This window comes from Pithys albifrons, chromosome 4 (genome assembly GCF_047495875.1).
Source record: "Pithys albifrons albifrons isolate INPA30051 chromosome 4, PitAlb_v1, whole genome shotgun sequence".
Taxonomy (NCBI): domain Eukaryota; kingdom Metazoa; phylum Chordata; class Aves; order Passeriformes; family Thamnophilidae; genus Pithys; species Pithys albifrons.
Window position 1 is genome coordinate 35,950,782 of NC_092461.1, and position 109,382 is coordinate 36,060,163.

The 109,382-nt window shown below is 41.0% G+C and overlaps 2 protein-coding genes across 3 annotated transcripts; one reads left to right on the forward strand and one right to left on the reverse strand.

The window, feature by feature from the left end:
- Window positions 1-586: 586 nt before the first annotated feature.
- Window positions 587-40,964, forward strand: NDRG1 (N-myc downstream regulated 1). 2 transcript variants are annotated; one of them, XM_071553806.1, is made up of 16 exons: window positions 587-669; window positions 14,418-14,496; window positions 17,193-17,228; window positions 24,523-24,628; window positions 26,283-26,403; window positions 28,357-28,419; window positions 29,991-30,051; window positions 30,499-30,585; window positions 32,123-32,179; window positions 33,112-33,215; window positions 33,568-33,624; window positions 34,554-34,605; window positions 35,392-35,439; window positions 36,982-37,017; window positions 38,357-38,408; window positions 39,114-40,964. In XM_071553806.1, exons 2-16 carry the CDS (start codon window positions 14,434-14,436, stop codon window positions 39,377-39,379), a joined length of 1,209 nt encoding a protein of 402 aa, XP_071409907.1. In that variant the 5' UTR covers window positions 587-669; window positions 14,418-14,433; the 3' UTR covers window positions 39,380-40,964. The 2 variants fall into 2 exon arrangements, with proteins under 2 accessions (XP_071409907.1, XP_071409909.1); XM_071553808.1 differs by lacking the exon at window positions 17,193-17,228.
- Window positions 40,965-49,604: 8,640 nt separating this feature from the next.
- CCN4 (cellular communication network factor 4) lies at window positions 49,605-84,656 on the reverse strand. Its single transcript, XM_071553033.1, has 5 exons — window positions 84,506-84,656; window positions 56,950-57,232; window positions 52,959-53,216; window positions 50,762-50,955; window positions 49,605-49,970 (listed from the first exon to the last, which is right to left on the reverse strand). Exons 1-5 carry the CDS (start codon window positions 84,551-84,553, stop codon window positions 49,671-49,673), a joined length of 1,083 nt encoding a protein of 360 aa, XP_071409134.1. The 5' UTR covers window positions 84,554-84,656; the 3' UTR covers window positions 49,605-49,670.
- Between the last annotated feature and the right edge of the window lie 24,726 nt (window positions 84,657-109,382).

A 109,382-nucleotide genomic window follows, 5' to 3' on the forward strand; every position in this document is an offset into this window, starting at 1 on the left:
ATCCGTTGCACCCTCTGAACTTCATCAGAAATGTTCAAAGGTGTTATTTTCCCCTTGAAAATACAGTTTTCTTTCCTAGTGGTCATTTTGGAGTACAAACATAAGATTTTGCAGCTCAGGATCTGCTAGACAGACTTTATACAGAAGTACACAGGTCCGCAGGACTTTGACCACCTGTTGCAGGACCCCTCTGTCGCCGTCCCCGGCTCAACCTTTCCCAAGGCTTCTGCCCTTTCGGTCCTTGGGCAAGCCCTTGCATACACTCCCCTCTCTTCGTCAAACTGCGTGAAGCCCCTGCTAACCGGTTTCGATAAGCGGAGCGGCGCGACTCCGCCGCTCACTGCTCCCAAGCCTGCCCTGGAATGGGATGTTAGTGCTCAGCCTTCTCCAGCTGGGCTGAGAGGCCAGGAAGGAGGGGGGACCCAGGCTTGCGGGTGGGCGTCAGGGTTTCCGGCTGATATCCAGGGATCCCGGGCACACGGGGTCTGGCTGCACAGTGGCCCCAGGTCGGCAGTGCGAGCGCAGCGCCGGACGGGCGGAGCCACGGGACGGGCGCGGCGGCACCGCCCGGCGGGCGGGGCCCGGGCTATAAATCCTCCCCGCGGCAGCAGTAGGCTGCTGGAGCGCGGTGGTGGCAGCGGCGGAGTCGGGTCAGCGGGAGCGTGGCAGGTAAGGAAGGTTCCCTCCATCCGTATTCCTTTCTGTCCATCCGTTTGCCCAACACACCGACCTCGCGGTCGAGAGCACATCCTTGCATCGCCCTCCTTCTTTTTCATGTAACTAACTCCCTTTCCCCCTCCCCTCCCTGCCAGCTGTCGGGGAAGCGGATGGCTTTCGGCGGGGTAGGTAGCTTGGAGAGGGCACCGGGCGGCGCGTCCCAAGCCGGACCCCAGCCCTTCCTGGCAGTGGGGGCGGCTGTGGGATGCTGCTGTCCGGGCTCCCGGGCAGCAACGGGAGGGGATGGGCTGGAAAGCATCTGTGAAGTCCAGACACATACTTTCCCCACGGAAGCTGACCACTGATGACTGTTGCATCTGTCTCTCTACTCTCGCAGCAATGTGTTGGGTTCGGAGCACGGGGTAGCCTTGACTGGTGTCCAGTCAGTGTTTCAGTGGGGTTATTGCCATCCTGTGTGACCATGGGCACAGTTTGCCGTTCGTGCTTCCAGGCACTGCTCACTTCGTTCAGGGCACTTAGGGTAGTGTTTGCAGTGGAGTCATAGCCATGCACCGAGTCTGATGAAATAAGGGATTTCACTTCTACTAGTGAGCATGTTTTGGCTAATGCTTTTCATCATGTTACGGTTTTCCTATGAAACACTTGTGAACTGCAATTACTCATTGTTTAACCCGATGTTTGATAAAGACCACAGTGCCTGATTTCGTACCCCATCCCTAGGACAAAACTTCAGAGAGATATATTTACCAACTGCATTATTTTTGGGGTTTTTTTTCCTGTTTGAATAGAAACTGTATTTTGACCCTAGAAAATGCAGTTGAAGGGGTATGGAAGAAGTCAGAGACAACCTGAAGCTTTCTGTCAAGGTCCTCTGCATGGTATTTTGACTTCCTCTGACTTTTTATTAACTTTTTGTGTGTGTGTCCAAGTGTACCAAAATATACAGCTGCTGAAAAACTCAGTGTTGAGAGTAAGCAACGGAAATAACCTCTAAACAGGAGCTCTCAAAATTGTTTCAGGTAAACATCTGAGAAGCCCATCTTGCTGTTTTTAGTCTTGGCTCTTACAGGCATAATTTACATAAAAAATTCAGCCAGTGGCTTTAAGCTGTGCACTTTGAACTTGACTCTGGGAACATGTTTAGTGGTTTGTTTGGGTTTTTTTCTGGTTTTTTTTGTTGTTTTTTTTTTTTTAATTTTGTGCTCTTAATCAGAGTGTAATGTAGTCAGACATAGAAGGACTCTGTTTTTATTACAAGTACTTGAGTAAACAGCAAGCAGCTAGTGCTGTACAATGTCCTGTGCACAGTAAGAACTTAATGACTATGGATGAAATAATAAAACTCAGAAGTAGATGCAGCAAAAATAGTGTTCCTTAAAGGCTTGTAGGGTTCCCAGGGTACTAATGAGCCCTATGCCCTTGAAGAAGAGTAATGCATGAATGTGTTCAGGAGGAACTGGTGTGTGTTTTGACATTGAACAAACAGATGCAGTGAAAACAGATTTTAATGTACTAATGACACTCCTTAGTGTGTCTCTTGTTTCTATATGCAGTTTTTCAGTATAAACTGAGTAGATGCCGTGGCATAATGATTTGAGAACCTGGAGGCCTCAGCTTCTGAGTCTGAGCTCCTTGTATATCAGATACGGGAATGGGCTTGACTTCGACCTTGAGAACTTCAAACCAGAATTTCTACAATTAGTCAACTGAGAGATCATAAAGAGGTTTGGGTTAGAAGGGACCTTAAAGATTACAAAATTCCAATACTCTTGCTGTGGGCAGGGACACCTTTCACTGGACCAGGTTCCCTAAAGCGCAATCAACCTGGCCTTGAACACTTACAGGGATGAGGCATCCACAGCTTCTCTGGGCAACCTGTTCCAGTGCCTCACCATCTTCACAATGAGGAATTTATTCCTAATAGCTAACTTAAATTGACCCTCTTTAAGTTTAAAACCATTTCCTCTGTCCTGTCACTATATGCCCTTGTAAAATTATGAACTCATCACTTGAAAATGGGCACTCTACAAATTGGCTGACCTTGAACCATGATGTGGGGGGGAGGGGTCTAGAAGTTCTTGACAGGCTGGGGTTTTCATTTCTTTCCCTGAGAAAGAAGTGTTTGTATACTTATTGTCTATGTTCATTGGCCCCTTCACCAAGGTAACAGCAAGATAAAGATGTCAAAGAATCATGTGTCCACAGAATTAGGCAAAAGCCAAAGAAGTATCACCCATGCTGAGGGAGGGCTACCACATACACTGGTTATGTTTGGGAACCAGCACCACCAGAAAACAAACTCTTAAGCTTTTCAGTTTCTGCCCTGCACAATGGCTTTTTTATTTTTGCCAAAATAAAATGGAACCCTAAAACTGTGACAGATTATCTGAGTAGATTGAATGCTTGGTAAAACCAGCAGGATCCCCCTATTGTCTTTACTCCTGTGGGAGGCACTCTGCTCTTAGAATTCCTTTCTGCACTCTGACAGTTCCATGGGGATTTTGCAGTGCACCTTTTGGAACTCTGGCATGGGAGCCTGGTCCGTAGAAGTAGCTATGAAACAATTAAGTAATTTTCTCTTGTAGTTCAGGTAGGATTAGCAGTGAACTGCTGTGAGAAAAATTCTTTGATTCAGATTTTTAGACCTAAGTGATTAATTTATTTGACTGAAGTGCAACATGCGTCTTCTTATGACTGGCTTAAAGGATTTTTGGCAAAATTCTGACTTCCCATAGAAAATACTGTTTTTTCACTTAACCTTATAAGAGCACAAAACAGAGATAATATAGGTAATGAGACATTTCCTGCTTTTATTGTCTCAATAGACAAAGAGTGAAAGAAAAGATAAAGAAGGGGTGAAAGTGGCTTGAGGCTCTTCAGAATGAATACAAACTGTGAAACTCTTGAATAATACAAATTCTAATTGTTGCATCAGCAATGTTTATATCATGTATACAGCTGGAAGCTTAAGGCAGCAAAAGCCTGTTTGCTGTTGGGGAGAGCATAGCCTAGAAAACCAATGGCCTGAATTGGTTTCAGTCACAGCAGTATGCAGCAGGAGTGACTTTCCCTAGTTGCTCTAGTTTGATCACTAGAAAGGAAAACCTTCCAAAAACCAGGAGATGAAACTTTTGGTATTAACAGGGATGAAATGCTGGTTCTGGAGATGAAGTATGACTTTCAGACAACTTTTCACACTTAACTTTCATGTTGAGTCACAGCACTTTGAAATCTCATGCAGAAGTGCAGAAGAGTCCACTTAGTCTTGTCACTGCTTTGGTATATAAATGGCATTGCATGTAGACTGCCTCTGGCTTCAGCTTGAAGTGTGAATTTGAATGTTTATCTAATGGTGCTGCCCTGCAGCCTTCTCAGTGAAGAAATTCCCTGGGTTGTTGGGTGGGGAGTGATCTCCAGATGTCAGCAGGTCATCGTAAAATCACAGGAAGGCTTGGGTTAGAATGGACCTTGAAGATCCTCTAGTTCAACCCCTCTGCCATGCGCAAGGATGCCAGCCACTACATCACGTTGCTCAGGTCCAGTAACGGCAGTAACGCCTCTGCCCTTTATCAAAAGCTCTGTCCCAAAAGCTGCAAGTAAATTAGTTGCTACTGCTGGAAAGTTGGGTGAAAACACTCTGTGAGTGTTTCAAAGACTGAGAGTAAAGAAATCCCATTTTAAGGTTTGGTAGTGTGTGTTGCTACGGATGACTAAATCTGGGTTAGACCTCTTGGAAATCAATGGCTGTGAATGTAATGGCTGTTGAACTTGGTGTTTCTCTCAAATGATGGTGGCTTTTTTCCTATCCAGAGCCCTGGTTGAGTTGAATGAGGGACAGTCAGCAGGAGGTAATCCCTACTGTTAATTTCCTTTGGCTACAGAGCTGGAGCAGTAAGGAATGTAAGGAATCATTCAGAGCTTCTCCTGAATATGTTTGTGTACCATTAAGGTGTTACTATGAAAAAATTTAGCTCAGTACTGAGTGTCCATGTGAATCAGTACTATTAATTGACATTTAATCCAGCACAGCAAGTGTGGAGTAGAGAAAAAAAATAAAGCCTGAAATTATTGAAGTGTCAAACTTGAATGTGCAAGCTCCTATGCTGGATGAAGAGGGAAATGAGTCTAGTTTTACTTTTAGCTAAGGGCTGCTGCAGGTTCAGGCCTGGCATGAGTGTTGCCTTTGATAATGCATGGCAGTTTGTTGTCAGAGGGGGTGATGTCCATGCAGAGGTGCTCCATGGTGAGATTGCTGATGCACAGCTGGACTGCCTATGCTGATGAAATGTTTCACAGCTGTATCTGTTTGTACTAAGCAGGATGTCTGTCAGTTTTGTTGCTCTTGCCTTGTGTGACTGATCACATTTCCTGTTTCTTTTGGGTTTGGGGCTACTTCCCTTCAGTTAGTTGTCAAACTTTTAATATATCGTTTTCATCCATCAAGTTTTTTTCTCTTGTTAGCTGGAAGTTGGTCAATGCAGGTCTTCCTCTTCAAACCCTGTTTTTAAAACTGGGTATTCACTACTTTTCCTTTAACTGTTTCCTGTCTGACCTAAGTATAGCTTCAAAAGTATAGTGCTCTTAGCTTATTTTCTACCTTGGGTGTGTAAGGACAGTATGCTACTAGTGTATGGATGATGTAGAAATTACTGAAAAGAGGACACCTTAGGACTTAGTGCAACATGAAAACTAACTCACTGGAAAACAAATCTTTCCAAGTGCTTTCAACCCTCGCTTGGGTTTACTTATGTGTGTTTTTTCAGTCCTTGCCATTTCATCACTCTTACAACTTAACTTTTTTAAGAAATTCTGAATGTTAGGAAGCACAAAATAAGTGATAAGGATCCTAAATGGTAATGCTCCAATGAAGATTCTAAAGGTGGAGGCACTGGTATACAAAGCAAACAAAGGATATTTTTTTATGTATTTATTGGTGGGTTTGCTGGTAGGCATAAGGTGTAGTGGAAAAGTAATCAGCAAAGTAGAATGCAACTTTTGTAGGAACTTTTATTTGTGAACACAGTAAACAGACATCCAGATGGGAAGTGCACTGTTAAAGGAAGGAAGGATTGCTCTTGCTGTGGGTTTTTGGATTACTTCCTTCACGAAGCTTGTGTGCTCCTTGTCAAGCAAATTATATAATCTTCCTGCTGCCACAGTTCTAGAGTGCTCTAAACACGTTTTTCATGTACTGTATGTAACACATCCCTGCTAAATTTTAAGATGTATTTGCATCCATGGACAAAGTTGTGACATACTGGTTTATGGGATTATAAATGCAGCAGAAGCATCAAAGAGTTTTGTGAAGACCTTTATGCTATGACAAATTCAAAATACTATTCTCTTCCATAGATAACTCAATTAAGAGCATCACATTTTTTTCCATGTGAAACACTAAATTTTATGAAGTTGTATATAAAACCTTATATGAAAGGTTGGACATGTATAACTCCAACCCCTCTTGTAACCATGGCCTGGAAAGTGGTAAAAAAGTTCTCTGCCTGATATAATAAACACTAATCTGGAGTGTAGATGGGTAAGGCTTGAAAAAAGTCAGCTGACGATGATGAATTGGTTTTTTGCCCCCTTTGAAGGGTTTTGAAAGAGCTTATCATGAGAAGCAAGGAGTATTGTGGCACTGAATGGTGCTGCCTAGACGCTCCCTCCCCAGTCCCACCTGTTGTGATAGTCTGTGTGCTTAGCCCTCGGGAAGATCATCTTGTATCTCTAGGTGCTAAGGCTTGCAGGCAATGGAAGACTGTTACAGAAATCTAGTCCCAAGTAATTCGGCAAGTGAAAATGCTTAAATCTGGGTGACTCTGTTAAGGCTCTTTCTTAGAAAGAATGAAAGATGTGTCCTTAACACAGTGGCCATCTGTGCAAATTTTGAGTCCAGATTAAACTCTAGAAGGCTAAAGTTTGTCTAGAAAAAGGTAATGGTGCCCACAGGAACAGAATAATATCCATAAATTATATTTTTCTCCTCAATAAACAAACCCTTATATACTCACCATGGAAAACTTCAGCCCAGACATTTTGGCAAGGATTAGAAAGAGAACTTGTAACTGCAATGATCAAGCAGTTTTAATAGGCAGTAGAACAAGTCTTATATGTACTCAGAAGCTGTAACCTATATTGTATGACCTCATGAATAAATGTAAGTTAAGAAACATCATCAACCTTAGCTGTGATGTTTTGTATTTGCAACATCAATGTAAAGAACATATAAAAACAAACATACAAAAAGAATCCACTATGTACTTGCAAGACTGCAACATAAAGAGCCAGACAGCATTCCTCATCTGTGAGGATACTGCAAGTTTATCCCTTCTGGAATAATCTGAGTGTGTTTTTGCGTCTAACTTTGACAGAACCACTCACTTGTTGAAGCAGCTGCAGCTGGGCAGCAGCAATGAACTATTAAAGCATGACAGATTGAGAATAGGAGGGGGCAGGGAGCATGTCCTGACACTGGTGAGCTGCAGGAACAATAGCTTGTTTCTTGTCTGTTTAGACTGCAATCTTTGTGGCAGAAGCAGTCTCTTCAATGTTAGGAAATGCCTAATCCATCTTTGCTGTATGTGTTATTTAATCTGCCCCCAAACCCAGCCTAACACTCGTGCACAGCAAGTGCCAGGTCCTCTACCAGTGTGTCTCCTTTAATCTTTGCCTCAGACCTTTCACAGAGGAGTGGGATGGCTGCAGAGAAGGGTGTTGGTAGGATGCTAGGAGGCTGCTGGGGCAGTGGAAGGAGACATGCTGGCTGGAGGGGTGTGTAAGGAAACATAGCCTGGGAAAACAGCTGATTGCTCTTTACCCTTTCCATCCTGCAGTGCTGCCACCCACAGCTTGGAGACCTCTAAAGTTAAAGGACAATTTTGGCACCCATGCAGATGGGCATAACCTGTTTCTAAATAAGCTGCTGCTCAGATGTTTCTTAGGAAAGTGCTGTGTTCCTATACTTCCTCTCTGACCCACACATTCCATAAGGACAGTTTGCAGCCATGTCAGCTTGGTGACTGATTGAGGAGGGAGGTTGGGCTAACAGCCTTCATCATAGCCAGAGAGGCCTGGGAATTCACTAGGATTTTTCATAGAATCCCAAAATGGTTTTGGTTGGAAGAGGCCTTAAAGATAATCTAGTTCTAACCCACATGGCATGGTCAGGGACACCTTTCATTAGACCAGATTGCTCAAAGACCTGTGCAGCGTTGCCTTGAACACTTTTAATCTCTTAAAGAAGTTTCACTTTATTAGAGGTACCTCTGTGACAAGTGGTTACAGCCAGAACCAGTTTCAGGTGCCAGATGCTAAAGAACCTTGAATTTCATAGAAATTTGTTAGGGTTTGTAATCTGTCCCTCATGAAGTTGCAATATTACAGTGTAGGTAGTAAGGATTGCTACAGTAGGAAAAAGTGCTAAGACATTGCAAGACTTTCCTTTTCCCTACCAGTTAGGAAGAGAATAGCTGCTTATTATCTTGGCAGGAGGTACATAACAGGGGTATACACCATGGGGTGATGGGGACAGCAGGCATGTCCTTTGACTAGCACACCAACCCTTCCCACTGCCACTTTCTATTCCTATGAACCATGGGACGACTTTGAGCTTTCTAAGGAACACTCTTCACCACATCCCACAGCAAGAGGATTGTGCAAGTAACATTACAACAGTTTTCTTGCTCAACATCTGCAGGGTAGACAGAAGAGCTGCTTCCAGATCGCTGTGTTTTGGTGCTGCTCAGTGTGCAGCTGCCAGTGCAGTTTGTGTGTGTGGAGAGAGACCAGCCTCTGGACCTGAGGAACTGGCAGTTTCAAGGCTGTGTTTGATCCCAGAGTGATCAGAGCTGAGCAGCTCTGTGTCCATCACACACTGGAGCCAGTTGCATGAGTGAAAACAAGCCAGAGGAGAACAGCTGGAGTCATGCCTGGAGATCTCATCTCTAACTGCAGGAGTGTGCCACAGCCACCAGAAAGAGGGGCTGGGGGAGATGCTGTGGCTCCCCATCTGTGCCTTTCTGGTGGGTGAGCTGCTGGCACTGTCCCTGCAGCTGTATCCATACGACTTCACCCAGCTGTTACTTGGCACAGGGCTTAAGTTCTTGGCTGCAATATTTTGGTTTTCTAATCAGATTGATTAGCACATAGCATAAGTCTAAACTTAAAAATGGCTAAAGCTTTAGGCTGGCTCTTCTTGGTTTTTTGGCTTTGAAAAAAATCACTTATGCTGTATTATGCTCCTGACAACCCATGTTTTGTTTGTTTTTTTCATGGATCCCAGCTCTTATTTTCAACTAGTCTTACCAAAAACATGCTGGTGGAGTAGCTCAGAAAGGGGATTGAAAGAAAATAAAAGTAAATTGCTTAGAAAAAAATAATGAAATTGAGTGTCAGCAGTGTGCTGTACTTAAAGGCTGGGTGATGGTGGCTTAAAGGACATCTGTGGAGACCACCAGGAGGTGTAGCTGGTTCTGTTCTGTTATTGTTTGATTTAATGCTTTTGCTCCTGACCTTTTCTCATTTGAAACTTCAAGTTATTTAAGAGTTCAACTTCTAAGTTTCCTTTGTCTATGTTTCTTAATGTTTTGTTGCAAATTGAGATAATTTGTAACCAGAGGCTAAGAAAACCTGGAGAGTCCTAGGTAGTTAAGTGTCTTCAACTTTTGGCACTTCCTGCTCAAACTGTTTAGTCAGATGCTACTTAACTGTCAAAAGTCATCTGCCCTTTTTTTTTTTTTTGAGGAACTGTTGTAAAACCTCTTTCATGATTTATTGTCTGGAACAATGTCAGAAAATCACTAACTGTACACAAAGAACCTCGTGATACCAATGCCTGTAACAAAGAGTAGTTTAAACAAGGCAGAGTGTGGGCAGATGTTTATGCATGAACTGTTTTGGATACTTGCAAATGAATATTTTCAAATGATTCACAAACAGGAAGATTAAATTTGTCAAAATTGTTACAAAATATCTGAAATGTAAACTGCACTTAATGTGAAATGGATTATGGACCGTAACCATACATGGGTGCTATGAACTGTTTTGTCTTGATGTCCACTTGTCTCTGTTTAGTCTCTGCTTAATGAAGACAAGGGTGTTGTTTTTTGGGTGATTTTTTTTCAAGCTGCTTTCCAGTCTGCAGTAACTGTTTTTTATGTCAGGGCCAGTCAGACAAGTTTGCAGAGTTTACTGTTAATGACTGGAAGAGCTCTAATTGACCATGTACAAGCCTCAAAGGCTGTTTGAGCATCACAGTAACTTCCCTTGCTTCATTGTCAGAGGCCTGAACTGCTTGGTCCTTTTTCTGACCTGGAACTGATGCAGATATTTGCTAATCAACTTTGCAGAACTTTGGAGACATCTTAGCTCCCTCCATCCTTGTCTCATTCTTGCTTCAATTGTGCTATGAGCTGCTAGAGTTGCACAAAACCTGTCAGCCCTGTCCTTCCAACCTACTTTGGTGACAGAGTGCTGAAGACACCTGTAGTTTTCAAGGGATAAAGCACAGAATGATGTGACTGGCTTGGAAACACCTCCCACCTTTGGCCCTGAAGCCCAAGTTTCACATAGTCTCCCTCTCTCCCCAAAGACAGCAACACCAGAGCTCAGGAGCTGTGACCCTTAGTGCCCACTGTTTTCCTCTTTGCCATTAGATGTATTTAATCCCATGTGCAAAGTGATTGCTGTCCCTCCTGCTCACTCAACCTGCAGAGATGAAAATGCCATCAGGCTGCTCTGGTGACATTATCCTTCTGTGCATCAGTACTCAAAATGAGAATAATCTCTGCTGCCAGTGTTTAAACAAGCAGTTTTGAGGAAATTGCTGCCTTTATAAAACAACTTGTGCAGAATCTTTTCCTGCTCTTCATTTTATATGTTAGCATGTAAATAAAACAGTTGAGTGTAAGGGCAGAGGTAAATCCTGTAGTGCTGCTAGCAGTGCCTCCAGCACTTCATGGACGTTAGGCCGTAGCCCTTGATGATGCACCCCATGGTGAAACTTGGACAACTATACATGTGTCTTGAGAAGTATGAAGTTTGAAATGAGGCATCTTTAGACTTGTTTTGCTTCTGTGCTTGAAATATTTGGTCACATATTCATATTGTCTTGTTTGGTACTTAGGATTGCAACACAGCTGGTGTCTGAGGATAGATGGCTTCATGGTTGGCCTCTTAGCTCCTCTGTTGTGATCTCTGTTATTCAAAGCCAGGCTTCACATCTGTCCTGTACCTGCTGCTACCAAAACAGGGCTCCAGCAATGACTGTCCCTCCAGCAGTAATGCAAAGGGACAGGGGATGTATTCTGAACATTTACTATCAAAATAATTAGACTCCTGATACACATTTCTGAGCTACTAGCCTTGTTTATGACAGTTTCTGCAGTGATTTTGGAGCAGTGGGCTTGGTCTGGAATGGGTACAGAAAAGCCTCTTTGAATGAAATTAGTAAACACAGTATTACACAGATGACCTCACCCTTCCCCACGCCCCCTTGCTTCCTAGAGGCTGCTTTGATGCCTCTCCTGCTAGCTGGCAAAGGTAGGTATGCCATCAGTTTTAAAGCACTTTTCCAGCTTCAGAGGTGTCTTAGACTTTTAGCTTTTTCTTAGTTAGAAGTATGATTGTTTTAAAACTTAATCATCTGAGCAGCAATTGCAACAGGTATCTGGGTGCAGGGTGGTGAGTGTCCACTGGGTGGAAGTGGCTTATTCCAGAGAGGAGAACTTGGGACCTCTCAGCATGCTGAATTGGCCAAGCAGAGTGAAAAAAAGTTGTTTTTATCCAAGTTGGCAACTTTACTGCTTGCAGATATAAATGAACTTTGTCTTTGGAAAGCTTCTGTGAGGCAAGTGCTTTGAAATGTGTATAAAGGCATGCTTGTATAGTTATCTGTTTAGGAGAGTTACTAGCTTCAAACTGCCCTGTCACATAACGGGGGGGAGCACAAAGCACCTATTTAGAGCGTATGAAATCTATGCTGAACAAGGATGGTACAAAGCCACTTCCCCATCTTTCTCCTTGGAAAATAAGATGTTTTTTACAGTGCTGCTGGATAGCAGGGCTTTGTTTGCCAGCTCTTGTGAACAAATAGCATGTTGTGCTGCCTTATCACAAGGTTGTAGCTTGATAGGAATGTTTCAGGTATTCCTGATGTGCAGAAGAAAAACCCAGAGCTTGAAAATGTGTGATCTGAAAACATCATATGGAAGTTTGGTGAATGCTGTGCTTTTGTTCAGCAAACTTGATGGCAGTAATCTGCTGGTCAGCACTTCCTAGTGCTGGCTCTTTTGGAAACACAGAGCAACAACTTTGAACTATTAAGAAAACAGGATTGTTTTTGAGGCTATAAAAAGCATCCATCTTGTGCTTTTTTGGCACAGGTTTCTTTTTTGGTCATTTGTAGTCAGTGCTCTGAGTCCCTGAAAGTCTGAAACTATGCTGTATAAACAACTTTATTTCACAATCACTAGCTGCAGCTTTGTTCCTTGCCCTGTTTCGTACTGGAAAACTGAAGGGAACCTGGCTCTTAGTTTCCTCACCTATGGGCAAACTGCAGAAAAATGTCTTGCACATCTAGTCCCTATTGCAGAATTCAGTGCAACATTAAGGTGGAACATCCCCTTAAAAGAATTTGCTGAATTGGAAAAAAATCAAAAATCCATTTGACTTGGGTTCAATTGCATAGGAATATTTTTGACTTCTGTATATTGCAGCAGCATTTATTTTATCTCGCTGCCATGCACAATTGCTCATTGTGTAGGATGGCAGACTACACAGACGTCTGTAATCGCAATAATATGTAATATTTGCTAAATGTCACTTGCAATTGCTTGAAATTTTGTAAACTTGTTTTTTGTTTGTTCTTTATGATTAAAGTCTGTAATGGACAAAACTTAAAGGAAAAGCTGGAGAAAAAAGGGTGAATCAGAGTGACTTGTCTTCTGACTACTCAAATACCTCTGATGCCCTGTTTTAAATTTGGATTACAAAACACTGACATCAGTTTTGTTGCTGTTCCCATGCCTCAAGTGGTGGGACAAAATATTCATGAAACATTTCTCTAAGCTTAAATTCCCCAGTGTCTTCTTTACCAAAAATCTACCCAATTGCATAGCTAGCAGAAAGGGTTCCGAAAATCTGAAACTATGTACATGGACACCCCTGTTTTTTTCAGCATTAACTTTCTTAGCCTGTCTGCCTCCATAATTTCCTGCAGCATCCAGCTGTCTTGCAGATAGAGCCAAGAAGAAATGCATTGAGTTAACCCATGGGGTAGAGTGAAAAATGATGCTGCTGGCACTGCCTGAGCTCCTGTGGGTTTCACAGCCCTTCTTGAGCACCAGGTCATTTATCTAGACAGGGTTGATTGGCTTAAATCAGACTTAAGTCAGGGGATGAGGAAATCATGGCTTAAAGAATCCATGTAAATTTTGTTTTGTAGTTCTATGCGTATCTGAAGGAAAATTGTTTATAACTAAAATGTGTACAGTTACACTTAGTCAATAATTCCTAAATATGTTTCAGCCTTTTGTCTTGCTTTCAGTACACTCACTCATGCTTCATTTCAGACAGTTCTAAACTTTTTAAGAAAAGTAAATAATTGATTTGTTTTAGAGTTATGTAAATGGGTAAAATTCGAAATTTACAAAAAGTGCCCACACTCTGCATGATATGCATTTCTGTAGCAGGCCAGAGGATATGTAGTAAACATACTTTGAATTTTGTATTTGTTATCTTGCTGCTGAAACAGGTCAGTATCTCTTTTCAGAGCTGTTCCAGGTCATTCATTAGAGCTTCATAAGGCACAGCCCTCTGGCACCAGTGCAGGGCTAGGAGCTGGAATCAATGATCATTGTGGGTCCTTTCCAACTCAGCATATGCTGTGAATCTGTGACCTTATCTTTGTCAAGAGAATGAAAACACACTGTTCTTTTAAACTCTGTTTGGATTGATGTTCTTGGTGAACTAGGATGCTTCTTGATCTAAGTGCGGAAGGTGCACTGCACATGCAGTGGCTCTGTTTGCCTTTGCAGTTGCCTCTTCTGGAGTTTGGCTATGTCTGTGTTCTCAGCTAAGCTTCCTGCCCTTGGGATCTGGATCTCAGTGCCAGTCCTGTCCTAAAGCAGGATACAGCCATCTTGTTCCTTCCTTTTGACAGTTTTGAAAATAGCATTATTGCATGTACCTTGTTGGTATCCACTTAAATGAGTGTCTGATGTTTATCTGTCACAAAGAATGGAACACATTGACCTGAGAGTAAAATGATGCTAATGAGTGTCCATTTCAGTTTTCTTACTGTAAAAAGGTGGGGGACAGAGAGGAAACCTTGCATAATCTTAAAAATAAAAAAAAAATCAGAAACAGGTATTCAAGCAAACTTCAGGCAGTAGTGCAGATTTGGCTATGCTTCCTTTCAACTGTGGAATGATAGTTTTCATGACTCTCCACTGGTCCCTGCCCTGTTTCCTTCAGCATTCCCTGGTTTGAAGCTGCCAAACTTCTGTTTGATCTTGCAGAATTCTTGCAAGAATTTCTTTAATCTCATATTGTTCGTGAATGTGTATATAAATAAACCTGTGAAGCATTTTACAAGAGATTCATAATGTTCTGGCAGAGGTCTTTTAAACTATAACCTGAGTGGGTCATTGGTGGTGAGTCTGGGTGGGGCAGGATCTCTACTTGTTTCTATATTTAATTTTTGATGCAAGCTGCGAAAAAATCTCTTTTCATCTTTGCAGATATCAGCTACTGACCATGTCAACAGAGTTCCAGGATGCTCACCTTGCAGAGGTGAAACCTCTGGTGGAGAAGGAGGAGGTAATTATTTTAAAGCTTTTTTTTTAGAGCCTATCTGTTTTGTCAAAAATGCTGCTGGTACTGCACATGTGTTTCTGGATTAGCTCTAACATACTGTATGGAGGAAATAGGATAAAACAGAGATGGAATAAAAGTAGTTTGGGTTTTTTTAAATACTGCAATACTGAGCCTTAATTGTTTGTTCTTTCTTGCTGTTTGGTTTTCTCTTCTCTTAGTATGGTGATCACACTTTTTTCTCTTGAAATAATGATAGCTCTGGGTGTCTTTAGTTGTATTTAATTATGCCAGTTGGGCAATCTCAAGTACATCTGTCTATACCTATAGACTTCTCAGTGTAAAGACAGGTTTTGCTCTGTCAGCTGCCTTTCAGGGAGGCACAGATAGCCTTTAGTTTTCCTTTGGATGCATCTGAATCCAGAGGCAGGGCTGAGTCCCTCCTCTGAGTGCACTGAGCCACAATTTACAGCTCAATTGCCTGGTCTGCAGCCATCTGGGTGTGCACAGTCTGCAGCCTGTTCCAGCATCTGGAGTTGCAGCACAGAAACATCCTAGCCTTTTTTTTTCTTTACTCTTGTTTTGTACTACTTTCCATTTCTTTATATACCCTGTTCTCAAAAATCTGCCAACAGCATCTGGGTACAGTGGCTGTCTGACTCTTTAGTGGTAGCACTACTCTTGTGCTCTGGTATGTTCATGGCAAAATATTCACTGTAATACATGAAGAAACCTCTCAATTTTTTTCTTGAATCGAAACTCAGATTTTGCTCATGTTCCCAATGAGGTTAATTCTTGACAATGAGGTATATAAGTGTTCTGCATTTTTTTCTGATTTTTCTATACCAGAACTCATTGCTCTGTACTACTTTCCTTTTTTATTTCCTAACTCTTTAGTGCAAACATTTCAGAAAATCATTTCCACTTGTGACTGCAGTGAAATGGCTAGAGAAACTTTAAACACAGCTCCCTTGCCAAGGACATTGCATGAAAGCAGAGCTTGTTTGGATACCAGTGAATGCAGCACTCAAACTTTTCAGAAACTAAGATCCCATTTTAAAGCCCATATTGTTCAGTAGTAGCAAAGCAAAGGAGATTCTAAGCAGAAGATAAGACTAAAATTTCTTCCCTTCAAAGTTCAGAAGTATCTTAAAACACTGCTTAGTTTCCTCTGTTTCTGTAGCACATAGGTCAAAAGTTGGAATCTTGACAATGAATCCTAAATGCTTCTGTTCACGATGTTACCTAAATTTTGTCTGTGGGGAAACTAGCATGGAGTTTTATTTCCTCTGTGGCTGTTCTTCACACAGACAAAGGAAATTACTTAATGTATTTTGAGAAAATGGAAGATGTTGCCCTGAAGGACACTTGGCACATGGTAAGGGTAACAGTGGAGCTGACTTTGAGTGGGTCATGCAACCTGGAGTCATGTCTTGGCTTGTTGTGGTTGGGTTTCTGCTATAGCTGAGTTTTCATTCCTGAGCAGTGATCAGCCTTATTTCATATGCCATCAGTACCGATGCCATATATGCTTACTGCCTTCAACTCTAGGTCCCCACTGAAACAACAGTGGATGAAATGCTGTGTTTAAATAGGCCATGAGACCTACAGTATAGAAAGATTTAAACCCAGCAAGTTCATTGCCTAAAGCCAAGGCTGTGTGAAATGACTTCCACAAGCTCAGTCAGCTCTCTAGATAATTGTATGTACAAGACAGTGCCCAATTGCCTAAAGATCACAGCTCTAGAGTCTCCTCACAATTGCAGGTTGGACTGCAATGCTTTGAGTTCCACCATCTGAGAAAATACTGCCTAAGACAGCAGCTGTAATGCTTCTGACATCTGTCCTTAATTTATCTGGACTTCTGGGACTGAGTGACCTCCTTGCCAGGATTCTAAGCTTTCTTTTTTATCTCCATATATTTCTTTTAAGCTTTGGCCCTTTGCATTTTGCAGCATAAAGTGTTTCCTTGGCAGCTCTTCCCTCTGTTTTCAGCCTTGCAATGAAAATAGGAATTTGGCTTCTTCCTTAGTTTTTAATAAAAGGATGTGACTGTAAGACACTCATTCCTTTGAAACTATAACCCTCATAGGCTATTGGAGGTGGGGAGGATTTCACCCAGCTCCCTTCCTGGAGGAGGTCCTTGACAGGTGTTGGAGTTTGTCAGTAATAGCTATCGTGGGTCACAGGTTGGAGTGGACCTCTGTATCTAACCAGCTTCCTAAGCACTGCAAAAACTAATTTTGGCTAGAATAAACCCCATCCTACCTTCTACATCATATAACCAAATCCCAATAATGACTTCTTAACTGAGCTGGAAGTGGTCAGTACATGCTTGAACAGTGACTTTCCATCCTGGGCAAGGCTATTGGCTGTCCCATGGCTATAATAAGTGGATGGAAGCTCAGTGTTAACTGCTCCTTGTGAGTGTATTTTTCATGATTTAACAATAACCAAAAATGCACCAGCTTTTGTGCTTCATTTTGCTGGTCTGTAATCTAGTGTTTTACTGCTTTCATGTTCTCCATCAAGATTAGCAAATAAACTCTTGGGTGAATTTTGACATTTGTCAAGAGAGCTTTCATTGAGTGGAGGGACAGATAGAGCTCTCAGCGGTAGAACTGGTGGGTTAGAACCATGCCCCAACATAGATTTCTGTAGCTTCAGGGTACTTCCATTAATGCTCTCAAATCTCTTCACAGACTATCACTCGCCTCCTTCCAGACTTCGATGTTCAGGCAAGTAAAGCTATTATTCTTTCTTCCCCCCCCCTTTTTTTTTTTGGGAGGGGGGGAAGGGAAACTGAATTGACATTTGAGAAAACAACAAGATGTGACCAGAAGGGACTGCCTGCTTGCCAGGAATTCTGTTACTGTGGGAGAGGAGTCTGAATGGGGCTATGCTGTAGCGATGTGAAGGGGACCACAGGAGGTCTTTTCAGACTGGAGCTGAGAAAGTTTTGTTCAAAAGGGGTGGTTGGATTGCAAGCAGTTCTATTCTTGCTAAGAGAATGAGAATCTTCAGCAGTGGTAGTGGGAACAATATATTCCCCTCCCACGTGGACACACTTTCCCCAATTAATTTTCTTTCATTAGCAGTGTGCATGCCTTTCCTCCGAGGAAATGTCCTTGCGGATGCATCCTGTTATGCTGTTGAAAATTTTCAAAATATTCCTGATGCATGTAGGGTGGTGAAAGGTGTTAAGCAATCAGTGATATCAGTAACAGGAGTGATGGTATTTGTGTGTTTATTTACAGCCAGAACATAAGAGTTCGTAAAGCACACCAGTAGGTCACATGGTGGCTCTCCACTTTTCGTGTCATGTTTTTGAGAGATGACTTGGTAGATCTCCTGGCTCCTCTTATTTTATTGTCATCTGGACTTTTAATGGAGAAGTTTGTCCTTCCTGGTTCTGAAAATGAGACTAAGGAAATGCTCAGCTGGGTTGTATCAGGCTGTGTTGAACTAGGATGGAGAGCAGTGAGTGTGTGCCTGGTGATGAAAAGAGTGAGTGATGTTTTCCCATTTCAGAGGACAAGAAAGACTACATGGTGGGGGAAAAAGTCTCTGGAGGTAGACTGGGCAGGAAATTGGGAAAGGTATTAAATTGTTCTAGTCTCTTGAAGGTTCAGGCAGAGGTCCTTGAAAATAACCCTTCTCTACTTCATTGCATTTTACACTTTGTTAGCACCTGTCTATATTTTTATTCAATGTTGTGCAAATTGGTTAAAAAACACAGGACAAGTACAACAGTCTTTTTCTTGGAAACCAAGGGAGACTGTTATCTCAGACTTCTCTTTCAATGGTTCTTCTATAGCAAAGCTGCAGTTTACATTAATCCTACATCTGCCCCTTCATCTTTCCTAATGATGAAATCCACTGCGTGAAGTCTTGAAAATTGTACATTAAAGTTGTCACCATGCAGCTTCTTGCGGGACTGTGCACAGCATGGGAAAAGCTTTCGGTCTGGGTCCAGACTGATCACTTGGTCTAAATAAATCTGAATCCCAGATTAATTCTGCTAACAGGAATACTGAGGTATTTTGATTAAGAATCCAGAAGTGACCCATATTTCATTTCTATTCTTGGAATAAATTGCTTGGTTTGTAAACCATGTGTATATATATATAGGGTTTTTTAACTTGCAAGATCAAATTCTCTAAGCCTTTTTGGTTTTTTTTTTCATGTTTTGGATTAACTGTCGTTAATCCAGAGTAGTGGTTCTTGTCATTTAGTGCTGTTCTGCCAGATCTTACATTTTTCAATGATCCTTCTTTGTTCAGAGTTTAATCTTTGGTTGTTCTAGTTCAGGGAGGAAAAAATGTGGAAGAACAGTCTCAATGCATTGTTAAAAACTGTGGTCACAAAGGAGGCTTAGCTTTGGTCCTTAGACCCTCTAGTACCTCCTGTGGTTGATTTGTGAAAGAGGTGGTTTGGAGATGTTGAGACTTGATTGCTTTGTTCATTGGAAGAGTTCAGGCCCTGGAGGATCCAGGACACTGAAGTGTGCTCTTAGTGAGCAGCCTTTCCCATGAGTCACTCTTGGGTGGAGGATGGATCTGGTCAGGGAAGGAGGTCATCAGTGCTTGGCAGGATGCAGCCTCTTATTTCGTGTATGCGTTACGGGTGTCCTCCATATCCACTGCAACTTGCTCTGTCCTTCTGGGAACAAGTTTTGCAGTGTTCAGTAAGTGACTTTTTTTTTCTGCCACTAGTGAAATGCAATGATTGTCTGTGAGATGTTTTCCTCCCAAGAGTAAATTTTATCTAGCTATTTAGATTTGGGGAAAAACAGATCCTCATTTCTCATACTGTTTTAGACAGACTGGAGTTAAACATAGTTTTGTTTTTAAAGTTAAGCCATTGTTGCAAGATGTGTGTGTGGTTTTTCTCTAGAGGAAAGTGTTCATGAAGTTACCAGGGGATAGGCAAGACGAGATGGAAGAACTGACAGCTCTGAACTCCATCTATTCAGCATTTTGTAAGTTAGTATGTCTGTGGCACCCACCTGAAAATTGAAGTAAAGGTCCCTGCCTCTTGAGAAAGGGAGTGTTCCCGATCAGATTTGTTTTAGCATAATTAATGATAAACCCGTGCAGGGCAGTGTGCCCTGTGTGCCTTTGTTGTGTTCATGCCAAGCACATTTTAGTTATATTTCCAGTTTGTTGTATTTGCCTATTCTCCAGATCAGTAGGTTTGGAGCCAACAACGACCCAGCTTCTCACCACTGTGTTGTATATCTCTCAGCTCTGTGTTCCAGTCCACTAGGGCATTGTCTTCTCAGTAACTAAGCAGAGCTGTGTGGCATCTGTAGGTGGCAGAGATGAGTTTGTTCCTTGCTATACATGGCTCGAGGCCATCTGTATCCACCAGCATGCACGAGCTGTGGAAGCTTTACTTCCTCCTTCTGCCTGTTTGGGGGAAAGCAAAGAGCTGCCTTGCAAGGGGCGATGAACAGCTGATCTTTGTGGCATGAGGGGGTGTCTTTCCCATTGGCAGTGGTGGATGTGGTTTGGAGCGTTGCAGTGTGTCCTGTGGATGTCCTCATCCTTTTGGGTCGCTGGAGGAGCGGGATGGGGGTGGTTGCAGTTTTGCACTTGGCAGAGTAGTGTGACCCAGTGCTAATCAGACTAGGAAGAATCCCTGGGCAGAACTATTGCAATAACCTGCATCAGTTCCTGCACCAAAGTTTTTGTTATTGACTTCCACCTTAGCAAGGGCACTTAGATTCACATCTGAAGTCATCATCCTCATTAATGTACCTGAATCGCAGCCTGAACCTTTTTCTTAATATGCTAATTCAAAATAGAAATCTTAATAAAACAAACAACAACAACAAAAAGAACAAAAAGAGAACTGGAAATGTAGGCATTAGTTTTAGAAAAATATAGGATAAATTGAAATCCTATTTTAGAGTAGAAAAAGCTAGGAGGGGAAATGCTAAATAACTTCTGGGCAAAGGGGATTTGAAATTTAACAATGAAATACCATGTTAGAAGCTCAAATATTTTTGTTCTTCAAGACATTGGAAAAAAAAAGTGAAAAAATAGTTTATGCAGATATTGCTCTATTAAAATTTTTAAGTAATATGATTTTAAAATATACTGTCTCCTAGCAAATTAAAAAGTATTTAAATCCTCTTTAAAAGCTCTGAAGCTTTTCTCTCAGTTCTGAGGTGCAAGTGAAGGGAGATGTATTTAACCAGAAAAATATTATAAGTTAAAATAAAAGCATGAGATTGTAATTGAGGATTATGTATATTTGAAAGCTTTAAAATTACCTTGATGGAATGTAGTATTTTACTTAAAATATATCATTTATTTAGCAACATGTGCAATGTGTGTATAGTTTTCCTTTTTAGATATCTTTCTCTTTAGATAGCGCTTTGGTTGCATATCCCATACTGAAGAAAGCAACTTGTTTGTAAATATATTCCTCAATCTGTGTATTCCTTAAAGAGGATAGAGAGAGGAAGTAATGAATGAGCTCTTGTGTGTGATAACAAATTGTCTCTCCCTTCTAACCTCAAGAAAAAAAAATAAAAAAATCACTTGAAGCAAAAATAAAATCTATTTTAGAATGGATCAGCACCTTCAAACTGAGACAGCCTCCTTTAAATTGCACATATTGGAAATATTTGTGTGTGTTTTTAGGGCACTAAGATATGACTGCACCTCTGTTAAAGTGAGAGATGTGAACAGATGGTGTGTTTGTCTTTATCCTTCTATCGGATTAGTGTACCTTGGATTTTTTTTTCCAAGATAGTGTTTTAATACAAATCAGTTGGTGAAGAGCCTCTTACTATCATGTTGATGTTGATTGGGATGTGCTGCCATCTGTTTTCAGTGCTGTGCGTTTTGAAAACATTCATCCCTACATCACGTAGACAAATCTCTTGATCTTTAATAGGATCAATAGGGATGTGAAGTTGTTGGTTTGATGTCACTGAACAAACTGGTTTGAATTGATTGTTTTTTAGAACCTTGTGGGTATTTGTCATTAAGAATTTGAGCTACTGGAAAATAGCACAACCCTTTTGAATTAGGGGAGTCTGACTGTGAAGATAATGAGGAATTAAGCCAATTGTTTAACTGACTGTGTTTTATGCCAGTTATTGGGATCATGTTTGCCCGTTGTCTCAGAACTATTTTTAGTTGACACTGAGTTTAAACTAGACACAGGTTTTTAAGTCTCAGAAGATTTAGCTGTGGCAGTAAATGGGATGTGCAGGTTCAAGGGTTTCGCTTTATCTACCATGAATAGCCTTTTTCTTTCATGCATGTGAGAGAGGAACATCCCAAATCTTGAGGTGATCCCTGCAAAGAAAACACTTTTTTTTTTTCAGTGCTGTTACTGGAAGGCTCTAGTAATAAAAATCTGGTTCTGTGAAATGGCTATTAGCCTCTGAGGAAGAAATAATTTCTGTGTACCACACTCAGCTAGGGTGTGTTGCACAATAACACACTTGTTACTATGCTGAGATTATCAAATTACTGATTTTTATGCTTTGCATTAAAAATTATCTAAATGTAGAAGAGAGAGTAGAATTTGGAAAATATTAATTGCTGCTGTTATTAATTTCCACTATTATTAATTGCTATCTACTGCCAATGCACATCTCTTCTGGAGTATTGTATAATGACAATACCCAACTATATATTAATTATAGGATATATGATATTACTGGGGACCTGAGCAATCCCTGCCCACATAAAGGGGATTGAAATTAGGTAATCTTTAACATCCCTTCCAACCCAAGCCTTTCTGTGGTTCTATGATTATATTTTAGTAGTATATGTTAGTGGTATATCCTTTGCATAATGTACAATACCCTATTTTCCGCAAAAATTCAAGTTATAATGGCATTAGTGTGGTGATGTGGAAATCCTTTAGACTAAATGTTGCTTATCTACTTTGGAAAATACTAGATTTCAAACACTGAAAAGTCCTTGATTTTGTTGTGCAGAATCATTCAGACTTTGAAAATTTAGTCTAAGTGTTTCGTGTTTATACTGGAAACTTTAAGCCTGGATTTTAGCAAGGAACTTGCTTCTGATTTATTTTAGCATAAGTTTGGGGTATTTCAGCATTTGAAATAAAAAACCATGAGATGAATCTAAATTTCTCACAACTTGATGGAAACTGCAACAGGAGAGACTATGCTAATTCCCAGGTTGAAATTTGTCACTTTGTACATTGTGTAGCAGGGTCTTAGTTCATTTTTGATGTCTGAGCTCCAATGAGTATGTACTTCCCCTGGTCAAACCTGACTCAAATCCTATTTAAGAATGACATCCTCATGAATTAGTCTGTTTTGGTTTTTTCCTAGCTGGGCATTATGGGAGTCATAAGCCTATGTAAGATAGCAGCTTGTCTATATAACCCAGTTTCCTAGTGGGACAAAGTAGAAACCTGCTACCCGTCGTGTCTCTGACTTGCTGAATTTATCACCCTGTTTTGCCTAAAGATGGTTCTGGATGTAGAGGATACAGCTTACCTGCTAAATAATGCAGTGAGTATGCAGAGGAATGAGTCTCTAAGGAGACATAAAAGCTGAAAATTAGAGTTTTGATGGAGCATAGTTCAGACAGCAGCAATGCTTAGCTTGCTAGATATACAAGGGGCATAGATCTTGATTCATTGCTGTAGTTGTAACTGAAAACTGGTGTAATTGTACAATTAAAAGCAAAACAGATGAAATGTAGAATGGCATTGTCTAGAATCCTTATTTTCAACAAAATGTGCAGTGTGTACCTTGTATAAAATTAAGGATCTGGCATTTAGATTGAATTGTTACCTCAGATATTTGAAGAGTTCTTTTAAAGGCTTTTGCAGGAGCTGGGTGCTTCTGATTTCTACAGAGTATTTTTTAATGATTTGAATTTGACTTGGACTTTGCCTCTGGGCATTACTGCACAGAGCAAGTCAAACAAGTGCTGCAGCAGCAGGCAGGAGACTGAATGACATGGATCACATCTTATCTGTGTCCTGAACAATACATAAAGTATTCTAATGAGATGGTTAAGCTGGCTACTACCTACATGCTACCTTAAGTGCTATGTGAGTGTAACGGTACTGTAAATAAGTGTCATAAATAACTGTTGGTTTGTGATTCCCTTTATACATGTTGGCAAAATAACAAATTGGTTAGGCCCATCTGAAGTTCAAGTGCAAAAGAAAGCAAATGCTGTTCTATCTGTTGAGGAACTTAGATGTGACCCATGCCATATCTAACTCTCATAGAGATCCAGTAAATTAGAGATGGTGTTCAGAGGAACTTTGATTTGTTAATGATGGTGTCCTTGGCTTTATTAAATGCTATTTATCATTGTTATGCCACATAATAGCAGCATGCTTCTTAACATTGCTTTTTGGTTAATCACCACAATAATGTGGTTATTCTGCTCCATAGCAAACTAATTTTAGATGGTTGGTTTTATGCTCAGGTCTGTAACTCACAAGCCAAGAAGAAAACCCATGTGGCTGTTGTTTTCACTGGGAAAGGCTACTGCAAGCAAACTTCAGTGTGATAAGTTTTTATGACAAATAGGCAAATACAGGCTACTTAATGTTGCTTTCCTTGGGTAATAGTAGTTATTAACTGAGTCCTTTTTCCTAAAAAAACAGAAGTATTTTATCTTGGAAACTTGCACTTTTGCAAATGTTGAGTCATAGTTGTAAGCTCCTATTTTTCTAGATGTCAGTACACCAAATTACTTTCTTTGTTTTCTTATGCTGCCTTTTAATGAAGGTAAAAACTGTTTAACTATTTCCTCAACATCTGGTTAGAGCTAGCAACTTAAGTGCTTCTATAGTTGTCTGTGGATTAGAGTAGTTGATAGTCAGGTGTATTATGTTAGAGCAGAGCTCCCACCATGGGGGAGAATGGGGACTGTTAGCAGAGGGATTGCAGAGCAGACCCAAGGGTAGGCAGGACCTGTGGTCCTTGTTGGACAAAGTCTGCTGCAGCAGATGTGGAGCACTTGGACAATTCCCTGACAGACTCTTCCCATTCTTCCTGTTCTCTACCAGGAGCAAGATGTGGAGACTGTGCATGGCTCAGTCCGTGTCACCATGTGTGGGACTCCCAGGGGGAACCGGCCAGCCATCCTCACCTACCATGACATCGGGCTGAACCGTAAGTAGAATTTTTATTTAACAGCACAGATGTAGCCTGGTTCTGTAACACTGCTGCTGGAACCAGAGGTGTGGAAGCAGCAATGGTTAGGTAACCTTCCCCAGGTCCTTACTTTTTTGTGTACTTTGAAACCTGCTAAATGGCACACAACACCTCTTACAGCAAGTTTAATTCTCAGATTTTTTTTTTATTAATCCTTTTAAAGTAAATAATTGGAGTATTTCAGTTACAGGAGCAAAAGATCTCTGGTTGTTCATAACAATTGTGTATAAATGCTGTAAAATCATCTCTAGGGAGGCTGAGGATATATTGCCAGCCAGCAGGACTGGAAACAATGCTGCTGAGGCTTTGCCTTAGGTTCCTGTCTGATAACCACCAGTCTTATGCTGTCGTGGGTTTGTATGAATTACATGTCAAGTCAGGATGACTAAATGAATGCTTTGTCCTTAGCCAAGGAAGTCCTTATTAGGAAAAAAACTTTAAGTGTTTTTTATCTTATCTGTCCTTTAATAAGCTAATATCCAGACCTGTTCTTTTCACCAGTACTATTTGCTTTACAAAGTTCACTATTTCTTAATCAGTTATTGATATTTTAAAGTACCTCCTGATCTCTAAAGTCTGGTTATTCCAGGGGAGTGGATATTATTAATAAGAAAAAAAAATCTGCTTTCTTCACTTTTTTTTGGAACTGTCTCACTTTATTTTTGATTTTCAGTGAGTTAGAGCAGAGCTTAATCTGGACCCTATCTTTGAAAAAGAGCTTTTTCTTTCACAAGTTAAAGTCTAGCTTTATGATAAATAAACTTTCTCTCCCTTTGAAAGGAGAGGAAACCTTTCCAAAACTTACATGTTTTCTCAAAGCTGATTTGAGCTAAAAGTATTTTATAATCTGCAAAATTTTGGCTGTATGTTGTAATGTAAGGATGTTCAGAAACACACACAGAATATCGAACCATTTTCTAGGCATCTAAAAACTAGTGAGTTCCACTCAAAAAGGAAAATGTTTAATATTCTCTCCATATTAGTATTGCGTAAAAATCAGATATCAAATCACTTCAAAATATAAAGCCTGTAGCACTGCATTTCTCAGAAGGATGCTTTTGTCTTGTGCTGCCTGCAGCAGTCAATCACGTAATGTTTATCCTGTAATACTTGAGCAAAAGCACAAGCCACAGTCTCATCCTTGGATCCTTTTTTCCTCCATCTCTTTTGACACAATTGAAAAAATAAGATTGGACAAGGAAATGCATAACTTAATCTAAGCCAAAACCTGGGATGAAAACCCTTGACTACGTTTTATTATTATTTTAACTTTACATAAAGAATAGTTTTTTGAGAATTTAGTGTACCAAGCAAATACTTCTGGCTTGTACCAAACTAACATGGATAAACCTTAGCTGGGCATGAGGAAGAAGCTGTTCAGGGTTTATGCTTCAAGGAACAAAAGCTAGTTGATACAGGCTTCTTTGTAGCAGGGCTTTACATGTCTTTGCTCTTTAGAAACGACTGCCTCTTTTCTGTGGCCACAACACCACTGACCTGCTTGAATCAACTTTTGATTAACCTGCCTGATATGTTAATAAATTATTTTTATAGCTGCAAATTTACTATTTTCCTCACCACTATTGTTTTATGTTTTCTCTTCCTTCTCAAGATAAAACTTGCTTCAATCCACTCTTCAACTTTGAGGATATGCAGGAAATCACCCAACACTTTGCAGTCTGCCATGTGGATGCCCCTGGTCAGCAGGATGGAGCACCATCTTTCCAAGCTGGGTGAGTTGTCTGGGAAATAGCCTATTCCTTCAATTATCCTCTTCCTGGAAAAAAGTCTTGATCTCCAATTTCATTAGAAAGTGCTTGAAGCAAACACAATAGATGGCTTTTGAACTTAAATCCTGACACTCAGTTCCTAAAGTACTGGAGCTCTGTGAGCTGTTGGTTGTGCCAGTTCACAGTAGACTTTGAGGCTTCAATTTTGTTTTTGCTCTGATAATCAGACTGCTTGCAAAGCAGTTCCTTGACAGATGTCTAAACCTTGTCAATTTAAATATTTACTTACCTTGTTTTGTGATGACATCATGAAGATAAATAAAAGACCTAAATTATCACTATAAATAAGATAGGCATTTTATTAATGACCTTCCTAAATCTGTGGTCTTTATGAAATGGCAGAATGGTAGATGTTAATAAGTGGACCTGATAACCTACCTGAAAAACCCAACTTGTTGAGCAGTAACAAGGTGATTTACCACCACAGAAGGTTGTAGATGGCTGCATGCTCCTGACTGTGTGCCACATATGATGCTGTGACTCTTGGAAAACTTTTGTGCTGTGAGCACTGTCCTTGCCAAAATGCTTGTCTCATTTAAGTCAAATGAGATAGGTTTACATGGTCATGCCCCTTGGCTAGGAGTCAGCTTGGCTGAGGAAGGCAGCAGTCAACATGCCAAGAGGACGACACAAGGCAAGGGCGAGTCGTTCTGTAAGAACTAAGTATTAAGGAGCTTATCAGTACCCTTATTGCATGAGCCATCTATTTCCCTTCTTAATTTTTAAGCTGGTCTGATGCTGAGGAGGTCACGATGGGCCAGGTTCTCAGCTGTTGTTAGCTGCAGTGGCCCAGTTGTCCATCAGAGCCTACAAAGCTATTTCAGTCACCCCTTCTTTGCATTTGTTTAAATCATGAGCTTTTAAGTGCCTTAACCCTCATGTCCTGCACAAGTGTTAACACTGCTGAGTTGTCAACTGCCTAAGGGCAACCATTGTGATCTATGCTAATAAAGACCTCTGCTTGCTAAAATCGTGATGGCAATATAAAAGAAGCTGTATTATCTCTACCTGCCCTCCAACTGGGAGGCCAGCATGCTCAAGCTAAGTTGTAGAATCATGGAATGGTTTGATGTGAAAGGGAAATTTACAGGTCCAACCCCCACGCAATGAGCAGGGACATCTTGAGCTAATCAGATTTCTCAGAACCCTGTCCAGCGTGACCTTCAATATTTCCAGGGATGGGCATCCCCCACCTCTCTGGGCAACCTCTTCCATTGTTTTACCACCTTCGTTGTAAAATATCTTTTCCACATGCTACTCAGTCGAGATTTTGCTCAGAATTTCCTTCCCTCAAAGTTTTGGTTCTGCTCTGCAAAAGACCAGGAGCATTAACAAACAGCTGCTTTTATTGAGCTTCCTCAGCGGCTTTGTAGCCCTTCTTACACCTTTTTTTTTCTTCATTAATTAGTAGAAAGCTATTCTCATTTATCCTATGGTAGTTTGTTTCCCTGAAAACATAGATGCGGGTTGTTTGCCAAATATCTAGATCTCATTGCTGTAGTTTGTGATTCTGCAACACAAGGAAGCTTTTTTTTGTGGTGAACAAAAACTAGAAACATGGTGAATGTGGCTGGAAACTCACCTCTCATTCTCAAACTCTTTCATAGGTTCTAAGTGTTCACTTTCTTGGAAAAGATTCATTGTGGTCTGTTTTATTCTTAGACAGATCAGACATCTTTTATCCTGTAACTCATAAAGTGCCATAAAAAGTATGCTTATATTTCTGTGAAATTACTTACTTGTGCTTGCTCCTGGTTTAAATTCTGCTCATTCACTCAATTATCTTGTAATGAGCACATTTGGCACTAAATCACCAATGACATCTGTATCTCTAAATTTACCAGCCTACCCTGCTGAACGTGGTGTAGTAATTCCACAAACACATGCTTGTTGTAGGTATGTCTATCCCTCCATGGATCAGCTGGCTGAAATGATTCCTGGAATCCTGAAACAGTTTGGGTGAGTGAAGAATTGTTTTCTTATTTTTTTACATTCCTCTCTACGTGACTCGCTGAAAGAGTGGGACAGAGCAGGCATTTGCTTTGGTCTGGCTGTCTGGCATTTTGTTTGCTAGAACTACACTTGTGGCTGCTTTTGATTCCTCTGTTACGCATGGATTAATTTTGCCTTGGTTTCTGACAGAGCTTTTTTTTTGGCCTTTTTCAAAATCTCTGTTTATTTTTAAACAGGAAGTGACTTCAAGTGAAATCCCATGTGCCTAATTTAGGGGCTTCCTCCATTATTTTCTATGTGTCGCCCTCACAGTGGAAGGGCACAAAAATCTGTTCTTCCCACTGCAACAACCCACGTTTTCCTGTGTGGTTAGCGGAAAAAAAAACATGGTTGCATCTGAAGACATTTACTGGGCTTTTTTTCTGAGGCTTGGATGTCTTAGGGGGTCAGTCTGATCTTCTTAAGCCTCTTCTACTGCCCAGTGCAGATACCAAGTTGCCAAGGTTGAAAGACCTATTGGTGGCGTTCCTTGGTTGTCTACCTGTAGCATGTTTTAGGTGTGTGTCCTCCCTTAAAGCTTAGCTTTAGCAGAAGCTGTAGCTAAGAAATACTCTTTCTGTGGAGCTAGTGTTCCTTTTGTACACAGTGAAGAGGGCAAGTAGGCACCTCCAAGGGGGTTTTAGACCAAACAGAAAACCTGGCATTCAGGGTTAGGCAGCCTGATGGTGCAAATTCCAGACCAGCACCCCAATTTAGATGTTCAGTTTTAACCAGCTGTTACAGTACCTTGAACCCATTTACTTCTCATGAGATATTTTCTGAAATGCCTGATACAAGGCACAAGGTTGTCAATTCTGTTGCATTGGGGTAAAAAATTCTAACAATGTCAGTACCTTAAAAATCAAACCGGAGTGTATTTACAAAGACTTGATTTAATATTGCTGATGAGAATGAAAAGTATTCTCAGGTATTTTCCTAAAAGCATTGAATAAGCTGGTTTTGAGTGGCTTTGTCTAGTCTTCCCTGCCAGGTATTTTCTAAGACCTTGAAGATGATGCTTTAAACCCAGTTTCAGTTAATGGAAATATTTGCTTTGTCTCTGCCCTGTTTGGTTATGAAGCTTAAACTTCATCACCACAGTGGCTGCATAGCAGGAGATGTTTCCTTGCCAGCCCCCTGTTAGAGAGGAACCAGTGTCCCACTTGGAAAGCTGTAGTGGAGAGGCTGGGGGGAGCCTGGGGAGCAGGGAGCTTTGTATTTAGGCTGCAGATTTCAGGTCTTTATCTTACAAGTTTTTCTGGCAGAGACTAACTATTTCCTCCCAGGATCAGAACAATGCTATGGCTGCTCGGTATATTTACTTAAGATAAGTGAGAATAGCTGCTGCCCTGCAATGCACAAGGACCAGTGCCCTGCAAATCTTACTGGGGCCAGTGGCATTGCTGGGGGTCCACAGTTTGCCTCAGCTGAGCCCACCCTTCTGTACATACATGCTGGCATGTAAAAAAGGAAGGCTACTGTGTAATTTATTTTTGGTGCTGTTCCTCATTTGTCTCTTCTGTTTTATTGCTGTGCAGGCTCAAGACCATTATAGGAATGGGAACTGGAGCTGGTGCCTACATCTTAACCAGATTTGCTGTAAGTTTTTTGTGGAGCTTCCCTAGAGCCTCAAACTCGATTTCCCTTGTCCCTGTAGCGTGCCCAGAGTATTCATGCTCTGCCATGCCCATTTAAGTAAGCAGTCAGGCTTTTAAGTGAAATACCACAATCTGCAGGATAGCTCATCCAGAAGACCTAGATTTTCCATTTTAAGGCCTGGGCTCAACTCATTTAATTTGCAGAAGGTTTTTATAATGGGAGTTCTCTATTTAAACTGAGGGTGGAGGAAAATGTTAAATCTTAATGTTCTCCAGCTGCTCAGTTGAATTACTTAAATGAAAAGTTTTTTTTCCATACATATGCTTGTTTTTTGCAAGATAAAGCTAGACCTACCACTTTCCTCCCCAGAAGATAATTTGTTGATTTAAATTTTTTGCTGACTGTCAAGTTGCAAAGGAAATCTGATGGATTTTAAATCTTTTGCAGTTGAACCATCCGGACATGGTGGAGGGATTAGTTCTTATTAATGTAAACCCTTGTGCTGAAGGTTGGATGGACTGGGCTGCAACTAAGGTAAATATCTTTAAGTTAGTAAAATAAACCTTACTGCAAGCCTTTTGAACATGAGGAGCTGGGCAAGCTTGTGTGCCAAGGCATGGCTGCAGGAACACAACCAGAATAATTCCTTTGTGGTTTATTCTTCCATTTGCAAACAGACCTCCTACAGGGCTGGTGATAAAAACAAGTACTTTGAGAAAACATAGAGATACTTCTGGCATAATGGAGCTACTGGGTATGGACAATTCTTAACAGATAATAACTGCTGGGGAGAACAGAGTTTAACCTGGACATGGCAGTTTTGGAAACATCTTTCAAGTGTAGTGTAACATTCAGTTTTTTTTTTGTTCATGTCTTTGTTTACCAGAACAATCTAAAATGTGAACTAGAGCACAGAAAAATGTTCAGAACAACATCTGCCACGTTTCAATCATCTGTTTGTGACTTAGATGCCAAAAGGACTCAGAAAAGGCTTTCTGTGTCCACAGAAAAGTAACTATGGACAGATTGTTCATACAAGGAGAATTTTAAGTGAAAGTGGTCACATATAAAGAAGCTCCTGTCAACTGTATTCTTTCATAGTTGTAAGAAACATTGCAATGCAGAAAAACAGGCACTAAAAACTAGCTTAAAAAATCTTCCTTGAACCAATATGTATAAATAAGTATAAATGTTACATTTCGTGTTGCTGAGATTTAACCTGCTGAAACATTTTTCAGGCTAAACTGAGGGCAGGCAGTTTATATCATTCAAGGTCATATTTAAGTGAATAGCAATTGCTCTAAGCACTATAAGAAGTACAAAAATTGTTTGTTATCTTTTAACCACACAGAATCAACCCATTGTAAGCATCTAGGGTGATATTAAATGTAATGGCAACACTAATACTGGGAAAAACTTGCAAAGGTAGGATGCACCTTTCAGGGCTTAGTTAGTAATTATATTCCCAAATGAAACTTATAAAAATAAAGTGCTATATAAACTTATTTTTAAAAAATGTAGTAACTTGTCTATGTTGAAATGTAGCAGTTGACCCAATTTGATTATCTCACCCAATGTCTTGTTGTAATTAAATTCTTCCATATCTGTGCCTCTGCCTTTTACCTCTCAAATATTACTACCCTTAGGAGTACAGCAGGTACTTTATATTCTTCTGTCCTTTCAAAGCCAAAGCACACTTTGTGGGTCATGAGCTTAATGTACCAGCTCCATTGTATTGTCAGTGTGCGTTGTTAGGGAGGTGTTTTGGCCGTGAGGTTAAATGGCACCCAGCTGGCTGTTTTGCTTGGTGTTCCTGCAGGGAGTGATTCCATATGCACCTATGCCACTAGTAGTGTTTCCTAAATAGTTGCATTGAAAAAAGACATCTTATGAGTGACTCAAACATAAACAACCCCTAGTGGTGTTATAGTTGCATTGAGGGGGAAAATACCAGTCCAGGATATTGCACATACAGAGACAGCAGAGGAACATCCATTTATGGGTCAATGAAAGTTTTCAGTTGTTCAAGTATTGTGTTAGTAGCAGATACTTAGATAATCTTGATGTTTAGATTTCAGGTTGGACAAATGCTTTGCCAGACATGGTCATTTCGCATCTATTTGGAAAGGTAAGGATGTTCAAAAGATTCCTCTGATGTATTCAGTCATCTGTATTTATCTGCTGGGGTTAGGAGGAGGTGAGAATCCTTCACTTAAACAACAAAGGACAAAGTTAAATTGTGAGATAAGTTTCATACTTACATTCCCAGTATTTTGGAGATGGTATGCTGCTATAGGGCTTGCTGTGTTCTGAGGACTTAAGTGCATCTCAGTTGTGGCAACTCTAGTAGGGGCAGCTCACTATTTAGACAGCCAACACTTAAACATAAGTGTTGTATAGGCTCATGTCCTGAGCTGAATTACCCAGCAGATTTTTATATAATATACTTGTAGCTCTGACAGCTGGTTGTTAGTACTAATGGCACTCTTTAGTGCAAGCCTAATGGAAAGTACTGTACTATTTTTTGAGGCTTCTTTGCTGTGCTTGAAACTATTAGTGCAATGGAAAACTCCATTCTAGCAGAACAAGGAGCTAATCTATAAAGACTTTAGAACCAAACCGTTTGAAAATGTTACTGATTGAAGTCCTTGAAGCTTAGTTATTTGCTATTGTGAAATTGAGTTCCACATTACATGTTTATGAGCTTTCAACATCTGCTTTACCCTGGAAACATCGATAAGGCTTCTTACCCTGAATCTGTTTTTTAATGTTTTAAAACCTCACACTTGTCTAACTGTAACCATCTGCACTACATTAAGTGTTTTGCAATCGTGAGATCTTGACATTACAACATACTAGAGTTTTAAAGTGAGAATTGTGGTACTGCAATCAGAAGCTAGTATGAATTCTGGGTGACATCACTGGGTGCTGAAAGTTGTCCCTTCCCTCAAGGTGCACCCCTGGTGTGTAGATATGAGTCTAATGTTCAACTGCTGTGCCATGTCTTCAGATCCTTTCAGAAAATAGCCTCTATTCTGAATGGTTCTCTCTCCACTTTAGGAAGAGATTCACAGCAACCATGACCTGATCCATACTTACCGTCAGCATATTATTAATGATATGAATCAAACCAACCTTCATCTCTTTGTCAACTCTTACAACAGGTAATACATTTACCTGATTTCTAACTGGAAACTGTTTTAAGAGGCTGTCCAGCTCTTTAGAGACAGTATTACTGTGTGGTGAAATTACATGTGTTCCCCCAGTATAAAGTTTGCTTGAGAGTACCTTTAGGGATCTCAGGTGGTTTGCCTATGGGAGAAGGACCTTATGCATTTCTGGGGTGAAAGATGGTACACTGGGGCTGAACTAAGTCTAAGTTCTACATCAATAATGGAGGTTACAACATGTATCAGATTATATTAACATGTGAGTGTCTGTACTTTCTTTGAACTAGAAGAATATGGAAGTACCTGTCAAATTTCAGTGTATCCTTTGTTCTCTCCATTTTTTTAGTCGGCGAGACCTAGAGATTGAGCGTCCTGTTCCTGGAGTAAATGTTGTCACCCTTCAGTAAGTATTTTATTTCATATCAGTTCACTTGTACATTATGTGAGGTAAGATGTGTGATCGTAGATGCATTGCAAGTGCACTGCAGAGCTGCAGTTGCATGTGCTTATGTGCTTGAAAAGGGTCCTCTCACTTCATGTAGGAGATGAGAGATTACTGCAAGTCAGGGACTGCCATGAGGAAGACTTAGTTTCTTCCAGACTTGACAAACATGTTAGCTGAAATAGAAAGTTAGTAGTTCCTGTCATTGTGCTCATCCAAACTTGAGCTTACAAAGTACTTGAAAAGTAGATGTACTTAGCCTTATGCAGAAATATGTTGCAGTTAATGAAAACCATAGCTCTGAATGCACTTGAGCTGTGCCTATACAACCAAAAAATCAACCGAAAAGCATTAAAAAAACCCAACCCAAACACACAAACAAAAAATATTCAAGAAGATGGAGCAGGTAGGATAATGACTGTCAGATCTTCTGCTAAAAGCTTTTCACTTATGCTGCAAGTTGTGCAACATAAATTGTCAAGTCCTTCTTTGCTCAGTTGCTGATGGTTTTACACAGGAGACTCTGCTCATTTGCCGATCTTTTTGGAATTGGATGGACAGATCCAAAAGGTGGAGTTCAGGGGCCTGGTGGTGGGGGTGGCACCTTGATGACACCCACATTCAATTTATTATAAAGCAAGAAATATGAGCACTGGCAAGTACTGACTTGCTGCCAGATGGGGAGAAGGACAGGTTCTCAGGCAAGGAATCAGAGCATGTCAGTAAATCTACTGCTAATGCACTGCATTTGATGTGGTTTTAAGGTGTCTGGAATACAAACCAAATCATTTCCACACACTTAACTGTCTCATCCTTACAACACACAATGCGTCGTGGGGCAAGTCCAGGCTGGGTCACAGATAACACCAGTTCTGTGTGCTTCTTTGCAGGTGTCCTGTCCTCCTGGTGGTTGGTGACAGCTCCCCAGCAGTGGATGCAGTGGTGGGTACCTTGAGGCAGTCTTGCCACCCTGCTGGATGGGTGATGGGTGGGTGAGCCAAGCAGCTGCACAAGGCCAACAGAGCTGCTGCTGCACAGCAGCCTTGCTGGCTATTGATCCAGCCCAGCTGGCTCTCCTCTCCCAGACCACAGGAGAGCTTCCATTAATCCCTTGCTGTTTGTCCCCTCTGTCTGTGCACCCTTATTTAATAGCTACCATGTTAGGAACAATCACCACAGCAGTTCTAGTGAACCGCAAATATTTGCCTTCAGAGAGGAATCTGCTTGCTGGTATTTTAACTTGTTGTGTGGTGCTGGAGCTGTGCCCTGGATCACTATGGAAGCGAAGAGCTGCCTTTTGACCATTATAACTTGCCCCAGATGACTGGATGACTTCAGATGTTGTGCCTTAATGGGCATTCCCAGTCTGCTGGCCCATGGCCACATAGCTGCTCACCACTTGGGATGCTACCAGATGACCCCAAATCACAAGATAAACAGCACTTGTTGCCACTGGAGTCCCAGGGAGAGATGAAAAAAACAAACAAACTACAATTCCCAACTCATGGTTTTGTACATGGAAAAATTGCAGTCAGAAATGTGAACTTGCTTGGGTTTAAAGTTAAGTTTAAAGATGCATGTATATATACATAGTCTCTATACAGAAGTATAAGATACTTACTTTACTGTGTATTAGGCCAGAAAACAGAATAGCTAATCTGTTTTTATCCAACAGCTCATAATTAAAATCTTATGGACAATGCCTTATACTGCTCTTCCTTTATGTAGGTTGAATGTAACTCAAAGCTGGACCCAACAAGAACCACACTTCTGAAGGTAATAACAAAAACTGTGATTTTTAAAAATAAACATTCCTCTCATAATAAAACCAGTTGGATTAACTAAAAAAAGCAGAACCTAATGATGTGTTGCAGTACAGATAACACAGTAAGAGGCCACTTCTGATATGAAAAGGGAGTTCCTTCAGGGTAAGAGTATTTTAGTAGGATAAATAGAACTAGGGGCTTCTTGTCAGAGTTAACAGCCGAGATTTTCTCAGCTCCTCCGTTTCAAAACACTTGGGACAAGACTTGAAATGCTCGCTCTGTATTTCACATACCCATAAGGAATTTGACTAGAGCTGGCAAAGCTGATCTTGAGGTATTTTGAAGTGTTTGAAAAAGCCAAAAGCATAGTGGAAGTGTAAAGCAGCTCATTCTGGTCCTCTGCTTGGGTGTCCCTCAGCAGTAGTGTCAAATGAATGGACAGCTAATATATCAGCCATGGTTTGGTCATCCTGCTTTTCCTGAGGGTACAGTCCGGCACATCTTACTGTCATTTTCAGAAAGTTGATAAAATGCACTTCCAAACAGCAGAACATCATGCAAAAGCTTTGGCTGATAGTTGACATTCAGAGTATGGGTGTAGTCTTCAACTTCTTACTGATGAAGTAGTAGCATGCAAATGATGAAACAAGTTTGGTTGTGCTTCTGCTGTGAACTTCTACTGCATCTTTCTTTATTGAACTGGTCAGTGAAAATGATAATAAATAATGATTTTTTAAGTGCTTTTTCTTCCTAACACTGAGGAGTTACACTGCTGCCCTATCATGGGAACATGGCAGACACCCTAAAAAAGATTCTAACACTGTCCCAGACCCTGTATCAGTGGCCAGCCTTTGCTCAGTCCAGGGGATATGACTGATGCCAGTTCTCACTGCAGGCCTATTTTGCTGCTAACTAATCCTAGATAGGATTTGGGATTTCCTGTAATTAACAGCTCCACTGTTTTGAGCTTGTGGTGTTCCTTGGAACAGGGCTGTTTTTGTTGGGTTGACTTTGAGGGGTGGAGTGGCAGGAAAAGTAAAGTGCTCCAAAAATACTGCACGCACTCAAGATAGCTTTTTTCATTTGGCTTTCCCTGCTTCCCTTGGCAAGTCAGGCTGATGCTTGCCATCCGCAATCTCAGCAAATTGTTTTTCCCTCTCACCTCTGAGTTTTAGGTGTTTTTTTTCTCTCCCTTGTTTGTCATCCAGGTCAATACAGAGTCATGTTATTGCAATTCAGAGATGAACTTGTAACCAGGACTAGTAGGATGGTTTCTAAGAAACTGGTAATCGCTGCCTAGTAAAAAGCATTTGTAGCTCCAGCTGATGCTTTTCCTGATGATCAGACACTTTGGGGTTTTCTGAGGGTACAAGTCATAGCTTTTATAAATGTTTAACAGCTTACTTTGATGAGTTTATCTACATGTATGTTACTCTCACAACAAAAGGAAATGTTTTTCTGCCAGATAGCTAAAAAGGTCACTTTAATATATCCTGAACATAAATGAGTTCCTCTGGCATTGCACTAACTGGCTGTTCTCATCCCATTTCAGATGGCTGACTGCGGTGGGCTCCCCCAGGTTTCCCAGGTAGGATTTGGCTGGCGGAAATCCTACTAATCCTGTTCGGCAGTGTGTCAAACTGCAACAAATGGGTGTTTTCCTGTAGGGTACTTGCTGTTCCCAAATGTCAGCCAAAAGGATGGTTATGATTTCATGAACAGTGATGTCAATTGGTCATCTGAACTTTCTCTTTTTCTTAAAAGGGCAATGAAGGGCAAAACTGAGATTTGGAGGGGATATTATTTTAATTAATCAAGTCTTAATTAAGTCAAGATCAGAGGTGGAAATGCAGAGGTATTATTTTATTTATTAAGCTGATGTGGATTAAGGCTTGAGCACTAGCATTTTAAAAACATTCTTATTTGGACTATTTATAGTATAGATCAAGAAAGCGGGAGACAGGAAACAACAATGTTATGTTCTAGCATACACTGAGTTCACTTGACTGAGAATGAACTGGAGTTTCTGAAATATATTTAGGGATAAATTCCAAGTTGCTAATTAAACTAGACTGGGAAAGTTAAAATTTACCTATGTTCTTGTCTTGCCTCACTAAAAAAGCTGACCTATAAATCAGCTTTGGAATGTGATCTCACATCTGAACATATTTCTGAGCAATATGTGGTGTTTGTGAACTTAAGGAAAACCTGAATTTGTAATTGCCTGCAGCTGAAGTCCCTGTAGGGACTGTCCCCCAGGCAGTGTGTGCTCCAATAGTGGGAGTCAGGAAAAAGCTTTTAAAGCCACACAGTAGTATGTGTGTCACATCTGTTAGAGAGTCCATTCTTTGCAGTGATTCAGATAGAATTATACAAAAAATATTTTCATGTGCAATAATTGAGATTGTGATGCTTATGTGGCCACTGTCAGCAGCAGACTAAAACTGGGAGTGCCTCACTGCAAGAATGTCGATCATAGGCAATTGTGCTTGTGTATTCCTGCTGAGCTTTTCTTGCCCTATAAACATTACTCTAACCAGCTGAATTTGTTCTCTGCTGGTTAGGAATTGCCCAGTTACTGACTGAATATGAACTGCCTTGTATTTTTTGTGAGGCCAGTTGTTTTTCTTTGGTTCACCTGCTTCAGTAACTGAACAAGCAAAGTTGGAGCCAGACTTGTCATCACTTCCCTGGAAGTCTCATTCTCAAAAGCATGTGTCCATTTTGTAAAATAATGGGGCAGGAAAGCATACTAGAGGGGGGAGTGGTGGATTTTTCTCATAAATGAAGTTTTCTTTCAGATGATCATTAGAGCCCAGAGAAGATTTAAGAGATCCCTGTTAAAATAGGACATCTGCAACATCTGTAACATAGTAATGTAACTAACCTACTGAGTGCTGCCTACAGTAACTTTCTCTCTTTTGCAGCCTGCCAAGCTTGCAGAAGCTTTCAAATACTTTGTTCAGGGAATGGGATACAGTAAGTATTGGTTTAATGGAATGGTTGATCTGGGTACCAAAGTTAATTGGGCATCCGATAACCCAGAGAATCTCTGGTCCCAGATGGGTGATCTTTTCCTGGTTTGATAGGCATTTGCAAGGGGAAAGAAAAAAACACCTGTGGTATCTGGGCAAAGAGTTTTCAGACCAAATGAAGTTATTAAATACTAGAGAGCTTTTTGAACAGCTTATACCCACAAATACATTTTTTACTTTATTTTGATATTTTTAAGGTGGATATTTTAATAGTGTCCCCTTGTAGCATCACAGGATATGGTTCATAGACTTCATGCAACATTTAAAACTTCATTAGTTCAGAGACTTCTTTGAGTTGTAGCCATTTTTTTCTCACATGTATGCTTCTGACAGCTGCATGTGCAGGTGCATTACTGGCCTGGGCAACCAGCAAAGGTTAGATATGAAAATAATGGAAGGTCAGTTTATCTCTGTATTCTTGCAGCCACAGCAACATGCCATAAAGCCCTGACCACTAATTTTGCCTTTGTAATTTGGGCTCCTTAACTGTATGTCTAGAGCAGTGAAAGTACTTCTGCTAGTGAAGCTACCTAGAAAAATACTATTGAACTTAGAAGGCTTTTCCAGGGCTGGTCAAGGTTAGAGAGGAAGGCAAGAGCTTTCATCCAAGCCCATGAAGGAAGGAATTAATGAAAGACTCTTCTTCCAGTGCCCTCTGCTAGCATGACCAGGCTGATGAGGTCCCGCACCGCTTCTGGCTCCAGTGTAACCTCTTTGGAAGGACAGAGGAGCCGCTCTCACACTGGGGAAGGCACAAGGAGCCGCTCTCACACGGGTGAGGGAACAAGGAGCCGATCCCACACTGGGGACGGTTCCAGGAACCGCTCCCACACAGACACACGCATCGAGCTGACACCGAACTCAGCAAGCAGTGCTGAACAATCAAGCCCCAAGTCCATGGAAGTGTCCTGTTAGACGGCTGTGGGAGGTTTAAACTGGTCACAGTGTGAAAAAAGTAAAGGATGCCCCCTGTGTATCACAAAAACATAACTGGTATTAATCTCAAACTATTCTATAGGATGAACTCTGTTCACCAGGGTCTGAGAGGGACCAAAGAAAAGAAGCATCTCATTTGCTCTATCGTTATTCTTATATCTCAGACAGCTGCTGCTATTGTGCCCTCCTTCAGTGGATGCCAAATTCTAAAGGATACTTGCCAAAAGCTGATGTGGTTGTAAACACTTCACAGTCAACCCAGAATTGCTCAATACCCTCCTTTAAATCAAAGCTGTTACAGGCCCCTTTATCTCTTACTATCTTGAAGTAAACTGGCACAATTTGAGATGAGTTTCAAAGAGGGGGAGAAAAATAGTAGGGATTACTCTTGTGAAAGTAAATGAAACAAATGTGTTATGGCCTCATGTTGAAGCTGGAGTTGAATTCATTGTATATAGCTTGACTTCAATGATAGAAAAATTAATGTATTGTGCATTTATAGGCCTTCTAATTCATTAGTATTCAAGCCTGTTTTCCTATGTACAATAAATATACTACTAAAATAGACAATTTTAATGTGACTTTGAGAAAAACTAAATCTTTAAGCTTTTTTATTTCACTTTTTTTGAGATTTAGTTTCATTTTTCCTTTCCTTCCCTTACCCCCTCCAAGACCCTAAAAGCTGCTTAGCTACAAGAGGACAAGATTTAAATGTGATAAACAAGGTAGGATTTCCTGTTTGGGAACTTGGGCCAAAGGATTTGCCATACTGCAGAACTTGGTGTAGTTGTAACAAGTAGCATAGCTATACATGCCAGCAAAGCAAGAACAGCTTGATTTTTTTTTTCCCTTCAGAAACGTTTTTATCTTTGCAGCTCAAGTTTTTTGTGTCCAGCACAATTGTGACAAATTTGGAATTCTGTAAGTGAAGACAGATCCACTTGTTCTTTGTCAGGAGAGATGAATAACTGGGATGGCATGTAATTAGATACTGTACACTCAAATGCCACTAATTACTAGATTTGAAACTGATGAGATTGTGCTGGTGCTGAGCAGTGTATTCCATGAAGTGTTGGAGCAGCAACACTGTATCTCTGAAATACAGTGTCTAATGACTGTAAATGTCATGATCTTCTGGCCTGCATCTTTAGGTAGCTGCCTGACACCTTGGGTTGCTTTCTTTGAAGCTAGTGGCTTGATACCTTTCTGCCAGTCAGATTTTCACAGTTGGGTGTTCTTAAATTTGTCCTTCCATAGATAGCAGGACAGGATTTCCTGAGCTCCAGTGCATACCTGCTAAACTGAAGTCCTCACACAAACAAAAAGCTCAAAGGCTGAGCAGCTGAATGGAAATGTTAATACTTTGGGATTGCTTGTTCAGAAAAACATCTAGGTTACTTTATATTGACTAACTTCAGCTCTTGTGTAGAATATCCATAATGGTTTGTGGGAAGAACAGACAATTTCCAGAAAGAATAAAGCTATTGTGTAAAGTCTATCAAGAAAAGTTTCTTAATGAAGTATTTGTATTTATTTCAAAACAAATAAATTTGTAACTTTGCAATGTCTGGTGTCTTCATGTTTTACCTGGAGTATAATACTCTCTCTGTCCAAGTATATTCTTGTCATCCCTCTATCAATGAAATCCTTTTTCTCTTGCTTCTATCTCTGCCATTCCCTGCTTTTGTGCTCAGTTTATTTCCTCACACTCCAGCCTACTATTTAAACTAAGACACCACCCACTTCAGCATTTTTGTTGGCTATATTAGTACTAAAGGATAATTTTGCTCTAAGAAATGTAGCAAAATACTGACCCATGATAGAGTATTTGCTGTCTGAAGTTTTCTTTGCCCCTCTGGATACAGTACTGTCTAGTGTGCAGATCTGTGGTCTGTACACTGACTTCCTCCCTGGAGCTGGTGCCATGCTCATTGTATCCTTCCTGTTCCCAATCTGATCTGTAAATCCATTGATGTCATGTGTTCCTTGTGAATATCTGGAGGTATTTGGGCCTTTTGACTGAAATTACAAATGTCACTTTGGGTTTCTAAAGGCATTTCTTTTTGGACCTGTTGCAAGAATCTGAACTTCAAAAGACTAAAGATTAACCTAGTGATTTACTTAACATACTGGCATTTTCAGGGACAGGTGGCCTGGTGACTTTGCTGGAACTATTTTGGACCGCTCATTCCTCCTGTATCTCAAAAAATCCTGTGATAGGAAGAAGCAAAAGCAAATATTTGACATGTCTGATCCAAGGCTCTACTGGATCTGCTGATTCAGCAGTCATGATTGGACTGATACCAGCAAAGGGCTTGATTTGGTTAACCACAGCCAGTGCCAGTGAAAACAGGAGGAACCTGTGCCAGCTCATCTTACAAAAGAAGGGCAAAGTTAAGTTTTTTGCTGAGCTTTTCTGGGAATGGCTAATCATTCCTTCCACAAGGACACCATGGTGTGCCTGTCAAGCCCAAGCAGTTTATTTTGGTTTAATGGGGAGGAAGGTATCCAAGCCTTCTTGCAGCTCAAAGGGAGCTGCAAACACTTCTAAGCAGCAAGGAGTTGCTAAGACCACTATGAATGTCAGCTTTGCAACAAAAACTATTCATGTGGCAAAGAACAGTGTGTACCTGCAGAGAAAAGTTGGAGGGCAGCACAGAAGAATAATATCTTTCTTTTTTTCAAGGAGTTATGACTCCTAGAGCCCTGTAGTGCTGGTCTCCTGGCATCTTTAACTTCTGCTGTACCTAAAGAGATTCACGTGGCTTTCAGATTTACTAGAATTTTCTTAAAATTTGCAAAAGCTAGTTTCTGCATTATTCATGGAGGCAGAATTAGCCTGGATCATGTAGTGTTACTAACCCAGAAAAGGGCAGCTGAGGTTTCATTTATTTTCTCCAAGTATGAATGGCCACCAGGGCACAAGGAGCTCCTCTGGTGTAGGGGAAATTCAGGTTTGATAAGAGGAGGTTTCCAGAAAATAACCAGGTCACTTCTCACAATGGTTTTGGGGTTATAAAGGGTGAAAGAGAATGGAATTGGTTCTCAGGGCCGATGCGACTTCATGATTGCATTAATATATCTCAAACCAAATCTCTGCTGTAGTGGTGCTCTTCAAAGCCACTAACAAAAAGAATGTAATTTCTGAAATCTGAGTTCTTTCCACCTCTGCCTGGGCCTCAGCATCTACTGTACAAAAATCTATCTGAACTTCAAGATGTATTTCCCTTTCCTTGTCCTTGAAGAGAAGGAGTGGGAGAGGATGTGCCAATACCATGTCTTGGCAGCAGGACTTTTGTGCTGAAGGATGCTGCTTTCCTCTTTAAAAGTCTCTGCTGATTGAACAGCTGGAAACTTTAACCTAGAGATGTTTTCAAGGTTTATGATTAATGTCATGCATTGCAAGTGATGGACTGAGCTGGAGTGAAAACTGTTTATAGCAAAGCTGCTTATTTTTTCTCTCCAGTGCTGGAATCCTCTTCATATCTGTTTTTGCATCTTGGACAGACTATCTGCTGCAATCCTTAACATGCTGGTAATGGGGTCTGTTGCATGCACCAATTCAGCACACTGAGCAGTGCTGCTGCACCTTGGCCCTCCCCCTTCCCACATGCTGTCTGCTTTTTTTTTTCTTTTTTTTTTGTACAATTTTGCACTATTTCATCTTCACTGGACCTCTCCCAGTCTGCCTACTGCCTATATGAACACCTGTTTTGATGTGTGGATTTAGTGTTGCCACTGAGCCAAATACAAGCTTTATGTGGGTAGCTGATCATTGCTATGCCTAATGTTTAAATAACTGAGAGAAAGGCTGTCAGGGTATTTTAAGAGCTCAACCCTTCCCCCCTCTGCCTTTTGTAACAGACAGACACAGCCTTTCACTGTTTCTATCTATTGCTTCATTAAGGGCTCCATTCATTTTTATAAACAACACAGATGCTGACCAGTGTTAGGGGAGAAAAAAAAAAGGGAAAAAAAGGCTTCTGATTCCAACTGCCAAACAGTTCAATGTCTGTTCCCTGCAACTCAGCGTGGGGATCGTTCACTTACCCAGCACTCCTGAGGGCTGAAGAGACATGTTATATGGATATCATTAAAGTAGCAGCCCCACATCCCATATACTCTACATATTTTTACACTGCTGCCTGTGAGATGTACATTATGCAGTGGATGCAGACATCATTAGGCGTGTCTGGAAGAGTCCAATGGTTGGGAAAGAGGATAGCAGGTAGTCTTACTTTCCAAGCAGCAGCATCACAATGAGCTGTGACCTGCAGCAGAGCTGGAAAAAGCATCCTTGGATGACCTGCCACTCTCTGCAATTGCTTATGGCTGGAGTGGATTATGGTATTCAGGCCAAGGTCAGTGTGTGGAGGGGGCTGGGGGAGGGAAGGGCTGTTTGCTGGGCAGTAGCACTGGGGGAGGGCTGGGCAGCTCCCAGCAAAGCCTCTGTGAGCTCAGGGAATGGCCAGCCTGCTTGTAAGGTCTGATATGTCCACACTCTGCAAAGGTGCCACCCATCCACTCCCTCACGTAGTGGTGAGATGAACACTGTCAGACCTGCCCCTTGCTGGACCTCAGACCCATATTTATGTCTCCAGCTAGGAAATTGTCATTTACTGACTGATAGCAACATGTTTTCATTTATTTTTAATGATAACTTGTGACCAAATCCAAAAAAATCTTAGTGCTTTACCATTGGCTGCCAATGTTAAATGTGGATCCTCCGGTGATTCCCTCCTTGCCACTCATGCAGGTTTGGGGCACAGGAGATCCTACAGAAGTAAAGCCTAGTGTGGGGTCAGCACTTCACTTGGAAAGTGCAAAGTTTTCAGGAGATGATGGTGTTCCCAGACTAATGAATGCAGTCAGGAAGCCCTTCATGCAAGATTGTGCACTTGACAGCTGCCACTTGGGCAAGCACATCACACACAGGCCAAATGGGGCTTTTGGTGCCTATAAAGGCAGGTGAATGTGGTACCTTTGTTGAAAGCTATTGCTAGAGACACAGTTGGCTGGAAAGTGCTTAAAAATGCAGATGACTGCCCTTTCCAGCAAACAAACAAGCAAAAATAAACCCCAACAATCAAAAGGCACACTGAAAGAGAAGGCTGGGGAGAAGGTGCTTTCTCACCCCAAATCCCATGAACTGTAAGCAAGCCCAACACTAACCCAGCATTCTTTAGGTCACTCACAGTGTTCTAAGTTCCTACCAGGGCAAGTAATCAGCTTGAGGCTGGAAGGCAAACTTGGTTTGTGGGAAAACTCTAAAAGTATATTTTTCTGGAATTAAAGGGTAGAATCCTTAGGGGTTAGTTCTGAGGATATGTAAATGAAGGGATATGGAGTAATGATTCTTTAAATGCCTTTAATGACCTTGTTTGAAAAATTTTGGTTTGTATGGGTGCTGCAAACAGGTTACTCCTGCAGCCTCTCAAGAGAGCTGCTGATGAAGGCATGCTTAGGCAGGTTGAGAACACACTGCACTTTGTTCAGAGACTCTAGAAGTCTGTCCCAAGTCCAGTAAGGTGGAAAAAAACCCAAAAAATGCAGAGCCACAAACAGACCAGCAAGCAAGGACATGTGAGTAGGGGAACACCTGGCTTTCCCAAGCCGCCAAAATTTTCACACTGAAGGAAGTGCTCCCACATCATCCTTTTCTACCATATTACTGGCCCTTTATTTGTATGTGCCTCCAGTTCAGGGCTTTCTCACCAATTACAAATGCACACTTGGACATTGGTCAGCAAACAGACAAGAAAAGGAAAAGAACTGCCAGTGGCAGACATATTTCACCTTCATTTGCTTTCCTTAGGTTCTAAATGAGATGTCAGTCATAGATTCATTAATCATTTACAACTTAGGAGGTTATTTAATATCTTTAAACCATAGCAGCATCATGCTACTTAAAAAAGCCTTACCATGATGCTTTATGAACAGGTAATGTGTTACATAGCCAGAATAAGTCAGGCTGATGCTGCCAAGCCAATCTGGTTTTCCCATTAGTTTTCATATATTTCAGTTTATGAAGCTTAGAGGTTAAAACTGGAAAGTCACAATTTGAAAATGTATATGTATGCATACATGCCTCTAGATAGAGCACTCTGTCCTTACCAGTTTAATAAACTCTTTGTTTTAAAACTCCTGCAAAAAAAATGGAAGAAAAAGAATCTCTAGGCTTAATTTACAAGATGAAATAGTTTTTGAATTTTGTGGGTTTCCACAATGTATATGTATTACATATACACAGCACAATCTTAGTGAGCACATGAAAAATATGACAACTGCACTACACTCTGTTCCCAGCTGCATGTACACTGAAATGGTGTTTTAACTTTCAGCTAATACTTCATTAAAAGGCATTTTAATAAATTTTATGCCTACTTCAGTGAGTGGATAACCTTCCTTCTGGCATTCCCAAACAAGGCAGCTTAAGCTATTGTGGTGGCTCTGATGAAGTCCCTACAGAATGGCTATGGTCACTGGAGCTAACTGGAGTCTTGCTGTTTGTACCACCATAAAGCAGATCCTCAAAATCCTACTCTCCATCCTTGTTCCAGCCTACAAGACTCTCTCAGCTTGCAGATTTGTCACTCACAACCTTTCTCAAGCCTTTCCCTGGACTGCTGCAGCAGAGTCTTCTAGCACCAGCTCTGATCCTAGTATCTCCTCAATGGTATTATTGTTGCTTATTGTTGCTTTTTTGGGTTATGGTATCACTTTCAGGTCCCAGCAGAGACCTGGACCCATTGTACAAATGTGCAGTGAGCATCAGTTCCTGCTGGAGTTTTCAATCTCAACAAAGGCAATGAACAGTATGGTCTTGTTTTGGCTCTGTAGTACTGAGGAAAAGTGAAGCAAATGGCTGGATCCAACAAAGTCTTTGAGGATCAAGATCCTGAATGTATTTAAACAGTAACCACAAAAGTAGTTTTATAAAGACATTTGATTTGCTCAAGCACAGAGGGAGCCGGAAAACTGAATCTATAGGCTGGTGGGTTGCCTTAGTCCTAGAGTTAATCTGCTTGTAAACATCTGTTAAAGCAAAGGATCTCTGATGCCCTACAGACTGCAGGTCAAGTTCATTGGCTACAAGTGATGTTCTTCCCCGCCCAGAGTCAGCACACAAACAGTTGCAAAAGCAGTAGAGTTAACTAGGCTTTGTTTCCTATGGATCTGTGTTCAATGTCCCCACTATTTATGGCAGTGCAATAATCACTATTCCCCATCTGTGATTCCTTTAGCTGTGCCGCCTCCATGACTGCTGGTTTCCAACTGGTGTATCTGTACCTATACACTGCTGCTGAGGTGTTTGGGACACACTGCAGACGTACTGGACTCGTTGGCCATGTTGGCTGCCTCGCATGGGCTTGAGAGGGACAATTTGGTGGGTCTCTTCCCTGTCCTGCTCTTTGATTTCATCTTTTATTGGAGGAATTGCAATGCTTCTGAGATCTTTACACTTCTGCCTCATTTGTCTGGCATTTCCCACAAAGAGACCTACAAACAAATGGACAGCAAGGTTGCATATGCTTTGCTTCCTTAGGAAACCAGACTAGAAACAGAAACATCTTGGGTGCATTGGCAAGATCTGTGGTTTCCAGGCATTCACTTCACTAACAACTGACACGCAGTGGAGCTGCTGGTCATGCATTAGCTTTCAATAGCTTCTTTTATCTCGCAGTGAAAGCTGAGTGTTACAGCAACTGCAGCATTTGATTGAGGTGGTTACAGCATTAGCTAATTGCAAAGCAAGCCTATTGAGGGACACAGCTTTTACTACATGATCTGATCCTGGTTTTGTTTCCTTGCGTGTACACACACAACAGAGAAAGACTGATTGTACATATAAGCACACATCATACATGCACTCCTTTTTATGCACCAGAGACTGCACCATAGGAATATACATATGTAAATATACATATATATATTCATAGGCATGTTTCTACATGAGTTTATAATATACAGCTTAATAAAATTACATGCAAATAATCTTTTTTAGAGGCATATACATATAAATATATATTTTTATATGCATATACATACATGTATGTATACATACATATGTATGTGTGTACACACAAACATATATATAGAATTTTAAGCTGGGCAAAAACTAGAACACAGGATTCCAAGCCATATTTAAGGGGTTTGGTTCAAAGAGAGGTCCAAATATTGCTTCCCTATAAGGTGTCTCCATACAAACCATTTTCCTTTTTGGAAAATATTGTCCACTTCTTGGCTAAGGCCTCTTTTGTATGTTCTCATGGAATGTTTTTACCAAGGGATGAAGTTTAAAATGTCACATTCCCAGTCTTGCAAGGGATGAGGTCTTCGGGTAGAGGAGAACAGGTCAGATATGACCTCTGCTGTCCCATCATTCAGGCCAAGGCTGAATCTTGGAAAATGCTTGTGGCCTCAGGTTTCTTATCATCAGAGAAACAAAGAGGAGAGAACATTGAAGCACACAAGCAAGGATCACCCTTCTTTTCTGCCTCTGGAGACTTCATGGAAGGTTAAAGAAAGAAATAGTAAAGTCTTTGACTGGAGGAATGGCCTAGCTCTAAGACAAATCTGAAGGCAAAATTCTTGTAAACAAACAAATATGCTACTGGAGTTAGCAGCTTTTGAAGATATATATATATATATAGCATTTTTCTTTGTTGTTTTTACATAGGGATAGTATTATTTTCAGCCCACTCAAAAGAATTTTTAATTCATCATAAACAAAAAGATTCATATCTCCCAGATTAAAAGACAACATGCCAACTGAAACTAAAGCAAAATAAGTGACTAATTTAAAATACTTGTATCATCCCAAGTTCAGCCCTGTACTGGTCCAATCTCCAGATCATGTCTCAGTTCCACTGTGACACCAGGGATTGTGGAAGCAGATACTACAGTTCACCATGCAGAAGCACATTTCTGCTCTCTCAAGGGAAGCAATAGCAAACCTACCATGAGGCATAGGTGCCATACTCGCAGTTTATTAGAGAAAAAAACTGGCTTCATCACCCTTCAGTGATGATAACTGTATTGCTTGGAAAGATAATGGCAGGGTTTTTCCTTCTTTAAGCTGCATGTGAAACCACTTCTGCAGAAAATGTTTACATTGATGTTTACTCTAAACATCAGCCTTGTTGGAACTAATGCATCTGAAGCTATGCCAAGGATTTTCTCTGATGGGAAGCTTAACACTTGTTTTCTCATATATCACGTGTCTCCCTTCCTTTATCCCACCCATGTAAAACAATGATTTGTGTCACTGATGAGGTGGCAGTGGGAAGTATGACCTGCATTCTAATAACACCATGGAGAGGAGGAGGTGGTGTCCTCAGACACAGACCACACAATTTCTATGTGAATAAATGGGTACATGAAGTCTTGACTTTTGTCTCTCATCTGGCTCTCTACATTGCACCCTCCGTGTCTGCAGAGCTATCCTAGGAGCAATAAATAACCCCTGGATAAAGAATCTGTCCTGAAAATGTGAGCTCTGGGATGATTGTTTTGGATTCAGAGCATTTAGGCTGTTGAAGATAGAGCAGGCAGAGAACTGTGAAGATGTCCCTGGCACAAGATATTCCAAGAGACTGAGGTGAATCCAAGGTGAGCAGGACACAGAAGTTCTTGGATCCAGCCTATTACAGTGAGAGACAGACTCATCACACAGAGATTTCAGGATAAACATTCTTTTCCCTAGGCTTTTCCCATGGAATTCACCACAAAGTGGGATCTGACTAAGAATGACAGAAGGAAAGTTCTAGAACTGATCTCAGTGTGACAGACACTAAACTTTAATCCCAAGAGTCAGACCATCAAATTCTGATGTCTAATGTTGAAAATATAGCATGTATGTCAGTTTTCCAGCTTAGACAACATTGTTCAAGAAATGACAATAAAGATCTCTGAATCTCTTGTCTAAGCTATTGACAGACATATTTTTTCTGTCATACTAGTGTACTATTCTTTCCTTTGGGCAATTAAACTATTGGCCTAATAAATGGCAGTGCCAACAGAACTGTCATTTAAGTCCCAGGATCTGCGCATAAACGAATTCCTGGCTGCTGTTAATGGATGAAGATCTATTGGAGTTAAAAATTCTTCTTTCAAGGCTTTTTCAAAAACAGTGTGACAAAATAAGGAGATTTAACACCCTAACTCAGGAAAAACATAAACGATACACTGGCAGTGGGTAAAGATTCACCTTTTATTTTAAAACCTCTGTAAAATCAGAGCAATGGGTCAAGCCAAGCTTACAGCCAATTTAATTAGCAATTTCAGAGTAATCATGGTAATGAGCCAAGTCAGCAAAGATGTCATTGGGATTCCTGCAGTTCAGGTTGCAAAAACAAGCATTGATCCGCATGATTTTCCAGGAAAATTCAGTTCCATCTGGGCACTGAAACCTCACTTCAATAGTCTTGGACTTGTAGGGTGTGCAGCACCTGTTGTCTGTGCAGACACCACAATATTTGGGTCTATATAGACTTGTGCTCACACATCCTGAGATGGTGTAGTTCATGGGTTCATTGGCCCTGTAGACAGCCAAGCACTTCTTCCCAGGCTAAATCAGAGAATAAAATAAAAAGAGAGAGGTTAATATTCAATGCTGACAGGGGTAGGACATAAACCCCACTTTGCTCTCTACAACAACCCAAAAGAAGGTTGTGGTGAAGTCAGGGTTGGCCTCTTCTCCCAGATAAATAGTGATAGGGCAAGGGAAAATGGCCTCATATTGTGTCATGGGAGATTCAGGCTGGATATTAGGAAAAAGTTCTCAGCTGAAAGAGTGGTTAAGCATTTGAACAGGCTGCCCAGGGAAGTGGATAAGTCACCATCCCTGGTAGTATTCAAAACATGAGTAGACATAGCACTTTGCAGTGTGGTCTAGTGGGCACGGTGGTATTCTGTCAAAGGTTGGACTTGCTCATCTCGAATGACTTTTCCAGCTTTAATGATTCTATGATTACATTCTATGATTCTATATTTATAGGTGTTTGAAGCTGTTAGGAAGCCCTAGAGGCTGTGATGTATTTTAATGTTTAAACATATGAACCCAAAAGATGCAAGGAGATGCAAGCAGCCACGACCAGATGTGCAGCATTGCTTCTCCACTAGCTGAGTACAGGTCTGTCCAAGCATCAAGCACAGCAGTCTTGGCTTGCCTTTCTTTGCAAGGACCTTTTGGCTGGAGCTAAAGCTCTCAGGGCAAGGTTTTCATACCAGCCTGTGGAAGCATAGGGAAGAACAGATTTTTGGAACTCAGCACAGTAAGTGTATGCATAAATGCAACTCTCTGAGGCCTGAATGCTGCATAACAAAAGCTGAAGGGGCACACAAAGAAACAGTCCCCACCTTGATGTGCTGGGTTATATCCACCTCACAGGGTCGCATGTTGCACAGACGGCTTTCCTTCAAGAGTCGGCACTGGTTGTTGTCATTGGAAATCCTGGTGGAGATGCCCAACCCACAGGTCTTTGAGCAGGGACTCCAGGGTGAGGTGTGAACAATGCAGTTCTTCTGCCAGGCTTCATCCTCTCCCTGGTATGCTGTGGAGACCGTTAACCCCACATTATTCAGTCAAGACAGCTTTGCATATTAAACACCCTCTCCCCAGCTCATTACACATTCAGGTCACTAACCCAAATAATTAAACTACAGCCGTGTGGCTCAGTATTCCTGTGAACTCCCTCATCTCACTCCCTTTGTGCCGACCTACTTGTGTCAGACTCTCCAGCGCTGTGAGCACTCAAGGCCAGGGCTCATTTTATTCCCCTTCACAGTTTCACACAAGGGGGTCCTTGTCTGGGACCCCCAGGTGCTGTCACAATACAAACAATTACAGAAGCCTGTGCCAGCGGGTGGAAAAAAAGGATGAGAACTGATCTCACCATGAAGGTTTATTTCTGACATTCAAATGATTCCATGTAGCAGAAAGTGGTCAATAGTCTCTGCTGGATGGCAGACAGCTTTGGAAGCAGCCACAGCCTTTCACTGTGAGGAAGAGCAGCTCAAATAGCTCCCAGAGGGCTCAGTAGCCATTTGAAGAAGGGTGGGCTCTGTTTTGAAGGCAGCCAGGAACACCAGTTCAAGTTTGTTCACAGCCTCAACCAAAGTCCCCTACTGCTTTGCAGCTCACAGGGCAGCCCACAGACAAACTGAGAGAAACTGCTGTATTGAGCATGCTTGCTGTTATATATATTTATATTTATATTTATATTTATATTTATATTTATATTTATATTTATATTTATATTTATTATCATCATCATCATCACTATATTAAATGTAATAAATTCTAGTCTCACCTCTGTAAGATTTCTGCTTACTAGAGGAAAGTGTTATGTGTTATGCCCATTTTGTGACAAAGGCCATGAAGATATAAGGGCAGTTTCAGTAGTAAATGTTTTGAATTTGGACGTACATCATATTTCAGAGATACAAGGACAGAAGCGAGGGCTAAACTGTGGTGGTTTTTACCCACAAAATGGAGACTGAAACTTTCTTTTGTGCAGCAAAAATATAGACCATGCATTGGGAAAAAAAGTCTCTTACCACCAAGTAAACAAACTTGGTTTACAACAACCATCCTGCATCTCCTTGAGCTTTGCTTTTGTGAGACAGTCTAAAATATGGAGCTAGTTAGACTAATGGCAATACATTGCATTGCACGGCATTTTGTGGATAAATTTAAGACATATGGCAAGGTGAGTCCATCTTAAGCATTTGGGACCATGTTTGAGGCAAATTGTACCACCTTTGTACAGTTGGTTAAAAATATCAGTGTTTGGAAAGAAGATACCTCATGTGATACACAAAACAGGTAGTTCAATAATACCACCAGTCCAGAATTGATTAAAAGTTATACTAACACAAAGACAATTTAGCGCAGCTGGCAAGGAAACTTTCACCATAGTAACTGCTTTCAAAGTTTTATGTAAGTTTGAGACTACTAAGATACAAGGGCTTTAAAATTGTGCCACTCAAATAGGACCCAGACAGAAAGCCTCAGTCCCAAATTAAACCAAACCCATTCTGTTTCCCAGAGGGCCAGACTGCAAAAAAATAAAATAAAAAAAAAATGAAGCATTAAAAAGGACTTGTGACATCTTCAAAGTTCCAGCAGATGCATGCTTCAAGGGGGGATTTGTCATACAGAACCACAGAATGGTTACACAAGTATCTTTGATGAATCTCACATTCATAGAATGATTTGGGTTGTAAAGCACCTTAAAGATCATCTTTATCTATCTCCCCTATAAAGGGAAGGGGTGCTACCCTTTTTCAGGTTGCTCAGGGCCCCATCCAGACTGGCCTGAACACCCCCAGGCATGGGTCATCCATATCCATTTTGCTGCCAGACTGTTTGAGCAGACCACACGTGTTTTGCCTGTCCTGTCCTTCAGAACATGCTGTGGGAACATCCCTGTGCCTCCTTCACACAAAGACTAGATGCCTGCCAGGTCTGGGAGTACAAGCTGATATTTTGCTTGTAGACTCTGTCCCCAGCTGCCTGATGGCAAAGGAGAGGTCTGCCTCACTTCCACCATACCTGCGGAGGAGATGTGACGTGGAGATGTCTTCCTGATTTTCCTGGAGTCATCACAAACCCATTGCTCACAGCATTTCCCTGCTATCTTAATCAGCTTTGGGTTTGGGCACCAGACAAGTGGAGGACGTGAGTTTGTGCACATGGGGATACAGCCCACAGCCCCATTAATGCACGTGCAGTTATATTTGCAGTTGGGCTGAAACGTCTCCCCATTCTTGTACCTGACTCCATTGAGGACACATCCTACACCAACAATCTCTGAAAAGAAAGAAAAAAGAGAAAGACGCAGAGAGCACCATTAAAATAATGCTGATAACAAACAGCTTTAATATGTTTCTTTACTAAACTGATCTCTGGGCTGGCAGAGCCAACACGTAGACACAGCAGTGCTGAGGGCTATGTGTTCAGCGTGATGCTGGGCCAAGTGTAGTCACAGTATCTAGGAAACTTTTCATTCTGAATTACAGTAAAAGAAAACAGAATCTTTCTATGCTTCTTGGAAAAAATAAATTAGAAAATAAAACCAGTTTTATCCACAAATACTTACTTAAAAGATCATTTCATGGCACAGTGGTAGGAATTATTAACAGTGGGAGCATCAAAGTAATTAAAGCAGATACTGAGTGAAATTTGAGGTTTTCAGAGATATACAAGGGAGTTACATGGAGTTACATATATGACATAACTCTTCACAACAACTGTACCCATCTGAAGCAGAAGGGGAAAGACAACCAAGGGAGCAAAGGAGCACCTAAATGGCACTGGATTCCTAAATTTAGGTAAGAGGATCCCACCTAGTTTATCACAGAATAGTTTTCTTGGGAAATGAAGTACACTCTACAAAGCCATGAAAATAACTATGCAGTGTATTTTTTTAAGTAAAATCTCCAAAAAATCAAGCTTTTCGATTGCCCATTAAAAGGAATTACATTGATTCAAACAGCAGTATTTTTGTTGTTGTTTGTTTCAAAGTTCTGGACAGTTATTTGGAAGCAGTGCTAAAAATCTCACAATGGAAAATTCAAAATTTAGTTTCTTTTTTTGGTCACATGGAGGCAGTGCACACACACAGGTCAGGTTGATCACTTCTGTTTTAAGTATGGTGGGACACAGAGCAGCAATGTGGCTGCCTCAGGTGAACACAAATGGAAGTTCTGGGCTAAAATTCCTCCAGTTCCTGCTCAACTCCAATTTTGATAATGCTTCATACTTTGTATTGAAAAATTGTCACTCAGATCTAGAGCTGGATCTGAGAATTCAGGTATATTTCTAGATGTGTACATGGATTATGACAATTCAAGAAAATGCTGTATTTCCTGGTGTTCTTCTACCAGCATATTCCCCTTGCACTACGTTAACTCAACCCTCTTCAGGTCTCACATGCCAAGCTGTTCACCATGAGAACATTCCCAAACACAAAGGGGTTGTTGATGCCTTCATGCAGAACCTCACTGAGTCTGCATCAAAATTAAGCAATTTGGAGGCACATCCCTATTCCCAGCCCCACATTCACAACACCTGACTCCTCACTTGGGCATGTGCTCAGCACTCAGCTGCTTCTGCTTTGCTGCAGAGAAAACCCAGCAACAAAAGGAGCACTGTAGTGACTCTCAGCAGGTTCCTGTTTGATGTCTGGGAGGTTAGGTACTGGGACACACCTCAGCATACCAGTCCAGATGCAGCCTGAATTTCCCCCCGTTTGTTCCCATTCCCTTTCCCATCACTAGTTCCTAGTTCTTTCAGTATCTTTATTTTCGACAAATTACATTGTTTCTATAGGCCTGTATGCCCTGGATTCTCTAGATTCTCTAGACCTAGACAAAAGCATCCACATGCAAAGCAAATTCCTCACAGCAGTTAGTCCCCAACACCCAGCACGGGAGTCCCACTCACAGGAGCCTTCACTCACTCTGTAGTCAGGGCAGAAGCTGCTGGGCTGAAAGTGGGGTGGTGCAGCCTATATGTGACCCTAGGTACAAGAAAGAACATGCCAGCAGACTCTATTCTGTGCATCTACCTGGATGGTGAAAGCAAGGGAAAGACCACAGGTTTCTGTGGCAGCCAGAGACAACCTGCTCCACTTCTAACCATGGAAAGACCTACCTCTCATTCCCCTCAGCTCTGCACACCACAATGCCTCTCACCATATAACCATAAATGTCACAGAAGAGGGGATATATTGTCATGGCAGTAGGGATGAAAAAGTACATACTGGTAAACCCTTCAGACCTCAATAGAAAATCTAGGGATCCAACTTCCTACATTAAGATGCTGCTGCCACAGGCACACTGAATACTTGTGCCGTATGGGAGGACTACAGAAAGCAAAAGATATGCAACTAAGAAAACAAGCATTTAAATAAATAAACAAATATGAAGCAACATGAAGGTCTTTAAAGAGCTCTAGGAAGGCTGATAGCTTTGAGGCAACATCAAGCCTGTTTTCTTCTCTCAGCACAGGGCCAGCTGTAATGACGATGTCATTCTTGGCAATGTTTGTCTAACCTGCTCTTACAGACCTCCCACACACTCCAGACAATACACTTGAATGATCTCATATCCTCTTCTCTTAACCTTAATCTTTTCTAATCTTGAAAATCACTGTTTAAGCATACAGCTTCTTGCACGTAACTTCTCTTCTTGTTCTTTTGCTAATATTCTCCGAAATCATGTTAGACGGCACTTTTTGCATGCCTTTTTTTTCCTTCGGGGCTTGTTTTTTGGGGGTTTTTTTGTTTGCTTTTTTTGTTGTTGTTGTTGTTGTTGGGGTTTTTTTGGGTTTTTTGTGGCTGAGTTACTGTAAAGCCAAGGTCATTTCTTACACATTTCCCATCCATCTGCTGAGGAACAGCAACACCTAATATCACTTCTGTGTGAAACTGCCAGCTTCCCTCATCCACTTTACTCTTCAGATCTGCCCCTTGTGTACCTTCTGCTGATACTTTCAGTTTATTGAAGCCCACTTTCACTTTATTGAAGTTTGTAATCTTTTTTCTCTCCTATGGGTCACTTATTCTATCTATTTATCTCATAATCAGCTCTCCTCTAGGTTTTGTTTCACCATTACATTTTCTCTTCAAACATTCATGGTTATGTTCCAGCCTAGAATACCCTCTGTCTAAATGCCTTTTTCCCATTTATGAACTTAAAGCTATGGCCATATATTCTAATAGCCTGCTAAATAGTCAGCAGCCTTTCTGACCATCAATCTGTGTGGCTGTGCTCATGATCCTTTCACTTTTAATCATTCCCAGAGTAATGATTTTCAACAATTTCTGACATTCATAAGCTAATCAGATTCCCCCTCATGTTCTGAACCTCTAAACATGTGAACATATCCTTGGTACATGAAACATTACCTAACTTTTTTTTCCTCTTCTTGAATAAAAACATTCCAGTCACATGAAACTAAGCATTTGTTATAGCAGGCAGGAAGAAATCTTTCTGCCTCATGGTAGCTCATGTGACTGTAATCATTGTAAAATTAAGGCTCAGACATCAATTTGTCACGAAAAGCTCTGATAGGAGATGATTCATTCCTGACCCTCTAGACAGGATACCACGTGCTATCCTTTCAAACGAGTCACTCTAGGGGATATGCCAAAAGTGACCCCTTTACCTCATGCTTTTCATGTAGATGCTCACATTGCTGGTCTCTAAATCCAGCTGCGCACCTATCCTTCCTTCATCTCCATCCCACTACAGAGCCTCCTTCTGTTGCAGAATCATCTGCTTGCATACCTGGAGACTTTCAAATGATGGTTAGTCTTTGCTCTTGGCTGCAGCCAACTCAAAGAGCAAGAATTCAGATGTCATTTCTCATACAGCCAACTGTCCTGAGAACAAAGACAGCTACAAGGGAATGAAAGATGATGCACAGAGGAGCTGATGACATACAGCCAGGTATCTAATGAGATCAATCTCAACCACTGCTCAGACTGAGGGGGGCTGCCAACATATATCTAAGTCAAAAATATATGTACATCACTTACGTGCACATACTCCTATTTCGTACCTAGGTCTGTCTCCACTGTAGTCACAGTACAAGCCCCTGTGGAAATCACAGGTGTCAGCCTCTGTGCAGCTCTCCCCACGCTGCCTGGCACACGTCTTGCAGCAGTCACAGCCGTCCGTGACCAGGCTGATGCCTATGGAGCACCGAGGTGGGGACTTGGGGCACTCGCATGGCCATTTGCAGTACTGAGTCCGTGTGTAGGTTTCTGCGGTGGCTGGTACAGTGGGGGTCATGGTGATGATGGAGGTCTGGGCAATGGCCTGCAAACAAAGAAACACAGCTTGGAGACTGTTACAGAGAAATGGGGGCTGCAAGTGCAGTGATGTTTAGTCCTCAGTTAAAATCCCCTCAGGTCTAATGGGACTGCAAGAAAACCAAATAAATGTCAGAACCATTAAAAGGGAGTGGTCACTGCTCTCTTGTAAACCTCTTCAGATGCCTTCAGGCCTCAGGTGACGGCAAATGATCTGTGACTGGGGCCATCATCCAAACAGCATAGCCTCAGTTTGCTGGCCCTCAGCCCTTTCTAGACCTCTCTCTACTAAATGGAGGTCTGTCACCATGTAAGAATATGCCAAACCCACTCTGATACATGAGAAGGCATGAGATGTGCCCAGTCTTTGTCACCCTGTGGTGCTTAGCTCTGGCAGAGGATGGTGCTACCTCATAGCTGTTGTCACTGTTGGTTGAGAGGAGGCTCTAGAGCCTCTTGGAAACTTGAAGACTTCTTTTACACAGCAGTCACTGCCCTTCAGGTCACCAAGGAAGATAAAGGTTTTGTGTTGCAGTGCAAAAGTACATGTGGCCCAGTTTTGCCTCACTTTCCTAAGGTTTATCCATATTTTTGTGAGTCTTGCAATGAAATACAGGATCCCACAAATCCACAAGGGGACTGGGAACAGCCCTGCAAGCCCACAATCCTCACAAATGCCCAGTCATGAACTTCTATGTTGTGAGGGATTGGAAACCCACTGACTTAGCCTCTCCATCATGGACCTCCAAATGCAATACCCCTAATACCATAACAACTGCTGTCTTATGATGTCATAGCCCTTTGTCTTGAATAGACATGAGCTTTGAGAAAGGAAAAGATATCTTCTGTAACCAAAATCTGGATAACTGGCTGTGATTGTCATATTGTACTAGTTCAATCACCTCTGTTTGAAAAAGGTTTTGCTTGTCTTCATCCCTATAACACAGCATACAGGCAGTTCATCTCCCTGACAGAGTCCCACTCCTAAGCAATGAAGCTGTACTATGGCTAAAACATATAAAAAAATTTAAAAATATCATGAATTTTTAAAAAAGTAATATATATATATATATATATATATACTCTAAGCTCTCTGAAAACCACCCTTACCCATCCTTCATAGTGTTCAGACTACCATATTCAGCAGAAATGTTTTCTGAGTCATGAGGATGCTAGGTCTGTCAGCAATGGGCTCTTTCAGGTTGCATGCTGTAGTTCTCATGATGCTTCCCTGGCTCACATAAACAAACAACTAGGGTATTTCTGCAGTGATTTTCCACCTATGCTTTTTGGTGGCATATGGCACAAGCTTTTGTCCTATGTGGAGTCACTGTAGCACATCAAAGTTGGACAAGTGAAGCTTCATAACCTTAGTGTTTTTTCCATTAGCCATGCACAAATATTTGCCAACATGGTGAGAAAGTAAGGAAAACGTTTATGGGGAGGATACTGACAAGTTTCCATTTCCTGATCTCCATTTCCTTGGCATATAAGTAAAAAAAAACCCCAAAACACAAAAACAAACAAACAAACAAAAAAAAAAACAAACAAAAAACCCCCCAAAAACCCAAACAAAAAAAAACACAACCAGCCTGTAAGTTAATTAAAAATCTGATCACCAGATAAAACATCTGATCAAAGTGGAATAGGGATTTTGTATAACACAGCAATGCAACTCCAGTAGACACATCCAGATTACTACTAGTGAGATCATGAAGTACTGGGATACTTTAGTTCATAGCAAAATCCACAGATGGTAAAGGCCCACTGTCTTCTGTGCTCTCCAGTCCTTGCAAAGCAAATTCTGGATGGCATTTAAGAGCACCAGCCACACTTGTGGTGCAGGAAAGATACAAATCAGCCCAGTCACAAAGCAAAGATGAGACTTTTCTATGAGGGGCACTGCACAGAAAACCTGAGCTGTACATGGTGGTCAAGCAGAGCATAGCAGCTCAGGCATAGAAACAAACGGGGTTATTTATGCGTCAGAACATGGCATTGCCTGGGTACACGTGGTCTAGAAGCCCTTCCTAGTGACAAGGTGTGAGGGCTGCAAAGAATAAGTGTGTAACCGTAGAAAGTTCAGACAAGGAAAGTCAGGCTCTAGAAATTGCTGAGAAAATTCCATCCATTGCTAGCTTCCTTGTACTGTACTAGATATCCCCAGTGTTTTGTCTTCTTTGCAATTTCAGATGTCTCAAATAAAGTCTTTCCAACAACTTCTCATGAAGAAAATGCCTCAACTCAAGACTTTGTGAGGACAATCATCCCCAAGAATTGTGATCCCACAGTCAATGAGCTATCTATCAGGATGCCTCTGCAAAAGACCCTTTACTGTCATCTACAGCTTCTTTGTTAGCAGGCTCAGATTTTATTAAAGTATATTTCTAAACCTGCTACTGCTTTATCTGAAGGTGCAATTAAGCATCTTAGTATTTGGTTACCCTATATTTAGAACACTAAATTCTGAATACATTGCCAAACAGACAATGTGTTTACTCTGGGCATAATTCCCAGTTCCATTAAGGCCCCCTTTACAAACAGTTGGCCTTAAAGTTGGCTTAAAAACACCTTTCAACTAATGTTTAAACTAAAACATACCAATATAATTTACTCCCACTTTAAGGCTCACTGATGCTACCAAAGTTGTTAAAAGAGAAACATTCAGATCAATGAAAAGCCCCGGCCTTTTAATACTAGGATTTTTCATTTCACTCACAATCGTTTGAGTAGGTGCAACAATCTGCCACTTGAGAAGAGAGGCCTCCTTAAATGCAATAAACCTATTTACTTTGTCACTGATCATTAAAAATAGTGCTTAATAATCAAATCCAGATACACAGATGAAAGTCACACAGCTATTTAAAAAGCCCATTGCCATGGCCCAACCCTGTAGTCCCTTTTTTCTATTGTCAACATGAGGAAGCAAACAGCTTCTACCCGATGGAGATACGAAAGTGTCTGTGAACCAACACACATAGCAAAGAGGAACCTGCTACTCCTATGGTGTAGTTAATATGTGAAGGACTGATGCTCAATTCTTGTAAAGGACTGACTGCATAGCTGGGAGACATTTGGTGGCTTGTGGTAGACTGGGACTTAGAGTAAATTATTTAATAGCCTTTCCTCTAAGTTTAAAGCCTGAGCTGGCCAACAAAGCCTTTCCAGTGTTACTGTAGTGACTACCTGTTGTAGTTCTTGGACATGCTGGGTACAATGTCCAGTGGTATGGCTGAGTAAGCCACTGGGAGGACACAGTGTAGGCTACATAAGCTTCTTCAAATAAACAGTGTGGACAGGCATCAAAATAATGTGACTGCTGTGTTTTACAATAGGAAAGGCATAAAGTGACGGAAGCTACAGCATGTCCCAGGCTTCATCACCACCCAACCAAAATGTTTGGAAACTGTTGTCCAATGAACACTTTAACAAGTGAACAACCTGTACAGCTTCCAGGACCTCCTCCTTTCCCCTCCTAAGTCCCTCAGAACTTTACTATGGAAGAAACAATTCTGTAGAATTATCAAATTTTTGGTTTTCCCATTTCCATGGCCAGCTGTCATCACTGGAACATCTAAGTCCCTTTGGAAGAGTCATTCTGCCCTATTCCTTCAATGTTCCACAATATTTTGGGATATAGATTTACTTATTAATAAGTAAGTTGGTTAAGACATCATGATCAATGCTTTCCACAAGTGCTATCAAAAGGAAATCACACTGTAAAGACCTTCATCAATGGCCATCCTTAACCAGAAAAAAATGTCAAACAAAAAAAAAGACCAGCTCGTGCAAATTAAGGTTTCAAGAATCATGCATTTAGGGGGAATAAAATATACAGGATGACAATATTTTGTGTAAGAAACCCAAAATAAGAGCAAAGAGAAAATTAGCAAGAAATCTCACTGGTGAGGATTTGTCAAGTTTATAATAAAATGTCAGAAAGATAAAAGAATGTGCCTGGTAGGAAATTAATTTTTCAGGTACTAGTAATTAACCGGTTTTATTTAATTATTATTCAGTCTTTGAGACTGCAGATTAATTATCTTAGATGCCAAGGAGAAAATATTCCACCAGAAGTTATTAATGAGTTTGAATTTTGCTGCTTTTGGAGGTACAAGCCCATTTTCATTAAAACAAGATGAAGCCTTTCTCACCCTGCCATGCCTGATAACTCTCTATTAAAGTCACTCCTGATTTATGCTTGGCAAGCTACAAAATTACTTTCTTTTTGCATCTGTAGAGCAGATTGCTAGTGCAACAATTTCCAACTATTTTCCGTGTTCATGTTCTAGAGGGGAAAATAAAAAATTACCCACTATGTGCCATAGCCACAAACACAATATTTTTAATAGCCATGAGTTTTGCTATCCAAGTTTAAAGATACAAAATGGATAGCAGCATTTTTGCAGCACCTTTTAGGTACTGGTAAAGTATATTTTCAATTTGTTGAAAAATTGTAAGTATGTTTTAGTTTCAAAGATTGAAAAGACCAAGCTACAATGTTGAAATTAGTGCACACAGCCCAAAACTGCAAGCCAGGCACAGGTATTGCAGCACTTTTACGTAGTGCATAAGAAGCCTCAACCTTTGCTTTAGAGCAGCAAAGCCCTAGATGCATCATAATGTATTTCTTTGCTTCCAGTTTTTACAGATGTTTAAAAATACACTAGAATATTGATTTCACTGTTTCAGTGCTTCAGGATCTTACTGTTAAACCTTTTTCTTTCAAGTATTTTTCTCATTAGGATTGGCTGGGTTAAGGGAGGGAGAAGATACCCATATTCTTTCCCTCCAGTTTATTGATGGAAAGAAGTTCAGAAAGGACAGTGACTTCTAAATTTGATTCCTCTAGCTATTGACAGAGCTCGGAAACTATTCCATAGTACCAGAACCTTAGTGCTTTATCACCTTCTATAGTTTTCTCTTTGGTGGTAATTTGGTCTCAAATATGGACTTTTTAGTTCACTCTGAGCTGCTCAAGCTGTGTTTTACAGGGCATATGCCATTGGGTGGACTACATTTAACTTCCCACAGTAGAGTACATGAAAGGAACATTTTTAACCTACATTCCTGATACTGCCATTCTGAGCAAACGCCAGATGTCATTGTTGGAGGGATACAACGTGATCTGGATTATCCCGTTCTCTATCTCTGACATATTCACAAGTGAAAAAGTTCAGTGAGGAAATTTTATTAAACCATCCTCTTTACTACTGTGTGATTAAATCAGCCCATTTGCAGACTGACCCAAACCGGTGGGAGTTCGTGCACTCGGTCTCACAGCATCAGCCTGTCACTGTTTAGATAACTCCAGATTTTGCAGTTTGACTATCCTAAACATGAACATTGAACTTAAAAACACAATTTTAAGTTGACACCTTGGGATGCATCTCCCAGGAAAGGGCCGAGCACTTGTACATACAACACATATGCTTTCCCCTGGTTCCACCTACTGGCTGAACTATTGAGACAGCACAAGCAGAAATGCCTGTAGAGCCAACTCCAGTTCCATGAATGGCATTAAACGTTCCCAGAATTATTTTAAAAGGCACCACAGGAGACTGACATGAACATTCCTGGAGCTGCAAACACTAACCTGACATAGAATATTCCTAGGGGAATACAATGTCTGGAACTAAATAAAAAAAGTATAAAAGGAAAGAACAAAACAAAATATAAATAATCTATTAAATAAAGCCACATACCCTTTCATCCCTTAGTTGTATATCTGAGCAAGCATAGAGATTACTCAGTTTCATCCCAGAACTTACAGAGTTAAAAACTCATAATGTGTGTCAGAGAGATGGGCACGTTGGCAACGAAGAGCAGGTCCTGGCTTATGTCAGTGGGCTTAAATCAGACCCTCAGGATAGAATTTTGTTCTTAATTTTGGTCAGTTGAAACTTCTATGCTGAATATTGCATTATTATTATACTCAAAACAGATGGGTCAACAGGGAGCCAGTTCTTACAGTGAGATCAGTGGTAATCACAGTACCATCAGGACTTCCTCACTGTTACACTCTTGCTACAAATCCCTAAGTCCCCATGAATGCTCATAAACTGTCACAAGCTAATACTAGTGACAAGGGAGTTTGCATTAGGGCAGAGATATAAATCAGATTCTGCAAGACACGTCATGGTCAGAGGAAAACATGTTTATTCAGGGCTCAGCCTTTCCAGAGCATTCATGAGGTTCTAGATACCTAATTAAAATTGATCCCAGACATGAAGTCTCCAGAAAAGATTGTGAAATAACAGACTCTGAATCCAGAAAATATAAGACAGTTTAAAAGACGTCTGGTGCCAGCTGGATTTATTCATGCTTTGTATGGTAGGTTGAGCAGAAAGGAAGGTTCTACATGAATCAAAACACTCAATAGCCTAAGAAAATAAAATATCTACAGTGAGTCAACTGTTATATTTCGGTAGATCCATGAATGATGAGCAATCAGCTTCCCATAACTTTATTTTGGGAAATGTATCTGTGGGAATAATTAAGACAGATGTTTGGAATAGTCTCTTCTAATTCAGTTTAGACGATTACAGAGTAAAGATTACATACATTTATCTCTTTGCCAAAAAATTGCTTATACTGGCAAACTCAGTGTGGCCTCACATTTTCTTCATATTTTTCCATGGAGTGTGCAGAGGGACAAAACTTCCCTTTTAGAAAGCAATCTGATGCTTTTTAAGTGTTGTCCTAGTAGAAGTAGCACTTGTTTAGAACAGGGTGACATAAAAATGTTTGGGCATCATTAACAAATTGACACTGTCACCACAGACTCCACAAATTAGGGTATTAAATAGCACAGTTTCTGTGTTCTAAGAACATTTTAATGTCTCATGCTGCAAGTGTTTGATTTGTGCAGCTTATGAGCTCATCCCACGAAACAAGCTTGAACTGGAGTTTGCAAAGTAGCAAGGAACATCTGGAGGAGCAACGAGAAATGTGTCCAGATGGAACAAGCAGACAGACTTCACTTTTAGGATAGGGAAAGTGCATGGGAACCATCCAAGGTCATAGAGTTACCAATGATCCTAAAACGGTACAAGATATTAACATATCAGCCATGAGCTGGGTAACAGAAGTGTAGGTTCCAACCACCAGACAAGGGCAGACTGCTTTGGCAGAGGTTTTACTTTGCAAATTGTTCCACATTTGTTTATCTCCTATTTTTCGGTCATGGCCTTGAAATCAAAAGGAAGATGCTTTTTGTCCTCTTACCCTCTTGTGGAAACTCTGTTCCAGGCAAAAAATAGTACAGAAAAAGTATCAAGCTGTACTTATTTGTTTGGCTTGTTGGTTCCCAACACCCCACCCCCTCTCCACCCCCCATGGCAAGGATAGCACAGATTTCATGGCAATTTTCAACATCATCTTGGTTTTCATGATTTTTCCTAACAAAAATAGAAATCTTCATTTTCAAGTATAAAAAATTTTCTGTTTCTGTTCCAAAGCAGAGAATTTTGACTTATAAAAACTTTTCATTTTGAAATTCCATTGTTATTTAAGTTCTGAAGTCTGAAACAGTTTGCTTGATCTAATATCTACTCTTCCTTAGAGCTGCTGCTGAACTTTATTTTCCAACTGTCAAAGTTTCTTCCTCCTTGAAATCCATACTAGGGGCTAGTTATTTGCTTTCATTTTGCAAGCATTAAATAGTTTGTTTAGATGGAATATTGAAAAAATCTGTTCTTGGTGAGATATCCGTAGATTAATTTATTTCCTGGACTACAGTTCTGAACCCTCACTTTAAATAGTGAGTGAGCTGGACTTGGTTAGTTTGGCAAAGAGATAAACAGGTGACCTACTGTAAGCCCACTCTCTCTAGGGGTAGTAAAGGGTATACTAATGAGCAGCAGCCACAAAAACAGAGTTGGGGAGGTTCAGTCTGACCATCAGGAAGGCAAGTTCTTTACTAGAAGAGAAATGTATCACTGGGACATCATTCAGGGAGGCACTGAATTCTCCATCATCCTCTGTTGTATAAAGACCTCCAGAAGGCACAGACAATCAGAATTCCTGACAGCCTGTGAATGCACACCTTGCCAAAACCACACATGGAATATGCTCATAAGCCCAAAATACTAACAAAATGTCTTCATCAGTTCAGTCCTGCATTGTGCCACCTAAAGTCTGGGTCTGGCTCAGGGAATAAACACTAATCTATTTGTTAAATGGCACATTTAATGCAATTAAAAGAATTCTGTTGTTCAAGTCCATCCTCTCCTATCATGAGCACAGCCAAAAAAGCTATTTTGCAGCAAATACTTACTTTATCTGATAACAGGAAACCTACCAGAAATCAGGTTTTGTAGCTGGAAGATTTCAAGATAACAGAAGGAAAGAGAAGCTGCTGCTGCTGCTACTATTTTAATGGCCCCTTTGGAACACATGGCGTGCATGGTTTCATCCAAAAAAACATAGCTGCCATTTAAAATAGTGTTGTATCATTATATCAAAGCCACCTCAAGACTCTCAATGAAAGCTGAGCAGTCTTTTCGTTGCTACATCCCTGTGGTTAAGTAAAAAACAGATGGAGTCTGCAACTGTTTGAATAAACAGCTGCACTTCCAGATACAAAGTCCCATCATGAGAAGATATTTTTGTGTCAAGCATGGCATATTTTGGTAACTGTAGCTTATAGTATTTTATGGGATCTGTTAGGCCAAGAATGCAAATGGCAGGCATATAGGTCAGTGATATCCTTAGGGCAAGAGAAGATGCCAGACTTCTGCATACTCTAGAAGGACCTGACACTAATTGAAAGGCTGATTGCAGAACATTGTGATCCTGCTTGAAATTATATATGTTATCTTACCCTTTGCCAGGCAAAATCATGGCAAATGTTTCTTGTAGCATCTGCAGTGAGTTAGCTCTGTGTGCACTAAGACCTGTAAAGCAGCATTTGTGCGCTTGAAGCACAGGCATCCACATCAATATCTGCCACACCCTGTTCATCTGATCTGGGTATGGTCTGGTCATACTTCTATGAGGGAAGCAGTTTTCTTCATAGTGCCATGGAGTCCAAATGTTCTATCAGAATCTGACTAGTGCCTGAGGCTGTTTCTAGATAACCAAATCAGGAAAATGCTGAAACCCAGAGTGAAAAAGTGATATAATCAGATTAGATCTTACACTGAGCAGGAGGAAAGAATAATGACAATAGTGTAATTCTAAGTACCAGCAATGCCAAACCCTTTCCACATCATTGTTGTGTTGTGCTTGCAGGACAAATCTTGCACCCTGATCTCTACCATAGCTCAGCTCAGCTTCTGATACTTTCACATCTGTATTGTGAAAAATTCAACTGATGTGACCTACAATGAGACCCTCTAGGAAAAAAGTAGATTAACTTCCAAAGACCAAATGGACTAGTATTTAAATTAAGGAAGGGAAAAAGGAGTTGAAGATGATGGGATACATCCAGACAGCAAGAGGTTGGACTGATGTTCTGAACAAGCACCAGACATGTAGAAAGCTCTGTAAACAGGACTGTGGTAGTGCTAAAACATATGGGAAGCAGATTAGGATTGTCATCATACTGAGAGTGCAGAGGCAAAAGAGACTCACATAGTCACAAGACAAACCACAAAAACTCACTGTGAGATAAAGTCATATGACATGGTTAAGGTAAGGTGAGGGATGAACCATGAACATGACATAACTGGAATGCCTATGTTGTCACAAAGGAGAAAAAGGAATTGAACACCTTCTATCTGTTCTCCCATCAAGCTCTATGGGCATCTAATCACTTTGACAGCAGGACAGTGTCATGGCCTATGCCACTTATTCCAATGGTTAAGTTTTCTGTCTTTGCTATTACATAAGTTGTAGAAGGCTGGAAGACAAGAAGCTAATGTGTGTATCTCAAACACTGACAGCCAAATAGCTGTGGGGCCAATTGCTGGTAACAACACATTGTGAGAAGAACAGGATGTGGCTGGAGAAGTGGCCATACACAGGTTAGGGACAGCAGTTTTCTGGGATAAACGGCCTTGCTCTGTCTCCTGGAGATAAGTACAACATAGTAAAACACAGACACAGGAATGAGGTCAAGAAGTAGGCATAGACTGTAAGCCCTCTGACCCATTTCCAGAAAGATCTAGAAGAGCAGACTGTACATGACAACTAATTAGCACAGAAAGTAATAAACTTATCTCCATGGCAGGAAAAACTTATCTATAAAACAGGACCTCCATGAAGTCCAGGCATGTATTTCCTCCAGGGTGCTGGACACCCCATCAGCTGGATCAACAGGACTGGTGATCTCTTTCTTTCTCTCTCTCTCCCCTTCTTTAATCCACTTCTCTCTCTTTCTCTCTCTCTCTCTTCCCTTTCACCCTTTCCCTTTATCCAAAACCCACTGCCATGTGCTTATACTGAGAGAACAGGGGCTAACTTATACCAATTTCCAGGGCAAGTGTGTCATTTACTAATTAAAATTTGTAAACTTTTGTGGACTTTCTGACTTTTGTCTTTCCTTTGACCATGAGCATATACAGATCTTGGGTGCTCCCTTCTCCTTAAGGGTGGGATGCCACATAAGTCCCTTCTGCCTCTCTTTCAAAATCTTAGACAGTATTCCCATGAAATTTCTCTTGAGTGTTATAAACTGATTCACACAAATAGACACATATCCAAAGAAGCTTAAGTTCAGGGAGCTACAGGGAAGTATAAAATTATACACAGCACAGAGAAGATGCTGCTTTAAATCATATCCTCGAGGAACTGAAGTATTAAATTCCCTGGAGAGACATTATTTTCCTAATCTGTTTTCTTTCTAAAGCTGATATCAAGCTCTTAGCCATATCACAGGTTACCAATGTCAAACAATTTCCTCTTAAAATGCCCCAGTAGATTTAATTATGTATTTTGTCATTGTACTCTAGAAAGTGCCAAAAAGATTCTCAAAACAGAAATCTGAAGTCCTTTGCAGCAGTAATATCTGATGTCTAAAAAGAGTAGCAAGCAGATGAAGGCTAGGCACATGACTCTGAGCACTTTTCCTTCTGGCTTAAAAGGCAAAATCCACAAAACAAGAACACAGAAACATGCAGAAATAGACTGCAGACTTCTAAATAAAACCAGTAAATTCAATAGAAATGTAACTGCATTGGTTCAGTTGTACAGGACATGGTTGGAAGGGAGTCTGCACCCATGCACACCAGGTAAGCAGCAAGTCAGAAAAATGGTGACCTGTAGTCTAGAGAAAGGATGAATTGCTGTAAGCTCATATTAGAAGTGAAACTGAGATCATCACAAACAATCTTGCCAATTTTATGGTGAGATCATATAGCAGAAGCGTGGTGATTCGCTAGAGGCCTCCTTTTCCCAAGCTTTGCTGAGCTTATCTGCCTAAATCCCTGAAACAAGCCCAGCCTGTCTGAAGAAATTTGTTAGCTTAACATGTGGAGCAGAGACATTGCTTGCCAGAACATGTACACAATGACCCTTCTCAACCATGATATTGGAGACCATTAGGCCTAAAGCTGTGAGGATGGAAAAGAAAGGTAAACAAATCTGTAATTTGTTAACTTTTGCAGATCATAATTGAAACACTGAGGTAGATCAGAGCACAGGTTTTGTAAGCAGAAGGGGGGAGACTGTAAATCAAGGATACTCATTGTACCAGATGTACCAGATACGGGACACTCCTGAGTTTTGCATGAACTGTTGCAAGAGACAAGGCTGCACAAGTAGTTTGTAGTCTACCAAAAAGGAGAATGTTGTAAAGAACCATCTTCTCTCTTTGATAACAGCGAAACAGATCTAGTGATATTCTTACCCAGCTCCTCAACTCAACCTCTGTGATAGGTGTGAAATGTCATACTGTACCTGAACCTAATGGCAAAAGGACATCAGAATCCACAGACTGAATGCCATCTAGTATGAAACTAGTCCCTTAAATCTGGCACCAGTCTGAGACAGATGAGTTCTTCATAAGAGACTTTAACCTATCCAGGGCTCACATTAGAAATCAACGCCAGCACTGCAATTCCAAATAAAGCAGCTAATAAGACATGTAAAACCATGAAGTGTTTTACACATTATTAATTTTCTTAATGCTCTCATTAATTTCAGGTAAGCTACAGGCCCAACCACAAACAAACTTTTCCTTTCTTAAGAAAGAAAAAAAATCTGTTTTTTAAGGCAAGTCTATCAGGAGGACAAAGTTTTGAGGCACACAGATATTTGAGGCTCAATTTATCCCATTAAAGGTAGAAACCAAACCTTTGTGTCTTCTCAGTGAATGTAGGAGCTACTCAGTTCTTACACTACCAAGAGGATGCCTGACCAGCTTTCCTCCAGAAGAGGCAAGAATCCACTATACCAGGTTGCTCAGAGCCACATCCATCCTGGCCTTGAATACTTCCAGGGTCAGGGCATCCACATCTGCTCTTGGCAACCTGTGCCAGAGCACACCTCACAGTAAAGGATTTCTTCCTAATATCAAACCTAAATCTCTCCTCTTCTGATTTAAAAGTGTTGTCCCTTGTCCTATCCCTATCTGTCCATGTAAAAAGTCACTGTCTCTTTTTTTTATAAGCTGCTTTTGTAAGTACTGGAAGGCCATAATTAGACCTCCCTGGAGCCTTTTCTAGGCTGAACAACCCCAACTCTTTCAGCTTATCACTGGACAGACATAGCTGGAGAGAGGAGAAGAAGGAGACTAAGTTGGTTTTGACTGGAACCTGGAGGTGCCCATGGAGTAAGACATAGCTACAAATAAGATAGTAAAAGGTGCCAATGTAAGCAGCTTCCTTTTAATAGCTATTCCTTAAGAGGAGTTCCTTTTCTAAAGCAGACCACACACCAACAGAGTTATTGCACATGGATGCATCTTGTTCACTTCTCATAGTCACTGCAAAGCATAAATGACAGGTAGAACATCATCACTAAAATATGAATGCCTTAAAAGAATTTTTATGCTAATGAAAGTCAGATGATTTGCACAGTCAAATTAATTTGAGCTAGTCAACAAATAAAACCCTCTAGCAGCCAAATGTTGGCTTCAAAAATGTCATGGAGCAAGTCACCAGCTCACTGTACAGTGTTGTAGAAGGTTGCAGGTTTGGTTTATAAGGAGTTACTGTATTTATGAGATGCTCAGTAGTAGATCAATGGTGTAGATCTTTGGCACTTGTGAAATGATATGCAAAAAATCTGACTCTTCTCAGCTTCTCTTAGCAATGAGCTGTGTTCACAGCTGCTGGATGCAAACCCTAAGCCCCTCTCTGCTGACAGCAGAGGCAATCATTGCACTGAGCACACAGGAGACTCGGTAACTCCAGATAAAATGCCTAACTTTGAGACAGCTAAAGGTAGAAAAGGTAAACTCCAGATGGGAGGACTAGGGCATGACTTTGCTATTTGGACTCAGCTTTTAGCCTGTCTGTGACTTCAGAACAGGGAGGGTAATGCTTCTTTTGCTTCAAGAAAAAAACCCTGAAGGTTGTGAGCTGCCCAGACCATGGAGAAACATGCAGCTGCCATCAAGAGAGACAGCAGGTAGGGAATAATGGCAAAGGATATCCTCAAAGAGTTCTCCTATGAAGATACCAGTATGGATAGGGAGAGGCAGGAAAACAAGAGCTGATAAAAGGGCTGTACTCCCAAGGCTTTGCTGGTGCTCTGCCTGGGAAGAAATAATTTCTATTCACTCACCCACAGACCAATCAGTATTCAGCAGCTTGTAGCATATGAATTTTTCTGAATATGACTTTCATATGAGTCTGGAGGAATTCAGATATGGTGGAACACCACAGCTGAGCACCTTGAAACCATTTACTTAAGCAAAAAGAAAAGGTTTCTCTATTTTGTTCACATAAGAGGAACAATGATCTGGCACTCAGCATATTCCTCAGGCTGGCTGGCACTCAGCATATTCCTCAGGCTGGATACACTTGTAGCTCTAGTAACAGAGAGGTTTCACTCAGGATGGCACAGCCAGTTGCAGCCAGGTCTTCATCAGTGAGTTGTGATGCCACCAATGTCATCTGTGAAACAGTACAGAGCCCCAGAATGAAAACAGACACAGATGAAGATTTTGTTGTGGTATGAAGGGCTGAAATACTCTGGCATGTAATTTATCCCTGGGTGAAGCCCACTAAACACTTTCTCATCTCATGCACTAAAACTTATGTATGAAGAATTTTGGTTCATTGGTTTTCTGCTAGTGCTCTTGCCATGGAATTTAATGATTAGATTTCAGTTATTGTGAATTGAAGTTAGAAGGTGTAATTACCTTCTCCTCCACAAACGCAGCACCAGAAAGTGGGAGTTGTACTGGAGAGAAGTGTTTTCACCAAAGACAAGAGGAAATCCTGTTCTTCTTGACTAAAGTGTAAAGCCACAGCAGGGTGTGAAATGTGGGGGCATGTGAAAAAAAAAAAAAAAGGATACTCTGGACAGAGGCAAGAGGGGAAATTTCCTTTAAGGAGAGAAACTAGTAATGCTGAAGCAACACAGCTTCACGAGCTGAAGAGTTAAACTCTCTGTTTACAGAGCCATTCAGTAGAAAATACAGCTGTATCAACAGGAAACTGGAATCCAGAAGCAGAGTTTTAAACTTGTCCTCTTCTTTCTCAGATCTACCAAGGAGATTAACAGTGGAGATTTAACACACTCAAAAAAAAAAAAAAAAAAAAAAAGGAAGACCTCAATTATGCAAACTCTGCAGCAACAAAATACAGAGAGGGGAGAGAGCAAGTTCCAGTGTGCTGGCACAGCACTTATCATCAATGCCATTCACTTTCCAGGCCACAAGGAAGACATAAAGCCTATTTAAGGTTCAAAGAAGTCTCACGTGATGGGAATTCATTGGCATGAGAATGACTGGCAGGCCTTTAGGTCAAGCTGACCAGAAGCAACCAAATTGCTATGGACCAGACCTCCATGACTGTCCATCTCTCCACATACACCCACATTTTGCCTGGTCTCCAAGCCACTTTTCTCCTATCTCCAATACTTTCCTTGGTTGAATAGCCTTAAGAAGTTATAACTTCAATTTCCTATTTCTACATCCTTTCAGCCCAGCTCCCAGCTTCAGAAGAGTGTCCAAATCTCATTGGTTTCAATTTGGATTAAGACACAAAGTAGAGAAAAATAAAGAGATATTAGAACACTAATGTGGTTTTGTCTCTGACCCTACATAGAGCCCCCATTAACTTTCCAAGAAAACAGTTGAACTCAGCATTTTAATTGTAATATGAAAGGACTTCTCTTCCTCCCCAGCCGCTGTTTCTGTTAGAGTTCACCAGAGCACTATAAAAATGGCAGGAAATGCATTTGCCTTTATTAGAAAGTGAGCAAAAAACTGTGAATTTTGTTGCTCACATGTCACTTGGGGTATCCCTCCTACTCAGTTTCTTTTATTAGGAAAAATAAACTACAGACACACATGGAAGCAAGCCTTTTACAAAGAAACTGATACAAACTGAGAAAGAACATTTTATTTTTTCCAAATATACTCATCTTGTAAGTGAACAACTTTCAAGTCTGCTACAAACTGCATTGTGGTTGGGGAGAATTAAAGCTGACCCTTGGTGACCGTGGTCTCCCATTCCATGTTCACAGAGCCCAAAACCATTAACTCCTCAAATCAGGAGGGAAAACAGATACTGCCTGCTTTTTAGTCACTTTTCAGTGGCTTTTCAGAGAGGATGTCTGGGGTTTACATTCACTCTGGTACATTTTTGCCTTATTTTAAGTCTTTAAGAGGGATTTAGGTCTATATCCTGTTTGTTTGGGGTATTTTGTTCAGGGGATTACGCAATTCAGGGTAAATGTTGATCCATCATTTCATCCCATAGCATCAAATAATCCACATAGATTGAGGGGAAAAATACTGAAAATTATAGAGAATGTGCATCACTTAAACTTTAATAGCATTAAAAGAAAATAAGATTATCACAAGATATTAAGAGATTAAAAAAATACAAAAAAACTGAGGGTTTCCACAGGCAGAGGCTGAAAATGCAGGGCAACTGATAGGAGGCAGCAGGTACATTCATAATACAAAGATCATTTAGAATAACTACTATTCAAGTACGTCAGATAGATTTATTCAACATTCATGAGAAGGGAATAAAAGAATGGGTTTGTTCCAAAACAGTGCTTCTTCAGCACTGAACCGAAGTTCCCACCAACAGATGTTTTGAGATCTTCTCTGCAGCTCAAATTTAAGAGAAATTTCTTTTTAATAGTTTGGCGACTTGATAGAATTCTTTAAAGAAAACTTTGAATTCAGATTCAATACTTTCACCTTGATGTTCACTCACATTTGTAAAGCTCCCTTAATTTTTCATGGGCAATTTCTCTACATCTGGTCTGTGTTGGTCTGGATTTCCATGAAGCTCACATTTAAAATTCTACAGATCTGGCGCAGGAAAGTTCCTTCTTTTGGCTGCTAGCTCATGGCTAGGAAAAGAATTCTTTCCCTTTCTGAAAATCAGCAATACTTGGCTGAGAATATTTGGCTTGGAAGAGTTGGATAAAGCTGGTTAATCCTTCATGTAAGTTCACAGGGCCATTACATTGTGCACAGCTCTGTAGAAGGCATTTGCCCATCTCCTACCCTGGAGCCTCATGTCAAGGTGAGGTCACCTGAGGCTGTGGCTGCCCTGGCACCAGGGTCATTGTTCTGGGTTTAACTGCCTTGGCATTCCCACACTGTAGCCCTAGGAACCAGCATGACCTTGATGCTGACAGGACACCACCACAGGGTTCTCTCAGTCACATTTTGTCTGCCCATAGAGTAGCTGAGCAGAGCATCAAGGATGAGGAGCCAGAAGGGTGACAGGGAATGACAGCCAAAGGGAGTTTGGAGAGGAGATCACCCATGTAAGTCTCCCATGTGAGGCTTGGCAGATGGGCTGATCCAAACATCTTTTCTCAGGGTTATTTCTTTTCTTTTAGTGAGACTGCTACAGAGGAGCACTGAACATGGTTACAGACAGCATCATGTCCCACCTGCTGTAAAAGAGGAGGAAGGGGTGGTGATGAGTCCCTGAATAGAGGGAACAGGCTGTTCCCAAAGACCTGGCCCAGAAACAGCAAAAGAACAAATTTGTGCAGTGAGAATGAGGGGACTTAGAAGGGGAGCCAGTACTTGAGCCGGCCTGGGTTTTGCACTACAAACGTCATTCCAGGCAAGCTTGAATCTCAGATCCTGTTCCAATATACAACAGAAAGCCCCCAAAAGCAGCTGTTCCTTCCCTACCACTCCCAACAGAAGCTGACATATCACAAGTGGGGAAGAAAGAAAAAAAGAGAAGGGCCTGTAGATTAGCCCTTGGCTTTTACAACACTTTGGGGATAAAATCATTGTTTTTCAATTAAATACAGTGAAAACTACAAGTAAAGAAAAGAGCTCCTGGCACAAATTCATTAAAATAAAAAAGGAAAGGAGTGAAGTTATTAGTATAGAAAAATGATGTGTTGGACTGGAGAATTAATCCCCCTGCTCCTAAAGTCACTGGAAAGAGAACTGAAATTCAGCTCTTTGGTGTAAAAGGGTGCCAGAGAATGAACCTAAAAACACTGCTGCAAGCAGTTAATCTGAAGACTGGTATACTTAGCTCTCTGAATAAGAATGCACACGTCACTTGCACAAGCAGGCAGAGCATGTCACGTTCTGTGTCTAGGAGGGATTACTCATGGTGAAAAGAAGAACCCCTCATGAGGATGAAGTTGTTAAATAATTCTGGTCACAAGAGATGAAAAGAGTGTCCCAAAGGGAGACAGGATGTCTATGGCAGGGCCAGAAATAGCAGTAAGATTTCTTGTTCCTACACTCTAACCATGCCATGATCCCTCCTACACACAGCCAATAAACTACGTCACTGAGTTCTTATTGGATGCAGAAAAGCAATCGTTCCACTGAGCTGAGGTTCAGATGCTGTCAGCTCAGCAAAGTCAGTTGCTTAGCTTTTGAATTTCAACCATCACTTGTACCTGACATCTGCAAAAGAGCAGGACTCATTCACCTCTCCAATATCTTCAAATCCAACGCATCAGTGGTGATCAGCATTTTATAGCTTGATGGATCCTTGCACAGTGAGGAAATGGGTCCTTCACACATGGTTCATGCTTGCTTGCAGGCAACTGTGTGCGATACCTGCTGGTGATCAGGTCTAAACCAAGCAGGTGAGAAAATTCCCGTTTGTGATCCAGAGACCTGCTGACACTAAGAATGGCATAACATAAATAAACAAAACCAAACAAAAAAACCCCAGCCTTGTTCAGACCAGGGTATTGCTGCCACTTCCCGGTCCCAAACAACACAAAGAGTGCTGTCAACGGAGAATGGCAACATCTCAGCCCTTAAACAGTTCATGCTGCTGCTTTCATAAATAGAGGACACCAGCTGGGCGTTTCGTCTCCCGGAGGATAAAGATGAATGGCTAATTATATGGTTCCTGACATTTTGGTCTCCCAAATCCCCGACACGCGAGGGCAGTGTTGGTGCAGAAATGGCTGTGGTGCTCGGTAGCAGCCCTGCACAGCACCCTGCTTCTTCTGAGCATCCCCTTGAGCCAAGGTGGCTCCACAGACACCGTTTGTGTAAGAAAAACCACATTTGAGAAGCGTATGGAGAGGGGGAGGGACGTTTTAAGCCAAAGTATTTATATCTGACCAGCTCCCACTGAAGAGACAGTTTTTCTGTTTCCCCTGTATGTTACAAAGTAAGCCAAGATCAACCCTTTTATAGTCATATTGTCACATGGAAATGAAACAAATTCAATTATTTAATCATTTCTCTCTATAAAATGTTACAATTATCGAGGATGCAGAGGTCTTAAAGGATTCTCAACTTTGCTACCATAATATCCACTCACTTATCTAATCAAATACTTCAACCTCCTCTGGAAATCATTTTAAACTAGCTGGGACAGGGAGAAAGTCAAAAACAAGGCACAAACATCTCCTCAAGTGCAAGCAGACTCCATGGTAAGGAGACAAAACAAAAAAATACAAGTGTATTATATATATATATGTAAATCACACAGAATTAAGGCTATCATCTAAAAACAGTAAAAGCATCATATTTTAGCCTTAAACTAGGTATGTAATATATTGTTCCACCACACACTCAGGAGCTCACCTGCACTTGGGCAGTTTCGGTGGGCAAGCAATTCACCAGTCTGCATAAGCATGATCACACCACCTCTTTGGGGAACCCCAGAGCATTGAGGAAAATTAGTACAGGTTTTGATGCAAAATCTGGAAAAATAAATCATGCGATCTCCAGAACTCCATTACATATGACCTCTTTACCAGGCTCATGGAGTGCTGTGCCTCATAGATTTGTTCCAATAAATGTAATTTTAAAAATGTACACTTGTGACTCTGGAAAACAATGAAAAATAATAGTGAATGGTCTCCATAAATGAACTGCGGTGTTAAGTAGCAGGGATGTCATTGTATATTTAACTACTAGGGTCAAATGTGGAAGAAAAACTCACAGAGAGGAGCCAACTGAATTTTCCTTTATTCACTTACATTAACGTATGTCAGCCCACACACAGATGCTGTGGGTATGATCCAGTCTTGTAAGACCAAGATCCCACAGGAATAACTGCTCTCAATACTTATAAATAAATCACCTGCTGAATGGCCAAAATAATTAATGGAACCTGGATATTTTCCTAATTATTGTTTTCCACCCTTTTTTTTTCCCTCATAAAAATGTAGTCGAAGAGTTTTATACTGTAATCCACTTGCAGATTCTTAGCACTGGCTGCAGTTTTTGTGGTTTGGTCCTTCCCTGCTAAACAGCTAAAATGACCCAGCTGCTACTCTAAACCCAGGCAACTGGTAGCCTGGGGGCAGCCAAGTACATGTGCCAGCCATTTGGAGGAGAACTTAATTCTCCCCATGTGGATTTTGATGTCTTTGCCTGTTTATCAGCCCAGACAGAGTGCAGATACAAGTTGGTGATCATAAATGTGAGCCTGCTTGGTCATCACATACATCCAAGAATATACTGATGGACTCCACAAACCAGAAAGGGGGATTTGCCAGTCCAAAAAATGCAGATAGTGACCTCATTAACCCACAACTATGAGAATCCCAAGGACATCATTTATCAGGCATAGCAGTGATAATGACACAGGTGTTCAGAGCACAATCACGAGATGATATAGGATAGTTGTGGCACTTTCTGCAGAATTAAGCAGTCTTTCTGCGGAGCTCTGGTATATTATTATCTGTCCAGTGCAAGAAAGCTGGTTCCTCCATGGATACAACAAGTTCACCACAGTCGTTGCCTTGGGTGATTAGTGTTGTCCCCAAAATTCACCTCCAGCAAAAAAGCTTTCATAAAAAATATCAAACAGGAAAGCAGGATGGTAGTCTGGAAAACTGGTAGAGCATGAAGGGAACCAGAATTGTTAAGACACTCAAAAATTAAAGTGTGAGTTGCATTCACAAATTTGAGAAGGGGGAAAGTGCAACTGTTCACATGCAGGTAAAACAAAGCTACCTTCTAATAAAAATTGAAAAATAAAAAAATAATAATAACCTTTGAGTCCTTCAGAATAATTTTGGTCCTAGTTGTGAAGTCTGTGCAGGCCGCACTGTTCCTGGGGGCATGTAGCAAATTTTGTGTCATGTATTGTTTTTACAAAGCTGTTTACTACTACTGACTTTACTGTGTTCTTTTCCTTATATACAGATATTACAAGGAAGTAAGGGATAATGGTTTTAAATTGAAGGAGAGTCAATTTAGATTAGACAGAGGGAAGAAGATTTTTACAAGGTCTGTGTAACACTGGATCAGGTTTCCCAGAGAGGTGGTGGATGCCTAATCCCTGGAAACAGTAATGGTCAGGTTGGGCTGGGCTCTGAGCATTCTGGTTACATTGAAGATGTCCCTGCTCATTGCATGAGGGCTGGACTGTGTGACCTTTAAAAGTTCCTTGCAATGTAAACCATTCTATAATTCTATGACTACATATGATATTTCCTTGTTTTATATCTAATGTAATTATTAACTTGGTCAAGCTACACTGTTGTATTCTAGAGACGTAATAATAAAACCAATCCATAATATCCACCTGGAAGCCTTTCACTGGAGTTTATTTCAATATGTTTGGGAGGGAAAGAGCAGGTTTACCTTAAGCTGAGTAGAAGTTTGTTTCAGCTTCTAAGTAAAAGTTATAAAAGCAGACAAAGCTTTACATATATTGTGATTTCTGTTCATCTGAGTGTCAAGGAAATGCTGGACCAAATGAGCTTGCTGTGCCCTCCCATTACCAAGCATAAGATGCTTTTTCTAGGAACTCCTATGAATTTGCAAGGCAAGCTCTTAGGACAAGGTTTTTTGCAGGGCTGGAATTGCTCCATGACAAGAAAAATCTATTCAGCAACACCACAATCCAGGTGACTCATAAGTCTTCATGGATGAGCCCACAATTATTTCTGCAAATACCTCTCAGGTTTCCCATTGTACTCATTACACACCATCCTGGAGTTCATGAAAATTGGCCTTCCAACTTGCTCATCTCTGATTTGCTTTATAGGTTAAGTGGAATGACAGACCAAGACTAATAAAACAGAACAACGTGGGAGCTACTGAGAAAGAGAAGAGGAACAGAGATGACCATGCAGTCACGGAATGCATTACCAACCCAAGTATCAAAAATTCATTATTGAAGTTGTGCTGCAAAGCTCAACTTAAGTGTTATCTTTTCTATCTTTTATTCCACAGCTGTTTCAGGCTAAAGGCTCTCCTTTCCTTCCCCATCCACAAGAAGAATTACTTGTAGACAAGAGCCAACAGTTGGCACCCACAAAGATAAAAATGCCTTTTTTTCCCTTCTACTTTCCCACACCTAGCCTAGATACAAGGATTATAAGTCAAAGCTCAGCAGCAGTCTATGAGAAGATACAAGGGACCAAAAGGACTCCAGAAGCTTCACCCAGGATGCTAGAACAAACATAATGTTTCAGTATGGACACAATAAACATCAGAGACACCAGCAGAGGTGCATCCTAAAGCTGAGGGATCACCAGGATGCAGGAGAACCAGAGATCCTCACCCACAGCCAGGAAACTCAGAGCAGCACTGGAGAATATCTGCACAGAGCTGCTAAAGCAGTAGAGTCAGAATCCCTTGGACCTCCAACATATCTGTAGAAATCACGCCCTGTGATCTCCCGCCAGCCCAAAGCAATAGGAAGCTAAACACAACTCACCTTAGGATGCAGCAAACCCTGGGTGGAACAACACATGGAGAGGGAATGATGGGGAAATTGGGTGCTGTAGGCACAGTTCAAGAAACTGGGTCCAAATTCTTGTTGGACATCAGAACATAGAAAAAACCCCAAATGGATAGACTTCCTTTTGGCCTATCACTGCCAAGCTGACAGCTGCCAATCAATGTTTCTACTCAATAGAAAGAGAAAATTGTGCTTTTAATGTAAGGGCCATAAGAACAAGGGTGCTTGAGCTATAAGAAAGCAAAGGGGGAAGCAGGAGGAACAAGCTAATGCAGGGTGCCTACCTGCACCTCCTGCTGATGTATCTGAAAGACTGAGGAAACCTCATCCTGCTTTCTGGCCTATAACATGAGACACTGTCACATTTGACACTCAAATATATCTCCAGCTGAAGCTGTGGGTGTCTTGCTTTTGCCAGGCCACATCTGCCAAGGTTCACATACATATTATTTCTTGGATTTATAAACAGCTTAATTTTCACCAGGGCTGTCCAGACAGGAATGCTCAAGACCCCTCTGGGAGACTGAGACCATCCAAAAAGAGCAGTTCTCAGTAAGCTGAGCACTGGCAAAATGCTAAAGCAACTCTTAACAGCCCAACATGGGAGCCCAGAGCTTCTGAAAAAGAAGTCAAATGTTCCGTGTGGGTGTGGACGACTTCTGAAATTTTTGACCATTACCTTTTCATGTCAACCCGGGAAAGGTAGAAGAAACTAAACATGCCTCAAGTGTTTCAAAGGACAGACATCCAGTATCATCATATAAATCTCACATTTTGCTAAAATCCACAACTATCACTTGTAACTAATGGCCTTTCCTGGAGAAGCTTCACCTACAGGCAGGACTTCAGTGTGGAATGGGGACAGGACCTGTCATGGGGGACACAAGCAGGCAGTGTCCCTGTCCCCAGCTCTGTTTTGGTTGATGTTGGCAGCAAGATTGTTGCACACTGACAGCTGATGGCTACCAAAGCAGATTCAGATGTCAGCCGGAGAAGTAATGAAGAAAATGCATAAGTTCCTGCTTCTCTCAGCAAAAACTTTGCATGTGCTTGTCTGTGTGCTTACAAGGCATCTTCACAAGAAATAGACTTGGGTTTCTGTCTCTGATCCATGTGGAGCACATCCAGTGCTACCTTCAGGATGTTGCCTCAGCAATGATTTCCTTCTGCAAGAGGATGTGTGAGGGGGGACTGCCAAATAAAAGATAACCTCTGGAAAAGCCACACCTACAATGCAGCCATACCCACGGGAACTATGTCTGCCAGCTTCAAGTCTCAGGATGCTAATTTCCATAGCTGGATCTTCAGCTGCTATAACCAGACCAATTTAAATGGACATTTCAATTTATGGAAGTGTAGGATAAGAGCCCTTCTATAGAGAGAAGTGTATCCAGCCGATCTCTGGTAACCAGATGCTGTCAAACAATAGGGAATGGTGGGAAGGTTAGAGGGACAAGACATAGCAACTTTGAACCTGTACTGCCTCACATAATCTGTGCATCATTAACCATGTTGCAAATCTGTGGCAAATATGAGTGATAAGAAGCACTCAACTGCTAAACCTTAGCTCACCTCCCCAGGAGAACCACGAGATTTTTCCAGGCAAGAAGGTGTCACTTTTTTTTTCTTTATGTTTTTCTATTTTTTTTTTCATGTTTGGATTCTTTTTTGGTTTGTGTTTGGTCAGAATGTGGTTTTGCCTGAAAGAGCCCAAAGAAATGCAATCATTTTTTCCTGCTACCAAATCCAAATATTTTACAAATAAAATTCTTGGCTTTCCATCTGTACAGATAAATCACACAAAAATAAGAAAAAAACACACACTATGGTTTTTAAACCACTTTCCACATAAACTGAGCTTAGGTCATTATCAGTAACTATCTAGAGAACTAGATGCCCACAAAAGAGAAGATACCTATATAAAACTGTCTTCTAATGTCTCTCTCCTCCCTCCCATCCATCAAAGCCAAAAGCTTTGTGTTTGTGTACCACGACTGCCATTGCATCAAATAAGTCAATACCTGTCTACTAGCTAATGTGATGAAGAGCAATATCATTCTTCACTATCTGAGGAAAAAATTGCAGGTTTGCATTCATCCTATTATTTTTTTATTTTAAATTTTTAGATCCACATCTATTTTTCCACTTCAAATGTTTTAGAAACCTCCCATGTTGTTCTTCCTATCTAATCACCTTTACTAACTTTCTACAAAGTGTAGAATTGTTTTTCTAATCATCACCCTGGTTTGGGACATTTTGTCCCATCTGAACAAGTGGTCTCACATCTTCTGAGTCACCAGGACTAAAGGCTGAAGATCCTGGCTCTGATTCCTCAATGGGCAACACTGAAAGGAGCCAACATATCCAGCCTTAAAGTCCTTGCTACATAAATGACTCAGGCTCTGAGGAATCTCAGCTTAGTTGGCAGGGCCTGGGCTCCCATGGTCTCTGCCCTTGTATCTATGAAAAAAAGAAGAGTATTTTAAGAAATGTTTGAAAACTTACACCTGAAGTTCCAGCTATGCTCAGTTATTTTTTAGTTCACAAGCCCATCACCTGTGTAGTTTTGCCCTAAAAAACCTTAGAGCTGCCTTCTGAAATGCCTTTTGAGACTTGCATGACCTTCCCATATTAACAACTCTGCTTTTCTCCCTGGAACAAGAATATATATATTCCAAATAGTCAGCTTCACTCTTTCCCAGTGGAGTGGCTTTCTCTGTCCATAGTTCTTCATATACATGAAGAGTGACCAGTCCCCAGGGAGCCACAGGGCTTTGCACAATATGCACATTGACATGGTTCTACCACTTCACAGATGTTTCGGCAGTGTTGGAAAGATCTTTATTAGAGTTGTAAATATGCCACCAAAGATGAACACTAAGGACAACAAGGTGGGGCAGTGTTAGAGCTTTACCAGCACCCATCTGTTACGATTTTCATGACTTTGCTAATATATCTCATGAGCAGAGCGGCCACGCCAGCTAAATATTCACAATATCCCACATTAATTGCAATATTCCTTGTTCCTTTAGATGTCTCCCTGAATTAGACCAAACTAAGCCTGCTCTTCTCCCAAAAGTCCTTTAAGTATTACGTAGACCAATACTGCCTCCCAGTTGTTCTGTCCCCAGCCGCTCTCACCAATCCATGCCGTACACTCTCTTCATCCCTGTTTCCCCACTCCTTTATGTGTGCTGGACAGAAATCTGCCTTTCATCAGACTCCCAGCCCCCCATTACATCCCAGTTCAAGTGTGGAGAAGACACAGAGAAAGCCAGTTCACTACTGAGGAAAAATTCTCCCTACTCACAGGTTTCTGAGGTCCAACCGCTTGGATGTGTTCAGGAGGTGGCAGTGCCACTGAATGCTCCAGGGAGGCACGGTTTCACCTGCTCAGTTCAATGGAGAATTTGAACTAGAACTGTTGAAACCCAAAACTCTTTTAAGGCTACTGTTGATAGTGTTTTGAACTCTTTTCATATACTCTGACCTGCTAGGGATACCAGGACTGCACTCCCTTCCTCACCACCTCAGCAGGCACATGTACCTGCATGCGCTCACACACTCACATGTATTTTCATGCTACAACAGCTCTTTCTACAAACATCTGGGATACCAAGGGAACCCTGGACAAGCACTGTACAATTTATAAAACTCACACAGATCTCCTAGTAACAGTGCTTAGGGTGGACTCCCTCGGTGTGATTTTTTGCTTGTGGGACAAAAATTGGCTGTGGTAAGAACCAGCTACTCTCAGAAAGCCCAAGAGCTGCAGTTTGTTTGTTGTAAGTTATGTGTTGGATTTTTTTTTCTAGAAGAGGCCCCTTTATCAGTCCATCTCAGCATCCACACAGGACTTAGTGGTCTGACATCTGCTCTCACACAGGTTTGCCTGGTGTGCCACACCACGAGTGCTACTTTCCTGTCTTAAAGCGTCACTTTATCTCGCAACACAACAAACCAACCCCTGCTGTCTGCAGCCCTGCCCAGCAAAAACCCCTGTGCAGAGCAATTGATGTCACCCCACTCCGAGCAGAGGGATGCTCAGACACAGCTTACACTTGTCTGGTTCAGGCAATTCCCGGCCTCAATCTGGGTAGCCCAAACAGGTCCCTAGCATCCCTCTCACTCTCGGGACCCCCACGGATCTCTGAGCCCCGAGTTCGACGCTGCCTCTGGCATGCGGGACAGGGGACCACTTCCCCGCCGGGGTCAGACGTTGCCTGCTCCCGTCGATCCCTCACCCCCTTCCCGCCGCAGCTTACAATCCAGGAGACAGAGATTTCCTCTCTCCCGGGAATTCCACCCAAACTGCCAGCACGCACCGGGAAAAGAAAAGCAAGATCCCAGGACCTTTGGGAGAAGAACGGCTTCCCCGGACAGGTTTTACCAAAGAGCAGGGGTAGGAAAGCGGCAGCTGCGGCAGCGGGCAGCTCTAATAGATCGGGAGGAAGAACAAGCCCTCTTCCCTCGCCGGCAGCTCCTCACCTGCGGGAGAGGCCGGCGACACCTCCCAGCCCCGCTCCTGGTCCCGGACCTCGTCCCGGTACTGGCCCCCCGGACATCGCCGCCCTTTCCCCTCTAGCCCGATCCTCTCAGAGGCTCAGCCTGGCTGCTTCTGGCAGTAACGGGGGATGTCTTCCTCCTTCTTTTACTCCACGATACAACCAGTAGCAATAAAAAGAAAAGGAAATAAAAAACCCTACACTTTCCTATGCAAATCTACCTGCATGCTGAACAGATCCACCCGGATGCTGAGCAGATCCCAACTCTGAGACACTTCTGCACACTTCTTTTTTCTTTCCCTTTCCCCTTTCTCTCTTTTCTCCTTTCCTTTCTCCTTTTTTTTTTCCTTTCCCCTTTCTTTTTCCCTTTCCTTTCTTTTCCCCCACCGCTCACCTTTCCTTTCCTGCTCCCACATCTCTCATTTCCCCAAATCTTGCCAGTGCCCACCTTCCCACATGCAGCACACTCATCTCTCCCTGCCCACCCTACATTAAACCCAGGTGTGTTTGCAGAAGACAGTTCTTTCCTGCTGTTTCCAAACTCACCTGCAAAATGCTGCTTGCTGCTAGAATCCAGGGCAAAAGCCACCTCATCCCTGGAAGCCGGGATTAAATACATTTGATTGAACCCAGATTTAGAGCCGTTTTGAACAAAAACACCTCTTTGGGGAATGCAGAGCAATCCTGAACTGGCAACCTAGCCTAGGCACTCTGCCTTTTTCTCTTGGCTCTTTGGGGATTTTATTAAAGACAGATCTGACGTCACAGTGAAGGACAAGCCCTGCATTTTTCCTCTGGAGAAACTTTTCCTGCCTTCACTTCTTCATTTTTGTGTGTGGTGTTGTCCCACCTCCTGCATTTCAGTGCATCGCCGTGAGCCAAAGGGCTCTTAAAGGGAAAGCTGCAGCACTGGGATCCAACACACTGCGATTTTAGCACAGCTCTGAAATGCTCAGAGCTCACCCCTCATGTTGCTCATGGCATTTTGGGGTCTTCCAACTTAGCTAGAAATGTTTGATCTAGCTTTACTGAATGCAATTAATGACCTGACATGTATACAAATACACACAGATGTTTGGTTTATTTGATTTTTTTTTGTTGTTCTGCAAGCACACCCTGTGGGAGGCAGTCTGCCTGTTTCCTTGGGACTCCGCTCCTTACAGAGCAACTCTAGATCAAATGATCCCCTACAATGTCACACGTTCCTTCTATGATTTTGGGGAGTGTTTAGGAGTGTGTATAAGTTCCTGTGCCAAATCACATTTCTATCCTTTGCCAGCAGTGGGCATAACAAATATAGTCCAGGTACAAGGGAATGTAAACCCCAGCCTGAACTCAACCCCCGCCCCAAACTCTGATCACCCGTATCCCTGTTAATATATACCCTGATTTTAGCTGGGCCATCTTTGATGCATTTTTCTCCTTTTATCTGGGCACAGGTATAGTATTTGCTGCTACTCTTCTAAATCTGAATTTGAAGGAATTTAACGTCCCTTTCATCCTTAAACCAAAATAGAATAAGAAAATAGTGTAAGGAACATTATTGTTTGCAAAGGGAGGAAAAATTCTGTTAAACATCTTTACAGGTCTTAAACACGAGTTGAGTCATAGGCTAAAAGAAGTGTTGAGGTAAATTTAAAAGTAAGTAAACCTTTCTGCTTAATGTGACATGCTAAGCAGTGATGGGTGGGTGAACACTCTGATGGCTAAACTAGAACTGTTTCTTTAACTTCTGTCAGCTTTGGTTATCTCTTGGAACTCAGGTGTGCCAGGTGTGCTCCTGTAACACCTATTCTCACAACAACTTCAATCCCTTTCTGCTGTGTGACATGACATGGCCAGTTTAATGGTTTTACACCAGCTGGATCAGAGAGGTCTAAAAGATCAGATTGTTTGTGCAGCAGTCTGGACACTCAGCTGCCCTGAGAGATGATTCAGCCAGAATTGACTGCAAACTGAAGAAAGTAACACATCCTATCTTTCTCCTCCAGCATCTTCTCTCCTACCATAGGGCCCCTCCCAGGACCCAGAATTCTAAAGACCAGGCTGGGGATTGTGTTTTCTGTCATGTTTTTCCAGAGCTGTTTCTTGTCTATATCCTTCCCTACTTTTCCTCATTTCCTCCTCTATTCATTCATTCTACCTCTTTCTATTTCAATATTTCTCATTCTGCTGTCCCCAGCACTCATCCTTCCTTGTACACTGTCAATATTCAGTCACAGGAATCGTCTTTCTCTGCTGAGGAACCTAGAACAAACCCTGCTATCTTTGCGACATCCAGCTGGTGCTCATCTGCACGTGGATACCACTGAGTGCCTGACTTTGGAGTCCAAATCCCTAAATACTCTGTGAAGCAGCTGAGGTCACTTGGCGTGCTCAGCCTGGAGAAGAGGAGACTGAGGGAAGACCTCATTGCAGTTATAACTTCCTCATGAGAGGAAGAGAAGGGCCAGGCACTGATCTCTTCTATGTGATGACCAGTGACAGGACCCAAGGACGTGGTCTGGGGTTGTGTCAGGGGAGGTTTAAGTTGGATATTAGAAAAGATTCTTCACCCAGAGGATATTTGGGCACTGGAACAGGCTCCCCAGAGGGGTGGTCACAGCACTAAACCTGAGAGAGTTCAAGAAGTGTTTGGACAATGCTCTGAGGCTGATGTGACTCCTAGGGATGGTCCTGTGCAAGGCTAAGGACTGGACTTGATCATCCTTGTGAGTCCCTTCCAGCTCAGCACATTCTGTGATTATGTGAAGTAAAAGGAGCATTTTGAGAGGGCAATCCCTTTTACCTAGGTGAGACAACATCTTAAAAAATAAATGAGGTGAGGCTAGATGGATTAGCCTAGGGTAACAGGCTCAGACGTAAAGGTGATAGCTAACACCTCATACAAGTCATTATTGATGACTTGGAGATGAAGGAGCCATGATAGTAGGACTAGCAAAAATAGCTCTGTAAATGGAGGAGGAATAAAAGTTCAAAGCTCCTGTGTTATCATACTCCAACATTAAGGTAAAGAACACTTTAAAAATTACATCAGAAATGGCAGTGTGTTGGTTTGGTTTTTTACAAAAAAACATTTGGTCATCCCATTCTCTTTGACTATTTCGACTGCATACTTCACTGCCTTCTGTGAATTCTTTAGCATATGCTGTGGTCAAGTGTGTCAGTAAGGAGGGAGTCATTGAGATGTGGACATCTGGCTGTTTGAAGCTCCACAGCCCATCTCACATTTTTTGTGAGAGTTTTTCATGTGGTAGTCATAAACCAGACACAATCTTAGCTTGGATGAGACAGGGATCAAGGATTGGGCTTGCAGCTCCAGGGCAGTGGGGCTGAGACATCCAGCTGCATCAGCAGCCTTTCTGATAGAGATTCCTGTGTGGGTATGGCACACTGGTGCACCTAGAGGTGTGACTGGGTGTAAGACTTTTTCATTATATCTCAAATGACAGGGACATTTAGGCTTGTTGAACTCAGTGATGACATCAGTCCACACCTTGGTTTCTGGGAGCTCTTGGATTTCTCTAAGGTGACAATGCTGAAAGAGATCATTACAATCCTGCATCTGGCTTGATCCTGAGGAGTCTTGTACTGACCCCAGTAAATCGAGGCTCTAAATACACTTCTCTGTCTGGTTCAATAACTCAATTTCAGATCTTCAAATGATGGAAAATCCACTTCATGTTTGATGAGTTCAGTTACATTCACTATTAAAAGCTTGTGCCGTATTTTCAGTCTGAGTTTGCTGGTTTCATCTTTCTGCCAATGTCTGCTTGGCTGATGAGAGTTCAGCACCTTCTTCCAACATGTAAACATGCAAAGGTTCCATAAATCACTGCTGAATCTTCTCTTCAATAAAAAAGAAAGCCACATTGCTTATAGTTCTCTGTGTCTAATTGGTTTTTCGGACCTTGAATTTTATAGTTTTATTACTTGTCTCTTTACCTTTCACATTCCATGGACATTATATCTACAAATGCCACTACCCATCACTCTGCAGTCATGCCATCCACAGTGAACTGGAAACAGGTAGCATGCCCTAGTTCAAGCTAGCTATGACTGTGCTAGGCTAACACTCTAATATCACCCCTTCCTCAATACATCCCTTATGCGTCTCAGCCACATAAACAAGTTTCTCAATCTGACTCGATTTTACAGTCTTCTTAGAATAAATAAACTGAGAAATAGATTGATTTATTTTATCCTGTTTGACGTGTCTGACATTTTTACTGAGGGCTGTAGCCAGCCAAAGAACACAAGGACTACTAAGAACAGAAAGAGTGCTCAGGCAGGATGGGTGCTGCTCCCTCTTGCAAACTGTGGCAGAAATAGCTCCTTGCCTACAGCGGATTTCCTTTGTAATAAGTGAGATCAGACTCTGCCTAAAAGTACAGAGGGAAACAAAAAAAGAACATCTTGGAATTTCCTGATGCGTAAAAGGTAAAGGTTGAGTCATGAATCTGGCTTTTAAACAAACCAAAGAAGTAGCTGTGTTAGTTTTCTACCAGGGTGCATTTTCTTCTGTTTTTCTCCATGACAGGATGATGCAGAAGGGACTCCTTTCAATTAGTGGGAAGGCTGGATTCAGAAAGCACATACTGGAATGGAATGGAAGGGAAGGTGGGGAAGTCAAATTTTGCCAACTGAAAATTACTGAAGAGTGAAAAATAGTCAAATCTGTTATTGTTGCTGTTATTACTAATTAGGTGATGTGAAGGAGAGTTACATCAACCTGGCCCTTTGAAATATCAAAGAAGAATTGGAAACACAAATATTCAAACATCTGTTTTAGCCGAGTCCCGATAACATCAAGCATCTGAAAGCTCAGGCAACCCCACTTCAGCACAGGTGAATATCTCATTTCCACAGAGATGCTGACCTTTGCAGATGAGACCTGACAGTACAGAGTACAAGAAGCTGCAGTATTGCAGGAGGACTCACTCTGTTGCTGTGTAAACAGTCTTTCCAAAAAAGAAAATGCATGGGAATCACACTGTGGATAGAGTGCCAAACTCTCCTTTGCTCCTGTTCAGCCTTGTAGCCTGGTACAGTGATACAGAAGGTACCAGCAAAAAGCTAATGTGGTAAATCCACCACTGAATTCCATCAGTCCCCTTAAAAATGCCAGATGAAGGGATTTATCTTGGAATGTTATTCAGCCCAGGTTTCCATGACTAAGTATGCACCGTACTGTGTGGCTTGCACTCCTCATGCTTGTGAGGCTGATCATGCACCCAACAGCTAAACAGAAAATCAGCTGGTTCAGGTAAACCAACCTGACTGTCAGCATTCCAGGACTAAAGGTTCATTTCTCCAAACATGTGGTATGATTTAGATCCACTAATAATGGGCAAAGGGGCAGCTAAATCTTAAAAATGGAATATTCAATATTTAATCCACTCATGCAGATGAAAAAAATTATTCTCACCATTCAAGTGAGAGTATTGCCTTTAGGAAGACATGGCTGTTGTTTCATCTGCCATAAATAAACTCAGATTTATTCGGACAGGTCTTCAGATGGTGGCAATCTGTGTGACTCCGTTGATTTCAGCAGTACTAATTTGGCTGACAGCAGCTGATCTGTTCCACTGTGAGGAAAAACGTAATGGTGTTAATGAAAGTAGCTAAAAAAAATCATTTAAATACTATTTTCTCTACTTTCTCATTTGAAATACTGTAGAACTTTATATTTCTTTACAAAGATATTAGATTTTAAATTACTGATGACAGTAATCTATTGTATTTTCTTCATTGTCCTCAAAAGCAATGGCCTGACTGCTGCATTCATTTATTCTTATTCTCATAATTTTCTGATGGACATTTATGTGACCAAAATACATATTCTTATGATTTTGAACCAGTACCAGGCATTTGTAACAGCAGCAACAGCACTCCAGGGTATCCAATGTTTTTCCTGAGCAATTGACTATGTCAGTAACTGCATTCAAAACCAAATAATTCTCTTAAAGATTTCAAATATATCTTAGCATAAGAAAAAACAGACTAAAATAATAAGAATTAAAAAAAAAACAAACCACAAGCATAAACCCAGCACACAAATAAGATACCAAGCTCTGAGGATAATTAATAACCAAAATGATCAGGCCACATAGAATGAAGAACCTGCCAGAAATACGAGCAGGCTCTGATAAATCTTTGCTGTAGAAAAGCAAACTTCTGGAAGTAAAGATTGACATAATATTTACTAACCAAAAAAAGAAGCTGGATAAATAACACTTACTGAGTCTGAGCCTCAGCTGGTTTAAGTATGAAGACCTTGAAGTTGCATTGATTTTTGACATTTATGGGTGCAATGCATTATTCATAAATATTAGTTCAACTATTTGAACAAATGCAGGAAGAACAGGGGAGAAATTAACCCTTGGGTTTGCCTCCTGCAGATGTTTTTCTTGATGCCCATGAAAAGACAGGAGAATATGAAAGAATGAAGAATCCCAGCAAATACTGCACACATTCCTGAAGCAGTACAGCCTGCTCCCTTCATAGTTTGGTCGGCTTCATATCATGGCCTCCTGGACAAGTAACTTCATGACATGCTCCAAAAAACAATGTCACCCACTGCAGATAATGTCCACACACATTCTGTGTGCATAGAATAATTCTGTTCTCTAGATCCATGATGACAGCACTACACTGGGCCTTTTTTCTTTCACTAGTACAGCAATATTCTCTGGTCTGTGGGATGAAGCTGGCTACATGAGGGAGGAGATCTCCTCCGTTCTCATGGAAATTCCAGTCTAGGTAAGACCGGACTCAGATTCTATCTTTTCAGTCACACACTGAGGCTTCTCAGCACTCTAACTATGTCTGTGATTTTCCAAGTTTGGGTTAGATTATACATAGCTTTGGGTGGGAAAAAAACCCAAACAAGCCCATTAAATGTAAAAGAAGTACGATGAGGTCTATAAAACAGAACCGTCTCCTGTCTGAGATAGGCTTGTTTTTCTGTTGAAAAGTAGGTCTACCCTTCTAGCTTATGTGTTGTTTTTAAAATATTTTGTTAATAAATGCAGGTAAATCATATTTTTTTTCTTATTAAAGAAAATAATAATGAAACCTTATGAGATGTTTAGAAAAGCTATGAATAGATCCCCAAGAGATTGAACCTGTTTGAAACATGAAATACTGGAGGACCAAATATTTTCCCTCTATGGCCTGAGTATCCAAATTCTGCATTCTAACTCTGGTAACATTTTATTCAAAGTTTCCTGTGGTATTTGGTTAGTAAACGTTTCTCTTTCAACAGAGCTGCTTTCAGTCTGTGTTTCCTGGGGAAATGGAGCTTATGCAATCACTTCGTACGTGTTCATGTCTGTCTGACTCTGTGCCTTTGCAGTAATTTTTGACCCTTTGGGGTAAAACCAAGCCAAATTTTCAGAAATGTGGATATCTCACTGAGGTTCCCATTCCTATGTACTTTGTGAAAGGAGGCTCCAAGGAGGATGAGAGGCCACAGGAGTATCACACCTTTGGGAAAATTGGGGTGTTTACTCACACACCATTAAAGGCCAGAGAAGCCACACAACTGAGACCTCTCAGACAGATGACTGCAGGAAAACAGCTTCAGCTGGAGTTTGCAGTCAGCCACCAGACACAAATCTGTGGAGAAAGCAGCTTTATTGATGTAGTGCTCAGAAAAATACTGCTACTTTAGGCACACATAGTCCACATGCTCTCAAGTTTTCATATTTTTGCTTTTTTACTCCTTGCAAGCAGCACTTTACACTTCCTCTCCTCGCACCCCATGGCAATATTTTTCCTTAGTTTAGTCCTGGTTGTAAAAGCAAAGGGGGTGAAAACAAAGATATCCATTTTCATGCTGTCATCTTAGGAAATAAAATATTAAGTCTGTTCCAAATTCTTGCCTGGATGATTTCAAAGTGCAAAGGTACAGTCAATTTTTAGTGGATATAGAGTTATTCTGCCTCAAGAAGATGAATAAATTGAGGGTCTGATGGCTTGAGCTCTTTAGAGACCTCACCAGAAAGAGGTCTCACCTAAGGGGAACATTCAGGATATACATATTTGTATTACCATTGATAATTGCACCTGAAGCATTTTAAAAAGATGATAATGAAGACAATAAACTACTTTTCCATGCCCTGGAGGGTGTTCACTACTATGTCTGCTAATGTTCATTATCAGTTTTACAAAATTGAGAGTATTATGATTTTGTTTCCTAATCTCATTTGGAGAACCATTGTTTGCAAACACGGCAATCCTGATGCAAAGAAAGAAAACAGGGCACTGGGGCTGATGTATCATACCTGGATTCCTAGAGCTGATCCCTGCCCCAGTCTGTGATCTTTGTGGTCAGTCACACTTTTTTCCATCCCTGCCTCATGTGATAAAACCCTCTACCCTCTTCTGGACTGAGGACACCACATAGAGGAATCACTGCTTCCTCCTGGGCTTATTTTTCCTTTCTCTTCCTCCTGCCAGCATTTGGAGCAGATGGCATGATATGGACTTGGCTTCAACCTGAGGAAAAAGGAGAAGAACAGGCTGGAACAAGACACTGACCCCACATGCTCAGGGAAAAGGTTAATGCAGTTGATGTCCTCATGATGATACAGCAAATGTTTTTCTTCCTCGAGTGAAAAAATGGTTTGATGGGTTCTGGCAGTACTTCCTTCCCTTTACCATGGCTTTGGTCCACCTCCCTTTCATCTCACATGAAGTTGTTGAGTCCCTGAGGAAGTGCTGGGGTGCACATGTTCAGCCAGGACAGGCTTCCCAAAGGAAATTTGGACAATAGGTACATCTTCTGGGACACTACATGAGATTTCAGATGGGATCCACAGCACTTGGATCATTAGTTATTCCAGGTTTTAAGCATTAGAAAAATATACAGAGGGTAAATCTTGTATCCCCCAAACTCCGCAAAAAATTGTGGCCAGTGTGGTTTGGTTTTAGGGTTTTTGTTTTGGTTTGGTTTGTTTGTTTGTTTACTTTTTTAACAAAGGAAAGATAAAATTGCAACCTGTAAATCCATCAGCCCTGAAGAGCTCTCAGTTTCACTGAGATTGTTGCATTGATTATTTGTAAGTTGGAACTCAAATTGACATTAGTAACACCATTATATGGCAAAAATTAGAACTCTTCACCATGTTCTAAAATGTCATTTTCTGCCCTAATAATGTCATGATACTCACTCCTTCCCTGTCAAGGGAGAAGTGTATTGACTTAAAATCACAAAGGGACTAACTTGACTTGAGGACTTCAGAGGATGATTCCAGTAAATCAAAGGGTCTTTCTCACTGTCTTCCCGCTCCTACATCTATTTTTCATTAACTGTTCCTTTCTACTGGGTTACAACACGTAGTCTTCACTTTTCCAGAGCTCAGGACTGTTGTTTAGGGCGTGTCATAACATGCTTTCGATCCCTGAATAGTGTGCTCAGGCTGCAATGCAGTGGGAACTATTTTAGCTGTAGTGAAGCCACCCCCTGATCCCATAGGTCCTTCAGTTCCATGCAGGCTGGTTTCCATTACTCCCACTCACTGACTCCGTGACCTCGTTGTGGTGCATCACAACATGACCCACATTTCTCAGATTGTCCTTTGGGGTGTCTCACAGAAACACCTCTCAGAACAAATAAAAATGCTCAGTTTTAAAGGAAGAAACTGGAATTTCAAGAAAAAGTGGTCTCCTTTGACCATTAAGGTATATCTTAATGTGTCAGTGTCTTTCTGCTCCCTTTTCCAGTTTTATGTGTTCACTTTTTCAGTTTCAAAATGCGTTTCTCTGGCATGACACCCTTGGTTCCTGGTGGTAGCCCTTGAGGAACTTCCTGACTGCACTGACTGCACTTAACAGCACCAGATTCTCCCCAGAGCCAGGTAGATGCACAGCTCACCCCCCTGAATGAGACACCATCATGCCCTTGGTGGGTAGAGGGTTTCTGTTATTTTGAGTTGTTTCAAATTGTTGCAGGCCAGGGAGGTGAGGGGCTTCCCAGGAAAACCACCCTTTTCTTTACATGGTAAGGATCATTGTCTTCGTCTTCTGTCACCTCCCAGAGGCACCTCATGAAGAAAAGTCTCTGACACATTCGAGGCTTAAGGTGGCTGCTGAGACTACAAGTGAGGTGGCCAGGTTAAGAGAGCTTTCATGTGTTAAAAACCTCTTGGTCTTATTTATTCACCATGTACTGGGTCACAGTCCTTGAACTGTGTCTGGGGCAAGTGTCTGCATGGGTGATGGAGAGGTCTGGCTTCCCTCACAGTTCCAGTGATGGAGTACAGCTCCTGGCAAGGGACCTCCTCAGGTGGGAGCCATCACAACCTTGCTCACACCTCACGATCCCAGGCTTTTTTGGAGCAGGGAAAGAAATAGGCAGAGAGCAAGGCCAAGGCCCTGAGCCTCTAGAGATAAGACTCTGAGCTGAAGAAGAGAAATGGGAGGGGAAGGAAATCAAGGGAATACAACTGAGGCACAAGAAGAGGGTTGGAAGAGACTAAAGGATTCATTTCATGTCTCCCCTGCCCCAAGGCACAAACTGCATTAATTAAACTCTTTCTGACAGATGCTTGTCTAACCTTGTCCCCAAGGAGTAAGGCTGCTTTCCTCTACCCACTCTGCAGTGACCTGTTCCAGGCTTTCCCTTTCCTGAGAGTTAGAGAGTTAAGCCCAATCTCTACTTTAAATCTGTAATACTGCAGTGTAGCTTCACTGTTCCTTGGGCATACTGGAAAAAATCCCTTCTTTATTTATCATTGCAGCATTTGATGAGTTTAGAGACAACATACATATCTCCACTGGAGTCTCTTTTATCCCAGGTGTCCCACTTTTTGTCAGACCGTGTAGTTTCTTGGTATCTCTGTACTCTTTGAGGTGCCCCAAACCAGGCTTAGCACTTGGACTAGACAGAGATACCCTCTTTATACTCCTAGAGTTAACTTCCCACTTACTTCTTCATGACCTAGACTATTTCTGCAGGAAGCAACCTATTTCCTATTTCCACCACACTCGTTGCTCCTGCTGAAGGGTATGACTGCCGAGTCAAAACATGTATCACCTGAATGACCACAACCCCGTTGCTGGCATCTGTGAGAGAGAGTCTGGTCACCATTGCAGCAGAAGAGGGAGGATGTCTGCAACACCAATTAACTCTGCTGGGATAAAATGATTGCCAAAGCAACAGTGTCAAGAGCAGCAGAAGCCTCCCTCAGATACACCCTGGCAGGACCAGTAACCTGGAGAGCTTTACTTCTCTCCCTCTCTGTTATTTCCCCCATATTAGTTTTCCTATGACAAATGCACACCAATCCTTTACAGCATCCTTGGAGAAAACAAACAAGTCAGTGTTGTTAATATAACTCAGAAGCCTGAGCCAAACTCATGCCTGCTGTTGTCCTAAACTTTTATGAATGAATTATTTCATAGGAACTATTTGTGATCTTTTTATTTCCAACCTGATTGCACCTCCAGCAGACATAGCTACTCTGTGTTGCTATTTAAGACAGAAATATTCTGAACAATCCTGGGCTACATTCAAAAGCCCCACTCCAGCTTTTCCTTCAGGACAAGAGAGCAGCACAGACAACTTCCACTGAGGATAACAATCCTGCCAGATAGCCATTACAGGATTGAATCTGTGTTAGATTCCCTACTTGAGCAAATTTCCTGTGATATAGTGGCAAAAGTCTTACTATGGTCAAGGTGAAATCATACCACAGCAACTTCATGTTCTTCTATAATACATATTCTGTCTCCCATATCTTAAAGACCTTTCACAAGTCTGGTGTTCTTTCAATCATGATTTGTTTTAAAGCAAAATAGGTCATAGTGTTGCTAAGCTCCTTCTGATCTTCATAGTGTTACTAAATGGTTTGTTCCACTTGTTTGATTATTTTTCTCGGTTCTGAGAGTACTCTGATTGGTTAATAATTCCTCAGCTCTTCCTTTTCCTTGAGAACCACAGACTCATATCTGCCTTTCCCTATTCCTCCTAGGTCTCACAAATCCTTTAACACAGTGGCTTACCAGTTCTGCAGTTTGAAACAAACAAACAAAAAAATCTCTCTTTTCAATGAAATCTCTTAGCCTGCATGTTGGTTATTGTAGACTGAACTGCTCCTCCCCAATCACTGGTGTTACCATGGTAGTCATGGGCTCATTGCAGTTTCAACAAAGGCTGAAAGGTGAAAGACATTAACCTCTTCAGCCCTCCAGGCATTAGTAGCTTTCCTTCCCCATTAAGTGAAGTACCAGCTACTTCCTTCATCTTTTTCCTTCTGCTGAAATATTAATAGAAAGCTTTTTGGTGCCTTTCATGTCCCTTGATAGTTGTATTTCATTTTGTGCTTTGGCCTTTATGATTTTGCTCCTATGTGTTCCAGCAATTCTTTTATAGGCATCTTTAGTAAACTGACTTACTTTCCACTTCTTGCATTTCCTCATAGACCATCCGTCTGATGCATGGAATTGCCAGTTGATATCAGTAGTGTAGGCTGTATTTCACTTCCAGTCTGGAGACTGGGGGAAAACAGGATCCTCTACCAACTATTTTCACCAGCATGAGATTGCTAAGAAGAAATATTCTAAGATTGTTCTTCTGTAAGCAAAGAGAAACCTCAGTGTTCCTCTGGATTGAGAAGCAATAGCTAACAAGAGTTGTGCCATCAAATGACAGAAGGTAGAGCCTTCTATATGCATACTCTGTACTCAATTATAGGTGTTTCTTACACACTCCTTGAAAACTGAGGCATGGGAATTCTGTAGAGAAATAGGATGTTAAATGGTCTCAGACACACCACTGTGTGCAAATCCTCTCCCATGTTTTCTTAAAAATTTTGCTCTTTTGCTCTAGAAAAAGTCAAAATGGCAGCACATCCACATCGACAAGCCAGCAAGCATTTCTTGTGTCATCTCCCCTGGGAGTTGCAAGTACTCATTGAGGGATAGCTGTTTCCACTGTACATTCCTGTGGCGAACATGGTAAAGAAAGTGCTGGAGTAAATTATCTGCTGTTTGAGTTATTGTCATGAATGATAAAACAGATGTTTCACATGCATGAACTTTTCATGATCTTAACCTGCAGGATGGCTTAATAATGAAATATTATTACAGCATGGAACAAGAAGTTGTACTGGGCATATAAATCCCAAATCTAGCACCCGATGATATAGTTTTTTCCACAGCTTATCCCTTAAACCACACACGTGCTAGTTCTTGCACATCCAGCAGCATTTCAGTACCCATTCTTACCTGGAAGTGACACATTTGGCAAATTATTTGGAAAACTCTGTAAAATATATTTTTTTTTCCTCAGCTAATGCTAAGCCCAGTTCCCTTCAGTGTGCTCGGGGTCTCTGGAAGGTTCTTGGGCATGATTGTTTCTGTTGCCTCGTCCCAGATCAGAGTGTTTATTCTTACACCCACCATTAGCATGCTCTGGGCTTTGCAGAAGAAGAATGCATCAAATCCCCTTTGCACTGCCCCAGGGACATAAAGCAGCTATAAAGCAGGGTAAAGCAGTTAATTGCTCTGCTTCCCCAAAGCAACATAAAGGAGTTGGAATTCCCTGAAGAATTCAACATTTACAGAGTAGTTTCTGTTGTATGAAAGGCATAACCCTTAAAACCATAGACATAACGCTCAAAAGGATTTTAGATTACACAATCCAACTTTTCACACTGAGGTGGGCTCAGGGTTAGAGGTAGGTTACAGCTGATCATGTTTGCTTACACCTTTTTTTGAACTGAAGGTGTTTATACAATATATGTCTGGAGACTGCTTTGTGCCTGCACATACGGAGGAGATTTGCACACCAAATCCTCTGTCTACTTTTTCTGTCTTCTGTGCGATTTTCATTGTGCACCTACTGTAGAGTGGCTGACAGGAAGCAGCACTGGACACAGCAGCAGAACTCTTTTCTCCCAGAAGCCACTGGGACTTGAACTAGGACTCAGATTTGCCACTGTATAAGAGATTGTGACCCTGCATGTGGGATCCAGGCAAAGTCTTTCTCCAGCTGCATTGCTGGCAGAGAGCAGTGCCCCATTGACAGCTGCCTCTCCAGTGGGCCTGAGCACATGTAGCAGAGCTGAATATCCCCCACATGCTATATGTGTTGGTCTAAGGTCAACCCTACACTATGTGACTGCCATATTCTCTCATTGTAAACAGAAAAAAATGGACTTTCAATATAAATGATTCTGATCTTGAGTTATTCTTTGCATTACTTCACTGGTTCACCCTACTAATCATGAGGTTAGGGAAATACTGCCTGAAAGATGTAGTAATGATTTGGAGTCCAGCACAAGCAGTAAAAAATTGAGCTGTTTTAGGAAATATTGTCATTATCCTATAAATATAGCATATCTGCATATTCTCTGTCTTAGCACATATGGACCATGGAGAGGAAATTAACTTACATCATCACATTATCATGTGCAGTTGGCATGAATTCTGGGAGCTGCTCCTTAGCTCCATGATTAAATGAAGAAAAGAAATAACTGACTGATAGAGCTGCATCAAGGTAGAATGTTCAATTTTTAAAACTAATTTTTCATCTGAGACAGTTGTACAATGATAGAAATGTAAACCCTTCTTCCCCCAAACTGGCAAAAGTTTCTATGGGTTGAAGTCCTTCACATGCAGTTTATGCACATGTTGAAGTCATTTGCTTGGCTTTATTCTAAAAAAGCAGAGACATATACTTTCCTTTACCATATGAAATAAAAGTAATTGGAACATAGGCCAGAACAATGTATTCAGTTTTACCCTATTTGCTACTCATATTAAAACCCTCAGCAATAGGGAAGACCTGTAGAACCAACAAAAGTGTATTCATCACATTTGATCTTGCAGGAGGCAAACCTGAGCTGGCTGTCTGGTGCACAATCACAGCCAGCTGAGTCAGTGAAGTTTATGGTTTAGCTTATCCACCTACACACAGCTGTGTACTTCAGAAGATGAACTGTTCCCTGCAATGCCATAGATGCTATTGGTTGATCATCCACTGAGTCACAGAGACATAGAATCATAGAATGGTTTGGGTTGGAAGACCCCTCAAAGATGATCTAGTTCCAAACCCTGCCCATGGGCAAGGACACCTTCCACTGGGCCATTTTGCTCAAAGTTTGACCATAAAGGGCTGGGTTGGTTTGGTCATATACAGATGCCTTATGGAGATATGTACTATGTGATGTCAAACTCAATTACTGACTTCTGTGGGAATCTGCAGAAACCATCCTTCCATGGAACTGCACAGTTTTGGAGTTTGGGGGTTGTTTAGTTTTTTCCATGAAGAAATTTGATATGTGGTGGAAATGACTCACTGATGGATATACGTACATGGGAGTCTGAGGCACCAGCCATGTTTGACATGCTTGATTGCTACCAGTAAATGAAGAAAAGGAGGTCAAAAAGAATAGAGAAAATTTGGGGAACTCATATATCCTGCTTCATAATCCTGTGTTAAAAAAAGAAGATATGCCTACCCATATTAATGCAGTGGGCTCTAAAATCTCTCTATGGTAAAATATAGATATACCCTGTGCATTACCAGCAGCTCAGAGCAGGGCCATTTTTATGGGATTTAAAACCACCTTTCTTGCATCCTGTGAATTGCAGGTCACACAATATCACTCAGTTGCCTGCAACGAGATCATGCATCAGATCAAAAGGATTATCTGGAAAAGCATCCAGGCATGGCTGGAAACAGCAGACGTCTGAGCTGTCACCACTTCTCTTGCTAACTTGTTTCAATGATCTAATCACTCCCCTTTTGGGGAGACTGGTAGACTTTACCTCTTCGTTAAGCTCCTCTCATTTTAACTGTTAGCTGTTGTCTTCTGTGCAACTTCTCTGTTTTGTCCATGCCTTCAAGAAGTGCCTTGTTCTTCCTACCTAGTAACTTATAGGAGAAAAATTTTCTAATAACTTATCTATTTCATTGTGAGATATTTTCTTTCAGCCCTATAATCTTTTGGGGGGTTCTGTGGCTTTTCTCTGCTTCCTGTACAATTTTTCAGCATCTCTTTAAAAACAGAGTTATCAGGCCAAGATGTGCTGCTCTAGAGCACACTGCTGCTACAAAACCAGGTGGAAATCACATCCCTTCTCTTACTCACTTTCCTCCTCCGTGTATGTCTGATGATCACATCAGTGATGTTATTTCCCTCAGAATCATTTTTAAGGTTAAAATTCATCTGTGCATCCAATATCATCTTTAGTTCTGCATTGGTCTATGCTTCTGTGACTCAGCTGCCACTTTTATTAATTTACACTTACTTTCAGTGGGCCTAATTTACAAAATGTTTCATCATGGTTTTGTTATTGTCTAGTCACTGGGTAAATTTAGGAGTCTGTCAATCTGTGTGTCATTGATAGCCCTAATTTCAGTGCCAAAGGTGCCAATAAAAACTTGGGTTTGGACCAATCTCTGTGAAATCCACTAGGAGATCTATTGCTTGACAGAATCTACTCACTAAAAAAAGTAAATAAATTGGTAGCTGTCAGTTAAGTGGTTCATTAATCCATTAATATTTGTGCTTCAGTGTTGTACACAGGGCATATTTTATCTTATTTAGAATACTGTGTGTTACTAAAAGCCTGAAATATCTAGGATATGTTCAAACTATGCAGTCTGCTTAATCAGTCAGTTTACTGCCATGTACAAAGCATCAGTTTTGTTAGATAAGAGTTATTTTCATATTAACATGTCATTAATGGTCATTAATTGCAGTCCTAGCCTTGAACCTTATTATTGATTTATGAATATGTCTCTTTCTCTTGCAAACAGCTGGTTGGTTTCAAGCCTATCTTCTCATTGTCTTGTTTGTCCTCAGCCAATATTGGCAGAGAATTAACATTTTTCCAGTTTGCAATTTCCCCTGTATTGTGAGATTAAAAGGAAACATCAGGGAACCAGAAACCATATCAGCTTTACTTTAAGATGCTGAAGTCAAAGTTATCCAGACCTGCTGCTGTTTTGTGTTCTCTGAACCACTACAGGCTAGGAAAGCAGTTTGTCATGCCCATGCGATCTCAGTGCATCATCCTGCTTGTTTCCAAACACAGACTAGAAGCACACTACCTTCACTGTTAGTGGCATTTAATTTGTTCCTGAGACACTTAAACCCCCTCTCTTTAATCCTCTCTTTGGCCCTTTTAACTCTAGTTAGTGTCCGATGTCTTCAGCTTCCCTTATCAACCACTTAATTAGACAGTAATGACAAAAATATTTCCAACCTCTTTTGATATATTATTTTTAAATTGTTTCCATTCATTGTCTTTTCCTGCCAATTGCACTTTTGACTACAGCTGGTATGTTTGGTTTTTTGTTTTATTTTCTGATGATCTGACACATTCCTCATAAATAAAGTCCAATTACTTTCCCTCATGACTATTATCTTTCTTTTAGTGCATTTTTAGTTGCAAGACCTGAGCTTAAAGGTAAACCTCACTGCTTCTGTTGTTGCCATGAGCAATGCTGAACAAGGGATAAAAAGCAGCAGCAGGAGACTGGCAGCACACAGACACATGATAGCTAGGGGCATAAAAAAATAATTACTAAAAAATATAAATCAGTGCAAGCAATCTATTGGTGGTTTTGTTAAGGCATCTACCTGAGGGCCTTAGAGCGGTGCATAAGACATTGGTTTGATTACTGGGAGAATTAAGCCACTGGCTGACCTCTGCCACTGCCGGGCTGTGTGACCACTGTTAAATTTTTCTCTCTGTTTGTCCTTCAAATATGAACAGATAACAATAAATAAATTGCATATTAAATAAAATAATAAATTGTATAATAGATATCTATTTTTAAGAAGAGTTCAGTGAAAGTTGCAGATACAATAATAAGTCCAGTGTTCCTAACTGTGTGAAGACCTAACTTGCAGTGTGCATGTTTCCTTCTACATATTTCCCTTTGTTTGTTTGCTTTCTTAATATGCAGTTTCCCAAGAATTGGTTTGGGGTTTTTTTTGTTGTTTTTTTTTTGTTGTTGTTGTTTTGGGTTTTTTTTTGCAGAAGGAAGGGAGCAGCTTTCTTTTCATACAGTGCTGTTTGTTTGCTTGCTTTTTTAAAATGCTACTCCCATGGATTTGTCCTTTTTTGTGGACAGTGAAGAATCTCTCAATGTTTTGCCTCAGTCTGCACTCTAAGCACCAGTAACACAGCTCAAGCCACATCTTGAGCCTCGCATCAGAGAGCAGAGATAGAGTTTGTATGAAGCCCTTGCAGGAAGCCCCTCTCAGCCACAGCCAGCCAGGTGTTCTTGAGCAGTGCTGTGCTGCTGAGTCTGATGTGGTAGGCACAGGTGAGTTTACAGAAAGATCTTGTCTTCCTTTGGCTCTTGCTTTTATATCTCTGAACTACTGTTGGTGGGGTTTTACTGACATGGAGCTTGCTGTGTAAAACATGAATATCTGTGGCCACACAGATTCATGTTCCAGCATTGTAACAAGGGCCCAGAATTTTCTTGAGAATCACCCATGACAGAAAAATGCTGGTTTTTATGACTAAGTGAAGGTCAAATAAACGCATCTTGATTTTCACAGAAGAAAAAGGCACATCTCTAAACCTCCACCATCCTTGCAGTGAAATTTCAAAGGCCAGCAGACAGAAAGGCTCTTGCATTTCTCTTTAAGATTAGAATAATGCAGTAAGTCTGATAAATGTCTCTATATCTTTCCCTGTGTTATGACAAGGCCAAGTTAAATATTTATATTCCTCAACTGCTGTGTCACCATTAAGGCTGTTGCTGGGCGTGTTGTGACCTACCAGCTGTGAAGGCAATGCAGGAGACACAGGGAGCAGAATAAGCTACTGAAGTCTGTGGAGAATTTTGCAGATGATAGGATTACTCCTGGCAGGTCACATTCCTCTCCATAAAGCAATCATTGGCTGATCCTTAGAGGGTTGAGTGCCACCAGCTGTGATCCTCTACTCTTGAACACTTTTTAGGAAACTACTAGAAACTGTGATTTCTGTAGTCATTCAGATTAATTACATATTGAACATTTGTATAGGAAGCTAAAACCCCTGGCAGTATTTCCTGATGTCCTCAGGATTTTTCATTCTGAAGATGCTGGAAAACCTGTTTTTATGGGAAATTCTATTGAAAAGTTGCAAGCAACATGTTATCAGCTCAATGTTCTATGTTTGTGTCTATATTTTTTTTGCTGAGGCCACTTATTAGTTCCACATTTATCATCTTGTTTTGTTTACTTCATCTGGCAGGATGCAAAATATGAATGGCATCAGCAAAAGTCACATGACCTATTGGCTGACCCCAATCTCTGAGTGATGGACTTGTCTGTTTCCACTCTTCATTAGAAGGTGGGAATCATTCACACTGTCAGATAATATAATTCAAAATTTCCTTTCAAGTCCCTTGATAATTCACTTTGATTATATACTGTTTGTAACTTTTGCTTTCTTTTGGAGTGAACTGTCTCTTCATGCAACATAAAACCTATGATGGGGCATAGTTCAGCCTTAGGGCCCTTCCCAATAAACAGGATGAGTAAGACTGCAGTTTACATGGTTCCAACCCTCACACTGCGTCCTCCAACACAAACCATCCTCCAGGGCATGTCATGCAGTTTGACAGTCCACTGCATCAAAACATCCCTGGTCTACTGAGTGACCCACAGTCTGTTCTGAACAGTTGAAGCAAAACTAATTCACATAAGTTGATAATGATATCTTAGAGGCACAGAGCTCCTGATGGCCAGAAAAGACCAGTATCTCGTGCTATGCAGTGTGACAAAGTGCCAGCACTGAATGATGTGGATACAAGGTTTTTGCACCTTTTTGCTATGGGCCCATATTCACTCCCTGAAGGACTTTAATAGACACATTTAACAATATACTTGCAGCCTGAAACATCTCTGCCTTGCCCATGCAGCTTATGAAGTCTTCCTGTTTGATTCTTCTGTGTCTAGTTGTCTACGCTTAAGATAGAGATTTTACTTTTCTGTTCCTTGTAAAATATTCATAGTAAACATTTTTAAAGTTGAAATAACCAAACAATACATTTCAAGCCAAGTCTAACACACATAAATAACCCACTTGATTTTTCACTAACCAGCCATTTTCAGTACTGTAGAATATACCAGTATCCATAAATGGTGAAAGAACTCTGGAATTCCCAGCAGCCATCCAAACAATAAAGAAAAATGACTGTTATTATCACAATGTGTAATGGGAATGCCATTTGAGATGCATCATACTCTTTACATGCTACAAGAAGCATCCTCTGGTACTTGAATCCCATCATTTCCCTTGGAAAAAGGTCATGGAAATGAAACCCACAAACCTTAAGTTTAAATAACAATGTAGGCCTGGCTGCAACCCATGACAGTAATGAAAATGCTTAATTAAGGTTTCTAGTTTACCCCTAATTCAGTCCACATTGTTTAAGTATTACAGCATGTGTCTCACATTGTACTTACAATGAGATCCCTCAGGGGCTGCAGAGTCCCTCCACACCCAGGCAGTCTGGGTGAAGCAAGAGGATTTCATTAGCTCTTGAAATTATTATTTCTGTGGTTTTCTGAATGTTCTTTAATGTTATTTGAATACTACAGTCTGGGAAATAGGCTCTGGTTTTCACAATAACATTCAAATAATTCAAGGGCAGCCTAATTGTAGTAATGTTATTAACAAAGCTATTAAAGACTACTGCTTCGTTTTACTTTTTTCTTCTTTTATCACTATAGCATTCAAAGATAAAGCAGTAAAAGAGGTCTTATAAGACAGGGCTTTCTCATGAGGTTTCTAGGTGACTTTGGACAATCACCTAGTCCAGATTTAACCCAACTAGCTTTGATTTTAGGCTATCTATATTGTGAAAAGATAAGAAAAAAGAGAAATCAAAAATGAAGTACAGTCTTTTAGAGAGAAATTCATCCCACAGTAATGAGGATTGTCCTGGTGACAGAGCTTCTTTGAAAGCTGCAGGAACCAGAAACCTTGACGAGTTGTTTTCCTCCTTGGAGAGCTTCAGCCCATCAAGTAAACTAAATAAAAGACATTTAGGCAGATGTCTCCAGACCACAGATCTCTAACTGATAAATGTCTGCCTTTGTGTAATGGGGAGAATTGAAAAAAAATTCCCTAGAGAGCAAGAGGTGCTGCATCCACAGAAGCTCAGCTGCTCCAATGCAAGTCCTGACAGCAGAACATGATATGCATATGATCCTTAAACTCATATTGAAGGTATGATCTTCGCTGGCCCGTGTGCATTATCTTCAAATGGAGGTAACTCAGATCAGTTTAAGCTGAAAGAGAGTAAATTTAGATTAGACATTAGCAAGAAATTCTTTACTGTGAGAGTGGTGAGGCACTGGAACAAGTGTCCAGAGAAGCTGTGGCTGCCCCATTCCCGGAGATGATCAGCTCCAGACTGACAGGGCTTTGAGCAACCTGTTGTAGCGGGAGGTGTCCCTGTCCATGGCAGAGTGGCAGGGTGGGGTGGTGGAACTAGATGATCCTTCAGCTCCCTTCCACCTCAATTTGTTCTATGATCCTGTGATGACTAGTCTGACTCTGGCATGTCTCTGATGAATGGTATATCCTAGAGGAGCACAGAAAATCAGTTGAAAACCAGCAGAAGCTTCACTTTTGTTGTTCTTGTTAGTCCCTACTTCATCTGGCCTTGTCCAAGATTACAGCTTATCAACATACGCTGTTCATTGTAAATTAGTATTTATCTCTCACAAACTTTTTTAATAATAAGCCAAGTTGATAGCAAATTTAATACAGTTTAAATGTGAAATATTTGGCTTTGCAAAGTTGATTCAGTGCTATGCTAACTTTTATTTACAATTTTATTTATTTTCACTGGGACAGTGTTTTTCTTTTCCCATGTCTTGCAGCATGACTAAGTCAGAGGCAGAGGATTAACCCTTCTATATCCAGAGCACTAAACCCCAAAGCACATCCAGCCAAGGTGCAGAATAATAGACTCTGCTCAAGCTAAAAACACTAAACTTTTGAGGCTTCCCAAAACCAGGGATATCTTTGTATACAGTACATATTTTGATAGGAGAAGTTTGTGCACTTAGTGAACCTAGTATAGTAAAGTATTATTATAACCAAATTATCATACTTTGTTTCTGGCAAATTCCTCAGTGGGTGACTTTTCCTGCCACAGAGCTACTGAGTACATAAACTAGTTTCAATTTTGAGTATAATCTTCATTTTGAAGGGATATGTAAGCTGTGGCTATGTCAAGTGACAGCCACACAGCCTTACAGTTACCCAGATATGCTTTAAACTGACAACAGCCAAGAGCTTCAATGTGGGTTTGTTTTCCCAGGCAGATAAACCAGCCCACCCCAAGGCCATTGACAGGTTGCTTCTGACATCCAAATGAGAGTGTTGGTTGACATGGGCCAAAACTGGACCAGGTTTTGTGCAGGTAATTTAACTTTAGGCATGACCACAGCACAGTTAGGCCTATTACCCTATTTTAACATTATAGTGCAGCTGTAGCTGTACAAACAAGTCTGAATCTAGCTTGATATTCCTAATCCTGGTGAATGCCTGCAAGTTAGAATAGACACTAAAAATTCCAGAGGGTCATACTTTATTAAGACCTCATGTTATTTCATGAGGCAGTGTTATTTCATGGCGTTGAGGCTCACATTTTTACAAGACATAAGACAAAGAGAAGTCAGTTTGCCAAGAATGGATGTTCATTACCGCTCCATAGATGTCTCACAAGCCAAAGAGCTAAGACTGTTTTGCAGCAACACAAACAATTTATGTTCCACTTCCACATCTAACTGTCCTCCCATGATTACAAAATATTTCCTTTTCTTTCCTCCTTAAAAAATAAATAATAAAGGCACTGGTTGGGATGCTTGGTGAGATGATGGAATGTCTGTTACACTGAAATAGGGGACTGTTCTGGCTACATATTGGTGTGTGGAGTGGAACTTTTAGGTAAGATGTCATATTTAAATGTTTAGCTGCTGCTCTCCACACAGAATTCCCTCTGTCCATGCAAGGTAAGCACAGAACAAAGCCTGTGGTGCTGAAATATTTTGCATTCTGGGATATAGAATGTTCTTCTATTAAGGTAGGATGTAATAATATATTAACCCATGAGTGATTAGGAAGGGTCTAGTGAGGGTGGAGAAACAAGAGATATTTTTTTACTCAACTGAATGCCCATTGGCTAAAAGATGTTTTTATCCGGAGATGAAATGCAACTTGAGGTTCAAAAATAGAACCTGTGTTGCCAATTTGCATTTCTGAGACAAAATTATGGGGGTTTATTGGAACTAAAGCAGCTCATGTCTTGCAAAATAAAGCTCAAGCCCAGTGATGGGATGAGAAGTCCATCATAGACTGAAACCATGAAAGCATCTAATAAGCTTTGTATTTTAACATTTTTCTCTCATTATAAGACCAGCTAAGGGTAAACCTTTTGTGTCCTCTTTTTATTTTTATTTCCACATCATTGTTTATAGGGAATAGCATGGAGAGATTTTATATATGACTCTATGGTTCTGTTGTTCTTGGATTTGAATTTATTTGGGCAAGTTACTCATCTGTGACTAATTCTATTTGTCTTAATGTCACAAACATGTTGTTATAGAAGTTTTACTCTATTTCTTTTTTTCTTTTTCCAGTATGGTGAATATGAATTTACCCCTAAAAAATCCTAACCAGGATCTCACAACTGTTATTACTAAGTATTTATTAATCCAAATAATTTGCTGAGGCACCAGGAATAAAATTGCTGTCATATAAATGTCACATATAACCAGAAAACAAAAGAAGATATGACTACAATCTCCATTGTTGTCCATGCTCCAAATGCTGTTCTTCAACAACACAGTATCTCTGTCACAGCATGGAGGACAAGCACATGACCGTAAACAGGTCCTTTCTCTGCTAGTTCTTCACCAGTAATCCCAGTTCCATCTCTGGTTCAAAAACCACAGGACAACACCAACATTAATATTGTTCCACACTCAGAATTTGTGACTGCTTTCATTTGACTGCCACATTTTTACAAAAGCATATTTACCTTTTCTAGCAGACTATGAAGGTTAGAAATTTACTTTTCTTTAAAAGAGCAGGCAAATCTTTGCAAAATCACATAACTTTAAAGTGTCTTTTGAAGAAAAACAAAAATTATGGGTCTTCTAATTATATAATCCTTCCTCCAGTTTTATTCTTACCAGCTGACAGACTAATTCTGTCACTCTTGCTAAATGATAACAAAGGATGGAGGGCAAGGCAGAGTTCATAAGTTTGACCACAAAAAAGTTGAGATGTCCAAACTAAGCTACTTATACACACATTCCTGAGCCAACAAAAGAGCACAGGGATTGGGGGTTAAGCCAACTTATTTTAAATACCTATCTTAATATGAGAACAATTTCCCCCTGGGACTAACTGAAGAGCAAGTCTAGCTCACTGTTTGGAATACATGAATACATTCATAACAGATGCATAATCTAATTATTTTAGATGACCTTAAATCTACTATATTTGCTCTCCATAGAGCCCCACAAGTCATGGCATGCCTGTCAGCATAAAAATGTTCTGAGAAAATACCAACCTTTGCAAAAGACCAGAGCAGCCCCCATACATGAAAGTGTACTTCAAAATAGCATTAGAGTGGCCATAGACAATGTGTATCCTCTGTGCAAGGACAAATTCAACCATCTCATCGCTGTCCTGCTCCTGAACTTTGGATCTTAAGGTCTTCTAGGATCTGATAATGGGGTTAAAACATTTAACTTATGAAATAAGTTCTTACAACACACATGGTCCTCTTAAAGAAGCCCAGCACTGGAGCAGTACTGGAAGGGCAGCACACCCAAGATAGAAACACCTCCTAAAACTGAGGATTGATTTTTTGCCCTGTGCAAGTGATTGCCACTTGCAGTGTATGTACTTACCAATATATCTGGAAAATAGAAACACACGGAAAATCTTCCCCAAGAGTTCCCCCCAGTCTGATGCTGAGGTATAAACAGAACATGTGCTTTCTCTTGTCACAGCAAGCCAAGCCAAAATAATGCATGGTAATGAGTGCTTCTGATGTTATTCTTGCTGTGGGACAGACAGGGTCTAGCTCAGAAGCACCACACTGAAAAAGAACAACCCTAATTGCCTTGAAATTAAGTCTAGAGGGAGCAGCTTGCTGTCTACGCCTGTTGTGCTAATTATAGTCCTGCAAAATGAACATGAACTCTGCCCCGTGTTTGCAGATATAGCTCAAAGACAGCCCTTGTCCCAGATTTGGTAGCAATCTCCAGGCAGTGGGTCCTGGCACTTGTGGATCACCAGAAAAATCAGAACCCCCATGTGTATATTGAAGGATGTGAAAAAAATGCTGGCTGAACAAAGAGGTTATAAACAAAATCTGTAACACAAACAGGGTGGGTGGAAATGCACAAAAAGTAAAGATCACAGATGG

What these genes read in the sequence shown, in the direction of transcription:
- NDRG1 (XM_071553806.1), top strand. Translation starts at nt 14,434, where the DNA reads ATGTCAACAGAGTTCCAGGATGCTCACCTTGCAGAGGTGAAACCTCTG. An exon ending in CTCTGGTGGAGAAGGAGGAG is followed by an intron (nt 14,497 to 17,192) that starts GTAATTATTTTA and finishes ATCTCTTCACAG; the next exon opens with ACTATCACTCGCCTCCTTCC. An exon ending in TGTTCAGGGAATGGGATACA is followed by an intron (nt 38,409 to 39,113) that starts GTAAGTATTGGT and finishes CTCTTCTTCCAG; the next exon opens with TGCCCTCTGCTAGCATGACC.
- CCN4 (XM_071553033.1), bottom strand. Translation starts at nt 84,553, where the DNA reads ATGAGGTGGCTTTTGCCCTGGATTCTAGCAGCAAGCAGCATTTTGCAG. An exon ending in CAGCAAGCAGCATTTTGCAG is followed by an intron (nt 57,233 to 84,505) that starts GTGAGTTTGGAA and finishes CTTTGTTTGCAG; the next exon opens with GCCATTGCCCAGACCTCCAT. An exon ending in ACGTCACATCTCCTCCGCAG is followed by an intron (nt 50,956 to 52,958) that starts GTATGGTGGAAG and finishes CGGTCTCCACAG; the next exon opens with CATACCAGGGAGAGGATGAA.